The sequence below is a fragment of the Eschscholzia californica genome, unplaced genomic scaffold (assembly GCF_041429995.1).
Source record: "Eschscholzia californica isolate CP2 unplaced genomic scaffold, dmEscCali1.0.p SCAF_4, whole genome shotgun sequence".
Lineage (NCBI taxonomy): Eukaryota > Viridiplantae > Streptophyta > Magnoliopsida > Ranunculales > Papaveraceae > Eschscholzia > Eschscholzia californica.
The window spans coordinates 43119980-43264158 of NW_028238461.1; the positions used below are offsets into that span (position 1 = coordinate 43119980).

Sequence of the window (144179 nt, forward strand, 5' to 3'; positions counted from 1 at the left end):
TTCAGGGGCGTCACACCATATGTGTCCAAATAGGGAGTTGTTTACTACCTATAGGAGTATAGATGGTGGTACAGTTATACTGGGTGATGATAGTATATGTAAAACTGTGGGACTTGGAACAATACGTATCAAGATGCACGATGGAGTGGTGAGAACATTGACGGACGTAAGACACATACCCGATTTGCGGAAAAATCTAATTTCCCTTGGTGTGTTGGAGCGGAACGGCTGTAAGATAATTATAGAGAATGGCTCCATAAAAGTCGTTAAGGGTTCTTTGGTGGTAATGAGAGGTACTCGTTACGGTAATTTATACAAACTTTTGGGGACAACAATTACTGGAGATGTAGCAGTAGGAATCAGTGGAAGGGATCCAACGGCTAGTACGAGGCTTTGGCATATGCGCCTTGGGCATATGTCAGAAAAGGGTCTATCTCTGATGTGCAGGAAAGGCTTGTTGAAGGACATGAAGAAGCCTTGCATGGAGTTTTGTGAGCATTGTGTGTTCGGGAAGGCACACAGGGTGACGTTCTCTACAAGCAAGCACAGGAGCAAAGAGGTATTAGACTACGTACATACCGATGTCTGGGGACCGGCAAAGTTACCTTCCAAGGGTGGTTCCAGGTATTTTGTTACATTCGTTGATGATCATTCGAGATTTGTCTGGCTTTATTTTCTGAAGCATAAGAATGAGGTATTCAACACATTCCTGGTGTGGAAAGCAATGGTTGAGAACAAAACTGGTCGAAAGCTGAAGACGTTAAGGTCGGATAATGGGACCGAGTACACGGATGGGGCATTCAAGGAGTTTTGTAATCAGGAAGGCATTGTGAGGCACTGGACAGTAGTAAACACACCTCAGCAGAATGGAGTCGCAAAGAGATTGAACCGTACACTACTTGAGAAGGCTAGATGTATGCGCTTCAATTCGGGATTAGGCGTAGAATGGTGGGCAGAATCTGTTGCTACAGCTTGTTATATTGTGAACAGGTCTCCACATTCTTCTTTAGATGGCGGCATACCTTACGAGGTGTGGTCAGGTGAACATGCAGATTACGGGAGACTTAAGGTTTTCGGTTGTACGGCCTATTACCATGTTAAAGGTAACAAACTTGACAATAGAGCAAAGAAGGCAATTTTCTTAGGATATGCTACAGGAGTCAAGGGTTACCGGCTATGGTGTACGGAAGACAAGAAGTTTGTAATCAGCAGAGATGTGGTGTTTGATGAGCCATCTATTGTAGCTATGGCGAAAGCTACGGTGCCTAGTTGTGGTGATGTTGGGTCTACTAAAGCTCAAGTAGTGGAAGTAGAAGCCGAAGACCAACGGGTTTCTAGGAATCATGATCAGGTGGAGCATCAGGATAAAACTCAGGATGAGGAAATTGATGAACCCGATCATGAGGAGGTTCAAGGGGAAGGTACACAAGTTTTACAACAACAACAGCAGGATGTTTCGGTACACACTAGGCCGAAACGGTTATATAAGCCGGTACAGAGGTTAGGGTCAGACAAACCTCTTAGGCATTACGGGCAGGCAAATCTGGTTGAATATGCACTCTCGGTGGAAGACGACGAGCCGGTCACCTTCAAACAAGCTATTACCGCGGAGGAAAAAGAGAGTTGGTTGGTTGCTATGCAAGAAGAGATGGAGTCTCTCCACAAGAACAAGACATGGGAGGTTGTCCCATTGCCCGAAGGTAAGTCTGTTATTGGTTGTAAATGGGTGTACAAGAAGAAAGAGGATTCTTCCGAGATCAAGGGTACAAGGTATAAGGCAAGACTAGTGGCCAAGGGTTATGCACAGAAAGAGGGGGTCGACTACAATGAGATTTTCTCACCAGTCGTGAAACATACTTCTATTCGGGTGCTATTGAGTATTGTTGCTCACAGTGAACTTGAGCTGGAACAACTCGATGTTAAAACCGCCTTCTTGCACGGTGATTTGGAAGAAGAAATTTATATGGCTCAACCTGAGGGATACAAGGTTGAGGGCAAAGAAAATCAAGTATGTCGTTTGAGGAAATCTCTTTACGGATTGAAACAATCCCCTCGCCAATGGTACAAACGATTTGATTTTTTCATGCTAAAGCATGGTTTTCGCAGAAGTGACTATGATTGTTGTGTATACATCAAGAAGCTTCGCGAAGGTGACTTTATTTATCTCCTTTTGTATGTGGATGACATGCTTATTGCTTCTCGAAGCATGGTGGAGATAAATAAGTTGAAATCTCAACTCAGTCAAGAGTTTGAGATGAAAGATATGGGCGCTGCAAAGAAGATACTGGGAATGGAGATTAAAAGAGAGCGGTCAAGTAAGAAACTGTACTTGAATCAGAAAGGTTACATCGAACGAGTAGTTTCTCGGTTCGGGATGCAGGATGCGAAGGCGGTGTCAACACCTTTGGCACCACACTTCAGGCTCTCGGGAAGACAATCTCCCACTACTACGGTGGAGAAGGATCATATGGATTGTGTACCGTATGCTAGTGCAGTTGGCAGTTTGATGTACGCTATGGTGTGTACTCGTCCGGATATTTCACAAGCGGTCAGTGTGGTTAGTGGGTTTATGGCAAACCCGGGGAAGACACATTGGGAAGCTGTGAAGTGGGTCTTGAGGTACTTGAAGGGTACCGTTGATACGGGTTTGTGCTTTGGTGGAGACACATGTCAGGTAAGAGGTTATGTTGACTCGGATTATGCTGGCGATCTAGATAAAAGACGATCTACTACTGGTTATGTATTTAGGGTACATGGTGCTCCAGTTAGTTGGCGATCGATGTTACAATCCACAGTTGCGTTATCTACTACGGAGGCCGAGTATATGGCTATGGCCGAGGGTGTGAAGGAAGCATTGTGGTTGTGGGGTCTGCTGGATGATCTAGGGATTAAGCAGGAGTGCGTAGATGTATGGTGTGATAGTCAAAGTGCAATCCATTTGGCAAAGAATCAGGTTCATCATGCTCGTACTAAGCATATCGATGTCAGGTATCACTTTGTACGAGATGTCATAGAGGAAGGTGATGCATCTGTCATGAAGGTACACACAAATGAGAATCCCGCGGACATGTTGACTAAAGTGGTGACGTGTAGCAAGTTTCAGCATTGTCTGGAATTGCTACAAATCGGCTCGTGTTAAGTTGCCCGAAAGGGCGTAATGGCGACAAGGTAATCTTTATGTGAAGGGTTGGTAGAACTACGGTAGGCTTGATCCTGTAAAAGGGTACGTAGGCAACCATGGTCATATGGTGCAGTCGGATGACGTTACAAGAAGCAGATATATCTTACAAGGAGTATCCTGGTGTTCGTCCAAAATTTGAGGTGTTTCAAATTGTGTACGAGGTGGAGAATTGTAAGAGGAGGTTTGAATTTGTGGGGCTTATGGCGGTTTTGGAATTAAGAGGCGGTTTCCCTTGTTTCCAATTTATGGGTATAGACGGTTTTCAAAAGGCATCAATTGGCAGTGGCATTGGAGGCGGTTTGGTGAGGGCGGTTGAAATTGCACCGACTCCAATTTTGATCACAAATTGGAAGTCTTTGGAAGCTATATATAGGGTTTAGTATTGGAACTCAAAAAACACCAACACAAGCAACAACAACTCTTCTTTAGAGAGCTAGAGAGAGAGCAAGAGTGAGAGAAATTTTTCATAGTTTTTTAGCGTTGTTAAATTTCTCGGTCGTCGAAGATCTAGTATAGAAGGTTAATTTCTATACGGTACCATCTTGGGACGAACTTGCGGGTTGTGTTAGTCGTCTTCATCTATCCTTCAATAAAGATTTCTTGTTCGCCCGAGGACGTAGGCTTTAAAGCCGAACCTCGTTAAATTTTGTTCGCATATTTGATTTTGACTTAGCTTTTCGATTAATCTTCATAATCGGATCAATTTCTAGGATAGGTTCGATAGCTTCCGCGACTTTTAGTTCTAACAGATTCAATATAAAAGCACAACTCTAACTTTTTTTCTATGGAGAAGGAGAGTCTTAAAATACTTTTTGGTTGTTAATTAATTTGAATCAATAATTGAAGAATCTCTTTTAGGGATTCTCTAAATAAACCAACTTGGATTAAATAAAAACAAATAAGATCTGAGAGATTCTTAACTATTTGGGGAAGTTGTGAGAAAATGTGACTCAGTTTCAGTAGTGGGAAGAGTTTTATATTATCTCTATACTGTAGAAAAACAAACTCGCATATCTGGTATTCCAGAAATTTAATTACGTAATAAAACCATTGGTCCTGAACAAGATAAGACGGAAAAATAGATCTATAATTTGCAGAAAAATAAATAAAATTTTCGAATTCATCGTTGTAGCATCTCAGATGTATGTGGAGTACGGAAGCGCGTGGTTCAATTATGTTTTTTCGTACAATAAAATATGAATCCTAGCTAATCTTGACCCGTACAGATAAACAAACATTACCACCCACAAAGTAGTCTTCACAAACATACATTTTTTTTTGTGTAGTAGAATTTTGACTTAATATCTGTCATGTTACCACTCAATTAAATTCGACTTCACTTAATTGATCTCCTCTATTGTAGACTTAGTCGATGTTTTGTTTTGTGTGATAGGTAGTCTTTTGATGATCAGGTGAAAAGTAGTGTTCCACCACAAGTAGTAATGTTTGTCCGAAAATAGTGTTTCTAAAATAAAAATAACAATATAAGATGCTTTTGTCAAAAAAAGAAGAACAATATAAAATGGTAAGGGAAAGTGAGTTTAGCTTTCAACAAAAAAAAAGTGAGTTTAGCATTATTTCAAGGAATTAATAAAGGGGATTAATTGTTCTTTAAAAAGAGAAATCCCCACCTCCCAAAAAAGCAGTGAATTAATAAAGGGGTAAATACGGTGGAACTGCAAGTCTGCAACTATCTTTCACAACAAGAAATTGAACACTTGATTACAACTCAAATTCACCATACTCCAATTAAATTAGTACAAATTTTGTCTCAAGTCCACCGAATTCAACTCCAATTTCAGCTCTAGAACATTGGTGTTGAAGTTTGTGGACTTCGAGACAACCTGAATCCACCGATTTCAACTAGAAACATTGCAGTTGAACTCGGTGGTCTTTGCGCAGAATTTTGTAACAAAAATTCGGTATCAGATAGACAACTGATTTGGAAGCATCTCTAACCAAATACAATGATACTAGATTTAACAAGTCAAAGGAGGTGCGGGGGAGGCCATACTAAAATTTGGATGATAAAATTATCTGCTCCTAACTCGGGCCATTGTCATCTCTAAGTTGATGAGACACTACCGTAAATACCCAAAACTATCTAAGGAGAAGAGAAGCAAGTTAGAATTTTTCTGTCCAAACAAAATATTTACGTTTTTTATTGTTGAAAAAATAAAATTTTTACTTACATCACTTGATTTTAATACATCAAAACGATAAAAAATGCTCATAACTATAGACTCTCACACACTCTAAAAGTCTAAAATCATATAAACCATCTTAAATTTGTTATAGTTCTGAATTCTGTATTCAAATTCTATTAGTGGTATTATTTGCAGTGTAATGACCTTTCTAAACGTCATACTAGTGCTTATCTTTATTTTATGAACTAATTAGCAGATTCACGGCGTCTATACGCCACGTAGATGACGATACTTTACGTAACCATCGATCTAGTCGATCTGTTTTATAGTTAAATTGTATATTTAAATTCTTAATCAAATCACTTTTTTATTTTTATATTTAAAAGTTGTTAAATTAGTAATTAATTTAGTACATGATCAATTATTAACGAAATCTTGGGCAGTGCAATTAACAAATTATAACTATTTAATAAAATCAAAGTAATAAAATATTTAATTTATAAATTAAGATGATAAAATAATCATTTTTTATAATAAAACAAAAGATATGCATGTTCTCACCATGTAACTAAAATTACCCAAAGTCAGACAAGATTATGAATTAACTTATTTATAAAATTGGTTTGACTTTGTCTCTTAGAGAAGTGAAAGGTTTCATGTTAAACTCAAGCAATTTCTTCTTTTCTTTTTGTGATTTACTTAAGCAATCTCTTCTTATCATTATAGTATTGCATTGAATTCTTTTAATCGCGTAACTATGGATTTCTATAATTTTAAACAAGAGATAAAATATTTGTAGTTTTGCAGAGATTCAAAGGTTATGGTTGGAATTACACGTATTTGAGTTTTTGTGTTAGTTTCAGTATTAATGTCAGAATTTTTTTTATTTGAATCGGTTTGATTTGAATTATTTCATAATATGCTGGTGGGCCTTGAAATAATAATCTCTCATATATCTTATTAAAAAAAAATTCAACTTAAAATAAAAAATTGTTGTATCTTTGTTAGGGTTGGTTTGATTCTAAATATGGTCAAGAGGTTGAAAAAGGTCCCATTAATGATAAGAAAATTAAACATGACAAAAAACAGGGTAGTTGGCCGTTTGGATTGCTCAGGAGCCCCTTTTGTAGTTTCTCCCTCTTTACTACTTGGTGTTTCTAAAGGGCAATCCATACACAAGACAACCACACTTCCAAAATATACTATCTTTTCTTTTGTTTGAGGGTAGGTCTTAGCATGGGAGATCTGCATTTTGTCCTCCAACTTGCACCTAGCTCATGTCACATATCCAAAGTTATTCTAACACTAGTTCATTAGTAAATCGATTATAGTAAGTTTTTGTTTTCATGATCTAGCTTTGAAGAGTTGAAAAAACAACACAACGCAAGAGCCAATAGGTTTGAGCAAAATTTTCAACAAAAAAAGTACTAGCTAAGTCCGAAGTTAGTAATTTATTATTACAAACTTGTGTTGAGGCTCTCGCCTATAAGTTTCAAAACAGTGTAGCAATATGATTTCCTTCTATTTAGACGATTCTCTGCACAATTTGAAGACTATCTTCAAACTTAATATCCACCTCAAAAGCAAAGTGTAATGAAATAGAACCCCATAATGGTTTGGAAGATTATCTTTAAATCTTTTTTAGTATCTTCTTTTTTCTAATGTATCTCTATAATTTTTTGTGTTTGGATACCATATGACGGGGTTTAGTAAATTGACCAAGTTAAAACGAAACGAATTGGAGTGCCAAGCTCGTTATGCTTCGCATGATCTAAGAGAGAAACCCTAAACGAGGAAGAGAGGGGAAGGAGAGAGGTGATAACGATAATGGTAAATGGTTGGTGAGGAAGGTGGTGCAGATGAGGAAGAGAACCGCCCGTTGGCCGTTCACACTATCTTTTTTCCTTTTCTGCTTTTTAAGGTTTGGGTATTACTAATATACTGAAGGCTAGTAAAACTTTCAATTTGGGTGATGTGCCTTTAACCATATTGGGGGCCAAGTAAAAGTCCATTATGCTGAATGAGAAATGTTATATACACTTACCATTTTTACCTGCCACATCACTTCAACAAAAATTACCTTACATGTGAGTGTATATAACAAAAATGGTGAGTGCATTTAAAATTTCCCATGTAGAATGACCTTAGTCTAAAGCCCAATTTGCATGAAGAGGCTCAGTTGCTCTACGATTTTCAATGGGAAATCTATAGACACTCCCAAATTACTACCCAACCCCTGTTCATTTAAATTACTAGCTAGGCTGGGCTTATCAATTTTTGAGATGCCTATTGAAAGTTATTGGGCTTGACCTATGGATCGATCTTGTATAGCAATTACAAGGTCAGGTTGAGACACCTTAAAGCTAGACCTACATAAGACTCGACCATTGAACCGTAGTCGTCTTTTTCTAGGGTAATTCTAACTTAACCGTTAACTTCTGATTAACTGATCAGATATATTACGACATATAAGACGTGTAATGACAACCAATAACTTCTGTTAACTAGATGTTCTCTTAGTAGGTTGATCTTGTTAAGTTGGCCCTTCATGTCTTATAAGAGTAACCTAGCCGAACTCCATGAACCGAACTCAATGTTACTTGCTCTACAAACTATTTGGATGTAATGAATGATCAAATGTCACATGACTATGCTAACCATGATAGACCATTGGGCTTCAGAAATCAACCCAAGTGCTGGACCATTGGTTGTTTGTTCTTTGGGTTACTTCCATTTTGGCCCAACCAGCACACCAAAATGGCCCCCTAAAAGTTTCCAACTTCCAAAATAGCCCCCTAACTCCTTTCCGTCAACTTCTCCTTCAACAACAATTACTCTTTATATTCAATACCAACATTCTCCTAGTGTTCTTTTCTAGTTTTTTCACCAAGTTACTTCTCTCTCAATAATCTTCAACCTTACTCTCACTTTCTTTTCCCACTATTTTCTCTCTTTATTTATCTGATTTCTCTATCACTTTCATATTCTTCTTCTCAACTCCACTTCTCTTTTCTTAAATCCTCAAATATATTATTCATTCTTAGGTAGGTTCTTGGCGAAGAATAAAAAATCCCACTTTGTTTAACATATTATCTTCCAAATTTTGTGCTCGTTAAGATTTTGCTATAATTCCTTCTTCTCAATGTCTCTGTAGTTGCGTATTTAGACAATTAATACATATAATATTTCTGATATGGCAAATGAAGAGAAAAACTCGAAAGAATTGTATGGTCTTAAACAGTCACCCCACGAAATGTATGAGAAATTTGATAGTACCTTGTGAAGTAATGGTTTTACTGTGAATTATTTTGAAGTGTGTGTTTATCCTATATCGTATAATTATGATTATGTCATCATTTGCTTATATGTGGATGACATGCTTATTTTTTGTGTTGATGTGAATAATGTTAATGAGACTAAAGTTTTTTGTCATCTAAGTTTGAAGTGAAGGACTTAAGAGAGGCAAATGTAATTTTAGGGGTTAAGATCAGCAAAATCCAAAATTGCATCTCTCTGAATTAGTCTCATTATGTTGGACAGATGTTGCGAAAGTTCAATTCTTATGTTGTAACACCTGTGAGGAGTCCTTATGATCATAACACAACTCTGTTAAAGAATAAAGAGGTTAGTGTTTCACATCCTATGATCATAGGATGCACGATGTTCACGTCCTGATGAACTACACTAGACCTGACATTGCCTTTGCGGTTAATAAGACTTAATAGATATACACATAACTCTAGTATGGAACATTGGAATGCACTTCATCGCTTGCTTAAGTACTTGAGAGGTTCGGTTGACCTAAGTTAGCTCGACGAGTGGTAATATTTTTATTTTAGGTGGAGGTGTTGTGTCGTGGAAGTCTTCCAAACCGACATGCATATCACGCTCCACCATGGAGTCTGAATTTATTGCTCTTGAGTTGGCAGGTTAGAAAGTTGAGTGGTTGAAGGGCCTTTTAGGAGACGTGCCACAACGGAGAAGGGATACGCTAATTTATCTCCATTGTGTCTGACATATATCAAAGAAGGATGTGTATAATGGAAAGAAGAAACACTTCCTGATAAGTATGATGTTGTAAAGCATATGCTGAAAAGTGGTGTAATAACTTTAGATTTACTTAAGGTTAGAGCAAAATTTGTCGGCCCCACTTGTTGAAGGCTTAATGAGGAAATTAATTCTCGCGATGTCGAGGGTGATGGAGCTAAAACCCTTCTGCTGATTTCCTATTCCCATGGCTTATAACAGAGCTAGTTGAGGGCAGAGACCATCAAAGCTTAGCTAAGCAGGTCAGAAGGTCTTAATGCATTTGTAGTCTTTTGTGGTGGTTTAATTGAGACGGACTTGATGAATGCACCGACAGATGAATGTGTCCATACCGTTATATGGTGGTCCTACTAAGACAGACTCGATGGATACATACTTGTTGATGACGATGAAGATGAACTTGTAAAGGTTCTTACTGATTTTAAAACCTGAATGTGTGTCTGCGTAGAGGTAGACTTGAAGAAATCACCTACATGATCTTGAGGGAGGAAGACCACCTTCTATAGTAGACAAAAAACAACGTTCTTAGAAAACTTAATAGCCCCAACGTGCGTTTAGAGACTTTTAATGATCATGAACAAATCACAGAAAATGTGGAAACTCAACCTGTATCGTATATTTTGTGGGGGTTCAACTAAGAATCACAAAGTTTAACAAAAAAAAAACTAAGAATCACAAAGTTAAAAAATTATTTCACCTTTGTAGTGTTTGGACGCAGGGGATTTCTAAGTAGGTAGGAGATTCCTTGGTCTGTTTGGTTACCAAAAATCCTAGGACTTTTAAATCCTAAGGGTTCCTGAGTACACATTTTGTATTGGACCAAAATCTCACCCTACCCTGTAAGATTTGCAAAGATTTTGGAGTATTAAACCTAAATTTCAAACTTAAAATCAACATACAAAAATATTTCTTTGAAAACAAAATTTCTAGAAAAGAACTGTCATAAAATTATATTTTTTTGAAAAATCGTTTTTTCTTTAAACGGGGTTAGAATTTTTTTTATTTTTTTTTTTTTGAAAAAAAGAAAACGATTTTCGAAAAAAAAAATTGTTATCGGGAAATAATCGGTTTATGAAGAAACAATTTTCCAAAAAAACCCAGACAGTTTTGAAAAAAAACGAGTTTTCGGAAAAAAAAAACGTTTCTTCGTTTTTTTAAAGAAGCGTTTAAAAACAAAAATTAAATAATTATAAATCTTAATATTCTTATTAGTTACCATATAAACAAAAAAAAAATCATTTAAGCTCATGAATCCAAAGGACTCATGAGTCTATGTATTCATGATTCCTTAATCAAAACACACAATCAGGTTTTTTATTTTTGGCTGTTGTCTCACTTCACTATGTGTCAATTCAAATTGAAAGATATTGTAAACTTAAGTACATGTCCTATTTTTTCCCAGTATTTAGAAGGGTCCACGGGTTTTAGGCCCAAAATAAAATTTAAAAAGGGATTAAGGTCCAATCTTCCCAGAAAATAGGATTTTAGTCCTTTTCCCTTTTGGAAGAAACATTGCTGATACATAATGTGTTATGTAAACACATATAAAAAAAATGAAATAAAGTATGAAACTTTAACAATAAATAACACGTTATTTATGAAACAAAACAAGAATAAATAAACAGAAAAACACCGTAACTTTGACATGTAGACATACTTTAACTATACTAAATGTGTTTTATTGTAGAAATATACGTAATTGATACTAAATAGCGTGTATATTGCGAAACAGATAGTAAGTTTGAATTCAATAAAAAAAAATTCGAGAAAAAAAAAGAAAGAGAATTTTGGGGATTGATTTTCAAAAGTGGGTTTTTCCTTATAGAAAAGGTTATAATAAGTATTATGATTAAATATAAATGATAAAGATCTGTTTTTTCTATAGAGATGGGTCAATTTAGACTAAATATCAATTATAATTATTATTTTGGCTTAAAATCCTATTAATATTAGGGTGGACTTAATGTGTGTTTAGGTGTAGATTTTTGTACTAGGAACCCAAAAATTATATTTACAAGTCTTTGGTAGCCATTTTTTGGGGGATAGTTGAATTTATTTGTGTTGGAGATAGTTGGATTTATATATGCAGGCGCACTCACTATTTCATTGTGCACATGGTGGAGACCAGCACGTATTATGGAAATGTCTCAAAAGACCAATTGTCACTTTGTTCGTCCCACATTAGAGTACTAAAGACACTTGTGAGTGGCTATAATGAGTTGTTTGAAAACCTATTGTAAACACCTAGCTACCTATTGTGAACACCTAATAGGAATAGGAAAAGGTCTTACTGTTGGGTTTTACACCCTTCTACTAGTGTTTATAGCGGAATTAAGACATCTAATGTCTACACTAGTATTCCCAGGATCACATGCATAAACCTATGATAATCATTAATTAAAACTTGAAAGATAAATACCTTGTTCGCTAGTTTTCCCTCGAACCTTTCCAATTGCTTATGAGAAGATCAAGAGCTTCAAGTGTAGCTCCTCTACTTGGGACACGAGCAAACAATTTGATCTCCCACCTTGTTGTATAGCTAGCACACCAATGGTGGTTGAAAAGAAGAACTCCTTTCTTCTTGACTAGATAGATAGTTAATGGGAATTAGCTCACTTTCTCCTCTCTACTTGATGTGGTAGAGTAAGAAAGCTTAGAGAGAAATTCCACACCTTATTCTCTGCCCTAAGAGTGTTTATATAGAACCCTAATAAGAATCCACCTCCTTTTAGGTTTCCTAAAACACCCTTTAGAATAAGATTTAGGGAAATAGTCGAAAATAGCAACTATGGATATTTTCTCAATTCCCTAAGGAGGAGGTGCCCAAACACCACGAAAATTGGCAGATATAATTTTTATTATATCAGCAACTAACCCTCCAAAATTCAGCCCAATCCGAGTCCTAGAAGTACCCGAACCGGTCTAGGCCCAAAAACCCTGTTTTTTGCCTTTTTGTACTATCTTTGCCTAATTCCTTTTTAGGCCTATGAGATATGTTTATGGGACACTCCCATGATTATATCTCACTCCCACTAGTCATATCCTAGATCAATTTGTCACTCTTATGTGTAACCCGTTGTAGGATCCGATCGAAGTTAGCCGCGAATTACTTCGTAATTCGACGATCGTAGTTGGTCTCTAGCTACAACTCTACGATCCCTAAATCAATCGGACTTGATGATCTTCCACATCAATTGTCCTATCCGACAAATTGTTCGCATTGTCACCTTGGTCGAAGGACATCTCCTTCAACTCCTTCAGACTCCCACTTGGACTTAGAACAAGTACAATGCTCGATTCCCATGTCACTTAGTATCCCATCTGATACGTCACGTCATTCAGACTTTCTTGATCTCGAGTACAACTGTCTAAACAAATGATTAACTTTTAATCCATTTGAGCACGGCCATGCATTTTCAGTTGCTGCTCATCAAGTGGCCCGAGGACACTGCATCCTAACATGGTTAGGAGGACATAATCCATTCTTGCGCTCCCACTCAACTTCATGTCTATCCTGTCCTTCCCAGTATCCGCCTTTATAACCTCCTTTTACGGCGCGGCGTTTAACGGAACCAAAGTCAGACATTCCTTACATAAGATGAGCTGAGCACTCATGTTTTGAGGAATCTCTTCAATCTTGTCTTTATGAGAAGTTTGACGATTTCATCATTCTTTGGATGAACTTCTCACGTTGAGGGTTATTCCAGTGTATAATCCCTATTATGCACTCACGTAGTCGAATCGAATACACTATTTCTATAGCCCATGAAACTGCGCTATCCCATCGACTCCCGTACTAGTCTTCGTGAGTCATTGTTGTCCATGCAATGACCTGGACTAGGGAATTGATAATGAATCACTCCAAGTTCACTTAGTAGGGTTTCATTCATCAGATCACGTATCTGACAAGCCTACTCGGAGCGTTTTCTTTATCGTGTGGACTGTCTCTTAAAATACCAAACCAAATTTTAAGGACAAAATAAAATTTCTTTTATTTTATTTATCGAATGTAAGTAATTAGGCACATAAACTCTATTATGAATCCAAATTACATTTGTTGCCATTCCCCAATGCGCTTTATACCAATGTCCCTCATGTGTGAATCATGTTTGGGCTGAGGTAACGGTTTGGTTAACGGATCTGCAACGTTATCATCCGTATGAACCTTGCAAATTACCACATCTTTTCTCTCTATGATTTCTCTAATCAAGTGGTACTTCCTTTGGATATGTTTGGATTTTTGGTGTGCTCTTGGTTCCTTGGCTTGAGCTATAGCTCCGTTGTTGTCACAATAGAGAGTCACGCCCTCTTCCATGCCAGGTACGACACCAAGTTCTATCATGAACTTCTTGATCCAGACTCCTTCCTTTGCAGCTTCCGAGGCCGCTAGGTATTCTGCTTCAGTGGTAGAGTCTGCAACTGTGCTCTGCTTGGAACTTTTCCAACATACCGCTCCTCCATTCAGACAGTAGACGAACCCAGATTGTGATTTGAAGTCGTCTCTATCCATTTGAAAGCTTGCATCCACATGGCCTACAACTTTTAGTGTATCTTCCCCGCCATATACCAGGAAATGATCCTTAGTCCTTTTCAGGTACTTTAGGATATTCTTGGCGGCGTGCCAGTGCGCTTGGCCTGGATTTGATTGGTAACGGCTACACATGCTCAAAGCATATGAGACGTCTGGGCGAGTGCAGATCATGGCGTACATGATTGATCCTATTGCCGAAGCATAGGGTACTTTCATCATGTGTGCTAGCTCATCAGGACTCTTAGGACACTGATCTTTGCTAAGCACCATACCATGTGACATGGGAAGGAATCCTCTTTTGGAGTTTGTCATCTCGAACCGTTGAAGAATCTTATCTATATAAGTTTCTTGACTAAGTCCGATCATCCTCCTTGATCTATCTCTATAGATCTTGATTCCCAATATGTATTCTGCTTCCCCTAAGTCCTTCATAGAGAAGCATTTCCGAAGCCAGTCTTTAACTGATTCCAACATCGGAATATTGTTTCCTATGATTAATATGTCATCGACATAAAGGACTAAGAAAACTAGGTCGCTCCCACTAACCTTCTTGTAAACACAAGACTCTTCTGCATTCTTGAGAAATCCAAATTCTTTGATTTTCTCGTCGAATCGAAGATTCCAACTCCGGCTTGCTTGCTTGAGTCCATAAATGGATTTCTTAAGCTTGCAAACTTTTCCAGCATTTTTGGAATCTACAAAACCTTCGGGTTGTGTCATGTACACATCCTCTTCCAAGTGTCCGTTCAGGAAGGCGGTTTTGACATCCATTTGCCAAATCTCATAATCATAATGAGCTGCAATTGCTAGAATGATCCGAATGGATTTAAGCATTGCGACAGGTGAAAAGGTTTCATCATAGTCTATGCCATGAATCTGTTTGTATCCTTTTGCCACGAGTCTAGCTTTGAAAACGCTAACGTTTCCATCCTTGTCAGTTTTTACTTTGAAAACCCATTTGCATCCGATTGGTTTTGCTCCATCGGGCAAATCGATCAAGTTCCATACTTGATTTTCTGACATGGAATCCATTTCCGATCTCATGGCTTTTAGCCATTTTTCGGAGTCGGGGCTCGTCATAGCTTGGTTGTAGGTACTCGGCTCATTATCTTCTAACAGTAGGATATCTGTTTTCTGAGATAATTCCTGGAGCCTTTGAGATCTACGAGGGGCCTGAGCAACTTTTGGAGTGTTCTCAACTAGTTGAGATGTCTCCTGCGAATTTGATTCGACTTGAGCGGGAGGTACTCTCCCGACCTCATTTTCCTCTTCCATACTTTGTGTATAGATAGGAGCCGCTAAACCTCTTGATATTTCTATATCTGTGTTTATTTGTTGCTCATATCGAATTTCATCGATATCTACATTTCTCCCACTTGTCTGTTTGGAAAGGAATTCCTTTTCATGGAAGACACCATCTCGAGCAACAAACACTTTGTTCTCAGATTCGTGGTAGAAGTAGTAACCCCTTGTCTCTTTTGGATAGCCCACAAAGAGACATTTGTCTGATTTAGGTGCGAGTTTGTCTCCTTGTAAGCGTTTTACATAAACTTCGCATCCCCAGACTTTGAGAAAAGACAGCTTTGGAATCTTTCCAAACCATAACTCATATGGCGTCTTTTCTACAGCTTTTGACGGAGCTCGGTTAAGTGTGAAAGCAGCCGTTTCTAGAGCATACCCCCAGAACGTGTTTGGAAGATTTGCTAAGCTCATCATAGATCGAACCATGTCTAACAAGGTGCGATTTCTCCTTTCAGAAACACCATTCATCTGGGGTGTTCCTGGCGGAGTGAGTTGAGATACTATACCACAACTCCTAAGATGATCGTCAAATTCTTGACTCAAATATTCACCACCTCGATCGGATCGAATGGCTTTTATTTTCTTGCCAAGTTGATTCTCTACTTCGTTCTGAAATTGTTTGAACATGTCAAACGATTCGGACTTATGCCTCATCAAGTATATGTAACCATAACGAGTGAAGTCATCCGTGAACGTGATGAAGTAGCCATAGTTACCTCTCGCCGGAGTACTCATTGGTCCGCATACATCCGTATGTATGAGTTCCAAGGGTTCTTTGGCTCGGTCTCCTTTTCCTTTAAAAGAAGACCTCGTCATTTTACCCATTAAACATGATTCGCATGTGTCATATGATTCTAAATTATACGAACCTAGAAGTCCATGTTCATGGAGCTTCTTCATGCGTGTCATGTTAATGTGACCCAAACGACAATGCCAAAGGTAACTTGGATTTGAATCATCTGACCGTAGCCTATTGGTTTCTATGTTGAAGACTTCGTTCTCAATATTCGTAATATAGAGACCGTTGTATAGCTTAGCACTGGTATAAAACATTTCACCTTTGTATAAAGAACAACGCTGGTTTTTTATTAATAGGTGATATCCCTCTTTGTCTAATTCTGAGACTGAGATAATGTTTCTAGAAATAGAGGGTACATAATAGCAATTATGAAGTTCTAAAACTAGACCAGTTTCCAAAGGTAGACTGAAAGTTCCTACAGCTTTCGCAGCAATCGTTGCTCTATTTGCTACTCGTAGGACAAGCTCCCTTCCAGATAAATACTTGATTCCCTTAAGGCCCTGCACATCATAAATGATATGAGCACCACATCCGGTATCGAATACCCAGGATTGAGAATCAAATGTATTTGCTAAGTTAACTTCGATAACATAGATACCTTGGTCGGAATTGTGAGTTCCTTCCTTTTTCCTTTTGTTCTTCTGAATCAGTTGAAGTTCTTTCTTTGATTCAGACATTCCAATGCCTCTCCGGATTGCCTTAGAAGTTCCGTACTTCCTCAACCGTGATTTGTTTCGGGACATGTCCCTTAATCGACGGATGATTGTGTGCGCATCCATTTTCCTAAATCTCTTTTGAAGATTAGGCTCCATGGTTGCCAACATAAGGCAAGTTACTGAAATTGATTTCATCCGGATACTTTTGGCCTGCTTTTGTTCCTCAATCTTTGAGTTCGCAGTTATTCTTGGAATAGGGGTATCCAGTACGCTTTCTTTGTTTGTAGATTTGAGAACACTTCTCAATCTCTTTTCCCAATCAAGGAAGTTATCCATGTTCAATTTGTCCTCATCAAGGATTGAACATAGGTTGAAAAGATTGATTTTTGCCATAGTAAAACTACATGAAACAGAAAAAAGGATTTTGCTAAGTATTACATTCGATAATTTTTGCAAAAAGTCCTAAGTTTTTGCCACATTATTCAAGATAAAACGTGTCCCTAGATGAATAATGCGATTCCGAGATCCCATCTCTCAAGGATTAAGCGGACTAGGGCCCTGCCCTTAATTCCCATTGATTTAGGTGAGTGAATACTTTTACTGATCATACCATATGATTCTCGGTTGATGGATTACATGTTTAGTGTAAAATCCATCCTTTTGCCTCGAGTATCCAAGACTCTCTTGCTGATCTCGTTGAGTAGAACCATTTAGACATGTAGGCCTCTTCTATAGGCCTACCCGCAATGTCCCAAGGTAGAGGAGGTACTCTGCGAAGGCCGACCCACCTTCCTCGAACAAGGGCGCAAGGAGTGTCTTAATTTGGATAGGCACTGTACTCAAAATTACTTTTAGGGACTTTTACGCTAGTCTGGCGTTCGTTTTAGTGAACTAATTAGCCTAACTAACATCCACGACATAAAGCGTAAATAAGTAAGTAAATGCGCGCGAGAAAGTAAATCAAGCACATATGGATCCTAGAATGACCCCTAACCTAGAAGATCTAATCTCCTTTGGTTTGCTTCTTGTTTCGCCTTTTTAGTTCGTCTAGATCTCCGTCTTTGAACCTCCATTGATTTCTCCCACTCGCCTTTGAATTTCTTCCTTGAGTTTCATCAATGGACTCATAAACCCTAAACTCTAATTACAAGACTCAAACGATTCGCAGATCGTGTAAACTTGAAATTAAAATTATTACAAAACATGCACCCATCCGTGCTCAAAACAAGAATAAGAAATAAATTCTATGGCCATACTAGTTTCCGCATTCACATCACATGCAATCATATAATATATTTCAAGGCTAGCAATTATATATGCATGTATATCCGGGAGATACTTTTGTCGACATCCGTATGTCATGTACGCACCTTAAGTCTACATCAAAAGATTAGACTAATGGTGTGTCTTGGTTTGATTTTAAAATTTGATTTTAAAGAGAAATTCCGTTTGGGCCTTGAATGGCCCGGGTTAATTTCGGAAATATTTGGATTGGAATTTTGGGAGAAAATTTGGATAAAACTCCCACTCGAATAGTGGTCCCTTTTCGTGGTCCGAAAAGCCTTGAAAAGACCCGGGACAAGTCCTAGACAAGTCCCGGCCCAAGCCCACAAAAGGGCTTGGACAAGGTCCGGATATGGCACGGCCCATAGGGCCGGCATGTCCGAGCAGAGGCCAATAGGCCTGATCTCGTCCTGGCCGGAGCCAGGACGCTAGTCCAAGCACCAGACGCATCCTAGACGCATCTGGTGCTGGACCGGACCAGCACTAGGTGTCTCGGACTTAGTCCGAGACACCCAGGACCCCAGACGCGTCTCCAAGACGCGTCTGGTAGTAGCTATTGGACGCGTCTGGAAGACGCGTCCTGGTTAAGCTACTGGTCGCGTCTGGACGCGTCCTCAGACGCATCCAACAGTAATCTGGGACGCGTCTACCAGACGCGTCCTCCAGGCTACTGGTCCGGCCAGGAAGCTTCCTGGCCGGACCTATTGAGTTTCTAAAAAACTCAATAGTTTCCTTTTTTTTTTTTTGTTGCAATTTTAAATTGCTTTTTCCAAAATTTGAAACACTTCTAAAATATTTCAAATTCTTTTTAGAACTATTCTAAATTTCCAAATTTTGTTTTTTCACAAGTTTCCAAAAAACTTAAAACAACTCTTTTAATCAAACCAATTTGGATCAAAATTTTAGGTTTTGAAATTCTTTTCAAGAACAAATTTTGAAATCTTTTGACAAATACTTGAATCTTATTCAAAATTAATCAAAAATTTTGTGTTTTAAACACTTTTAAACACAATAATCTATCTAGAAAAGCATGGAATTGGTCCAAAACTTAGATAAGATAGGCTAATTGCAAGAGGCTCTGACGCCACTGTTGGGTTTTACACCCTTCTACTAGTGTTTATAGCGGAATTAAGACATCTAATTTCTACACTAGTATTCCCAGGATCACATGCATAAACCTATGATAATCATTAATTAAAACTAGAAAGATAAATACCTTCTCGAACCTTTCCAATTGCTTATGAGAAGATCAAGAGCTTCAAGTGTAGCTCCTCTACTTGGGACACGAGCAAACAATTTGATCTCCCACCTTGTTGTATAGCTAGCATACCAATGGTGGTTGAAAAGAAGAACTCCTTTCTTCTTGACTAGATAGATAGTTAATGGGAATTAGCTCACTTTCTCCTCTCTACTTGATGTGGTAGAGTAAGAAAGCTTAGAGAGAAATTCCACACCTTATTCTCTGCCCTAAGAGTGTTTATATAGAACCCTAATAAGAATCCACCTCCTTTTAGGTTTCCTAAAACACCCTTTAGAATAAGATTTAGGGAAATAGTCGAAAATAGCAACTATTGATATTTTCTCAATTCCCTAAGGAGGAGGTGCCCAAACACCACTAAAATTGGCAGATATAATTTTTATTATATCAGCAACTAACCCTCCAAAATTCAGCCCAATCCGAGTCCTAGAAGTACCCGAACCGGTCTAGGCCCAAAAACCCTGTTTTTGGCCTTTTTGTACTATCTTTGCCTAATTCCTTTTTAGGCCTATGAGATATGTTTATGGGACACTCCCATGATTATATCTCACTCCCACTAGTCATATCCTAGATCAATTTGTCACTCTTATGTGTAACCCGTTGTAGGATCCGATCGAAGTTAGCCGCGAATTACTTCGTAATTCGACGATCGTAGTTGGTCTCTAGCTACAACTCTACGATCCCTAAATCAATCGGACTTGATGATCTTCCACATCAATTGTCCTATCCGACAAATTGTTCGCATTGTCACCTTGGTCGAAGGACATCTCCTTCAACTCCTTCACTTACATGCGCGCACACATACACATGCGAAAATGAGACTTAGTTAAACTTCAAATTCTAACCTTAAAACTATTATGACTTCAAAAAATGGTTTGATTGGTAATACGATTAAAAAAAAATTGCAAATAAACTTTAAATAACAATTAAGTTGATATTCAGAAAAGGGGAACCTAGGGTTTTCGAATCCATCCATGTAATCAATTTTAAATATGAGGTATTTGCATTAGTTAATCAATTTTCTATTTTACTCGAGTCTTATAACATAAATGGTATAAAATCCGGAATATATCATCGTTTAAAAGCAATAAGAATTCAAAATATAGGAAATTCGATTTAAGAATTAATTAACTCACATATAAATCATATCGGTAAAATTAATTATTATGGACTTCATCTAAAACCCTAGATGGAAAAATTAGTTACTCATGGAAATTATGATCAAAATCAGAAAATAAAGTAAGAAGTAAAGAGGGGAGAAAACATAACTTTTTTTCTCGGTGGAAATGATTTCCTTCTGATTTTCCCGTTTATCCGCCAAACGCGCCTTAAGGGAAAACAATTTTCTCGTCTTCTCGGAATTAAATTCTCTGTGAGAAAATAGTTTTCTCGTCTTCTCCAATTCTCTTTCTCTCTCTAACTTTCTGTTTCTCTCTCTCTCTCTCTCTTTCTACTATAACTCTTCCTTTCTATCTAATATAAACAAATAGAGTGAAATTATCTTAATGAAATCAATCGAAAATGAGTTTATAACATGAACTTAATATAAATCTCTCTGTCTCTGTAAACTCTCTCTGTCTCTGTAAACTCTCTCTCTCTGTAAATTCTCTCTCTCTCTCTCTCTCACAAAGAAAGAGATTACAAGAAAAAGAAAATAAAACAAAAGAGTGCTGATGATGATCTCTTCTTTAAAATAAAAAAGAACAATATATTTTGTTTCTCTCTCTCTCTACAATTTTTCTCTCTCTCTCTGTAATCTCTCTCTCTCTCACTAAGAACAAAGATTACAAAAAGAAAAATAAAAAATATGAGTGATGTAAAAAAATCCGAGAATTAGATGATAAGCTCTCCCTGTCATTTTTTCCCTCCACCGTGATCTGATCTCCTTTGTTATATATAACCGAAAGGGTCAATTCGAATCTCCTCCAAAACCGACTCCTAAATTTCTCTTTATCCCTTCCTCCTTTCTGTTTAAATTTTGAGAAGATAAGGGAAGGAGAAGAGAACTTCAGGTACAATTGTGTACTGGCATTTAAATTCGGCTAAGCTAGGCCATAGTTACCAGAAACGGGATACGCTCCGGTACGAATACGGGGTACGCTAATTAGATGTTTCCGATTCGCTAGGGGGTATAATTATTCGCAAAAATTGATGCAATATATATATATATATATATATTTATATATATATATATATATTTATAAATATATATTTATAAATATATATATATATATTTATAAATATATATATATATATATTTATATATATATATATATATATATATTTATATATATATATATATATAACTTAAAACCGATGAAAGCAATATTCACACTTTGTAAACCCTAAATTTAGTAATAACTGCAGAACCTAAAGTTAAAGCAATATTCACCCTTTGTAAACCCTAAATATCATGTTTTCATCTTTTTTTCTTCTTGCAAATGGGTACGCCAGATTTAGCGATCTGATTCGCGTACCCACTCTAAAAGGGTACGATCGAACCAGATCGGAGTTCGCTCTCCAAATGACCGAATCTGGTAACTATGAGCTAGGCTGTAACAGAGAGTACCTGTATTGAGTAGAGAAGCTGTCGGATGGACTAATCAACGCGTGTGCATATCAGCTGCCGTTAGATCTTGGTAGGAGTACCGTATTAATGTGTAACACATTACACTGAATCGTGACCCCATAGAATTCCTAATACACACCCGCGTATGACAGAGAATAGCCCACGCAACCTTGTAGCCGTTTGATCTGTCCATCTTGTGCGCCGCGTGTCACTGAAAGGTCTATGTTGACCTCTAGTCAACAAATTTAGACCCAAACATTGACTAGCAATAATTCTTCCATCCGGATTCCGATTTGACTTCCGTCTTTGCCGTTGTACTCGTCTTGGACTCTACTTTCATCCGAGCATCAAAAATCAATAACAACTCACCGACTAACCTTATCACCAAAATGACCAAAATACCCCGAACATGTCTTTCTCCCGATTTTATCTGCTTTTCACACTGAACTCCGTAAAAGACACCTGGACAAAAGAAACACACAATTCATCAGAGTAACTGCTCGAATTAGACTAACTCGTCTTAGTTAAGAGATTCAGATAGGACATTTTCATGTCTAATCACATGCGCATGCTAGACTTTGGGCTTGGGAAATTTAAGATAAAATAAAACTCATTTGTTATCCGGAGTAACTTTATTTTACCTCATCCTTTGTTAACTGAAAATCGCACGATAAGCCATGATCCCATGATTTTCTCTAAATTTATTTCCAACGCTCCTATCTTCTCCTCCACGTTTCTAGTTGGTTACTTTTTTCTCTAGAGCTATATATTCTAGTCGAATTAACGAACACATAACGAAATTTATTCTTCTTCTAAGTGTTGAGCAAATTTTCTTCAACTCCAATGTTGTTTTCTTTCGCGCGAGAAGAAAACAGTAGCAGTGTAAATACTTCGGGAGTGACTGAAGAACAAAAATGACACCAAAGTTGTTTTGAAATGTGTTCCTAATTTTCTAATTTAAAGTTTTCCTATGATCCAATTCATACATTCCGAACAAAAAATCACCTCAAATAGACAGAGAATTTTTCTTCAGTTTGGGAGGAGCTTCATCTTAACCACATAATTATCGAAAGCGACAACAACAATTTGATTATGAATATTCGGGACAGAAACAAAGCAATCAACTGGCAATCCCTACACAACATAGAACAGATCAGGGCCCGCATAACCCATTTCGAGCAAATTCACTTTCAGTTCAGCCCGAGGACAACAAATGGCCTGGCAGACGCCCTAGCAAAGTGGGGAAGGAAACATAGGGTCAACAGAACGTGGCACTCTATGGACAACTTGAAGTGGGATCTTAATATGTAATTTGTGTTGGCTTCTTTTCAACAAAATAAAAAAAAAATATTTACTTTTTGCCGTTTGAAACAAGTTATCTTCTATTTATGTCTTTCCTTTTTTTCTTTCTCTATTACACATTTGATTTCCACATTTACGTCCATGTCAAGAACTGTTGACTAACAGTCAAGGGGCATGAAAATAATTTAGCAAATAATACATGGGTGTAAATGATAATACCCCAACTTTTAAGAAGACTAGCTAATTACTTTCTTCTTCTCAAGTTCAATTCAAATTAAAACCAAGAGTTCACCAGCCAACTCAAGATTACCACCTCTCTACTTTCTCTTTCTTAAGATGAAAATCTCTGAAACCCTCTTCTTCTCTTTCTCTCTGTACTTTTACTTCTTCTCCCTATCAAACATACCCACAACAAAAGCAATCTGTTCAAATTACATCTGTGGTGATAAAGAAGGTCCCCCTATCAAATTTCCTTTCAGAATATTAAGCTATGAGGGTAAAAATTGTGGTTATCCCGGTTTTGATTTATCCTGTTCCAAAAAAGGATTAACCATTCTCCGTTTACCCTTATCCCAGGATTATCTTATCCGGTACATAGATTATCTTGATCAGGTAATAGATATCTACGATGCGGATAATTGTATGCCCAAGCGTCTCTTGAATCTTAATCTTTCCGGTTCTCCATTTAAACCGGTTCATTCTATACCTTATACGTTTTTCAATTGTTCCTCCACCGACTTCGACTTAAGTGTATCCCGATTTGAAACGATAAAGTGTCTTAGTGGTTCTAATTATAAGGTTCTGGCTACTTCCTCTTCGGGTCCGTTTAGAAATTTCACCTCTAAATGTCAATTGATAAAGAAAGTATCGGTTCCAATATCACTCAGATATTTTGAATATGGGTTTGATTTTAACCTCGAAGGAGATATTCAGCTTATATGGAGTGCACCCGATTGTGGAGATTGTGCTTCAAATGGTGGGACTTGTGGGTTCAAGAATGGAACCAGTGGTGAAATAGGATGTTCTAATAATCCAGAAAGAGGTAAATTTCCAAACTACTTCTTGCAACTATTTCCACATAAGTACTTTGACATAGTATCCATTTTGCATCATACCCCACACATGATTTTTATAAGATGTTTTATTTTGTAAGAATTTACGATTTGATAAAATTAACGATTGTCATAATATCTTGAATGTTATACGTAGACGATTCAATCAGTCCAAATCTGCAAATTTGATTTCTGTATTTGACCTAGCACACATATAAGTAGATCTTATACATGTACCATTTTCAGTTGTGTTGCTACCTGAATACCACATTAGTTGAGAAAAATATTACATTGAGAGACTTCCATTAATGGGAGTGTTTCTTATCAACATTAGTTAAAGATGATATCACCATATAGTTGACCTAACTATATGCTTTATGTTTTATCATTAATAGATAGACAATTAGTAGTTGATCTAACTATATGCCCAAAATCTTAACCTTAAATCCTTATTAACACCCTAACCAAGAAGCATATTCCATTGAGTTATGGATAGGAAATAGAAAAATCAAAGGTGGTCTACAGATCGGATTTATTTTACACAAAAGGAATACATCAAAGATGTTCCAAAGTCAAGGTTGCTTTATTTTCCATGAATGTTAACTAGACTTCGACTATTCAGTACTTGACTCCACAACGTGTCTGCATGTGGACTTTATATTCTTCCTAGGGCATAGCCCGTGCCCAAAAGACGGGGCGAAATTTGTTGAACATTTTAAGTTGTTACATATTTTGTGGTAAATGTTTTTCGTATATGAGATTTTTATCTTGTTCTTGTCTTATTCTAATGAGTTCTAAAATAAAAACATTAAAACTAAAACTGAAACTAAAACTGAAACTCAAATTAAAACAAAAATCACATAAACATATAGAAGGGAGAATGTGTTAGAGATCTAAACATAAAAAATCGGATGAATTTGTGTATTATGTGAACAACAAAATTAAATACTGGATCAGACTCGAAATAGAAAAATCAAAGGTGGTCTCTAGGATCCGATTGATTTTACACGAAAGAAACAAATCAAAGATGCTCTAAGGTCAAAGGTTGCTTTATTTTCCATGAATGTTTAACTAGACTTTGACCATTGACTACTTGACTCCACATAATTGTTGCGTGTGGACTTTATAATCTCATGTCCAACGTGGCAAGTTTCGTTTCCAATAAATTAGGGTTGCTGCTTTATTTTCTTAAAACAAAAATATTGCTTAGAGCATCTCCAATGCAACAGTTAAACTCTAAAACTTAGAGTGACACATAAAATTTTTAGAATTTCTCTTAAAAAATCATCTCCAATCCAAAACTCAAAATGAATATCTAAAATGACGTGTCAAGATTTATAATAGAGATCCTTAAGAGGACACTCTAAATTTAGAGTGTCCTCTTGAATTTTTTTAAATGTCACATAAACAAATTGATTAATTTTATGGTTAAAATTTAAGCTTAAGAATTTCTCTTTAAGTATTGCATTGGAGAAGTTTTTCTAATGGAGTATCTCTAAATGATCAAGTAGGAAAGAGACATTTTAGAGATTCAGTTTTCACACTTGACAACTAAGATTTTTAGAGTTTTTGTGGAATGTTGCATTGGAGATGGTTTTACAGTAGAAAATAAGTAAAGTTTATTTGCTCAACATATAATTCTTTTCCCAAAACTATTATGTAGATGGTGGTAATATTTTGACATCTAAATATTGAATAGCTTTTCAACAAAAAAAAAAATTGAATAGCAAGTGTCATATTTTTTGTTGTGCCAATTATATTGTGTTTCCATTTGCACCTTCCATATTACACTATTGCAAGGCCATTAACTCTTGAGTAGTCACAGTACTACCAAGGTCGTCTGCCCGTTTGATAATCAGTCTTGGAATCGGAATACCTGTTATAGTATCTGTTATCGGACTTGCTTGCTATATATGTATCAAGCCCAAAGCTTCTAATGGTGATCGTGGTGAGTTTTTCTCGTCTCATACGCCCGAACATGCTGTTGTTACTGTCGGTCTCGACAAGTCGACTATAGAATCATATCCCAAAACGATACTCAACAGGAGTCTGCGTCTTCAAAATCCAGACGATAATTGTTGTTCAATATGTTTATCGGAGTATCAAGCCAAAGAAGAGTTGAGAACTATACCGGAATGTAAACATAGTTTTCATTCTAGGTGCATCGATGGGTGGCTTCTAGTGAATGCAACATGTCCTCTTTGTCGGGTTTCTCCATCGTCAATCCCTCATGTGGTTACTGTCACTTAGTTTCGCTACGATAGTTAATTTTGTATAATATCAAATATTGTTCTCTCTTTATGCCTTTATAGAGAGTTTTGAAAGTAATTTGACTAATTATTTTTCTATGAGGTTTGGGTTTCTACCAAGTATAATGAATGTATTGGTCAAATTCTTTAATATACTTACCACCTCTGAGACATGAAACGATTTTTACTATGACACTTTTGTTATTTCATTTTATCTCTAAATTGGCTGGCCGAGCAACTTATTTAAGTAAGAAATCGAGCATATATATTTGTAAAACTCATATGTTTGTCCTCATCTTTTCTAGATAGAGTTCATGATCAAGTTTACTATAAAAGGACAAGCAGTACATCTTCTTAAATCAAATAAGCAGTGATTTTGAATTACACATCCTTGGAGGGGCAATCTCGTCTTCTTGAACCCTATTCTCCACGGAGGACATGGGTAGAAAAAAGAGTAAGATAGGCAGTACTTCAAACGTTTGTTTTTTTATCAAGCTCAAGCAAGAATAAATGTGACGGAGGGGGAATATTGAAAATGTAGAGGCGATATTCGTATTTAGGATATGATCGATTTCAAGCTTTCAACCATTTATATATCAATATGGTTTTTTAGGAGAGAGAGAGTCTCGAGTGACGTCAGCATCAGATGTTTTTTTTTCCTTCTCTCCCTTCAATCGAGATCCCCAAATTGAAAAACTCTAATCTCCAATAGTTCCCACATTTCAATCCCTAAACTAGTTGATACTGATGAATCCGAACAAATCTACACAACAACAATACCTAAACCAATACTCAACCACCATCATAATTGTTTACTACCTGAATGCAAATCTCCTTTTCTCTCTCCTGCACGCGGTCGAGCTTTCCCAAGCCAAGAACGAAGAGGATTGGGCAAAAATCGAGTCGAAGCATCTTCTCAAGGCTGCATTAACACCACTCCCAACGAAAAGTAAGAACAATACGCAAAAGCTATTCAACATAATCAGATAAGTAATCCCCCCTCTCTCTGTGATCTGTTTGATTTCTCTCTCTCTCTCTCTATCTCTCTCTCCCGTCTCTCTATTCGTTTTTGGTCTTTCTATTTCTCTCTGTAGAATGTCATCGGTCACCACCGGAGTTAGCGAGTAGACGTCTCTGGTAAGTAGCTCTTCCCAACCCCCCTGCATGTCGAGCAATCATGATCCCTTGGATCTTTCCTCTCGTCCTCTTCACTCTCTGGTCACCTTCCTATTTAAACCATCTTTTACCATCCACATCTCACCCCAAATTTCACTGTTATCACACTGCTGTTTTAATGGACTCTCATTACACCCTCACAACCCACGACAAACTTACACTCAAATTCACCAAACCATCCTTTAACGAAGACCTACAACCAATCAACTCAGGATTCATAGTCAGATGGTGTAGTCCTTACAATGTAGGATTTTCTTTCATCAAAAGACTACTTTACCCACAATCTCGATTCTTTAGAGACTGTGATTATTATCCTCTTCAAGGCCCGATGACCACTTTCATTATCAAACTTAAAGGTCTCTTCATCCTCAATGCCTTAATTTTGTTCGTCCTTGGATTTTACGAGGTATGATGTTAGTGCGAAAGCAAGTGGAATTTCCTCTCTCACATAGGGTTGACGATCTGTTCTTTGAATCAATGTGGTGTACTCTCTATAAAGTACCTCATACACTACAAAATAAAGAGGATTTTGACACCATTTTTTATTGTATGGGGAAAATCATTCAAGTCAGACCTAGAAACTTTGGTCTAATTAACAACCAGGTAATTCGAGTCCACTTCTTTTATGATGTTTGTTTTCCTCTATTGGCGGTAATTAATCCCATCTTCTCATATGGAGAAAAAGAAATCAAGATTAGCTACTTCAAATTCCTTGGTTCAATCTGCCAAATTTGCAGAATTGTCGATCACCCCCTGAATCACTATCCCATTTTTGGGAATTCTTCGGATGATGATCTAGATGTTACTACTGAACCTATGGATACAACTATTATCATCTCTCAAAATTCTTGAACCAGAGGCCCCTCTTCTTATTGTGCCTCCCCCTTCTCTTATCCACCATTATATCCCACCTCACCTCATCTTCACTCAATCTGGTAAGAGAGGGAGAGAGAGCTCCAAAATTCATTCAACCAGCTCCTCTGAGAACTTAGAAGATCCACAACCATCACATGCAATGCTTATTGACAATAATGAGGCAAGGAGATTCCTGGAGGGCTCTCTAATCCTCACTCAGAGTCTTAACATTATTACCAGGGGGAGAAGAAGATGCTGCTTTACCTTCTGAGAAGGCTAACTAGTCTAGTGGTGATAGTCATTTTCTTGCTTTCTATTTTATTTTAGTTTCTAGTTATTTGGTCTCTATTGCCGGTCTTTCTTTGTAAGTAAGGTGTTTATGGTGATCTCCCGTTGGCAAGTATAGTAGCAATAGTTTAACTTGAAGTTTAGAGTTAGGAATCACTGATTTAGATTTTCGAGTAGTGAGTTAGTCTGAGCTTCTTTGGTATAAGACATTCAAGCTCTAGACCTCCTCTTTTGTGTCTATTGCCACATGTACCTGCCTTTTGTGGTTTTGTGCTGTTTGTTTTTGGTATCTTGATTTACGGTTATCTTGGTTATTCTGTTTCTCCTTTTTGTTGGTTATTCTTGTTTATTTTACTTTCAATTCTTTTTCTATTGTTCCTGACTGTGTACTTGATTTCCCTGAATCCCTGTCTTTGATGTCTTCCATGAACCCACACCCAATGACATCTCCATTCTTGCTTGGAATGTCAGAGGGTGTGGCAATTTAATTAACAGGGAGCACCTCTGGACCCTTATCAATGAGCACAAACCTGAAATTATCTTTCTATCTGAGACCAAATGCATTAATACCATTGTACCAACCTTAGAATATTGCTAAACCTCCATAACAACTACAACCACTTTACGGTTGAGCCTCTCAACAAGGCTGGTGGGATGGCAATTTTCTCGAATCAGGCATGTTCGCTTGAGATTTTGCATGCACATACTAACATGATTCATGCTAGAGGCACTCAGCCTCATAACAATCACCTGTTCATGGTTACGGGCTTCTACACTTGCCCATATAAAACCAACAAATTGAAACTTTGAGAAGAACTTAAAATGCATGTTCCTGATCATAATACACCGTGGGTGCTTATAGGAGATCTTAATATTATCCTACACCTAACAAACAAAGTGAGGGGTAGTGAAGCCCACCCGACCCATTCTATGAAAATAAAAAATGCTATTAATGAGTTAGGCCTCCACGATATAGGTTACACTGGGCCGCTCTACACCTGGTCAAACAAGCAATTCGGTGGTAATCTCATCCAAGAACGACTTGACCGAGCCTTGACTAACCATCAATGGCTCTTGGACTTCCCGACTTCTCTCCTCACTCATCTACCGGGTATTGGTTCGGATCGCAATCTCATCCTTCTCACCACTAATACGAAATCCAACCTCGATCGCAGGCCTTTCAAATTCATCAGAACCTGGATGTCCCATCCCTACTGTGCCCGCTACATCAATGCCAATTGGCTCAACACTCCCTCCCCTACACAAGCCAAACTCAACTCTTTACTCATTAGACTCTCCAAATGGAATAAATCTGTCTTCGGGCACCTCGAGACTAATATCAAACTTCTTACCAAAACCATCTAGGGGGTTAATGATCAGGCCACTTATCAGGAACTCTTTTCCCAATTAGAGGAGCTCTTCCATTAGCGAGAAAGCCTCTGGGAAGAGAAATCTCGGATGCTTCCATCAACTTAGGAGATCGCAATACCAAATACTTCCACTCCAAAGCGATAAACCAGAATAGGAAAAACCAAATCAATTGCATCATACCACTTGGTCTAATGACACGACACAAATTGCCAACATCTTATCATCTCATCTCATCAACATCTCTTCATCTGAGGGCACCACCATCTCAGAAGATCTCCTTAATTTGTTTAACAACCAGATCAACTATACCCAGAATATCATCCTCACTGCAAATCCCCCTGAAGAGGAGGTCAAAAACGCAGTTTTCTCCTTGAAACCAGAAGTTGCTCCAAGTCCAGATGGATACCCTCCTTTCTTCTATTAATCCAACTGGGACACTGTAAAAAACAATATCTTCAACATGATCAACAACTTCTTCCAGACTATCAACTCCCGCCCCTATCTAACCATACTCACATTTGTCTGATCCCCAAACCCGAAACTCCTCAAACCCCGACCGACTTCATGCCTATCAGTCTTCTAAACACCACTTACAAGATTATCACTAAAATCCCGGCGAACCGTCTAAAAAGGCTGCTTCCAGACCTCATCTCCCCCTTTCAAGTGGCCTACATACTTGGCAGACAAATCACATACAACATCATCATTAGCTAGGAACTTGTCCATTTCTTTAAGAAAATTTGTGGTTCTAAAAGCTATTTCGGTCTTAAACTCGATATGTCAAAAGCTTTTGATCGAATCGAGTGAGACTTCCTTGAGAGTATTATGACCAAGATGGGTTTCTATAATTGGCTTCGACCCATTCACTCTTGCCTCACTTCCTCCTCGATGGCGGTTCTATTAATGGTCGCCCGGGACCCACATTCAATGTTAGCAGAGGCATAAGATAAGGAGATCCCCTATCTCCTTTCTTATTCACGATCACCATAGAAGGTCTGAGCAGACTCCTTGAGAACAATGAACACTCTAACCAGTTCGTGGGTTTTCTCATTCCTAACTCCAACATTACCATTAAACACCTTTTTTTGTAGACGACTGCATCATCTTCGGTTAAAACACACTAGAAAACATTTACAACCTCAAACAGATCTTCAAAACCTTTAGTGATGCTTCTGGACAAATGATTAACTACGCTAAATCCACTATCTTTTTCTCCAAAAACTCTCACCCTAAATTCAAAAGGATGATCATCCGCAATCTCAAAGTTCGACAATTCTCTTCTCTTGTCAAGTATTTGGGCACCAACCTCTTCATTGGTGCCAGCAAAAAACAAGCTTTTTCCTCCCTTCTATCTCAGATTCAGAATAAACTTTCCAAGTGGCAAACAAATCTCTTATCCCAAGTTGGTCCTTCTATGGTTATCTCCACAATTGCAGTTGTCATTCTCCGATATCAAATGCAGTGTTTTATCCTTCCCAAAGGAATAAGCAACAATATTGAGACCCTTCAAAGGTCATTCTGATGGGGAAAATCCAAAACGATCCATACTATTAACTGGTCCCCCATTTGCCTTTCGCACAAATTAGGGGGATTAGGTTTCCGCCTTCGTACAAATTGGGGGGATTAGGTTTCCGCCTTTCTCATCTTGACTACCAAGCTTTTCTGGGCAAGCTGGCTTGGTGCATGATCAAGGATCTTCATACCCTTTGGGCGAAATTACTTAACGCCAAGTACTTTTCGAAAGAGCCAAAACCCTCCACCCTCAAATCTAATCACTCATGGATTTGGAAATCCATTTGTAAACACGTTAACCAGGTTTCAGGCTTAATCTTCTGGGATGTTAATCAGGGCACTCACATTGATATCTGGCATGATTATTGGATTCCTGATCATCCCCCGCCTGCTCCAGACATCAGGAACATCAACATTAATCGAGTGGCTCAATTCATACACAGTAAAACCTGAAACATAAATTTAATCAATCAATGTTTTACTATTGATATTGCTAATGTCATTTTAAGTATTCACCTGCAGGAAAACAAAGAGGATACGGTAAGATGGCCACTAACGAAATCAGATAACTACACTATCAGTTATATGTACCATAATTTAAGGATTACAGGGAATACTAACCAAAATGATGGTGTTAAACGGAGTTTCATCTGGAATATCAACACGACTCCTACAATAAATCTTTATCTATAGAAATGTTGTACGCACAGTCTACCGGTTCGAGGAAAGATTGATAAATTTATTGGTAACTCTTATATTCGTCTATAACTAGAACGAAACTATTAATCATGCTTTACTACATTGTTGTTACACCAGACCAATTTGGTTTTACTTCCAAATACTGACAGATAATATCACCAACGTCAAGGATTGGATTCTTAATTGGAAGGACCTTGATGATGATTTAATTAACCTTTATGCTAAAATGTTATTGTTTATTTGGAAGGCGAGATGTGAGAAATGCTTCTCCTTGCAGTCTCAAACACCTATGTAGGTTATTATCAGAATCAAAGCTACCCCAACTAAGATAATTAATGAAATCAACTTCCAAAGCAGACAAAAAGAAAAATCAATCGAAGTGGATCCCACCAACAACACCATTTCTCAAAATTAATGTTGATGCATCCTTCACTAAGCTGACGGTGATGGCAGGAATCAGATCTATTATGCAGGATGACAAAGCAAACTTGTAATAGCCTTATCAGATACATTCAGAGGTCAAAACCCGGAAGAATGTGAATGCTTAGCTATCTGTGGTGCTATGCTTTGGGCGATGGAATTAAGGATCCATCATCTCCACATTGAGAACGATAATATCAATGTGATTAGGTATCTCCACGACTCTAGTATATCAGGCAAGCAAATTGAAGACATCCTCAATCTCAAAGATAACTTCACCAACATCATCTTTTCTTACATAACGAGACAGAATAACAATATGGCTAACTTGTAAGCCAAATGGAGCAGGAAAAATCGGCAAAAAATGGACATGTCACAATCTCCAAGAGTTAATTTCATGTTCTAGCTAGTGTTTTGATGTATCTTCTCTTCAACAAAAAAGAAAAACCACTTATATTTTATAGTTACGGGCGCTACTAAAAATACCTGACCAAAATTTTATAAGCGCAGGACTTTTTTTTTACTCGGGTCAATAATCATTGACCTAAACTCTTTATAAGCATCCATTCAACTAATCTTGGTGAATTTCACCTCCATCTCTTCTATCTTCTTTTTTCAAAACAACTCACTTTCTCTCTCTAACTTAATTTTATCTTTCTCTCTCAAGTTCTATTTTTATCCTTCTGGGTACAAGGTTTGAACAATTCGAATCTTCAAACCAGAGTTTCCACGATCTTCAACAAAAAAAACTAGAGTTTTCATGGCGGCTTGAGTCTTTGTCGCTTCAAGCTCAACAACCAATTTTTTTTATTTGTTTGGTAACTACTAAAATCCTAGGATTTACAATTATATAATCTATTCTTTTTAACGCATTTTTAAAAAACAATTAACCCGCTTTTCCGAAAAAGCGTCTGTGTTTTTTTTTTCGAAAGTTTTTTTTCCGGATACCATTTTTCCCATAAACATAGTTTTATCAAGAGAATAGGTTTTTTTCCATGAAAACTAATACTTTTTTCACAGAAACCGTTTTTCATTTAAACCGTATTTTTAGGAAAACTGTTTTTTACGAAAATCATTTTTTTCCACTAAAAACCGTTTTTTACGAAAATCAATTTTTTCATGAATAATGCTTTTTCACGAAAACCGTTTTTCTGATAAACTTTTTTCAAGAAAATCATTTTTTTTTCGAGAAAAACGATTTCTGAAAAATGGTTCCTGAAAAAACATGATGTTCGAGGAAAAAACAATTTGTGAAGAAAAATAGTTTTAGGGGAGAAAACTATTTTTTCGAATAAAAAAACGATCTCAAAGAAAAAGGAAAGTTTTCTGAAAAAAGCTATTTCAAAGAAGAAAAAAATCGTGAAAAAATAATTTCAGAAAAAAACAATTTTTTGGGGAAAATAATGGTTTTTCTTTCGAAAAAATGGTTTTCGTGAAAAAAAAAAGAATTTCAAAAAAAGAAAATTTATTTTCGGGTAACAAATATTTTATTTGTTTAATTATTAGTTTGAAATTTGGCATTAGTAATCTGAAATCTTAGCAAATCTTACGGGGTAGGGTGAGATTTAGGTCCAATACAAATTTTAGACTTAGGAATCCTTAAAGATTCAAGAGTTTTGTGATTCATGGTAGCCAAACAGACCAAGGAATCTTGATTCCTACCAAATCACATTTTGGTAGGAATCCTGTATCCAAACGCACCATTAGTTCTTCTTCCTTTTCTCTATACCAATTGGTAAATCCAATCATACTTTATCTACTAATAAGAAAAAGAATTGCTATACTGTTTATATCATATCTCATTCCTACCAAACCCATTTTTGGTAGGAATCCTATATCCGAACGCACCATTAGTTCTTCTTCCTTTTCTCTCTACCAATTCGTAAATCGGGTCATACTTTATCTATTAATAAGAAAATGAATTGCTACACTTGTTATAGGATGGTGCGGACCAGCCTTCCGGGCTGCTAGTGATACTGTCCGCTTTGGCACACCTGGGCCTGACAGTTTTAAAAGGCCTCACTAGGGAAGGGTGCTTGACCTCTTAAGATGAGCACAACATTCCATCTCACCACCAAGGTGGGCTTAACTTACAACACACCCTCCCAAGACCACATCATAGTCGAGTGAATCGTGTTGATGACGTGTTATAGGATGGTGCGGACCAGCCTTTCGGGTTGCTAGTGATATTGTCCACTTTGGCACACCTGGACCTCACAGTTTTAAAAAGCCTCACTAGGAAAGGGTGTTTAACCTATTAAGAGGAGCACCACACTCTACCTCACCGCCAATGTGAAATTGACTTGCAACAATACTGTTTATATCATATCTGATCTACTAATAAGAAAAAGAATTCCTTTGAGGTTTATTTCGTATGAGGTGAGAGAAAACATGGATTAGTAGAACTAATGAAGATAAAGAACATAAAGTTGGAGAAATTTCAGTAGAACTGAATCAGATTTCATATCGAAATTCAGAGTAACTAACAAGGAAGAAATCAGAAAAACATAGTTATCTTGTTGCTTCTATTATGTCTACTATTGGAATTACTTTGATGGGTATTGTTGTTTATTACAAATTTTAATGGCAAATGGAGGTCAACTCTCTCTCTCTCTCTTCTTTCTCTCTCGCAAACTTTGTTTCTATAATCTAAAAGTTACCATTTTTGTCAACTTAAAGTGGAAGAGATTCATTTACATTTACGCCTTAAATTACTTTTTAAACGACGAGGTCCTTTCTATGCACCGGAGCTCATCTTAGTCTATTAATAACAAAGTTGATTCTTCCGGTGTATAAAATAAAAATTTCAATGGTTTTTGCTACTATGACCTTCCCAACAACGATATTTTTTGAAGCATTTCACCTCGAAATAAGAAATATCGATACTCGGTATAAAAAAAAATAGTAAAAGTAAATTAAGTCGTAAATGTAAATGAATAAATAGTGGGTTCCATTGTTTCTATGGTTACTTTTTAAACGGTGAGGTCCTTTCTATACACCGGAGCCCTTTTCCTGTAAGATTTCCTACCTTATCTTCTCAAAATTCATTAAACTTCTTCTTTTTATCTTCAAATTCATAAATCTTTGAAGGTTTTAGTTCCTCCAATTGGTTCTACACCTTCAAAATCTACACTTCTCTCAATTAAATATGTTAAAGTCAAGGATTCTTAATTCGTTTTCAGATGCTCTCAAGAGAAACTGTTATGAAGCACTGTCCATTATGAAGCTCTGCGAACATAAACGTTTTTATAAGACAACTTACCTAAAATTATATGAATTAAAATTCTAAAACATAAAAGAGAAATATACCGAACATAAAACTTATTCAATAACACATAATTGATGGAATATAAAAACAAAAAAGACAAAAAAACGGGCCCGATTCTGCAAAGCCCGATTCGAGCCCGTCAGACTCAGAATGGATGCCCAACTCGGGACTGGCACCGACCCGACCTTTTAAACACCACTACTGTTGTGATTGATCTTACTAGAGGACTTGAATTTATTCATTACTCTTGTGATCTACTTGTGATTCATGGTGATATTAATTGTGATTAGTGAAGATATTGGAGGTGTGATTCGTGGTGATAATATTCTATTAGATTTTGATTTCCATGCGAAAATTGTTGATTTTGGTCTTGTTGATTGAGGATAGAAGATATTGGAGGTGAGTTGTTTCTGGAATTTCAAAGATTGAGATCGATTTTAAACGAACGCAGAAATTTTCTAGATGGGTGAGGAAAATGGATTCATAATTGAAGAAACGAAGCCATCAAATTTCATGAAACCAGTTTTTGTTATTCTAAAATCGGAGTATTTGAAAAGTTGCTTCCGTGGTAGAATTTGAAATGAAGTCGAAATTGGTGACTAAAAAACCCCCAATTTGAGATCGAGTCATAACTCCTAAAATCAACTCTAAGCTGATGTATCCATTCCTTGAATAGATTTATCCTTAACCCTAAGCACTAAATCGAATCATCTAATGCCTAAAATCAGATCTTATAGAACAAAAATGTTATCGAAATAATGAAAAATGAGTCGAAGGAGAAATCTGGGAAGTTCTAAACACACCCGATATTATTGCCAGGACCTAAAAAAAACGCCTATATAACAATAAAGCTGCCTGCGTATAAAACTTTCCATTTAATTTCTTCATGGTTTACCAAACAATAAAAAATGAAATTTTGACAAGAAAAATGTGGTTTTCTTTTTGAAAGGAAATTTTTTTTCTTGTATTCCGATGTTCTCCCACGTAACAAACGACTCTTAGTGTCTGACAGGCCCGACCCGTAATTAAGACCCAAGCCCGAAGGTACCCGGCCGATTCCCAAGCCCCATATAATATTTCCAACAGAAAACGTTTTATTTTCAAAGAAAAAAAGAGAAAACGTTATAACTGTAACGGCGTTTAATTTTACGTACTTTATATTTGGTGAACGTAACAAGGTCACCCACAAAACCAGGTAAAATCCCCAAATTAACGCCATTGAAGTACATCATCATCAAGTATAAGCTTCAACATCTTTCTCTAGAACGCCAGAAACCCTAGAAACGAACCATGAAGGATGAAATTTCTGATAAAGGTAGGAGCTTACCCGTCGATCCGAATCTCCCTAAATGGGTTTGCCAGAACTGTCATCATTCACTATGCATTGTTGGTGCCGATTCTTATGCAGACAAGTTCATGAATGACTCCTCTACTCGCTCTGGTTAGGGTTTTCTTCCAATTTTTCTTATATTTCCTATCATTATACTAAATTATTAACTTCATCTGAGTTATTGGTCACAATTTGGTTATCAATTTCGTTAAATTAGGAGTTTGAAGCTATAATTGATTGATTCGAAGAATTCCCATCTCAATTTGATATTAGTTAATTGTTAAACTAGAATTTGATTTTTATGAAAAATCTTAGTATTACTTCAGGAATGCCCTAAATTGAGATGTTAATAATTCTTTGTTTAGAAGTGTAACAACTATACCTATCACAATTTGAAGCTTAAAGTTTGAAATTTGATAATATTGGGTCAGGGATACAAGGCTCTTCCGTTCATGGAGCAGGGAGTGTTTCGGGTTCAACTAGAATGGACCATTCCTTCGTCGTTCTGCCGAAACAAAAAGTTCCAACACAGGGTATCCCCCCTCGTCCTCGTGGTGGACCGAACCAGTCTGATACTACTCAAAGTGGGAAAACAATGGAAGAGTCCTTTGTTGTCTTGCCACCAGCTGCTGCTTCCATGTACAACTGCGAGTCTGGTTCAGATGGTGGAACCCATTTACCTTCATCAGGGGGAAATCCCAATAACCCTTCACAGCCAAACAATTCGGGTTTTCACTCAAGTATAACTGTTTTGAAACGTGCTTTCGAGATAGCCAACAAACAGACCCAGGTACAAGGGGCTAATTGTCGAATTTCGAATATGTTCTTTTCTTTTTGTTGTCGCTATTAAGTTAAGATCATGTGGGATTATCTATGTAGAGACATATTTATTAGAACTTGAGATCTTTTGAGTATGATAAGTGTACTTTATTTATGTTTTCTTATTGCCAGGTTGAACAACCTTTATGCTTGGAATGTATGCGTGTTTTATCTGATAAACTTGATAAAGAGGTTGAAGATGTGAACAAGGACATTGAAGCATATGAAGCTTGTCTTCAGCGTCTTGAAGGAGAGACACGTGATGTTATGAGTGAGCCTGATTTTCTTCGCGAGAAATTGAAGGTATTTTTAGTATTTTTATGAAAAGAAAGGAAATCCGTCTAATAAGCTGATTCATTCTTAGAAGTTCTGGTGCATTTTTTCATCTATTTTTCAGTTGGGTCTGTTTGAAGTAATTGTTAGACTTAGAGGCGTACTGCAATCACTAAATGTATTTTCGAGATAAAAGTAGTGGCCCCAAAATTGATTGTGAGATTTCATTAATCGTATTGTTAGTAACATTATCATGCAACCAAATCTTATGTATTTTCTCCATTTAAAAGTTTGTCATATTGTAAATTTATCATATGATTTTCTGGTTAATGCTTAAGATTGAAGAAGAAGAAAGAAGACTTGAAGCAGCAATAGCTGAAACTGAAAAGCAATGTGTAGAATTAAATGCTGAGTTAAAGGAATTGGGACTAAAATCTGAGCGCTTTAAAGACCTGGAGGAACGGTAAGTAAGAGCACTCATTGGTTGGCACTTGCCAAGTAGTGTCAGTTTAGATATTGAAGCTTTCGTTGGATATTAGTCATGATTTTAACTTAAAGGAGTCTTTCGCATACTATTTTTCCTTTTTGTGCCTCTATTTTCTTACTAACCAGAATTGTAATTGTATGGAAAGTTTTGGCTGACAAGTGCTTTCCTTTTGTTGATTGAACTTGACTAGGTATTGGCACGAGTTCAACAGTTATCAGTTTCAGTTAACTAGACATCAGGTATTCTATGTTGCTTTCTGTTGTTGCCTTATCAGATTATTCTTCAATTTATACATTACATTTTAAGCTGAAGACCGAATTTTGATAATGAGTCATACTGCGCTGCTCAATATACTTATGTTTCATGAATGTGATAATGATATGCAAATTTTTGTAAGATCATTATGTCCGACTTTTGCTCTCAGGAACGTTCAGAAAGAACAGTAAAGGTCAGAAGGCACAGTATGCCTGAAGTGCAAAGCACTCGAGGCACAAGGTGCAGACACCTGAGCGAGACAACGCGTGAATAATTTAAAAACCAACAAAGCGCACAAGAGATATGTAGATTAAACTAGAATCTTGAAGTTACTGGCAAATGAGATAAATAAGTTAACTAGCTTATTGAAATACGCGTGAGTGGTTTATGCTCTAAGTTTAGATATTGGGGAATCTCTATTTTATCGTCTCTATTATTGACTATTAAGCAAATAAAGATTATGGATTTAAAAGAATCATTATTTATTTATGTTTTTCTGTGAAAATGAAGGGCAAAAGAACAGTTGGGATGAACACACTTAATTACCCATGAAGCCATTTATAGTTTAATAACACATGCATTTGATGTTTCTCATTGACATTTTCTAATTTCTCCAGAAACGTTGTTTGCTTCTTTTGGAAGCATTTTTTCATTTAATGACATTAAGTCAGAATTGTTGATTCTTGTTATGAATTAGTTATCTGTTTTCAGCGTTTCCTTGTGTTGTTACTGGTGAAGCAGAAAAATCTTAACTTCATATATTTCCATTCCACAGGAAGAAAGAGACGCAATTTTGGCTAAGATTGAAGTTTCTCAAGCACATTTAGAAGTTTTGAAGCGCACCAATGTCCTGAATGATGCCTTTCCAATCTGGCACGACGGAGAATTTGGGACCATAAACAATTTTCGACTTGGTCGTCTCCCTAAAATCCCGGTATGCCATGTAAAAACTTTGCATGCTTCCGTCCAAGTGTGATTGACTTGTCCAGCAAACTTAGACTAGGAACACTGAACAGACTACAATACATAATTTATCAAGGGATTTTTATCGTTGCTCCCATGGCTATGTGTGTGGTATCATAGAAGCGATGCCTTGTTCTCTTCTGCTTGTTCTTACTTGAGCAGTACCTAAAGACAGAACATAGAAAGCTTATTTTAGTAATAAAAGTATCACAGATTGAATATGGATGATTTATATATTGCACAGTTATTTCAAAGTAATCCATCTACTCCATCATGTATCATATTTGATGTTTTCCTTTGCTGTATTGTAGGTCGAGTGGGATGAAATAAATGCTGCTTGGGGACAAGCCTGTCTTCTCCTTCACACAATGGCTCAGTACTTCAGACCAAAGTTCCCGTATCCATACGAGAAAGTTTCATAATCGAACTATATCTATCTGTATATACTTCTCTTAGTTATCACAATTTTACTCGTCCCTAATTAAGTTTTTAGGGTTTTGAAAGCCTGCCGCATATTGACCCGGGAAAAATCCTATATAATCTGAACATCGTTTCCTAGAGGACCCTTTCTTGAAGTATAATGCTCTTACTCTGTTAAAAGTTGCACCCTCTGATTTGGCTTCAGATGCATATGGGTTTGTGGTTGACAAGTTTTGAGCTTCTTAATTAATATAATCCCAAATCTTTACATGTGATGAAAATATGATTTTTCTGCTGAAACGATATTTACTCGATGAATAGTTATCAATGTGTATTGTTGGCAGGATGTCCTTAATGTAGTGATTTCTAGATATCGGATAAAAATTCTTCCCATGGGCAGCTACCCACGGATTATGGATAGCAACAACAATACATACGAGCTGTAAGTAAATTCTATTAAATTGTTCTTTAGAGTTTGAAGAGGGCTAATATTCTTGTTTGCTAGGTTATCATCATCAATAGACATGCGAAAATGTAAAAGACAATTCAGTGAACTGTTTTAGGGTTTTATAGAAAACATCTTTCGTTCTCTTCTTCGATTGTTTTTTAGGAGTTTGAAGTCTCTTTTCTTTATTTACTTTTTTCTTCCTTTTTCAGTTATATATTTCTACTGTTGACAAGTTCAATGTTCTTATGTCAATAGATTTGGTCCTGTGAATTTATTTTGGAGTACTCGCTATGACAAGGCAATGACACTGTTCTTGACATGCCTCAAAGACTTTGCCGAGTTTGCAAATTCTAAGGATCAAGAAAACAACATACCACCAGAAAAGCGTTTCAAGCTTCCTTACAAGTAAGTAGTGGTATCCTTCAACATTCAAAGAACTGTTGATTAATAACCGAACAGTAATTAAGTTCTCTTAATACCTATTTGATCGATGGCCTGGTCGTTTTTGTGCATTAGTGAGACGAGCAAAGCAGAACTCGGGGGGCTTGTTACGTCTCATATTGGGAAAAAATATTGGGTGCTTAAGATTTTGTTATATATTCTCAATTCTTTTCAAACTCTAAAAATATTAGACTTGGGCCTAGGAAGAATCTAAGTAGTCGCTCTACAGCGCGAGTGACTTAGGAATCACGTGGCTGAGAACTCGGCTTAAGTCATTAATTAAATAAACTCAGTACTTTCTTACTACAATTCAGGAGTTCCATATAAACTATAATAGAAAATTAAGAAAGTACCAAGGAAAAAGGAAGGAAAACTCGAGGAGTTCCTCAAACTCGGCTCCTGCTTGAGCCACCTGAAAGCCTGAACGACCTCATGACCCAACTACCCAAGGTAGAATGGAGCATGACATTTTGGCTTTGTTAGGAAATACTGCTTCAGTTTGTTGCTTACGTTCTTGTATTCGGGGGCCTCGCGGCCCACGTGACTTAGGAATAACGTGGCTGAGAACTTGGCTTGACCATTTAATTAAATAAACTATATACTACCATTCAAGAGTTCCGCATGAATTATAAAAGAAAACTAAAAGAAAGTACCAAAGAGAAAGAAGGGGAAACTCACAGGAGTTGCTCAAACGCGGTTCGTGCTCGAGCCACCACAAAGCCCTAGTGGCCTCCTATCCAACACCGGAGGGTATAAACTGCTTCAATTTATTTTGTCGGTGACCTATCAAAATTAGGGTTTCTAATTTCAAATATTAAAAGGAACAACAGAGGAATTACTAGAAAAATGTACTCCTTTTTGTAGGATTGAGAACGATAGAGTGGAAAATTACACAATCACACAGAGCTTCAACAAGCAAGAAAACTGGACGAAAGCTCTGAAGTACACACTCAACAACCTGAAATGGGCTCTTTACTGGTTTGTTGGTAACACAAACTTCCAACCTTTGTCTGCAATGGTAGCTTCTCCTGCCGAAGTTCCTGGTGCAAATTCCTTGTTACCCTAAACAGATGACTGCTTCCAAATCTGAAGCTCGGCCAAACCCATGACTCTTATGCAGAAACTGCTTGTACATAGAAATGGTTATGGAAATTTCTCTGTCTTCTTAGTTTCTTCATACTTCAAAATTCTTACTCTATGCTCTATAGAATTTGCTTCGATTAGGCAGCAGATATGTATAATGAGAGGTGGTGTTTTTCGTCACTTTTCGCATTCTCAACTTAATGCCATGTAAAGTTAGCTAACTATGCCTTCTTTGTCTGAAGTGCTTTAGTTTCTTGTGTTATTCTTTGTACTTCTAGAATAGTCATGGTTTTCTTAAAGGAGTTGTTCTGCAGATAGAAACCTTCGATATGGGGATAGCAAACAATACCTTTTCGTAAGGGGTGGGATGGGTTGGTTTAGTTACCGGCCAATTTTGATCAAATCAAAGCCTTAGAAACCAGGGGAAACCAATTTCGTTGGATTTGGTTTGGAGCTCTTGGAATAGGTTGGGCGGTTTTATTGTACTATGAGGATGTCCAAATGCAATGCAAGACTCGATTTGAAAAATGGTTGTGTTTAATTCCATGTTGGGGAAAAGAAAAGAAATGATTCTCAAATGGTTGTGACTAAAAAAGAGGTGATTTTGATATTTGACTAGGATGTAGATTGTGCTGTAACAACATCAAGTAAGATTTTCATGATCGATCGAGTACAAATATACGGTTTGGACATCCAAAATAGTACGTGGATTAAAGACTTAGTCAATTAAGAATGACTTAGGGACATCTTTGTTTACTTAAAATAAATTTGATTGTATTTATTCCTTAATTTCCAGTCATCACTTTTTTTTTTTCTCTCCACCTCTCTTCCTTTCCCTCTCTTTTACTTCTAAAAACCCGAGGAGATTGATTGGGGGTGACGAGAACGTCTATTGGAGAAGACGAAGAGGAAAGTCCTTGGGTTATCTTCAACTCAGATCTTCCGAGTTAAAGAAGATATATCCCAACAGATTCGATAATTATTGGGGTCTTTTACAGAGAGAAAGAAATGGAAAAGAAGAGAGGAAGATAGAAGAAGAGACGGAGAGAGGAGTGAACGAGAAAAGACAGTAATGGTAGTGGTGTTCGGGAGTTGTGGTGATCGGCCCAAAATGTAGTCATGTAGACGAATTGAAGATACAGATTAAAAAAACAAAATACAATCTACTTTACCTTTGGATTTAAAATAGAAAGATATTTCGAAGTCAATTTTAATTTACAAAATCTTTATTATCCGAGAATAATTTAGATGCAGGTTAAAGAAGACATTTTGTCCTATAAATATCTTCCACTTAAAAACAAGTCAGTATTAAAGACCCTGACTACAGTGATGATAAGTGAGAAAAGTTGGTAGATATTTTCTAGTGCTTCTGAGCACCTACCCCCACCTCAACCAATACCTTCTATCTTTAAGTATCTTCTATCTGATGAATCCCAAGTTTCAACATTCATTGTCAGCCTCCAAACCCTCAAATCTCAAGCAGTTAGAGACTCATACGCCACTATCACACTTGTAACTCTGGCTTATATGGAGTTTTGCTCAACTGTCACAAAAGTTATAATTATGACGAAATTGAGCTTACACCAATCCACCATGTTATTGATATTTTTTTAGTTGATCCACTAAAGGTACCTAAGATAATAGAAAATGTCTTTCATCAAAAAAAAAAAAATAATAGAATAGGGGAATTTGGCCAAAACTCCCTAAGAAATTATGACTTTGGTTAAAAAGGATTCATCAAAGTTTTTTAGGCTTCACCTCCCTGATGGCAATTATGTAATTTTCAATTTCAGTAAAAACACCAACCTAACCCTAGTCTAAGAAAATACCTTGCAAACACCTTGCACTGCCTTGCAAACACCTTGCACTGCCTTGCAAAGCCTTGCAAACACCTTGCAGAGCATTGCAAACACCTTACATGGTTTTTGCAAACACCTTGGATAGCCTTGCAAACAAATTGTAGAGCCTTGCGAACACCTTGCAGAGCCTTGCAAAAACTTTGCAGAGCCTTGCGAACACCTTGCATGACTTTTGCAAATACCTTGCACAACCTTGCGAACACCTTGCAGAGCCTTGCAAAGCTTTGCAAATACCTTGCAGAGCCTTGCAAACACCTTGCAGAGCCTTGCAAAGCTTTGCAAATACCTTGCAGAGCCTTGCAAACACCTTGCAGAGCCTTGCAAACACCTTGCAGAGCCTTGCAAACACCTTGCAGTGCCATGCAAATGGTTTGCAAATTAGTTTTTGAATTGATTTAACATGAAATTTGTTACAAATTATTATATTTTGTCTAATAGAATGTTGTATCGAAAAACTAGCTAAAACCCCTACAAATTCATAATAGTCATTTTATAAGCTCTAGCACCATCATTTTACATTTCTTCGAAAAACTTCCAAAGCTTTCATGAAATTCTCAATTTGAACATAAATACCAATTATGATTGTCCAAGAAAAAATATTTCTCATAGGCATTTCATCTAACAACTTTATAGCTATTTCAACCATTCTAAGTCTTGTATAACCAACTAACGTTGCATTCCAAGCAACAACATCTCTTTCAAGCATTTTATCAAACATATTGCTTGCATCAACTATACTTTCACAACTTCCATATAAATCCAACAAATAAGTTTGAACATAAACATCAAAACTAACAAATTGTCATCCATCATTCATAACTCAATGAAAATAAAGCAATGAAGAAGTTGAATTATACCTTGAAACACTATCAATTTCTCCTTCCATTGAAAGTATATAAAACTTTCTCTCTCTAGAATTTAGAACCAAAAACTAAATCAAACCCCTTAATAGCCTCTTCAAACAACAAGCAAATAGATTAAATCACCAAAACCTAAAAACATCAACCTATCTTATAACCAAAATCGATTCAAACCCCAGAAATTTTAATCGGCGTCGACAATCCAACTCGGTTCGGTCATGAGAAAAACTCAAATTCCTGATTTATTAGTTAGATTATTACTAGGTATTTCTAATTGAATGAAGGGTATTTTTGACTCTTAAAAAGTTGGTGCCTTTAAAAATGTCCTTCAAGCCTATTTTTATAACTTACTTGGGACCTAGCTAGTTAAAAAGATGGGTTGTCTTTTTAACAAAAAAATACTAGAAATTGGGCCTCCGGCCCAATTTCCTGAATAGAATATGTGAAGAGTTCCAAGTTTGAGAGTTGAGCATCTCTAGGATATCCAAGAAGAACTCTAAAAGTTATGTCTCTAAGTCTTATTGAAGTTTTCTTCTTAGATTGCCAAAATAGAGTTATCCTAAATTTTTTCTCTCTAATGATATCACTAAAATAACTACATTCATATACATGTCAATTTGAACTTAAATATGAAGTTTGATGACAAAAGTACTTAAAGACTCTCAAAATGAAGCTCTGAATTTAGAACCCTTTAGAGAAGTCTCTTAAAAGAACTCTTTTTGAAATAATTATCTTTACGTAATCTTTCAGAGAGTCTACTTAAGAATCTCTAAAATAACTACGTTTATATGAATTTAGAGTTTTCTAAACAGAGTATCCCGCTAGAAATGTTTTTCTAACAAAAACTTGAAACTCTGATACTCTAAATTTTAGAGTTTGAGTTTACTATTGGAGACGCTATTATACCACCCAATATTAGGACTGTGGTATCAATATTTTAAATTCCTTCAAAATTGATGAACTTCACGATTTGGACAACACTAAATAGGAGGTTATTTACAAGTTGGCCATCTTTAAAAAAACGATTTTGGTGAATTGATCGTCTTTGCAGGACGAAAACGTATAAATATTTCTTTACAAGATACTCTCGTCTTTAATGAATAATATTGTATCTCTCAAACTTATCTCGAATGAAAAAATTAAATTTCTCAAAATTATCTCAAAAGAAGGATTGAGATTATACCTCCCAATATTACGTTCAATGTAACCACTGACATTGACTGAAATTACACTTTTCAAACTTTTGTCCAACTACGATTGTTGAGTTGTTCAGTCCACCACTTTTTGGTGTAACGGTTATACACCCGTCTTAAGTTCATGAAGTCGTTGGATCGAGTCTCGGTGGAAGCAGTTGTTATCAAGATTTATCATATGTAATTTAGGTTATAAATAATGTAATAATTTGTTGGGCTTAAACCTTTTTGTTGTCGGACTTTAGACCTCTTTCATTCTCGGTTTAAATTAGGTGGTTATCGTACTTATTACATCTCCATGATACATCAATGCCTTGTAACGACTAACGTAGAACGTAGTCGAATTCTCAAAAAAAAATTATAAAATTATTCATGCTCACCGTTATTCCCTCGCTAACCTACATTTTTTTTTTCTTATTATTTACACCCTTAGATTCAAGGATTTTAGAGTGAAAGGTCCAATTTTTGGAGGGTAAAACCAAAATAAATCCAACCTTGCCAAAAAATGAGTTTCCCGTCCAAATGTCAGGACAACTCATTGTTTCCTGATTTTTTTTTTTTATCTCCCTCTTGCCCTTGGACGGGACATGCTGACGTTTCCTGACAAAAAAATAATTGGATGGTAAATAAAATAATTTCCCGTACACAAAAAAATTCAAAATTTCAAATTCCCGCCCAGCAAATCATCTCTTCCTGGTAAATAAAATAATTTCCCGTACACAAGAATATTCAATTTTTTTTGAAAATTTGGAATTTTCAAATTCCCGCCCAGCAAACCATCTCTTCCCGATAAATAAAATAATTTCCCGTACACAAGAAAATTCAAATTTTCAAATTTTTTTGAAAATTTGAAACGAAATTTCAAATTCCCGGTACAAAAGTGTCTAGTACAGAAGAAAATTTCCGGTAAATAAAATAATTTCCCGGACACAAGAAAATTCCCGGTACAAAAGTGTCTAGTACAAAAGAAAATTTCCAGTAAATAAAATAATTCCCGGTGCGTCAGACAATTTTCAAAAAAAAATTCGTTTCCCGAGAATTTTTCGGTGGCAATTCCGTAAATTTCTGAACAGTACAGATTCTGATGGACGGGTTGTCAGATTCTTTTTCAGAAAAAAATCGTTTCCCGAGAAAATTTCGATGGCAATTTTGTAATTTTTAATGGCATGAACCGTAAATATTTTATTTTTCAAAGGCTATTTCGTCATTTTTTTCCCAACCTGACTCTTTGGACCTGTCTTTCATTTTTTGGCTACCTAGGATGGGAACCTATTTCTTCCCTCATTTTGGATGGTTAACCCAATCCGTACCAAAAGTCATCGCTTACGCGCCCATAGAGTATCAAAACACCTTAATCGCCGTATATTACTCGGTCCCACTCCCACCAAAGTAAAATATCTCCTCTCAGCGATTGAAAATATCATCTAAACCATGCAGTAAGTAGACACGTGTCGAAATATCAAGAAGCCATTGTACTTACACGTGGTAATAATCCAACGGACATACAAATCAACGGATTCAATTCTTCCAACTTACTTTCCTTCTAGAATTTGTTCACTTATATTTAAACTAGAGTGAGAAACTAGAGAGAGAGAGAGAGAAAGAGAAAGTAAAATAACAACCGATTGAAGAAGTCGAAAGAAAATGGCGGGATCGAAGAAATAATCGAAATGATTAGAAATCAACTGAATAAGCGAGGAAGAAAACTTTCCGTGATAAACAAGTTGAAATCAATAAGAATAAGAACAGAGTAGTAATAGTAATTCAAATCAATGGATAATAATAATAATATTAGTATCACCGATGATGATACTAATATAGAATTGGCTAAGAGTAGTATAGGTATTTCGGCATCATCAAAAGAAGAAGATCATAAAGATGTTAATGTCGGTGACCGATCAAAATTAGGGTTTTTAATATCTAATATTAAAAAGAAGAACAGAGGAATTACTAATGATGATGATGATAGAAGATTGTGTAAATCACATGGATCAGTATCATTATGTGGAAGAAGAAGAGTGATGGAAGATGCAGTAACAATAGAACTAGGGTTTTTATCAAATCAAATTTTGAATTATGATTTTTTTGGAGTTTATGGTGGACATGGTGGATCAAAAGTTGCTCAAGCTTGTAGAAATCAATTACATAGAGTTCTTGCTAAAGAAATTGAAGTAGAATTAATGGTTTCAGCTTCTGAATCGATTGAAAAAGAAAATTATGAAGAAGAAGATGAGAATTTGAATTGGGAAAAAGTGATGAATTCATGTTTTTCGAAAATGGATAAAGAGGTAATTGGGTCGGATGGAATTGAAGAAGAAGGAAATGGGTCGGGTTTAACGAAGATAATCGGGTCAACAGCTGTAGTTGCTATTATAGGAAAAGGGGAGATTGTTGTTGCTAATTGTGGTGATTCTAGAGCCGTGCTTTCTCGTGGTGGTATTGCCATTCCTCTCTCTCGTGATCACAAGGTTTTCTTTCTTATTAACTACTCTCTTTTAATATCTAATGATCATTTCTTTGTTTATACTAGTGTCCCACAACTTTGCTATTTAATAGTTAGTTCTTCTATGTTTTATTATTGTGTTTGAGCATTGGCATTATCCCACATCGCTTAAACATCTGAAAAGTCTGCCTCAATGGGATTAAAGCCTTTCCAATGCCACACTTAATCTTAAAAAATTTGATGCCACCATTCTGAACTTTACCCGTAGGATTAATAGGTATTTTTTTAGTGGTGTATTGGAAATGCTCTTAGCACGTAAAAGCAACCTATTTGTGATTTGTTTGGAGTTTAGGATCTGGTTAAAGGCAAGAGTTGTGGACACGAGATTTTTAAGAGGCCCTCACATGGACAGTGATGCCCTATCTAAATTCAAATTAGGGAGCTTTGTTGGTTGGACCTTTTCTTATAATTGACTTGTTTTTTGGACCCCCCTTTATCTCCAAATATTTGTAGGTGCACTCACATGTTACTAGTTCATCTTCTTCACCACCAACCACCATCGCCGTCACCACCATTTCTACCCATTTTGAGAGGCCCTCTTTCTCTTTCTTTTTCGATGAAACTTTTGATTCTCTTTATCCTCACCCTTCTGGCGAGGGGAAGGGTTGCTTCGAAGGAACCCCCTTCGCCTAAAACGAAGGGGGTAATTAAGTCAAAACCCACGAGGGTTTTTTACCTGTAACCCTTAAAGCTCTCGAGGAGGGTCCATGTGGTATTTTCTTTGCGGCTTTCAGACCCTTGATCGAGGGTTACAAGTTACAACACCCTGCATGGTTGATCAACTGCGAAACTCTCGAAGAGGGTTTTGTCGGAAACCCTCCAGAGATTTGCCTTAAATTGTTCACTTTCGTCTGGGACTAAAGAGGATCAGTCGAGGAGACGTAAGGTTGCGGAGTCTCCTAATATTCTAAGCAGAATCTTCTCAGACGTCTATATGTGTAACATAGGTTGTCCGGATTTCATGCCAAAACTAATGACGAACTAGATAGGAAAGAGATATACCTTAAATCGCTTTCCCATAGACTGATTTGTTTGCTTTCTCTGAATATTTGGATCTCCAATTGTGCAGCTTCTCTGCATAAGACACCTGAGCGATGGATCTCGATCTCCCACTCTTTAGGTTAGCTAGAACTTGATTGAGTAGTCAAGATAAGAACTTCTTCTCAATTTGACTCGATAGATAGTTGGGAATTGATTCTCTACTTCTGTCTTTTGTTTGATTTAGTCATAGACAGAAAATTGATGAAAATTTTCTAGACCTATTTGTGTTCTAATGAAGTCATTTATAGAGACTTCCAAAATTATAATGCTATAAAATAGAGTTCCTAAAAAAAGCACAAAATGGAAAGAATCATAATCCCACTCTGAAATTTTTTTTCCTTCTTCTTTGGTTCTAGTCGATTAGGCTAGTCTTATGGGTCGGCCATGCTTTGACTCGACAGTTTGGCTCCATCTTTTGCTATCTTTGTCCTGCCTTCACCCAAACTTTTTGAGATATTTTAGGTGGATCTAATCCTAACTCTTTTGTCCCACTCCTTCTAGTTAGATCTTCCGACCGAGTCGATACTCGTTGCTGTAACCCGTTGTAGGATCCTGTCGTCTTTAGCCGCGAATCATCCGAGTGACCCGCAGATCGCATTTGGTTTCTAGCTAAATGTTACGTTCCCCAAAATGACCCGACTTGATACTCTTTATCGTTTGCTCTATTCGAAAAATTGAACGCATTGCCATCTTGATCGAAGGAAATATTCTTTAAGGAACCTTTCGTTTGCCAAAATAGTGAGGGTAGAGTTAAAGAGTCTAACTTTCAGAGAGAGAGAGCTGGTGATGGTGATGGTGGTGGTTGGAGGTTGGAGATGAGGGAAAAAAAGAAAAGTCTAATCGTTGATAGAACCCACTATTTCTTTCCTTTCAACAAAAAAAAACCCCCCACTATTTCCTTGAACATTTTTTTTTTTATTTCACTATAGTGGGATGGGCATGGTAAATACCATGTGTCATGTGTGCTTATATGACTTTGTCTTTATTTTGAAATGTACTGTTTTATCTCTATTAGTGAAAATTAATTATGTTAATCTCCATTAAATAAGTGTCATATCTTTTTTATTAGTTACAATATAAACTGAAATAAAACCTAAAAAGTATCTAGAAAATAAGAATAAAGACCTAAAATAACAACATAATTGTGTAGGGACTAGAATTTAAGAAAATAAGAGCTCAAAAGTAAATTTGACTAAGAAGATAATTTAAGGGACTGAACAGAAAAAACCCCAAAAAAGTCAAAAGGGAAATATCCTTCCAAATTTGGAAGGTTGAACAACACTCCTCCATACCTAGACGGGTGTTATTTATTGTGCCCCAAGCTTTGGAGATTTAGAGCACGGTTGGAGCTCTGTCCCTCAATATTGTGTACAATTTGGATGGATAGAGCTCCTCTAGGGATGCTCTAACCCACTTCAACGCTAAGATTTGCAAGTAAAAGTGATCCTACTCTACGATTTGTTTAAGTTTTGCTTATTTTATAATTGAAATCATTCTGTCCGCAATGTGCTATTGGCCTGATGCATTTGAAGATCTAAAAACTTGGAGATCTTATAACATTGGCCAAGTAAAGTACAGGTAGGTCCAACATCCACATTTTAGTATCGTTGCAACGAAAAAAAACATCCACATCTTAGTGGGCCAAAAACATTACAATTCCTGGGGGCACAACAAGATTCATCATAAAACTACCAACTTTTTGAAAATTTGAAATTTAACCTCATAAGGTACAAACTTTGAGTTCGAAAATATAAAAACTCGAGTAAATGAAAATTTTAAGTAAAATATTGAATAAAAATTTTACGCTTAAAAACATGATTGGTCATCTTTTCGTTATCCTCTACATCACTATAAGTAAAGACACATTTCTAGAAGGAAGCATTTGTATAAATTGAAAATAACATAGTTTCTTTGACAGCCTGATAGACCTGATGAAATGAAAAGAATTGAAGATGCAGGTGGAAGGGTTATAGATTGGAACGGTTATCGCGTCTTGGGAGTGCTTGGAACCTCTAGATCTATTGGTATGCAGATTTTATCCAATTACTGCGCATTTTTATCATTTAATTCCATTTGCTTTCATATATGCTTTAACCTATACACATTCCTTTGTTGTTAATTGGGGGTTACAAATTCTTAGATCATATCTAGGGTGGTACTGGTAGCTAGTATAATCAAGATGTAAAAAAAATTGTCGAGAACATGACTAGAGAGGGAGAAATAGTGTTTCCATCATTCCTATCATGTGTGTCACTTGTTATTCACTAACACTAGTTGTTTCACGACGATACACTATGTTAACCTTCAAAATGATGGTTCTACAAAATTGTGTGGCTCGATTGTGTTCTCAACCAAACACAATTGACTAGAAATGCCTTATCTAGAAGGAGAAGAATACAAACAAGAAAATGGATCGATGAATGTAGAACATTATCTGGAATGTAGAATGAGAAACCCAATAACGGATGTGTTGGAAAGAAAAACAGCTGATGTAAGAAGATATGATCATATAACGAAATTTGCTTATTAAACATGATTCAGGGAATTCATGAGTTTCAAGACTAAAAGCCCCATTTCTCTTCTCAAAATCGTGCATCATAGGAACAAAAATTCATAAAATTCAAGGATTGATACGACAGTGTACATAAACTTAAGATAACCTATAACATCTTTATAGAGAACAACTAGGTAAACGCCTCTAGGCCTGAACTTATACCATTCGAAAGAAGTTACCGACGTATTGGCGGTGGTGTACTTGTACTGTGAATTTGTCGGTAGCTTCAATTAAGATACAAACTTTCTAGTGGATTTTCAGTCTTTCTTTAATCAACTTAATAATTCTTTTACTTCTTTGCTTTTTTATAACCGAGTCCGAAATTCTACTGTGGACTTGTCGGCCGGCTCGACTAGTTTCTTGGATTGAATTACACTGATCCCGGAAGTAGTGTTTGATTCTTGAACGAAATTTAGGGGTTTCAATGAAGCTATTTCTCAATGGCTGTCAGAGGCACTAATTTCGAGTGGCAAGTTCTAAGAGTAGGAAACACGAACTTGTTCCTTGTTTCAATTTTATAGAATCATTGTTTCGATCGACTAGAAGGGATATCATCTTCATCTCTCTGGAAAAGGTGAAGTAGTAGTGATGGTTGTAAAGGTGGTTGCTGGCGGTGGTGGTCACCAGTTAGTGGTATTGGTCGTGAAAAAGATGAAACAAAAGAAAGAGTACAGAAATTTAGGTGCTCCAAATCATGTGTAGCTAACATATGAGTGCATGAGGGAAACCCGCGAGTGTAAGTGGTAAAAACGGTAAGTGTATATAAAATTTCCCAGAAACCTTATATATGTCTATCATTGATGCAGGAGATCAATACCTTAAACCATATATTATCTCGGACCCTGAAGTAAAAGTGATCCAACGAACAATAAACGATGAGTTTCTTGTACTTGCAAGTGATGGTTTATGGGATGTATTAGCAAATGAAACTGTATGTCAGGTTGTGAGGGAATGCCTCGAGGGCCGGCCATGGAAGAGATCCTCGTCTTCGTCATCAAGCAGGAATCATGCATATGAGGCAGCAGCAATATTAGCTGAACTTGCAATGGCTAGAGGAAGCAAAGATAACATAAGTGTAGTAGTAGTTGAGCTTACAAAACCCAGAGGCTAGTTTTTCTGATGTGGTTTAGTACTGTTTGGTATACCTAAGTTTACTTTCTCTTCTCATCTCTTGAACCCTGAGAGTTGTATTCAATTATAAGGTAAACTAATCACGTACATTGACCGAACCTCATTTTTTAAGTGTAGTTTGCAGTTGGATTGTTAATTGGTCTAAATGTTACAATCCAATAAATGATTTAGTGAGCAGCTTTTTTGTTTGATTTCATACTTAAATATGTTTCTTCTTCTGTCGAGGCGGAAGCTGATTGACTCAAGATTTAATTCCTGTCCTTTCTTAAGTTCTGCAGACTTTTTGGACAACTTCCGTAGAACCTGTCCGAGTTATAACACCATTTTTACGTCTAAGCTACGGCAAATATCCTTTTTCACGACATAATCAAAAGGTTGCCTTTGTCAATCTACAACACATACGAAGAGAAGTAAAAAAGAACTGATTGATGTCAAAATTTATCTTTCTAGAATCAGTCAAGGGTTGAGACTGCTACGTTGAACCTTACTTTGCTCCTCACAATTTAGGGGATGAAACCTGCAAGGAACTCGAAAACTTCTTCAATGTTCAAGACAGTCAGTTCGCCCTTCTAGTAAATTTATTGAGTATTGAGTGAACTCGGTTATGGAGTTGTGACTAACTTGTAGATTGAGAAAGTTGGTTCGTTTCTGAGTTCTTCGAGACGATTTGATTACCTTTTATAGGCTATGTGACTTACTGTAGACTGAGATGATGAGGCAGTTGAGGTCCACTGTGTTTGATTGAAGCTACTATTTAATAGTGTGAAGATATTAGGATTCTTATTTGATTTTTAGAAGTTGCTTCATTCAAGGATACTTAGAGTTCAGGATAGATTGTGTTTCCGAATCTGTAGATTCTTTAGGAGAAGTTTCCTCCTTAAGGGGTTTTTGAAGTTCAAGTTTAATAAATACTTAAGATCCTAATCGACTGAGATTTTTGGTAGAATTTGTGACTAAGTCGGTAAAGCACTAGGTACGCTTCTAGTCTGCCCATGTTTCGGGATTGAGGTCTCGGTCCCCTTACGCACAGAACTGGAGAATCGGTACGATTTTCCTCTTTCAGATTCAACTTTTCCGTTGACTTAATGCGAGTTGACGTGTTTGTTGTTAGTCTTTTTTTAGCTTATTGACCGTAGTCAACTAAGAAGCGTACTTTGGATTATCAGTATCCATGTCTGATACTCTGAATTTGATTTGGAAAAAGTCAATTTTTATTTAAAAATTGAAGAAAAAAACTGAGGAACTAATGTTGATGATTAATGGAGATGAAACAGTAAGAGAGAACGAAGATACTCATGCTTCTGAAGATGAAAATAAACATAACGAAGGCAGAAATCCTAAAACTCATTGCCACAAAAACAAATTGAAAATAAAAAATGTACATTCTTGATCTGATTTAATGTATATATACAAGTTTCGTCCAGATTTTAAGTAATACGAATTATGGGCAACCAATCAAAGAGAAAAGTTTCACCCAAAAGGTTAGACACTATCTCACTCCAAAAACAGATTAAATTTAGTTTTACTTCCTGTAAATATTTTTTAACTAGATGATCGTCGTGTTCTTTTCACAATTTTTACAAAATTATCTCTAGAATTTGTTCAAACAAAAATAAGTTTTATCAACTTAAATAAAAGATAACAATGTTTCTGATATGCTTGGACATCCCAGAAGAATCTATGGTCAACCATAATCAAGGTGATGAAAAGCTTAATAATTGAAGTTTCAAAAAAGTCTAACAAAGAAAAAGTCATGAAAAGGGAAGATTTTGGAGAAATCTAAACATCTATGATTGAAATGGTCCAACTTCAAATTTCAAACCGACCAAGTTCCCATTTATATCAAAACCAAGTGAGCTAGATTTTGACTACTGTTTTGTTATTTTTGTGAGGAAAATTGTGAATACAAAAAGTTTCTGTATGTACACGTTTCTCCAATCTATGGTGTCTCCATCTATTCAGCAAATTCCAATCTCACTTGATTGTACCTATCTCTAAGAGGATGTAAGAGCAAGTCCCACGCAATACTAAATCATATAACACTTGATTGTACCTGTTTCTAAAAGGATGTAAGAGCATGTCCCACACAATACTAAATCATAGAAATTCTGAGTGTCACGTGGAATTTTTAGAGTTATTTTGAAAAATAATTTTTCAGAGTAAATTTCAATTTAAATTGTTAAAATGATGTGGTAGAAATTAATTTTAGAAATTTGAAAAGGATATTTTATCTCTATGTCCTCTTAAAATATTTAACTCGTTAATTTAAAAAAAAAATTGTTGAAAGAGCATTATTTATTTTTTATTGCATAACCCAATAGAAACTGTAATATCTAAAGCGAAACTGCATGACGATTCCTAAATATAGATACTTAAGAGAACTCTACCTTTACAATGTCTTCTTGATACGTCTTTAATTGTCTTCATCAATGAATATTTGGATGCAAACTAATAGAAATTATTTCTTCATAACTTCAAAATAACTATTTTTTTTTTTACGAAAATAATCATGTCACAGAAGTAAACAAAACAACTTCAGAGGTTTGTGTTCGAGACACTCTATTTTGCCAATTATGAACGAGAATTGTAATTGAGACTTGTCACGTAAGACTAATAAGTATATATCTCATAAAAAAAAGACTAATAGGTATATTTTTTAAGAGTTTTACACTTTAGAAATTAGAATCTTCATTAAAACTTTTGACGTCAAACTAATAGAAACTCTTTTCGTTTGTGCATTAAAGCATGTCCAAAACGAAACTCAAACTCCAAATTTTATAGTGTTTAAATGATTTTTATCAGAAATCTTGAATTATCTTGTAAAGAATACATAACTTAGATATCTACTTCTGATACTTAATCGTTTAGTTTTCTATAGGTTTTCTTTATGCTTTCGTTGAAGACGTTCTTACAATACCAACTAAAATTTGGATATCTTATTTCTGAACAAATCCAAATATTACGTAAATTTTGCAAATACTTTGTTCCGTTTGTATTCTGACTTTTTTTTTTCTTCTCACTTTTACGATTATTAATCGGAGTACAAAAAAGATAGTACTATTTAGAGAGGATAGAGAAGTCACCATCACTACTAAAAAGTGGATGACAATGGAGTGACACTTGTACAAGACTTTATCCTGGGTACAAGTGAACCATGTGACGGTAGACTTCAGGGGAGAGTGGACCACTAGCCACGAGGGACGGTTCATCAGCGGGCCCGGTCTACTTGTTCCGACCAAGTCCAATACTTTCCATTTGATCCTCCTTTTCTTCTGCTAAGCTACAATTACAAAATTACCCTTTTCTGTCATACAATATCACAAATGCTTAATTGAATTTTAACAATATATATTCCTAAGTTTGACATCATTAATTCTCAACAAAAAAAAAAAGTTTGACATCATCAAAACTTTAAACTTTAGAAACTATGGAGAAGAAAATTTTGAAGTACTTGCTTGTGAAAGTTAATTCGTAAGTAAAAATAACATCTGAAGTTTCTTTCACCATTCTCCTAATCCCTGTAATAAATTTTATCGAAATAAGATTTATTGTGATTACAATTCCAGTATTTTATCTTGAATATGTCTAACTGGCCGAAAGAGAAAATGAGGTTTTAGTATTATACCTTCTAATGTTAAAAAAGTAAATGTGTGTATATATTTATCCAAGTGTTCAATTAGATAATTAGTATACATATAAGCTAATTTATCCTTGCTGTAATTCGATTTACTTTTAAAGTCACAACTTGCATAGCCACACAATTAGAAATGAGATATCATTAAAACATTAGGGATTCACAATCATAGAAAAATAATAGTTCTTTGGAAAAAAACATGTCGACAGTAGGAAAGCAACAACTTCCATTCCATAAATAATTTGGCATCATGTGTCAAATAATGTTTTGATGTTAACATTTTTGAAAATTGATCTCGTATCACAAACTGTCCATTATTGTTAACTTATTATTTACACGCAAAGGTCAACTACAACTGGAAGTTGATAAGCATCACTAACTTTGTTGAACTTATTTAGCATTGTTGTATCATTATATTGTAGACAATAAAATCAATAAATTTGACACTCTATTAGCCTCGAGAAGAACTAGAAACCTACCGGTAACCATTTAAATTTTTTTAGAAGTTGTGGCCGATCCAATCAACACCCTTCGCTCAATGTTAAAGTAATCAACTGTCACTTTGGAATTTTCCTCCACCCATTGCAAAACTCAAAAGAAACTCAAAATTTCCTATGTGTCAAATATTTATTAGGATTTTCTAACCTAGATGTCACTATTGAGATCCTCATTCAAAAGACATCTTCAACGTAACAGTCTAAAAAGTGAAAAATTAATTAGGTTCAATTTTGTAGATGAATAAGTTTGTTTTTAATATTGAGTGGCTAACTGAAATCCTCAGTAAAAATCTCAAACACGTATTGAATTTCTTCTTTAGACATCTTAAAAATAACAGATATCACTTCATCTTAAGATCTAAATTAAATTTTGCACTAGAGATAATGCTTTGTAAAGATCAAAAACTCTTTGACATAAGAGTCTTACACGGGAGTCCTTGAAAAAGAAAAAAAGAAAGTCTCACAATAGAGATGTTCTTTTTTTTCTTTGTTGAAGTCAATAGAGATGATCTAATACCTTCAAAATTGCTGCTGACAGAGTGACAGTTCTCTTATGTTAAGGGTTAGAAGTGTTCACATGATATGAAACAAATTTAAACTTTATCATTCAAATCTTGTTTTAAATTTTGATGGTGATATCTCCTTTTTAGTCTTGGATTCTTGTTAAACACCTTTTCATCTTTATTGAACCTTTTCCACTAATGGGTCCCACTCTTGATGTTGCTTCTTATTAGCTTTTCATTTTTGTGAATTTTTTTTGTTGAAACTTTCATGTTTGTGAATGGTCTAAACTTTCATGACCTAGTTAAGTACTTAGTTCTTCTTGGTGGTTGATTGTTGAAATGTTTCTTGCTTTTATAATTTATTACTCAAAAGTCAAATTCGTTAAGAAAAAAAGTCAAAATTTTCCTCTATACTCACATTACCAATCGGTTCTTCATTTGGCATTTCTCTATCGACAAACATTTAAAGGTATCAGATTAACTAATACTAGACAATAGCAAAATAGCAGCCTTGACGTAACATAAGGTCGCAAGTTTGAACCATCTTAAGTGTGAGTCTGTGAGAACTTACTTGACATGGCTATTTTCGAGTGGTGTCATGGCCGAATACCCGAGCATTGCATGATTAAGTTTCTTCTGATCGTGAGACTCGACGTATTGTGTGGTGTATATCACACTGTGTTGTTCTCTTTAACAAATTTAGGGTTTGAATAGCTTTAGTACCGAGTATGTACTAAGTAGTTTGTGGTTCTTGCTATTGCACTCAAAAGTAGTTATGTCATGGTGATGCAGTACCACAAAATTCTCTTCCATGAAAGAAAAGTTGTTGAAGGAAACAGCAAATATCACCTGTGGAAGACGCGTTGCCACTCTTCTCATCCTCATGATAGAGAAAGAGGGAGAGGGAGAGAGAGAGAAATTGTCAAACACTTAAAAGGAAAGGAAGAAAATAATCAAGTACACATGCTAGCTAGCTGTGGTTGATAATTAATACATAAAGTTCCCTTTTAACTTCTTCTAATTGGACCACCATCTTCCCAATTAATTTTGAAACTATGAAAAGTCTCTATTCATATCTTGATGGGCCTTCCAAAAGGACAATCTTGTTCCTTCAACAAAAAAAAAAGGACAATCTTGTTTTACGTTTGCATTTTATGTTTGCACTACTTACCCGCATATACTATCGTTATTTTTATTTTATTTTGAAAATCTTGTTCGCATTCCCACGAATTTTATTGGCCATGTCTTTGGGGTTAAGAAAAGTCTCCGGAGCATAAAAAAGAAGTGTATCATATCAGAACTTTATTTATGTTGCGTGTTGCGTCCAGGTCAGATATTTTGATAATTGGAGGTACACATTTACTAAAATCATGTAAAATAGATTCAAAAGACATGCATGAGCCACGTTGGAGATGTATCACTTTGCTATGTGCTTCAAGCCATTGCATTTACCCATGAGGTGCAGGTTATATACTTTCCTCGACAACTTCATAAAGCAACATACATTTGTGATATATCATTTTCTTACGTGTTTAACGTTATTGTTTGCATTTATTTGCGCACATTATGCTTTTCTCCAAACACTTCACAACACGTAAAATGCTTCATGAAAACGTCTAGCTCTCGAAAACATTGGCCATACCTAGTAATCTAATAATTGAAAAATTCATATTTGGTAAGAGTCATTCACAATTTTACATTTAACTATTGAAATACTCTTACCCCTAACATCAAACATGTCATGTTAATATAAGGTGGGTGATTTGGGGAAATAAGAAAAGTATCCGGAGAAAAAGGTGGAAACCCCAAAAAAAAACTTAAAATCGTTTTCCCAAACACACCCTTAAAGTCGCCGGACGGAAGTCCGGCGACGGCCGACGACATTTTTGCTTCTTCTCCCTCTTCTATTCCTCTTTGTCCTCTCTATCTTCGGCGAAGGGGAGGAGCCATTTCGTGAGAGCTCGCCTGGCAATAATCTGGTTTTGAAACCAGATTCGTCTGATTTTAAAATCAGACGAGACCAAATCTCGTCTCCGACGAAGGGCACCCCCTTCCCCGGAGAGAGAGACAAGAGAAAGAATGAAAGAAAGAGAAGAGAAAGAAAGAAAGAGAAGAGAACGAAAGAAAGAGAAGAGAAAGAGGGAAGAGAAGAAAAGTGTCGCCGGAGAAGAGAAAAAAGAGGGAAGAGAAGAAAAGTGTCGCTGGAGATGGTGGAGGTGTCGCCGAAATTTGTGTGGAGGTCGTCGGAGTTGATGGTGGAAGTGGGAAAGGAACAAGAGTGAAGAAGAAGCTGAAAAAATAAGGGTTTGGGTGTTTGGGAAAACAAAAAGTTCTAAATTATTTTTGTTTCCAGGGGTGGCCCTAGGCCAAAGCGAACAAAGCGTCGCTTCGGGCCACCGGCTTTTAGGGGCCACCGAGACATTAATTTCTGTAAGAAATATATAAGAAGTCCAACTCTCTAACAAAATTATAAGGGCCCCATTTAAAAAAATGTTAAGTAAAAAGGGCCACCAAATTTGATGATCTTTAAATAGATGGTGGGCCCAACAGTTTGTTTGATTTATGTGAAAGTAGAGTACAAAGTGTTGATTCAAAAACTGGTAGAGACAAGTTATGATTACGAGAAGCTTATCCAATTTAAAAAACGGAAATGTTAAGTAAAAAGGTGCACCAAGACATTAGGTTTCAAGCTCCACAATTACGAGAAGCTTTAGAAGAATTGGTGGAGACAAGTGATGATTCAAAAACAGTTTATGATGCAAAAATATATTAAAACAAGACTTTGAAAATTTTGAATTCCTTTTGAGCATAGTTATTTGGCATAATATATTATTTGCGGTAAACTCTATTAGCAAAACACTTCAAGCTGAAGATATGGATATTGATGTTGCATTAGAGAAATTGAATGGACTCATTCGTTCTCTTGAAGATTATAGAGAAGTGAGATTTGAAGAAGGCATGGTTGAAGCTAAAGAGACTGCCATTAAAATGGGAGTTGAAACAACATTTTGGGAAAAACGTATTATTCAAAGAAAGACACAGTTTGACGAGAATGCGTGTGAAGATCCATCAATGTCACTTGAAGAAGCATTTAGAGTTAATTATTACATATACATATTAGATCAGACTTTTTCTTCATTTAAGAGCATATTCGAGCAAACTAGAAATACAAAGAAATATTTAGTTTTCTGTTTGAGTTAAAAAAGTTAAACTCCCAAGATGATGGTAATTTGAGATATTCATGTGTTCGCTTTGAAACCTTTTTCAAGCATAATGGGTCATATAACATAGACGGACTAGATTTAGTTTCTGAACTGAAAATGTTGAAACTTCTTTTACCAAATGAGATCAAAAGACCAACTGAAGTACTAGATTTTTTGAAAGATATGAAAAGTTGTTAACCGAACACATGAGTTTCTTGTAGATGTATGTAAATGATACCAGTTATTGTTGCCGCTGCATAAAGAAGTTTTTCTAAGTTGAAGTTGATTAAGTCTTATATTCGATCTATTATGTCAGAAGAAAGGTTAAACTGGTTAGCTATTATATCTATTGAGAAAGATATAGCTGACAGTCTTGATTATTCGACGATTATTAGTGACTTTGCATCAAAAAATTTAAGAACAACAAAATTTCAGTGATTGTAATTATCAAAAAAATTATTTTGTTATATAAATATGATGAAAATATTTTGCAGTACTTATCGTTTTCATGTAAATACATTTAGACGTTTTACAATTTGGTAGAAAGGGCCACATTTTCAGACCTCGCTTCGGGCCACTGAAAAGTCAGGGCCGCCCCTGTTTGTTTCCACCGAAAACTTTACACTCCGGATACTTTTCTTATTTCTCCAAATCACCCACCTAATATAATTAGTACTCAAACCATCAAACCCTCCTTGGTAATACTACAACATACATTTTAGAGGTGGAAAATTACTTTTCTGGCTTGTTGGTTTGCCATTTTTAATTGTGAAAACATTGGTCTAATACCACCAATGTGTGATATTAGTATGGCATAAGAAATTATATAGATCAAAACAAAATTATATTTAAAAATTACATTGTGGTTGTTTCAACTTTCAACTAATGCCTGATACAGAGTAGATTGCTATATACTTATATCTAACATCTCAATTGTCATTGTTTGTGTGACAACAAAACAATTATGACAAATGGATATGCAAGAACGTTTGGATCCCAAGCTTGATGGGAGCTCGATTAGAGCTGATGTGAACCAAAAGTTTTATTTCAAATCTTTTGGTTACATCACCTATTAATGTTTTTCTTTTTTTTCTGAATGAACTTGTCAATATTTTTATCTTTTGAGAAGTCGACTACGATCTATGTTAGTCGTTACAAGACATTGATACATAATGAAGATGTGATAAACCCTAAAGTTCAATAACGGAAATCAAACCTAAAACCTCTAAGTTTTGAGAATTTATGTCAACTCTTTGAACGATTTGGGCAACCAAGTGTTCACATTTGTCAGTGTTATAACAACCATTATTATTCGACAAGGGCATCATAGTCATTTTATATACATGGTAATTTCGTAATTGTGAACTTAATTAAACCAACAGGGGCACTTTTGACTTCAAGAATTTATTTCATGCAAATGAGCTATAAATTCAGTGATAAGGAGACTAATCAGAAGCAGAAACAATCTTCCTACTTTCTCTCTCCAACCCTCTCCCCCACCCCTCTTCTCTTCTCTCTCTACAAAATTCAATCTAATTTCATCTCAGTTTCTTCATTGGTCCATATATTTTAACGGATCTTTAATTTTCCTGAGACAAGAAATTCCCCCCACTCTCTCTCTCCAGAATTTACTTTTTACTCTGTTTCAGGATTCCAACCAAAATCTTTCCAATCCATCAACATTCTCTCAAATTTTTATCTTTTCTTCATTAGCAGAATTAAAGGATCAAATTTTAAGCTTCCTTTTCCTGTTTAATTTACCTTTTTTTTTCAATTAATCTACAAATTCAACGGAATCATGGACGAAACCCTACAAATTTCCCCACGATTTTCATTCTCCGGTGGAAATATCAACATGGGTTCCTCTTTATCTGAACTTCTACTCAACGGAGGTACAAATCCGTTGGATTCAGTATTTTCCAGTTGCTGGAATTCAAATTCCGACGCCGTTATCAGTCATCCACTAGAATCAATTGGTTCTTCCGTTTATCTCCGTCATTTAGAACTACTAGAAAAGTTTAGTTCCGGGAATAAGACTAATGGCGCCGTTAGTCAAATTCCATTGACAATTTCCAGTGGAAATCAAAATCCAAGAAAGAAACTTTATAGAGGGGTGAGACAAAGACATTGGGGAAAATGGGTAGCTGAAATTAGGCTGCCCCAGAACCGAATTAGGGTTTGGTTAGGAACATACGATACAGCTGAGGTGGCAGCGTATGCATATGATCGAGCAGCGTATAAACTACGTGGAGAATACGCACGTTTGAATTTCCCTAATCTTGGTGATGAAAAAATGTTAGGGTTAGCTGATAGAGCTAGACTTAATGCATTAAGAGCGTCGGTCGATGCTAAAATTCAAGCTATTTGTCTAAAGGTACGAAGAGAGAAAGTAAAGAAAGGAAATAATAACTATAATGGTCGAGGAAAGAAAGAGAAAGAAAAATGTAGAGATAAAGATTTATCAGCATCTCTACCGTTGATATCAGAAGAGGGTTATTTATCATCGTCTACCAAGAGTGAGAATGTTCATTCTCCACCGTCGGATGGGTCTGTGGGCCATCTAGATATGGAATTTGTTAGTTGTTCACTTGCAAGTATGCCATCATTTGACCCAGAGTTGATTTGGGAAGATCTTGCCTCATAGGAAGCAGAGTTTTATTTCTTTTTGGCATTCATGAGTCCAAATTTCACATTTTAAGGTTTGGCTTGATATGTTGGAGATCTTCACAAGATGTTGCAATATGTAGGAGATTATAGAGGTGGAAAATTATTTTCCTGGTTTGTTACTTAAAGATATTTTAGTGATTTTTCCCACTAAAATTTTGAATATCTAAACCTGCAATGTTTGTGTTCTAATAATGTCTACTGTAATTTTAATGTAACTTTTTAGGTAGATTCTATTGGTTAAGGTAAGACTTAAGAGTACTCTCTTATTTTATGAATGATAGAAGAATCATTTGGTTTTAGTTTTGGTTGTGTTTTAACCACTAGTTTGTCACACCATCCACTCAAATATATTTTATATTAGCAAGCAATTACCAAGTTTCTTACCATCAACAACAATAATAGGGAAACATTTCGTTGTCCTTCACGGTTTGACAACTAAAAATAATTCTTTTGCTTCGGGTTAAAGTCTCTTTTGGTTTTATCAAAATAAACAATAATTAACTGTATATATAAATATTTTGGGAATAAATAAGGTCGCGGTTTTGGAGAATAAAGAAAAATCTCCAAAGAACAAATTCTGTAGGGAATTCATGTTTGTATGTAAAATTTCTAGGGAATATTTTTCTATGGGAATACATATTTTTTTTTTTTTTTTTTTTTTTTTACAGTTTACAAAATTAACTTTAAAGTAAAAATATTTAATTATTTTTATTTAAAGTCTTTTCTCCTTCTTTCGTCTTTTCCTCCTCTTTTTTCTTCTTTGGAGAAAAACTCATTCATCTCATCTCCTCTATAACTTCTACTCAAGCATTTGGCTCTTCTATCAAAAACAAAGTTAGAGAGATAAAAAGAGAAAAAAATATTCTAAACCCTAGAAATCATCAAACAAAATCTCTTGAAGTTCATAATACATCTTCCAAAGAGGTAACACATTCCAAAGCAAGTTTGTTCATCCAATATTAATCCTCTCCAAGAGAGGTAACACATCCTAAACCCTAGAAATAACTTAATTTGAGCCCTAAACCATATTTTTCATCACTTCTAAACATATTAGGTTTATTCACCATGTGTTTTAGGGTTTAATGATTAGAAAAAAACAAAGCTTTGGAGAAGAAGATGAGGAAAAGAAGAAACACTTAGAAAGAAGTTTAGGGTTTAGATCCCTAGAGATTTTGTTTAAGTTTATAAAATAACTTATAAATTCTTTTATGAAATCTTCTAAAAATTAATTTTTTTGAACTCCAAAATTGGAAGCCCTATTGCAACTAGAAAGAAAAAGGCAAATCACAATGACCAATTTTACAGAATTTTTTTTCGGAAATTTTCTTTATTCTCCAAAGTCGCGACCATAAATAAAGAGTCAAAAGATAAGTTTGGTAACATAATTAAATTTTCTATCATTTTTCCCCAAATATTTTGTCAGACGTGATCCATCTGATCGAGATATCCTGAAGCGCGCCCAAAGTCCAAACACGAGTCGTTAGATCTCTGGCTTTTGGCAAGCGTGGTCCATCCGATCGAGATATTCCTCGATTTCTCTTTGCTTCCCAGATATTTCGTCATGCTTTGCAGATTGATTCCCAACTTAATGGAATTACGTTAACTTGTATTCATTTTTTTCCAAACTTCAAACTTGAATATCTCACTCATCCGAAATCAGATTTGAACAATTTTGTCTCTAAACTTAAGAGCTCGACGAGATGAATCATGAATGTATTGAGGCATTTTACTTATGAGTTTGATGAGTTGAAACAATCTAAAATTAGATCCAATTTCAATACTTTGAACAATGCGCTTGATCAAAATACGTGTATTATTTTACCATTCTTGTAGTTATTGGCCAGACATGATCGATCATGGTCCTTGTGGTTGTATTTGATATTTGCCACTGCTATGAAAAGTAGGTGATTCTAAATAAATAAGTTATTTTTTGCATTTTCGTCCCACTTTTGATTTATGGGTGAGTTGAGCCATTGACTCCAAATGGGACAAAATGAATTGTTTTTAAACATTTTCAAAAAGTACGGCTACCTTGTCACGACAACAACCACCTCGTAGCTCCATCACCACCACTACGGTACCTTCACCACCACCGCCACCACGATACCTTCACCACCACCACCACCACCACCACCGCCACCACCACCATACACCACCACACCTCGACAACAACCATCTCATAGCTCCACCACCACCACGGTACCTTCACCACCACCACCGCCACCATCATACCTCGACAACAACCACCTCGTAGCTCCACCACCACCGCCACCACCACCACGGTACCTTCACCACTACCACCGCCACCACCACTACCACCACCACGGTACCTTCACCACCACCACCACCACCACCACCATACCTCGACAACAACCACCTCGTAGCTCCACCACCACCGCCACCATAGACCACCACCACCACGGTACCTTCACCACCACCGCCACGGTACCTTTACCGCCACCGCCACCACCACCACGATACGTCCGCTGCCACCATCATACCTCTACCACCACCACCATCAAACTTCAACCACCACCATACCCCGTAACCATACCTTCATGGCATCACCACTACCACCAATATCACCACTATTTCGTATACAAGAGTAATCATGAAAATCATAACTAAATTCAATTAAAATCAAGTAACTCTATAAGAAAGAAAAATAAAATTATCAATAGCAACATTTTTGCCAAATATACTTTTTGAAACTTTTTTACCTTTTTAAAGCAAAATAACTTGTACTACAAGCAAAAGTACTTCTACTTTTGGTTGCCAAACGACACCTTAACTTCTAGAGAACTTATAAAAATCAATACTCCACCAAATTATTGACCCAAAGAAAATGAATATTCAACAGAGATAGGGAATCAATTCTACCGATCCAGTGGACATAAATATTTTATATTTACTATATCAATTTCCCAAATGTATATTTCCACCTCCTTAGAAGTGGGTTTATAGAATATTTCAATTCCATTTTTCTTTGATGAAATCTATTTCAATTCCATTTGCTCCTTGTTAATCACATTCTTTTTTCGGTCACAAAAGAAATTCTTAGTGGTTTTGACAAAATTAGTATCTCGAAGGGTAACTTCGATTATCAATTAGTGGGAGGTAAACTTAATCAACTATCTTATATATTTAAATAACTCAGTCGGTTATGTGAGGTATAAGTCTGGTTGTTCATTTTTATTGGGATTTTGATAATCAACTATCTTATAGAATCCTATTGTAAATTAAATCAAAATAGAAAGGTATTAGTGTAAATCAACCAAAATCGGTTAGGATATCCCTACAATAACTACAACCCACGTATTTCTCTCCCTACCCATTATTTTGTTTCATGATTTACAACTTATTTTATGAGTTGGTTAATATCACTTCTCTATTTTCTTTCCAAAATAGACATGATCTTTATTAGAGCATCTCCAATGCAACACTCAATCTTAGAAACTCTGAGTGCCACCTAGGATTTTTAGAGTTTTTTTTCTTAAAACTCTTCTCCAATGCAACACTCTATTTGGATCTCTAAGATGACGTGTCGAGGGTGGAATAGAGATATCTCAAGAGGACACTCTAGAAATAGAGTGTCCTCTTGAGATATCTCTAATTGTCCAACTCATCAATATTTGATTTTCAACCAATAGAAATCGAGTCATCTATATTTTCTAAAATAACTAATTATTTATTGACAAAAATAACTATGCCACATAAGTAAATAAGATAAGTTTAAAGTTTTGCATTGGAGACAAAAAAAATTGAGGATCTCTATAGAGCATCTCCAATGCAAAACAAAAAAAAAAAACTCAAATAGTCCTAAGTGTCAAGGCTCAATTAAGTTTCTCTTTCCTAGATGTCAATGTTGAGATCCTCAATTCAAAAGACATCTCCAATGCAACACTCTAAAAACCTAAAAATAACTTAGGTGTCATTTCCTAGATGGTTAGATTTGCTTTTAATGTTGAGTGACCAATTGAGATCCTCAAAAGAAATCTCAAACATTGAGTTTCTTCTTGAGATATCTCAATATTAAATGATGCCACATCATTTTGAGATCCAAATTGAGTGTTGCATTGGAGAGAGTTTTTTACAAAAAACTCAAAAAATCTTAGGTGGCACTCTAAGTTTGAGTGTTGCATTAGGGATGCTCTTATTAAGCGGTCTTTGTTTTTTCCATCTCCAGAAGGTTTTTCTTAGGAATGTCATTTCCGGCGTTAGCCAGGAGGGATTGGTCGCGTCCGTAGGACGCGGCGAAAATCTAATTAGTGTTTAAGAGTGGCCATTAAACCAAAAATTAAATTATGGAGAAATTAAGTCGGGGCTTTAGGGGTGAAATTTTTTAAATTGGAAAAATATCAAAATGCCCCTTAAACTCCGCCACCTTTTCTTCTTTCACACCGACAAGGGTCTTCGACGGACGTCATCACCAAAGACCGTTTAAGAAATTTAGGTGATCATCTTTTCCTCCCACCACCTGCTCCCGCCGCTACCATTTCAATTTCTTTTGCTCTTGTCTTATCTATTTTTGTTTTTTCCCCTTTCCTATTTTTTCTTTCTTTCTGTCCCCTCTGTCTCTCTCCCTCTCTCATTATTCTAATGAAGAGAAGGGTTCATTTTGTAGAACCTTCTTCATCTGAAACAAAGAGAATAGTTTCAAGACTAAATCTTGATGACTTCGAGGAGGAATTCTAATATCGAGGGTTATGTGACCCTCGATCGAAGTTTGAAATCTTCGACGAAGGGGGTTTCGGCGAAGGGAACCTTTCATTTCACCGGAACAAAGAGAAACAGTGAGAGATGGAAATGGTCGGTGGTGGGAGGAGAAAGAAAATATTAAATTTCCTTTTTTTAAGAGTTGTCGCGAACCTTAACGGTGTGAAAGAAGAAAGGTGGTGGTGGGAGCGTCCATTTCCACCTGATTTGGGATGACCCGTAGACTTTTTAGATGCCCCAAAGCATCAACCAAGCGGTTAGGGTTTAGGGTTTCTTCTCTATGCGGTAGTTCCTCAACCTGGTTAGGTTTTACACCTTCGATTAATAGTCAGTTATCTTTCAGTAAAGCGTTTTCGCTTTCTTCCCTTTGAAATCGAAATACGTTAGGTTTCCCGAGTTCAATGTTTAACAAGGAAGGATCTTCTGGTGGTCGAACTTCTTCGAGTGGTTCATTTCGACCTAAAAATGGTGGTAATAGAGGCAGAGGTAGAGGTGGAGGTAAAGGTAGAGGCGGAGGTGGAGGTAGAGGTGGTGGCAGGAGTTCATTTTCGCCTTTGAATAATGAAGGAGGTGGAAGATATGAAGTATTATCAAAGAGGAAAAGGGCAAGTAATTCAGGTGAATTTTCCAATAGAAATAGTGTTCCTAGGGGTGGGAATGTTACTTTTTCCAGGAATTCAAGAGATGGGTCTGATTCAATCCCAAAGTTCGAATCCGAGACAAACTTAATTGAGAAGGAAAAGGATGAATCATCTGAAGAGGATGATGAAGAAAGTGGGGAGGACAAAATTGAGGGTTTGAGTTCTTCACTGAATGGGGCTACCATAGAGAATGCACCTACACCAATGCCTAACTTATCATCTGGAGAAGCTGATTCCTATCTGAGTCAGACTAGGTAAAAATTTCGAACACTCAAATCACATTTTTTTTGTGTTATATCAATTATATGTTTAATTTTCTGAAAGTTTCAATGGGCTGCACTTCGAATTGATCGAAATTATTGATAGACCTTATACGTATAAATTATGTATTTAATGTCGAAATGCCTGCTTTTCTTGGTTCAGAAGTGCTTGATTTTTTAGTTAAGATTAGGTACTACACTACCATACTGTAAGTAAATGTAGAAGTTTAGAATCAGACTTCAGTTGATGTGATTTCGTCATTGTAAGACGAGGAAGTGTTCGGCAATTAGGGATTCTAGTCTCTAGATACTGATTACTGATTAACCAAATAAAGTTAGAGATAAAGTTTGGACAATATTCCTGATTTTCTTTAAATTGGATGATTGATTGATCCATCTGAATGGATTATTATGCTAAAGGTTCTTAAATGCATGCCATGACTAGAAGTTCTTAAGTTCATTGATCCATTTGAATGAATTGTTATGCTCGAAGTTCTTAAATTCATGGAGAAATAAGGAAGAGGAGAAATAAGGAAGAGGAGGACTTGTCAGTCAAACAGTGCTATGCTCGTTTTATTATTCAGGAGGGGCAACCAGAGGTTAATTTCGACTTCAAAGCCTTGTGGAGCAGTTTAATCCCTCCGAGAGTCAGCTTCTTGATGTGGGCTGCTATTTTGGGCAAGCTTCCCACGGTAGATAGCCTTCAAAAGAGGGGAATGTACATGGTTAATAGGTGTGGCAGATGCTGCATAGAAGAGGAAACCATCAGTCATCTGCTCATCCATTGTAAGGAAGCCTCGAAGCTTTGGAACTTCTTTATTGGCTCGATCCCCTCGGCCTGGTGCGCACCAGCCTCTATCTCCCTAGCTTTGGAGCAGTGGGGGGCGGCTCCAGTTAAAAAGATGAAGAGAGACCTGTGGAATTTAGTCCCTGCGGCCATATGTTGGTCAATCTGGAAGGCCAGAAATGAGGGGTTATTTAGAGACTCCATGATGAGCTTTGCTGTGGAGAGGGAGGACGTGTTAGGCGTGTTGTTTGCGTGGAGTAGACAGCTAGGATGTGCGAAAATGTATTCGTATTTTGATTTTGTGTCGAATTGGGGGAGTATCATTGGGTGAGGTGTACCCAATGTAGTCCCTTTTTTCTTCCTATCCCTTTGTAAATTCTTGTTTCTCCTTTCTTAATTCAATCATACTTTAAAAAAAAAAAGTTCTTAAATTCATGTCATGACTAGAAAATTTCTGCTCACCCTCGTGTCTGTAGACGTGAATGCTCCTTTTTTTCTTAGAAATTTTATATAACCTGCAAGGCAAACTACTTGTCGAGTCAAGACAAATCACGCATATTATTTACATTTCTTAAGTTGAAATTGTCGTATATAAATATTCTACTTATTTGTTTCATATTCGCTTGGTTGTTAGTTAACTACTTGTCGAGTTAAGATAAATCATGGATGCATATTATTTACATTTCGTAAGTTGAAATTGTCTTATATAAATTCTACTTATTTGTTCTGTATTTTGATTGGTTGTTAGTTAACTTAGTTTCTTATTTTTCTCTAAACCTTTTTCTTTCTTTTTTAGATTTGAACAATGTTCAGTTTCTCCCTTATCGTTGAAAGGAATAAAAGATGCTGGATATGTGAGGATGACCCTTGTGCAAGAGGCAACTCTTCCTATCATTCTCAAAGGTTTATAATTCTCTAAGAACATTGGTTAACCTCTTACATGAATTATGAAGCTTCGAAGTGATTTATATAACTTAAAGCATTATTGAAGTGTCTCTATTCAAGAGTGCTCGTCTTTTAGGCTTCTCAATTGATGCATGCAAAATGCCTCTTTTGACATTTTATTTTGTAGATTTAAACGTAACTGTGTTTCTTTGTGCTTCAGTCTAAATATTGATGGTACGTTATTTATCATGTCTTTTATGTATTCTTGGACCAACCTTACAAACATGGGATTTTCAATAGTCAGTATCTTGGAACAAATTTAAGTTGGACCAAGTGACTGTAGGCTGAAGATTTTTGGTACAAGTGCTGGGTGCTCTGACTTTGTTTGCTATAGTGAAAATGAATGTGTCTATCGCATCCTTTTGTACGTCAGAGAGGTGAACAAGAAGAGGATAGGAGTCTGATACTATTATTTATTCCATTAATTTGATTTTTAACCAGTTTCTATCCCTGTTAAGAAATTTCGATTGAGTGGATTCATGAAATTAGCACTATAGATCTTCCAAAGCATCTATTTTCTGTCTCTCAAATCCATATTACTGAAGTCATTATCTATTTCATGTTGCAGGGAAGGATGTTCTAGCCAAGGCAAGGACAGGGACTGGAAAAACTGTAGCATTTTTGGTATAAATCTTCCTTCCTCAGTATTTCTAGGATTCAGATAAAAATTTGCCTTGTATGAAAGAGTAGGTAATTTAGACTGAATTATTATGGACCCTTCTTTCAGCTTCCAGCAATTGAAGCAATAGTCAAATCGCCACATGTTGGTACCGGTGACAGAAATTCCCCAATCTTTACTCTCGTTATTTGCCCTACACGAGAACTTGCAAATCAAGCTGCTGCAGAAGCCAACAAGTTACTCAAATATCATCCTACTATTGGTGTCCAAGTTGTAATTGGAGGTGTAAGCCTATCTATGGAGCAGAAACGTTTGAAAACAAAACCTTGTCAGGTAATAATTCGTTGTAGCTTAGAAGCTGTATCTTGTAGAGGGATGTTCCCTGCTCATTGGAAAATTGTAAGTAATGTGTCAAGGAAAAGGAAAATCAAATAAAATAGATGTTATTACCAAGTAATTTGGTTAAAGTCATCTGTCATCTTAATGAATTTAGATCTTATATTTATTCATTTCACCTGACCATGAAGATTCTCATTGCCACGCCTGGAAGGCTTAAAGACCACACTCAGAATACTGCGGGGGTTGCGACTCGATTGAGGGGTGTAAAAGTGCTTGTTCTTGACGAAGCCGACCAGTTATTAGATATGGGATTCCGGAAAGACATAGAGCGAATAATTTCTTCTGTTCCAAAAGAGCGACAAACACTGTTATTTTCTGCTACAGTTTCAGCAGAGGTCTCTCTCTCTCTCTCTCTCTCTCTCTCTCTCTCTCTCACACACACACACACACTGACACACACGTACACACACACAAACACACAGTAGTGGGTCTTGTGGTTCTAACACTCGTACTCGCTTTTTGGCTTTTAGGTCCGTCAAATTTGTCATGTAGCTTTGAAAAAAGATCACGAATACATTAACGTTGTCGAAGAAGGTAGTCAGGAGACACATTCACAGGTAAATATTGTGTTCTATTTTTGTTTGTAGAACATTGAAGCTTACTGTTTTCCAAGCTTCTTAATTTCATTTTGGCTTCATTCTAGGTCAGACAGACGCATCTAGTTGCACCACTCAACCAGCATTTTCCTCTTGTATACAATCTTCTAAAAGATCACATTGATGACGATGCTGACTATAAGGTACTTTGTTCGAACTCAGAAACTTCATATACATTTCTAATCCAAAGTTAATTTCTTTTTTCTCCCTTTCGTTGAATGCCTCAATTCCTAAAACGCTCTGGTTTTCAATAAAGGAATTAAGTATACGAGCTGACGTGTTTCTTGTATCTTGTAACTTTGCATCTCACTTTTTGATATATTGTTGAACCGGTAATAGTGTAAATAGAAGCTTCTTGTGAGCAATGTTGTAAACAACTTTCAAGACGTATACCTCGTGGAGAGGCAGTCAACACAACAATAAAACGTGCGCATCTAAAGTCACGTGTCATTTTGAGTTGTTGAGCAACACAACAATATTAGGTTTTTGTTTATTAAACACTTGGGGCTTTATATTATGGTTGTAAAGAAGACAAATTATGTTATGTTTTTACATAATTGATATCATTTTCCTTACAAAAAGTGCGCCACCTCACCTTGTGAGAGCAAACTGCCTTCATATTTAATATTTTAAAAAATTGCTTGTGAGCACATGTCGAGTAACTTCGCTAACGTGAGAAATTTCAGGTTCTCGTATTCTGCACGACTGCTATGGTCACTAAACTCGTAGCTGAACTATTGTCTGAACTCAAATTGAATGTACGTGAGATCCATTCCAGGAAGTCACAAAGTTATAGAACAAAAGTATCTGACGAGTTCCGAAGGTCAAAAGGGCTTATTCTTGTCACCTCCGACGTAGCTGCACGTGGTGTAGACTACCCTGATGTTTCCCTTGTTATACAGGTACTATTAATTTTTCTAAAGATACAATCAACCTGGATCTTGAGATTATTTTTGTTATTAAATTAACTGTCATTTACTGAATATAATAAATTACTGAGGCTAATTAAGATTAGTTAAATATCACTTGAAAATAGGCACACGTTACACATACACATACCTGTTGGAAATTAGTGAGTTTTAGCTTTCTGGAGAAGTCTGAAAGGTTCTTAGCTACTCGTGATTGGTTCTCGCTGATAGCCTGATACAAATTGTAGTATTGGGTGTAGGCATGTAAGTCTTTCAACTGATCTCTTACCTTTCTTAGATAGCCATAGTGTAGTTGGGGAAAAATCACATATGCATCTGGGAGAGTTATGAAAGCCTCAGTTGGGCTCCTGTGGTTAGTACGGGGGATATGTAGAGACAGAGTCAGTAGTTTACTTATTAGAAAGTATTTTCCGGAAGCCAAGGTAAAAGTTTCTAGCTTGTTGGTAAATTAATATTATAAATCACAATTTTTTGTTGGATAATGGGGTAGTATACTCTGTAATATGTGGTAAATTCGAAAGAGAACTTCATACTGTTACGTAGCCTAATGTAGAACCAACTACTAAGCCTCGTGAGGCATAAACTTTAATACTGTGATATGCTTAGTTTTGAACTTTCGATATTCCATTAAACATATTTTTGTGTTACAGGTAGGATTACCATCTGATCGAGCTCAATACATACACCGACTTGGTAGGACAGGCCGGAAAGGTAAAGAAGGGCAGGGCATATTGTTGTTAGCACCTTGGGAGGAGTTTTTCTTATCTAATCTCAGGGATCTTCCTATTTCCAAGGCTTCAATACCTTCAGTTCAGCTTGACTCCAAGAAAAGAGTGAGTGTTCTCTTAATTTTGTTTGAAAAGTAGTACAGTAACAGTTATAAGGTTTAGCATACAAAAACGATATCTTCCACCTTTACATTTTTGACTTGAAATCTTCTACGTGATTATGTTCAAACTTCTTTTAGAAGTAAATCATTTCTCTTGTAAGGCTATAATGATACTCTTAGCTAAGATTCACCATGAGATTTGAAATCCAGATGAAATGAAATCTTGAACCAGTACATACAATATCTACACCATATGGTGCGTATAGCCATCTCCTCGTGATGGGGAGCAAATAGATTATATTCTGCACTTTTTGCATTTGTTGGGTAACAACTTTTGGAGTTTCGCCAATTTGTACAGTAGGTTTTTCACAAGTACGATAATATGTCACAAGTAGGCTCGGACCCAACTTGTACAGTAGCCTAAGTACTTGCACAAGTCGCCATCCCTCTTTTTTCTCCCTTTGTATAGAATTTACATTGTTAACTTAAAAATTCTTAATTACCCGACTCAGCCACTATTTCTTCCCCAAGTCACTTGGCTCACTAAGGATTTGACCATGCCCGACTCCTGAGGCCTTTTTTATTTTTGTATGTATTTAACTTGATTAATAGACTCTTCGGATACTTTTACCTTGGACCTATTGCATTTGAACTAAAATTAATAGTTGGTCTTGATGTGTACAATTTAGATTAGTTTGTAGGAAAACCTACTACGGCATATTAACGTTTGCATATTCAACAATTCTCTTCACTAAACCACCACATTCAGGATGAATATATATTTGATCTTGATTGTTAACAGGTGGAAAAAGCAATGTCAAATATAGACATGAAGAGCAAAGAATCAGCGTATCAGGCATGGCTAGGATTCTATAATTCAGTCAAGAAAATCGGGAATGACAAAAGCAAGCTTGTGAAACTTGCGAATGAGTTCAGCCAGACAATGGGTCTTGATACCCCTCCTGCCATTTCAAGGCTCATCGTCGGCAAGATGGGACTGAGAAATGTCCCTGGTCTCAATGTGAAATAGAAGACTGAAAAAGTTTGAATTTAGTTGCGGTTGAAATTTTTATTTTTCAAGAAAGCATTCAGATTTCGAAGGAGGAAGATAAGTTTTCAATTCTTTAAGTCTAAATTTTGGCCTTTAAACACGATAAGCTTGCTGTATAAATGGCTATCGTATGTAACAGTGATTTCATATTATTATATTGGTGTACTATTTAATCTCCATTACAAATTTCTTTTTTAATGCTTGGATATTCATAACCCGAGACTTCTCGGGATTATTCATGCCAGCTCCAGTTGCTAGATTACAGGTTTTATCGTTATATTTCTTATTACAGAGAGAACAAAATTATTCTTCATTTCTTCTATAATTGATTGAGAGATCTAGTGGGTGTTTGTTCCTTTTCCACAAATGATTTATGATGGTTCGATTATCTCCTTCAATGATAACATATTTGCATGTTTGAAGATTTTGCTCATTGGACTCTTTTAAGATTGTTTTTATCTGTCTTCTACACTAATTCTTGTTCGAGTTTTAATTGACTTTGCTTTGATGATCGGGGATGAGTGACCGGATGAGTGACCATGAATAATAAGACAAATTCGTACTCTTTTCTACTTAGATTTAATAGCTACATTTGCGTTTATCTTGCAGAATGGGATTGGAGAGGATTCCATGAGGTTTGCTTGTGGTAAGGTTTCTTTTTCAAATTGGAGAGGATTCCATGAGGTTTGCTTGTTGAATTTTTTTTTTTTTTTTGTTGAAGGTTTTCTTTAGGGATGCAACACGAGGACTTCCCAGGAGGTCACCCATCCTAGTACTATAATTCATAAGAGATTCAATTTTATTTGAGGGTCTGTTTGATACATGAGAAAACATGGCTGAGAAAGTTGTTTTCAAGAGAAAATCGAATTTCCGTTGTTTGATTGCATTCAAAGGTAAGAAAATCGATTTCTGGTGAGAAAAAAAGGTGTGAAAATTGCCCAAAATTTTTTACCACTTACGAGAAAACCCATTTCTTACCAATTTTTGTTAGATCTTGCGCGTCTCTCCTCCTATAAGGGCAGTCCTGTAATTTTACTTTTCAAAATTTCTGTTGTTTTTGTTGCCGAGCAATGTTCTGGATCCTCTTTTTCAAATCCAAATCCTATATTATACTATGTATGCTTGCTTTTGTTTTAGGATCAATATATCAGTTTCATGTTATACTATGTATGCTTGCTTTTGTTTTAGGATCATGTTTTGGATACAAAACTTAGTAAGGTTTGAGGTTCTTGAAGTACAAATTTACTGAAAATCGATCTTTGGAACACAAAACCTAAACCCCAAATCGAGTACCAAACCCTCAGTTCCAAACATACAAAATTGATCAAATCAATACCCAAATTAATGAATGTAAGGCTAAGTTGATGAATCTATGAGCTAATTTGAAATATCCATACCCTAAATTAAAACATGACATCCCTAATATGAAGTATTTCAAATGAAGAATAGAGTTCGAGATTGACAGAATTTGGGTTGGAAATTTCAGTTTAGAGAAGACATGATATCAAGGCAAAAAGTATAAAACCACCATCTAAAAGCCCAATTAGTATAGTATTTTCTAAAGGCACCTTATTATCCTATGTCCCTACCAAACACTTGGAAACTTGATTTCACATGTGAAAGAATTGACTTTCTTTCCCATCAGAAAAAGATTGATTTTCTTACTCACACATTCCAACGTATCAAACGGACCCTAATGTTAAAACAAAACTAGAACATGACCAATTGTTTCTACTGCCTTATTGCAATTCTTACATATGTCAGATTTGTCGATGTAATTTGCTATTCTTTTTAATACTTGGAGATACCCTATGCCACATTTTAATAATAAAAAGTTAGATTTTGGAAATGACATTTAAAAGCCAGATGAAAATCTATTTTTGTATGGCCTGTATTTCAAATGAAGAATATAGTTCAAGATTGACAGAATTTGGGTTGGAGACTTCAGTTTAGAGAAGACAAGATATCAAGGCAAAAAGTATAAAACCACCACCATCTAAAAGCTCGATTAGTATAGTATTTTCTAAAGGCACCTTATTATCCTATGTCCCTACCAAACACTTGAAAACTTGATTTAACATGTGAAAGAATTGACCTTCTTTCCAATCAGACAGAGATTGTTTCTACTGTATTGTTATTGTTGTCTGGGTACACTTGTACATAGGGTTGGGAATTTGGTCCGAAAACCCGGATCCGCCCGCGACCGTCCGCGACCGCGAGGAGACCGCGACCGCCCGTGACTGAATCGGTCAAGGCCCGTCCGACCGAGAAGGCTCTAGCGGACGGTCACGGACAAAAAGGTCTACCCGGAGGTCCGCCCGTGACCGCCCGCTTTGGGTAAGACCCGCCCGCCCGCACCTTGACTAGAAGATCATGGACCATTAGATTTTCTAGGGTTACACTTAAGCCGTTGGATTTTCCTAAGTTTGAGTATATAAACACGAAAAAACCCTAGAATCATTTCTCTTTTGTTTCTTCTTCTCTTCTAGCTTCTGGAATCTCGGCGACTTAATCCCCTAAACCTAAATGGCTAAATCTATTTTCCAAATCTGAAATCCCTAACCCTAAGTACCCTAAATCCTTAATCTTCCAAAGTTCAACCATGTTTAGTCTTCAACGAAAAATCAACCTTCACCCAATCAACCCTAAATCCCTAATCTTTGTTCGTTTTCGTTTGATGAAGTAGTTATCATCTTCAACCCCAAACGATGGTCGATTGAAGATTCAACCCTCTTCATTTTCATCTTCACATCTGGTGATTTAATCCTTTCGGTATGATCAAAGGTACGATCTAAGATCTATATATATATATATATAGTTTTTTATTTATTATTATTCTTCTCTGTTTTCTTTTATTGATGATCTTCTCTGTTTCTTCACTTGTAGTTCACTGTTTTCTTACTATATCATCTTCTTCTTCATCAAATCATCACCATTGACCGTCGACAACTTTTTATCATCAAATCTACAAGATCTAAACTTGGTAAAACTCAAAACTTTGATATTATTCTGATTTCTGATATTGTATAATATTTATTATATCCTATTTTCTGATTTTTGTTTTCATCTTATTTGTTATTTCAGGATACAACAACAACACAAACATTATTTCAAGTTTGTTGATATAATCGACTAAATTTTTGGTGTAATATTAAGTTGTATTCTCCAACTGATAGTTTGTAAATTTGTAACTTCATCTTTAAGTAAATTCTAAAATTTCACCTCTTTGTAATTTTTTTTGTAATTCTAAATACCCGAAGCCCGACCGACCGGTGCCCGACATGTCCGGATGGATAAAACGGACACGGGCGGACATTTTGAAGGGAAATTTCCGTTTAGTCCGTCCGTTTAGTCCGCCAGTCCGAGTGGACACCGCAGACTTTTGTCCGTTCCGTCCGGACCGGGAGCAAGTCTGTCCGTGGACTGTCCGTCCGGACCGATTCCCAACCCTACTTGTACATATATTGGAAATTCTCATTGCCCAAGTGATCTAAAAGGGGCAGAAAAAAATTGGATCCATGGGTTTTAGGCCCAAAATAAAATCCTAAAAGGGAATAGGGTCCTAACTTCCCAAAAAAATGGATTTTATTTCTTTCCCTTTTGGACCCTTTTACCCTCTTATAGATGAAACATGTTCCATCCAAATCCTTCCTCAATTCCCGTCCAAATTTCGTGAGATTCGTACGTGAAAAATTTACAACACAACAAAATCAGTCATTTATTTTCAAAATCCGAAAATATCTTTTAACTTTCTCTCTCTCTTCCAAAAATCAGAAAGTTTATTTCACTTTCTCTATCTTGAGAAACAGATCGTCCACTCTCTCTCTGAAATCCTAACTCGAAAACCCTAAAATTTCTTCAATCAAGCTCGTTCTCTTAGCTCGATTAGTTACACTCTCTCTCTAAAACAGTTTTATCAAGGAAAATTATAAAAAGTTGATTTTTCAAGTTTTTTTCTACTAGATTGGAGTCTGTAAATGTTATTTACAATACATTTCCTGTACATGTTCATTTATGACAAAGCAATATATGTTATTTACATTACATTTCATATTTTGTGTTATACATAATGAAAAATGTAGGTGGGAGATTGTTAATTACAGCTAGCTTAATGAGTTTTTTCTTTAACATGTTGGACCAAGTTCAAAGAACATCAAACAGAAAGGAAAGCAAATTGGAGGGAGAACAATTGATGTAATTGGAGAGTCAAAATTCATTCCTGATTGCAAATCTATATGTGTTTTGATGTATACAACATACGTATTGTATAATAAATATGCTGATATTCCGAATCGGTAATTAAACTTGAAATCCATCGAAAAATATCTTAAAATAATAATATGTGTTTTTTTATATACATATATTGATTACTGAAAGTTATATAAAACATACACAATAATGAGAATAAGTTGAAACATAATGTATTTTACTATAGCAATAATAATTTTTTTCCCTTTGCATTTCAATGGTGCTCAACCGTGGGTTTTCATTTCAATGGTGTCCAACCATGACTCGCCAATTGCAGTCTTCTATATGGCAAACTGTAGTGACATGCTTTAAATCATTCTTCACAAACTTGAAATCGTGACCCGTGTTTATACTTTATTGACGAAGGACAAACCCAAATGCCTTCGCACCCCTAGAGAAGCTGCCCAACGTGCATTGAAATTAGGGGTGTTCATTTAGTATCCAAACCGACCGATCCAATCCGATCCAAACAGATTTCAACGGTTTGGATACCGATCCAATAGTATTCCGGATTGGTTCGGATGTTAAAATGGCAAAACCGAGTGGTTTGGATCGGTTTATGGATTTGGTTGACGGATAACGAACAAACCGAACCAAACCATTTATTGCTATTTTTTATATATTGTATATATAAATATAAATGATAGGAATGATGAACGGTTGAGATTTAATAGTTAAGTTAGTTCCATGTTTGTTAATATCGTAGCTTAATGCATGTGTAACAGAAGTAAATGGCGTGAAGAGTTGTAACTTAATTCAATAGTTAAGTAAGTTCCACGTTTTTAAGTCGAAACTGCGAAATTTTATATATGGTAAAATATCACAGGTGGATCGGTTATCCAACCGATCCAAACCGTTCATGCATAGTTCGGATCGGTAACCGAACCAAACCATGAACGGATTGGTTCGGATTTAGATTTGAAAAAATCGAACCCTTCGGTTTGGACTTTGGATTGGCCGAAAAAGTCGGTTATCCAACCGATGTTCACCCCTAATTGAAATTTTATTGCAACCCCCAAATTTGAAAGTCGTCTTCTCTACTAAATTTGATGATTCCGTGGAATAATCCATAAGCACTATTGTAATTGACAATAAAAATGAATTATTATGATAATAGAAAGCATTATGATGAATACTAAATGAATTATGTATCATACAATATTTATGGTATCATACAATGAATTATGTATCACACAATGTTGAATTACCCAATGTTTATGGTACATAAATTGAAAATTATAGAAAGAGAAAGGAGGAAGTTCGGCTGAAGATACTGATAAATAAGCGGTTATTTATGAAATAAAATGTGTTTTGATGTATACATTATACGTAATGTATAATAAATATGTTTATATTCTAAATCGGTAATTAAACTTGAAATCCGTCGAAGAAAAATATCTTAACAAAATAATATGTATTTTGTTCTATACAAAACAAGTTATGTTTAATAAATATATTGAATTTCGGAATCTGTTAGTACCTAATAATACAAAAAAAAGCTTAACAGAGATAACTGATTATCAATATGACAAAGAAATTGGAGATTAATGACAGATCGTAATCATAAAAGTTAATCAAACGTGAGAAGATGATGAAAAGGGTTTGGAAGATGATGAAAATGGTTTCGAAGATGGTCTTCCGTTTTAGAGAGATAAAGCACGACTTGAAGTAACTTACCTGATGAAGGAAGACGATGACGGAAGAAAGATATTTGAGAAGATGATGAAGAAAAACGATGAAGATGATGGTTTTCCATTTTAAAGAGAGAAAGTAAGATAACGCAGAGTTTTTCGTTTTTGATGAAGATGAGGAAGGAACACGATGAAGATGATTCGTCTATATCCTTCTATAGTCGACTGGCAATCGCTTTGGAAGAAGTGGTTTTTGGGTTATGGATTAGGGTTTTTCGTTTTAGAGAGAGAAAGTAGGAGAGGGTTTCGGTTAGGTTTTGATATGAGAGAGAAAATCAGGAAAAAAATGGAAGAATTTTAAGGATTGGTTTTCAAAAGATTGGGTTGTCTTATACAGAAGGTTATAAGGGGTATTATAAAAAATTGAAATCACAGAGATTTGTGTTTTCTGTGGAGATGAGAATATCTGTTTCTATTATAATTTTTATTTTGGTTTAAAAACTTATATTAATATTATGGTGGACTAAATGTAGGTTTAGGTGTTGTTTTCTGGACCATAAACCCAAAAATTGAAAAAAAGTATCAATATTAAGAGCATCTCCAACATTCAATCTTAGAATCTTTAGGTGTCACATGTGATTTTTAAAGTTTTTTTTCTTGAAAATCTTTTTAATGCAAACTCAATTTTGATCTCTAAGATGAAGTGGAGGTAGTTAAATATAGCTCAAGATGACGCTCTCCTCTGGAGATCTCTGTAATTGTTCAAGTCATCAATATTTAAATTTGATTAAAAAGAACTCAAATCTTATATCTTTATAAAAATAACCACGCCGCATAAGTAAACAATACAAATCTAGAGTTTTGCGTTGGACTATTGGAGGCACAAAAGAATTAAAGATCTTTATTTTCGCCATATAAAAAGGAGAATCTCAATTGAAACAGGTCGAATAGTAAAAGAAAAAATTGTCTTCGAGATGCTCTAATACCCTATAATGATCCAGTTTTAACCTTGTAATTAGCATTATTTTTTCGGAGGAGAGGAAAATTATAAGGGCCAAAATTCGGGTCAAAATATCAAATGAAGCCCAACCCGGAATAATAATGCAAAAAAAAACCCACAAATCGAAATTACAAAATATTTTTGAAAATATCTGAACAAAACATAGTTTGCTCTCAACAATTTTGTATTTTCTCTCAACAATTTTGTAAATGTATGAACAAATTTGTTTTTGTTCACACATAATTAAGAACATAATTATATATGTTGTCACATTTTCAAAAGTGTTGTCAACAGTTTCAAAAGTGTTGCCAACAGTTTAAAAATTGGATTTTTTTTTTTTACATTATTATTCCCGAGTGGGTTTTTTTCGTATTTGGACCCAAATGTTGGGCTTTTCTTACATAGTTTCTTTTGGGAGAGTATCTTTACAACCAAGTAGTTATAATGATTTTATACCAGTTTTAAGTAGTTACGTTGTCTAAGGATCAATTTTATATGCACCGTGTATTTATGATAGTATTTTCATTTTTCTTGGTTTCAAATATTTTTGCATTAAAAATTGCATTTTAGTAGAAAAACTCTACAACAAATTGTATACTCCGGTTGTATCAGTCGGAGTGTACATAAGACTCAGGTTGTGTTTGTTTTTTTGTGAGGGTCGGAATCTGAATTGGCTGAATCTGAAATAACTCAACTGAATTAGATGAATCTGAATTGGTTGAGTAATTTTATAGTAAGATGTTTGTTTTTCAAATCTGAATCATTTCATCTGAATTAAATAAAATTACATTTATACCCCCATCTATATTATTAAGGAAATAGAAAAAACCCTATCTTAAATTTTTCTTTTTTCACTTTCCCTTTCTCTCTCCTGTCCTCTTTCCCAAATTGCTGCTACTTTCTATTTCATCCAAACCCTATCAAAACTTTTGATCCCCAACCGGCTGCTACTTCCTAGATCATCTAAACCCTAAATCACATAATAATAAAAAAGATTTTGTTACCTTCTCTATCCTCCATAGTTGCAGAAACGACTACCTTCCCATTTGACTTTAGAAACGACTTAGATCGAAGCCCAGAAGTTGTAGTTTCAGATGATGTTGCTGCCATTGATGATGGAGTGGTGGCTGTTGTTGTATTTGCTCTCTCTCTCTCTCTACATATATATATATATATATATATATATATATATATATAGAAGATTAGCCAAAGCTAGATTGACGCCGGATCTAACTAGGGTTTCGAACAAGATAACCCTCACCAGATCCGGCGAGGGTTGCAAGCCCTTCTTGTGGTGATGGTGGTGGTGGACGACGAGGGTTCAGAAAGCCCGTCATCTGGTCGTGATGCTGTTGAGGTGGTGGTTAGGGCGTGTTTGAGACTGGCACTGTGTGCTCTTGGTTTTTTGTTGTGTTCCGTGGTGGTGGTGGTGTTAGTGGTGGCGGTGGTGGTGGTGGTGGTGGCGATGGTGGTAGTGGGGGTGAAATGAAGAAGTCAAGAAGATGAAGATAGAGTAATTTTCGGTTTTTGCGGGGGTATATTTGTCATTTGTTACTTTTCAGCAGTTGAGTTTATTTTTCAGACTTGTTTTAAAGTCTGAAAAAACTGGGTCTTAATTCAGCCAATTCAGATGTTTAGTTTAGTCAGCCAATATTTCAGATTTTGTCAAACAAAAAAAACAAACATTTGAAATCTGAATTGAGATCCAATTCAGATTTCAGATCTGAAAAACTTAAAAAACAAACAGCACTTCAGTCTGATGTTACTGGTAGCATAATGCACAATTCAATTAGATTCCCCCAACCGAAGTACTTGAGAAAATTCTAAATCTATTGGAAACACTCCAAACAAACTACACAAAATTATGACAATTGGTTTATTATTACCAGATTAAGGTGGTGTTTGTTTTTTAATATTTTCAGATCTGAAATCTGAATTGGAATCTAATTCAGATTTGAGATGTTTGTTTTTGGATTTAAGAAAATCTGAAAAATTTGTTGAATTGGATAATTGTCTGAATTGTCTGAAAAAGAGTCCACTTATTTCAGACTTCAAAACAAGTCTGAAATAAAATGCCAACTTCTGAAATGAGTGAAATGACTCTTGTGCCCCTGTATCAGAAAAAAAATTCTCCCAGATTTCTACCACCACCAACGGACAGCACCACTGCCACCACCAACAGAACACCACCAACAGAACACCACCACTGCCACCACCAACAGAACACCACCACTGCCACCACCACCAACAGGACACCACCGCCACCAACAACAACAGGAATCCACCACCACCACCACCAACAAGACACCACCCACCAACACCCAACACCACAAACAGGGTCTCACCACACAAATCAGGATTTCCTGTACTGTTGTTTCCTGCTGCTACCTTCTCGAGCATATAAAAGTCCGATGATGAAAATCTTTGAAATCTTCTATCTAAGAAGATTTCCTGTACTGTTGTTTCCTGTACTTTTCCGTTCGTTCAATGTAGTTCTAAGAAGCAGCTTCAAACATCAAATCCTTCGTTGAAAGAAGTTGAGGTGTTAATAATCTCTCTTTACCTACTACGATTTCTAGGGTTTTAGGTTTAGGTTTTACTTTTGGGCAGCTATTGGAGAGAGAGGGAGCAGTAAAGAGAGAGAAGAACCATTGGGAATGAGAGAGATAATAGCAGCCATTAGAGAGAGCTAAAAGGTGAACAAGAAATTTTAGGTTTTAGGTTTTATTTTTGGGCTGTCGTTGGAGAGATAGGGAGCAGTAAAGAGAGAGAAGGTGAAATAGAAAGGAATTAGGGTTAGGTTTAAGTCTAGGGGTTGTTTGGCAAAAACATATAATAAGGGTATATATGTCAAAAATGCTATTCAGACCTAATTATTCAGATTTAGAAAACAAACATACTAACTTACAAAATATTCAGCCCAATTCAGATTCAGCCAATTCAGTTAAGCCAATTCAGATTCAGACATTAAAAAAAAAACAAACAGCACCTAAGTGTAGACAACTGGGTACGACGCCTCCAATAGAATTACTTCAAATATGGAAGCCCTCGGAAACAAACTACCAAAAATTATGAAAAATACTAATACGATTTTAACAGAATTGAGCACAGACAATTTGGTAAAATGCCCCTGAGAGATTAATTTAGAGTACTCATAATTTTAATTAGAGACAGGCGACCGTGGTCATATCAGAAGCATCTCTTTGGATGTTTGCCAGAAATTTGGTAGCTTCCCACCAAGTCATACGCATACTAATGGGACTGGTATGTCTATAACTGTCACGTAACCTAAGAAAAAATAAATCCGAAAAGTGTATTTGAGCAAAAAGATGAAGGATTTAGAGAGATAACTGGCCAAAAAATGAAAGGTTTAGGGAGATAAATGGAGTACAATTTCTGAACTTATAGCTAATTGAACAAGAAAAGGGCACTTTTCAGAAATTGGACTCAGATCGTTTAATCTAGTAGAGGAGAAATTTGGACCCCGATCCTTAACACCACATTTTTCTGTTTTCGATTCTTGAATCTTTTCCACTCTAGGTATGAACTCGTTCGTTTAACAGAACCACAATTTTCTGTTTTCAATTCTTGAATCTTTTCCACTCTAGTTATGAACTGGTAAGTGCCAATCCAAGATTCAGAATCCATCTTCTTTCACACAGTAAAAGCCTACAAGGAATGGGTCACCCTTGAAGTCTAAGGCACATGAACACAGTCACCCTTGACCCCTTTACCTTCAGAGGTTCAAAAGTTAATAGTTGGGAACTATTAAAATACTCTTACCCAATTTTCGGGCCGAAATATTCTAAGTAGTACAGTTTCTGTTCCCACTCTAAACAAACTCGACGAGCTTTTTATGTATTCTACAACAAAACTCCCCAGGCTTTGAATGCATTTCTTTTGGTTCCTGCTTTTATCTGCAGCACTTAGAACAGATTATAATAGCTCGTCTTATACACGAGTTAATAATAGCCTTTGTGCTGGATAACAAATAATGAGTGCATAAGAAATTATTGGAATGTAGCTCACTTGTTCGACGACAGTACAAATGATAAATTACCAAGGAATGAAGAAGACTTTGCTTGTACAATAACTTACCCGCTTTGTCAAACATCGGTCACCTTCATCCTGCAACTAGAGATACAAAGTATAGCAGATTTGGCATAAGATAACAGCTAATACATATGCAGTTAGATGAATAAGCTATAACACAGATGGAAAGTTTTCGAATTTTTTTAATCTAGTGCTGCTACAATTAAAGGTTACAAGTACAACATTTAATTTCGGGGGAAAAAAAACTTAAACTGTTTGTTTTCTAATTCAACTTTTGCCATTAGTGCCCTACATTTAACAAAAAACAGAAAGAGAAGTAATGAGAGCCTCCATGGAGAATAACATTAAATTTAGACCTAATTGTTACAAGTAAACATAACTTAATAATACATTCTATTATGATGTTAAGAAAGACTAATTTTGAACCTATGAGAGATGCTAGGGTAAGGTGTTGAACCCTAAAATGAAAACCTAAGAAGAAGCTTTCTCCTCTCAAACCTTCCATTTTCTTTTCCGCCTTCTAAAACAGGATGTAGATTTCACTTTTTGTATGGTGCAATACAAGCAGTAACCTTGTCAAGGAAAGATCCAGGACCGGCTAAGGAGCGTGAAGGAGTGTGCCAGGTATAGTAACAAGAGAGCAACCCCGTTTCCCCTCTTTGGTGGGCGGAAAACCCTGTTCCTTCAACCACTAAGTTCCTCTAGGCCACTGATACAGCAGAAAAATCAAATTCTCCTGCTAGCAGATACACAAACAACGTAGGTAAATTTTCTTTAACAAGAGAAGGAATGATTGATTAAAATGTGTAAATGTACATGTATGAGAAAAATCAAAGAACCAAATCAGAAAAAACTGTAAAGTCACAATGTTGCGAAACTAGCCACCCAATGTATGTAAGCGTCTCCAATATACACATGAAGTTTATGAATACGAAGTGAACATTTGAAAAAGTTCACCAATCCAGGTTGTCTAATGGTGTGTTTGGTTGCAGGATTCCTAAGTAGGATTCCTATCAAAAGTGGAATTTGGTAGGAATCATGAATCCTTGGTCTGTTTGGCTACCAAGAATCCTAGGACTCTTGAATCCTAAGGATTCCTAATTCCAAAAATTGTATTGGACCAAAATCCCACCTTACCCCCTAGGATTTTGGATTAATGAACCTAAATTTCAAACTTAAAATCAACAAAAAAATATTTCCTTCTACAAAATCATTATTTTTTTTCAAAATCATTATTTTTTTCAAAAATCATATTTTTTCTAAAGACTTTTAAAAATACTCAAATAATAATAAGTCATAGAATTCTTAGTTGCCAAACAAGCCAAAAAATACTACTAGAATTCATGAATCCGTGGAATCATGAATCCCAAGGACTCATGAATCCGCGGATTCATGATTCCGCCATCCAAACACACCATAAGTTTTTTTACATGGAGTTCCATTTTATCAGTGTAATTTGTTTAACTTTTGATATGGAAAACTTTTTCATTGTTTTGAAAACGGAAAAACGGAGAGGAATTACCTGTGAAATTGGGGAGAAGAGGGTTGGTCAGGTGAAGAGTGTGAATTTATATCTCCTTGAAACCTCTGATGTTCATACATATAACTTGTCGGGCCTCCTTCACCCTCTTCTGAAGCTTCACCTCTACCTGACAAATCCACTGATCCAAGAGAACCAAACTCAAGTTGCTCTGTGCGTGAACCATAACTAACATTATGATCATACGGATAAAACGCAACAGATGGAACAGCGGGTCCAGTTGGTGCAACGTTGTTTGAGTTTATGCTCATCACTGGATACATGTTGTAGTTGCCATGCTTGGAGTTGGGGGCCCTAGACGGGCCATTCTGAGCCCTATGTGCAGGGAAAGTTTCATTCCTGTAGGAATCCCACGACCTATCAGCTCGATCGTCACTTGCTCCAACCCCGTCTGATCTTGAGCTTGGTTTATCACTGCGATTGCGGCCGCGTCCTGCAGCTCGCTGTCTTGAGTTCATACTCCAGTTTCCTTCCCTTTCACTGCGGTGCTCATTTCGGTCATAATAATTATTCTCTTTGTGGTTTCTGATACTTGAAGATTGTCGTTCTCTGAAAGGAATCTTCTGAAAAATAACAAACAAGAATAATAAGCTTGAATTTTCTAATACACTGAGGACAATAAGATAAAAGCTTACAGAACCCTCTGTCACAAGGATAATTAATTCAGATAAATTACGTAAGATGAATATAGTTATCTTACACGATTGGGAAGGTAAGTTCCCGTTCCAGCACGATATCTAGGGATTTCTTCACCATACCGCTGATAAACACCATTGAGCCTTTGAGAACCAGGCTGAAGCGACGATACAGGAATAACACGAGGGCCATAGCCGGGAAGTTGCTGAGTGAAGACATTTCCATTAGGCAAAGGAGGTCTTCCAGGACCATCCCACGAGAAATTGCCCTGTAAATATGTGGGTGGTACCATAACATGAGAAGGATAAATTAATGGACCATAATGCTGCCGTGGGTTCTGGCAGAATCGTGCAAACTGCAAATTTTGCAAATGACTAGTGAAATCACTATTAAGAATGTCATAATTCTGCTCCCCGGTAGGTTCCATAGAAGCAACATCTCCATTAGAGTTTGAACTAGTGACAATGTCCGACTGTTGAGTGTTCTGATCAGACTGGATAATAAGGTTGATATCTAAGCGATCTTCCGCATCCAAATTGCTTCTGTTTTTTCCAGTAGTTCCAGTATCAGTTGGAATATTGTATACGGGAAGCATTGTAAGAAAAGGAACAGGAGGTCCAGTAAGATAGAATGCGAAGGGCACCATCCCTGAATTATCCGTTGTCCTTTGACGTGAACCAGAATCTACTAGCATAGGAGCACTTGGTATCATTGGATTTGAACCACTTGTACTCGTATGTGATGTTTCATAACTAGGTATTTCATGGATCCTAGAGTGTGAGGAAGACACAGAAGTGGGTCTCATACTTCGTTCACCCATTTCAGCATTCATAGTCGAAAGGGGAATCCAGTCTTTGTCATCGTCATCTGCTTGTGAATAACTATTACCAACTGATGCATCGTCATGCATTCTATTCTTGCCTTGACCATACACAGTGGAGGAATCTACAGATTGAGAAGGTTTTCTACCCCGTCTATCCCTCGCAGGCTTGGAGGCCTTCACAGATGACCCATCCCATGAACTTTCAGAAGATGTTTTACTTCTTGAAGAACTAGGTTCTGAGACAGGTAAGGATCTCAAATTCGCATATCTGTCTGTAGAGTAAACCTCATTCCTTCTCTCATATTTATAATGGAAGTTTTCACTGTTAACTCTGCTTTCATTTGCAAACTTTTGTTGACCTCTCACAGAGGAACTGCCAGAGCTACTAACCCGTGATGAAGAAACATAATCATACCCAGCAGAAGATGATTGTTGCTTGTCATCTGACTGCATCACCTGGAACCCTCCATTTTTTGTGTGAAATTCTTTACTTGGACCTGCATCTTGGTCTTCCCAGAAACTGTGTTCACCATCGACCTGTTTGACTTGGGTTGATTCTGAAGTATGTTTACTTAACTCGTCCATTTCTTGGTTTGAGGCCAACCCACCAGTTGGAAAAGAACGGATTAGTGGTGAGGAAACCAGACCCTGATGAAACGACGTATTGGTGCTCCAATGAGGTTCCACCGAGGAAATATCTGTGGGAACCATCGCCATCAAATTTCTCTGAGTGTAACCCACTGAAGCCAGAACAGAAGGTGATAATGGAAGGGATATACGGGGATGCGCTAAACTCATTGGAAATTGAACCTGGTTACCTAGACCTCGAAATCCGGAAGCCATCATGTTCACCAAATCTTGCTCTTCCTGATGCATTTGCACTGATTCACCAACCGAAGCAAGGTCCTCACCACTGTTCTGATCAGCACTAACATCAAGACTTTGATGAGATGGGCTGTGCTTCAAAGAAGATGAATCCTCGGTAGAAGATCTTCTACTGTGATTTGAAACTTCAAAGTTCCTCTTAATGCTATTCTCTGGCCTAGAAGAAGCACTATGTTTTTTCACGGTATCTGCCACCCTGTTATGCCTTCCCTTGGAAACCTCAATGGAAGCATCTGTAAGTTCAGGACTAGAATGAGTCCTACCGAACTGAAACCTGTTCTGCCCCTCACTCGTCAAATAACTTGGTCTGGAACTTCTCTGACCCCTCTCAGTATGTGAAATTTCTCTGGATTTAACATTTTTCACCAAATGATCAGAAACTCTAGAGGTGCCTAGGTTAGCCTGGCTTTTCCTACTTTGAGTATGAGAAGTTGCAGACGTGTCAGTGGTCCTTGACATTCTTTCTGCAGAACGATTAACATGTTGGGGAGAAATGACATGTGAACTGATAGTCCTCTCAACCTCAGATTCCTTATGAACAGACTTCTCGGTCTTTTTCTTGCTGCTCATACGCTGAGAAACTTTTTCAGATGCAACGGGACGATCTAAGTCAGAAGGTTGCAAGCACCACAAATCAATGTTAGATGCATCAGGCCGCTGGCGACTACCATGTCTATCCCACGTGTTCATGAAGAACATATTTATTTCAGATATCAGGTTTTCTTTGGGGCAGTCAAGTAATCTAGCTAAGCTTTTAGCTCCAAATGCAAAGGCACTACGTATTCTGAAGAAATTACCTGCAGAAAATAAAAATGTTTGCATAAAAATGCAGTAAGCAGATCTTTCAAAAGAAAATAATGCAGTAAGCAGCTGTTGTAGCAAAGTATAGACAGATGAGTTAGAGAAAAAAATTAGAATCCTGACTTTATCATAGAATAAAAGAATATGATGAATATGTTTTAAATTATAATTTTATTACATGCAATTATAGAAGGTCTACATCGTCGTTATTAGAGTAAAAGTTTCCTTCTAATAATATTTCACTATATAGCACTTCAAAGAAAACTTGCTACAAATCAGCTCCTCAAAAAGTTTTTAAAGGCTGTATTAAGGTTGAAGTCTGAAACACAAGCATTTTAGATTTGTTTACATTTTTCAAATAATTTACATGATCAATGAACTGAAAGATTCAAAGAATGTTAAGTAAGAGCCACCAGGTTTGCCACAATCTTCTATTTTGACCGAAATTTCTCTCTCTTGCTGTTCGAAAAGGTTACTTTCGTACCTTTTATACAGAAAAGTAGCAGCAAACAGAATTCCCTAAGAAAAGCAATTAAGAAAACTTATCTGAACTCTTAAAAGTTAGATAATATGGAATTTATAATCAAGTACTAGTAAGTGGATTCCGCGTTTGATTATGAATATTCAACCCATCAACCAAATGGAAAGCAAAACAATGTAACAGCAAGAACAAACTTAAAAGGGAAACAACTTAACCTCCTGCCACAAGAGAATAATCCAAGGGCAGACATCTTGAGGCAACATTTCAAAAAGCTAAACAGAAACATTATTCAAAGAGAGTTGAGTTCCAAACTTAGGTACCTTTACTAACACTACGTCCAAGGTTGTTAGTTGTTCGTAGAGGATCTATAACATTGAAATGTTTAGACATAAAGGTCTGATTCTGATTTTCTTGACCTCCAGGAGAAACAGAATATACTGAACTACAAGCATCGAACAATTTACGGAGTAGTAAATCTCCAGAATCCTTCCGAGGAGGTTCAGCTGCAAGACATTTCACTATTAGATCGGAAAAAAGTTGTAAGGAGGCAATTAACTAAGGAACAAGATAAAGAATTAATGCCTCCATGGATACCTGTCATATCTGGAAGCCGACGAATGGGGACCGGACCCCGAAGACTAACACAAAAGTTGTCCCAGTCAAAGTTGCTGAAAAATTCTAAAAAACGGTAAAGAACCTGAAAAAAGAAAGAGTGAGAACTATTACAAAATGTAAGCTGGTAAAGAAAATAGACACTGAAATTCATAGTTACCTCAAGTGGTCCTGCAAAGGTATTGTTAAAGACATGAAATATGTATAAAACTAATGTCTCGAGGGCATACGTCGAAATAAGTCCATGATGAGCACCCAAAATACGGCTCTCATAGTAACACCAGGCTTTTATCAAGATAATGCTGCGTTTGAATAAATGATTCTGATTTATCAAATGGTCAACCTACAGAAGAGTAAAAACTAAATGGTTAGAACTATAGAATTGTTCCGACTAATTGCTAAATATCTCAAGACTTTACCTCTTCAAGAAAACAAAGAGTGCAAAGCCCTCCTAGCTGGTCAAAAGATATGTCTACCACAATGTTTTCGACAAGACATTTTATTAGCTTCACCTGCAAGTGTATGTAATGAATACTTAAGTATACTCTGAAGTCTAGAAGAAAGCAAATCATAGAAACATGAGGTGCAGCAGAAGTAAAACACCAGTATATAGGATAAGAAATTAAGACTCCTTCATAGGATTTAAAATATAAGTCGTTTCTAGATTTGACATGAACTAAACAAGCCTTCCTAGCAATTTCTGAAGTACAAGTAGAGCCTGGATGTACGGATAGGTAAAAGTGACCAGAACAAGGTTTGGCACTTTGTTGTAATTGTCGTTTCCAGTGACTGGCACTTTTACACAATAGGGCCCATACAAGACTACATCACAAAAAAGATAAACAAAAGAAATACAGCACACAAACTTATAAACATGTTGAAAATTCCATAATGATATCAAACTGCAAGAGTCTGGGACCTACAATTATATGATAAGGGACAAGAGGTGATAAAAAGGACATACTTCTGCTTGAATGTATTGAACTTCTTTTACTCGAAATTCAGCATTCTCACTCTTTTCTTCACTCTCAAGCACACTGCGAACCTCATTTGCCCAAGTATCCTTCAAACTTTTATTCTCGCTAAAAGCTGACAGATCAATGTCTCCATCTGGTAAGTACGTCTTCAGAGGCACAGACCCAAAAGTAAACACCTGAAAACAAATAAAAAAAATTATTTAACAGAATATGAATGCTACTCAAGTGGTCAGTCCACAACCAGTCTATCCATTAAAACTGTCAAACAGGCTGTATGAAGGTTTATACCATCCCCTCCAGTTTTTTGTTCCTCGTAAATCGAAGTTCTAACCACCCTGACTAGGACAATTTTTTAGCCTTTCCTTGAATATGCCAATCCAAGAGCTACAAACCTCCAAACTCAACATACAATGAGCTCCTCAAAGGTATTAGCGGGATGCAGAATTTTTTGTTTGGAAAAGTATTTTTGAAGTACTTAAATCCAACATCAGGACTATGAAGATCATCAACAAAGATGATTTTTGGCTAAGGGTGCACTAATTGGTATGAACGCTTTACAGGTTTTGATGCATGGATGCTAAAATACTAAAGGATACCCAAGTTTCTCTTCAGAAGTTATTGGTAAGTCCAAAATATGCAGAATTTTTGTGGCTCATGCAAAAATCTGGAGCTCAGTATCTTGCTTTGATCAACAGCCCAAAGGCAAAGAGTGGTGTAAAATAAATCAAAAGAAAACAAATAAAAATCAAAAGGAAAACTAACCACATGAACTACAAAGTTACAGAATTTTCAAACTTAGTAATTTGGTATCTGTTGAGGTCAAAATAAACCAACGGTTTTGTGTTAATGCTTGCCTCAAGATCCCCTTCCTGTAAAAATGTTTCTGGTAATGCCAATTCACGGTAACTTCGTAGCAGTTATTTCGTCACAAAAAAATCTACCGATCTCCAGAGAATTAAGCTACGTAACACGGACACTACAAGTATCAGTATCCAGCAGGTAAGATGTATTGGATAACAGATAATGCAAAAAAAAAAAAAAATCCCAAATGGGAAATACGGCTATATATATATATGTTTTGAGAAAAAAGTTATATTATCAGGCATGTGATGTGATTGGTATTTCAAACAAGAGACATTAACCTAGATGGTGTTTCCCTTAGCACGATATTTTGAAAGAAAAAACCAAATGTACATACAAGGTTACCACATTATACCTACTAAAGTGACTGCAGATAGATAATCTTGTCACTTACGTACGTTCAAGTTGGCAGCAGTTGTGGTGATTCTCTAGTTAGTTGGTGATTTCTAATTCCTTACTTGTTTTCAATGTTAACACTAATAACTACCTCAGGGTAACAAAGAAGAAAACTTCACATTAAGATTACACAATCGGCCAAATTACAGATTTTTACTCCAAAAAATCTACAAACAACAGCCAACAATGAAAAATAACACATTTACATACCCATACAAAGTGGTTATAATTACATTGAAAAGTAAGAAGAGAGGCCCACCTGACAGGAGAAACATTTTAAGATGAGCCTCTGAACATAATCTGTGACGGCAGTCCTTCGCTCTTCAGAGTTCTTGTTGGGTTGGATGCAATCAATTAATTCCGCAGTTCTCTCTTCAGCTTTCAACCATCTTTCCCGATCAAGTGCTCTAGTTACTGAAGCCGCTTCGTTGGGCAAAAGGCCATTGGGCAGAAAGCCACTAGGCTGTACCCAGTGCTCATGATCGCCCATTCAGGAACAACTAACTCAATGGATACCTCTGATGTACTCCTTCCTCTTTACAGAGACAGAAAACTCAAAGAATGTGGTAAACCGTAAACCGATACCGTCTTGGTAACTAACAGATACCCGAAAAGCATTCAATCCTGATCAAATTTCAAGGAAACCCAAGACTAGATAAGTTCCTTCAAATAGATTTGGCAGAGCAAAACTTACAAACCACTTGATACTCACAATATTAGTGATGTTTGGTAAGAAATAGGAACCCTAATGAAGCTTGAATAAGAGTACTTCACTTCCAAATCCATACTTAATAGTAATGAAACTTTGCCTGATTCTAACAGGAAACAAAAATCCCACTTGAACCCATTAATCCCAACAACATAACAGAAACCTAGAAAATACTTTTAAGTGTGCATACTTCTATTTGCTTGATTTCCCACAATAATATGAAGAACAGTAAATAACAATCAAAGACAATCAGAAGAAAAATCTTAGAAATTAAAAGGATCCAATTCCCAGATGTTCATCGAACGATCCTGAACAGAAATAGAAAACGATAACAAGGGAATGTCTTTTCGAATCCAAATGTTACTTCAGAATCAAATAAACCTGACGGAAGAGAAAGTTTGGATCGAAAAGAAAAATTAACTGTATCAATCAAGAGAATGCACAATAATAAGTGAGAAGAGGAAACAGAATTAAGAAACTCCAGATTAGAATACTGACCTTATAGAAAAGTGTTTTATTTTTGCTGCCCTGAGAAGTTAGGGTTTTCAGCGATGAAATTTCAGAGATTAGGGTTTTGATAAAAGATGAAAAAGTTTGAAGTAGTTAAACGAAGGGGAGAAAATGATTTGGGATGATAATAAAGTATAGAGAGCGAGAGGGGGGAGAGAGAGGAGAGAGACGTTAGTAAATTACTCCGTTAACGTTATAACGGGGAAGTGAGGGATTATTACTAGCGTCACCCCTTAATCTTAGGAGTGTATTTAGTCTTTCTGCTTTGAACTTCAAAGTTTGAAGTGTTGTGAAAAGGTGGCCTCAATGCATGATGAAATGAAATGGGCAAGCCCAACTTGTTAACGACAATGTGTGTCCCGGAAACTTGGTCAAAACAAGTTGACCAAGTATGGTTAGAAGCAATTTCAGTTTTTGATAATGTTTAGCATTCACTTTTTCTTTTTCTCTCCCTCAGCAAAACGTCACCGGTCAGCGATCTCTGGCACAACTTTAACTTTAATAGAACAGAAATTCCTTACTTCCTTCTTATTGTTTTTCTTCTTCCCTCCACTCCTTATTCTCTTCCCCTTCTATCTTCTTTATCTCCCTCGTCTCATTCCAGCGAAGGAAGAAGGAAAAACAATATTTACTTCAAGTTCAGGTCGCCAACTGGAAATTGTTGGTAAGAGATTGCATGGCAGTGGCGATCTAAAGGCGTCAAATGTGTCATTAGGTCAAACTCAAATGGTCATTGTCTTGGTATTACCTCTAACAAAAATGTGTTATAAAATGATGCCTTTAGCGGTATTAATGCCTTTTACTTAGATCAGAGAGAGATAGAGAGAAGCTTCTGTCCAAGAATAAATAAGAGAGAGTATTACTTAGATTAAAGAGAGATAAAGTTTTATGGTGTTCGCCGGTGTCGGTGCAGTAGATATTTAGAGAAATGTATGCCCTAGAGTAGTACGGGAGGGCTGGGAAAATCAGCTCGGTCCTTAAGCCAGTCTTGCCTCAAGGCACGGAAAGGTAAATTTGAGTATCAGTTTACCCAACCTAAGCCCTGATTAGCCCAAAGATCTAGGGCGGAGAAATCCACAAAATCTAAGATTCTTAGTAACGTGAAAGACAATAATACGATGAAAAGTAACTTTCCACAAACAATCTGAAATATCGGCAAAAATATTTATCAAATACGAAATATAAACTAACAAAGGAACTTATCCTTCTACGACCATCAAAGTATTCAATCTAAGTCGGTGTTTCACCACAACATCATATCCGCCGCTCGTCACAGTCGGCTAACCGAGCATATGTAATGCAACGGGTTCGCCCTAATCAACCATACAAGGTTCAGTCTCTAAACTCATATTTTGAATTCAATTCTTGTAAAACACTTTACTGACTTGAGCGTCAGAGAGGTTTTTGAGTTTTTTTTTTGCAGATTCTGTGCCAAAACCATAAAGAGTATTTCATTATTTAGTTCGATGAATCTTCATATCCTGAGTGATAGACTAAAAGTAATTTTTTGACATCATCAGATTGAAGCTGAAAGGAGTGCCGACTCTAGCAAAAATCTTATATGTTTAACATCTCAGACGATACACCTCAATTCCTCACGAAATCTACACCTTAAATTTAAAATCACCTCATATGCACCATGTCTCTAGAAATAAAGTCAAGAACCTAAGCGATGATGCCTAAAAAGGAAATAAAGAATTCACTAAAAGTTTCGCCGACTGGAGATATCACCACCGCTGATGGAAGGGACACATAATGCGTGAAACAGAACCCCCAACGGTGCCCTAGAGGGAAATCCAAGCTCGAAACTCAAAGAAACCGAGCCTGCAGGAACCAAGATAGAGTAAGCCAAAGACGAACACTGACAGGGACACGAAGATGAAAGAATCAAAGCCAAATTTCGTTAAAGATTTCCAATAGGACCACTGATCTCAACATACCACTCCAAATCGAGGCCTTAACCTCTGAGGTCACTCACATTAAAAGCACTCTGACCGAGGGGGAAATACAAAAGTTGGCCCAGTTTCTAATAGATCACCGACATGTGTTTGCTTTCAACACTAACAAGGTACCCGGGATAGACGCCATAATTATGTCTCATCGGTTGAACATAAAAGGTAGACTATAAGGCAGTCAAGTAGAAGAAAATGAACTTTCCCCCATAAAAGCAAGCAAAAATCGCGAAAACTAGGCGAGTTCCTGGCTTCCGGAGTAATATGAGAAGTACACAACCCGGATTGGCAAGCCAATGTGGTACTGGTTATAAAGGAGAATAATACGTGTATAGTGTGTGTTAAATACACCGACTTAAACACAGGCATTCCCTAAAGATAGTTTCCCCTTTGCCATCAATCGATCAACTAGTGAGCTTGACGTCAAGGCACGCCTTGCTCAGATTTATTGACACCTTTGCAGAGACCACCAAATAGCTATGCATCAGAAGATCAGGAACACAAAGTGTCCAGTATTAACAACATTTACTACTACCAATAGATGCATTTCGGTCTAAAGAACGCGGGAGGTATGTATTAATGTATGGTTAATAAATTTTTCCAACAACAGATACGAAAGATAGTGGAGTGTTGCATAGACGACATGATAGTTAAAAGCAAGGTCAGGGAAGACCTCATCCCTAACCTAAAACTAGTGTTTGATAGATTACAAGCCTAAAACATGGAGCTTAATCCAGAGAAATGTGACTTCGGGGTTACATTAAAAATTCTCTAGGATTTATGGCTGGTCACAGAGGAAAATAAGCCAAACTTACTAAAATAACGACCCTGGTAGATATGCCTAGCCAGGGAAAACAGGGAGGTACAAAGTTAACATTAAGATTGAGTTTCCTATCGCGATTCTTAAGCAAGATGGGAGAAGTCTTCCCGTTTTCAAAACTCTGAGGAAAGTGTTCAAGTTCGAATGGACAGAAGAGGTATTTCATGACCTGACGAGACATCTTATGGTTTTACCCTTGCTAATGACTATGAGATGGGGATGAATTACTATGTACCTCTCAACACCAATAGAAGCTGTATCCTTGGTGATGATAAAAACAATAGATGGAGTTGTTGAGAAATTACACCAGTTAAAATAGGTGATTAGTCTACTTAGAGTTTTTCTTTAATGCGATAATATCATAATTTTAAGATGCAATGGTATATAAATACAATATAACCACGAAGTAAATAAAGAATAATGACATGCAAAATTTATAGAGGTCCGAAACAAGTCTTATGTTTAGCTGCACCAAGCTAATCCACTATGAATATGTTATAACTTTATCGAGTTACCATACACAAAGTCTAGTGCACACCCTGACTACAACTCTCTCACCCTTAGACTTCTGCCCACTATCTTGATCTCTTGATATTATTCTCACATTTATAGAGACGAGAAGTTAGAAGATGAGATGCGATGATAACATTGTGAATGAATAAGCCACTTATAGGCCTTCATTCACCCTTAATAATTTTACAATCTAGTACATCTATTAAATTTCCAAACAAAGTTTTGATCCTTGCCATAAAATTCCTTCTTTCACAATACCTTCATTTAAAGGGGGTAGTGGATTGAGTCTTTCGTTGACATTAGGAAGTCTATGATTGTGTCTTACGTTCAAACTCATATATTTAGGAGTCTCCGAATGTCTGAGGCATTCAACTCCACACATTTGAGAGTCTATGAATGCCTGAAGCATTCAGATCTGGACATTTACAAATCCCCGAATGTCAGTGGCATTCAATTAGACAAAATGTCCGCGTACTTTGATAGACTTCATAGTTTGGTTTTATGAAGGATTTGGAACAAATTTGGAGCTCAATTTGTCTTTACAAATACAAGGGACATTTTGTCCGTAGAAATATCCCTCAAAGTGTCACTAGAAATACTTCTCAAAATGTCAATAATGTATTTGTACAAATATATTATTCATATGATTAGAAAATAATCATAATATTAAAATAATAAATGTCCACTAATTGTCTATCAATGTCCACATATATACACTAATGTCTACAAACATTGAAAAATATATTTACAATAGTGATAATATTAAAATAATATATGTCCACTAATTGTCTATTAATGCCCACAGATACCCACTAATGTCTGCAAAAGTCAAAAAATATATTTTTGAAATATTGGTACAAATATATCATTTCATATGATTAGACAATAATGATAACATTAAAATAATATATGTCCACTAATTGTCTATCAATGTCCACAGATATCCACTAATATCTACAGAAGTTGAAAAATTTATTTTTGAAATATTGGTACATATATATTATTTCATATGATTAGACAATAATGATAATATTAAAATAATAAATGTCTATCAATTATCCTTCAATGATGAGATAATAATAATAATAATAATAATAATAATAATAATAATAATAATATCTACTACACATTTTGTCTATGGATTCAATACTTGAAATGTCTTCAGGATATTTTGTCTATGGACCAAATATTTTGAATTGTCCGCAAGACATTCTGTTTATGTTCCAAAATGCCTTGAAATGTCTATAAAGCCATTTTGTCTATGCATAAATCATAAATGTCCCCAAATGTCTTAAAACGTACTAGACATTTTGTCTATAAATGTCTCTCAATGTCAGAATCACATAATAAACATTGAGCAAGTTATATATAACTCAAAAACTTTAACAAAATTGTGGATGAGAAGAATATGATAATGCATTGAGCTAATCAATCTGATTACTGGGCCACTCGCAAATAGCAAGGACCCTATTCTAGTTGCTCTTGTCTGTTTCAATGTTTTATCCTCCTCCCTACAGAATCATAATAATGAATATATATAGCTTTCAAATTTTATACTTCTTAGGTTTTTTTTTGGAAGAAAAACCATTATCCTTTTATGTTTGATTATATAATAAATAATCTTAATCATATTATGGTTTATTGAAATATAGGTATAAGTGAGATATATCTTCCATCACTTGATTTTCTTTTTAATTCAAGAATTAACCCTACGAACTGAAATTGTTGTGTTTTGTGTAGTGTGACTGAAGTACTTTGATAAAGTTTGATAAGGTTAACACGTCAAATTGGTAATTGATATTAGAATTTCATTGCAACTTGTCAGACAATGAACACAGGACCATGATTATGAATGGCTAAACTCGTTGATCTTATCAAAGATGAACCATACATGGATTTTTAGTCCTTTTTGGCAAAACTTTAAATAACAAAAAGTAACAAAATATAAATTATGTATGCATGAACTTTTTGTAATAACTAAATTGTCATAAACACTACATTTTGAATGCTTGATAGGCTTGAAAGCAACCATAACAAATGAGATATAAGAGAGGAGATGGAGATGGAGATGTTACTACCTCATTGTTACTAGAGCTTAATATAATAATAGGATGATAACAATTAATTTTGTAAACCACTAATTATTTCTTAATTGAGTCGCATTTTATTAATGGTTAATTCTCATCCAACCTTCATGACGTCATCAATTCTATTTTTCTCTTCCTATTTTACCAAATTCTATTATGGTCCAACTCTCTGGCAATTCGGTTGAGAGAATGTTAAGTTTATCACTTCAGTTATGTAACACTCTTTATTTTTATTTTTCTTTTTCCTTTTTTCTCATCTCTTTTGTTATTTATTGGGTATTATGAGTAAGACTTAAATAAACTGCAAGTCTAAAGTTCAATGGTAAAAACAGAGGAATATAATGTCATTTAAATACACAAGTTTTGCTTCTATGAAGTCTAGTCATCTCAACAACCATAACGAATGAGTAGCAAATACTATCATGTCTTTTAAAAATCCGAGGGCAAATAGATTCCATGTCTATATATATAATGATATATTAAATCGTGGAATGAACCTCGCAATTATGCAAACTCTAATCTTGATAAGTATTATGCTACCATTCTGTGATTTATTTGGAAAGCTAGACGTGAGAGATGTTTTCAACAACAGATACTTGCACCATCTCACGTAATAAATCAAATAATGACCTTCACATACTTTAATAACATTGGTGTTCCTACATGTACTACTGTGAAAGTAAGTAGGTGGTCACCACCTATTAATCTCTATGTTTAAAATTAATATAAATGCTTCGTTTTTATCAATACTAATGAATAGACAGGAATTAGTTGTATCATTCATAATCACATAACTCAATTTATAACAGCTAAGGCTTCTACCATCTAAGTCAGGAACGCAGAAGAAAGTGAAAGTGTAGCTATTCTCATGGGAATCAGATGGGCATTTCATCTCAATATCAAATTCCTTCACGTTGAAAGTATTGTTAACTATTTCATTTGATTCTTGTCCAAGTATTGTTGACTTTCTTCTAAAGGTCTATTGGAAATACTAATTTTGATTATGGATAGTAATTGATAGGAGTCACAAAAAATATTATTGGAATTATGTATGAGTCAGTATGTAATAATATAGAGAGTCATATGTTACTAATCTAAAGAGTCATAGTCAATTATAATTGATGTTCTAGAGAGTCTTTTGAGTCAAGGAAGATGTAGAGTAGTGAGACTCTCACCCCCACCCTACAAATAGCTCTAGCGAGATGTTATTTATGATATAAGAAATTATCCAAAAGATAAACAAAAAAGTGAATAGAAGAAATACAAGAGAAAACAAAAGATCAACTAGAACTAAAAGAAAGCTCGTGTAGGTAAGTGTGTTCGAGGAGCTATCTACGTCTTGCCCACACAACTCCATGTTTTACGAGTTAAATATTTATCTTTCTAAGTTTGTTTATCTTGCCAACAACTGAGCGCTTAGTTGATAAGGCATGTACTTCGAAAACCTAGAAATCCGAGGTTCAATTCCCAACGGAAGTGGAATCTATCTTTACATATTTTATTTCTTAAGTTTATCCATCTCTCCAACAACTGGCAGCTTATTAGTCAATCTTTTAAAAAGAAATGAATTTATCCATCTCTCAACAATTTAGACTCCATAAAAAGAGGATTAAATTTTAGAAACACACACATTCCTATAACTAGTGTCTGTTAACCCTAAAAGGCCAAATCTCGTGGTTTGTATGCCACAAAAACAAAGAAAGAAGAACCTAGAGCAAAAGATATGGAAAATGCTTGGTGCCTTCGTACACAAAATGGTTGGATGCTGTGAACGAAGGCATAAATGGTGCGGGTGGAGCACTAGTGAACCAGTTGAGGTGCTCTATAAAGTAGCGGGGGACATGGTTAAATGAGAGAAGTCGTTCTTGTTTGTCATTATTGTTCAATTCCTAGAGAGGCACGAGAAAAGATCATTCTTTTGTCTGAAAAAAAAAAGAAACAGAGTTTGATTATAGCAGCGTTGCATTTCAATCTCACCGATCTTCTGCAAAATTAAAAAAAAAACACAAACTAACAAGAAATATTATGAAGAATACATTTATATTTTTTCCTCATAAATACATTATAGTTCAAAACATACAACATATTGATGGAGTCATAGGCACATACTTCCATAAAGCTAATTAGAGTTGAGGATTAAAAGAAACACAAAGGATATGATTTGTAGTTATCTTGTAAAAACTAATTTACACCTATATATGATCCTGATAAAATACTTGATTGACAAGATGATCATCCATATCGGTCATTAGTTAAATCTTCTTTCTAGTTTATTGATGGGCCTAAAAAGTTTCCTAAATAGGTCTACACCCGCAAGTGCACGGGTGTCAAGTTGTAATAAATTCCGGTAAGACCGGTTCGTTCCTCAGAGACTAAGTGAAACCTATTCTAAGACTTGGAAGTAACTTGGTTTTTGGTTTTGATGAGGTTTTGGTAATAAAATAAAATAAATAAAATATTAAAATAAAATTACGGAAAGAAAATAATTACAAATGATACAAGGAACTCAAATGGGGGAGAGCCTAGGGTTTTCTGAATCCGTCTTCCTAACAATTCTAACGACAAATTAATTTTGGTCTGATTAGATAGTTCTTTATATAACTCAGGTTTTTAGTCCATGAACGGTCTAAAAACCCGGAAGATTTTATCGTTAAAATGGTAAAAACTTTAATAAATTGTCGAGAAAATGATATTACGACTTCATCTAAACCCTAGATAGAAATTAGTTCTTCATGATAAAGGATGGAAGCTTAAATATATGGAAAAAGGAAAGAAAAGTAGAAAAGTTGGATTTCTTACTGATTTTGTAGCCAAACAGAGCCTTAGGAAGTGATTTCCTTCTGTTTTTCCTGTTTTCTGCTAAACAGACCCTTAGGGAAAACGATTTTCTCGTCTTCCCGAAAACGGATTCCCTGTGGGAAAATTATTTTCTCACCTTCTCCAACTCTCTTTCTCTCTCTAACTTTCTGTTTCTTTTCTCTTAACCTCTTTCTCTCACTATAATCTCTGTTAATCTCTCTCTTTCTCACTTAAAAGAGATACAAAAATCAAAAGTATGAAAGAATGAAGATACTCTCTGTTTTTATTTCAAAACTAAATCTTTACATCTCTCTCTCTCTAACTTTGTAACATCAATCTCTCTCTGTTCTTTGTAATCTCTTTCTCTCTCACTAAGAAACAGAAATAAAAAGAATACAAGAAAAATTGAAAAGAAACAAACTAGAGATGATGATGATTTCTCTCTATCTCTCTCTCTCTCTCTCTCTCTCTCTCTATCTCTTTCTGTAATTCTTGTTTAGTTGAGCTCGAGAGGTTGATCCCCCCAACCGAGATGATCCCAGCCGAGATGCTCTTTACATCACTCTCTCTCTCTCTAATATAGTCGGTTTTGGTTGAGCTACCAGAGGAAGACTCTCCAGTCGAGATGGTGATTGTTTTCGACCCCAAACCGAGATGCCATTCTTGTTCTTTGTTTTTTTGTATTTATAAGAGAAAAGAACTAACAATCTCCAGCCGAATAATAACTCCCCATGGAATTTCTTAGTAAAATCTTCTTATGATTCTCTCTCTAAAACTTTCTAAGAAAGAAAATATGCCCAGCTCATGCCCTCTCTACTATGATCTCTTACCTTCTCTGTTTTAAGAGAAATTAATCTCTTTGTGATATTTTTGACAATCTCTGTTCCAGCTTGCTAAACAATGAACAACTCACATTCTTGCATTATTTTCTCTCTCTAGCTCTAAATATCTCCATCTTTCTTTCTCTTTCTAAACATTGAGAAGAAAGAAAGAAAAAGATTTAATTTCCCTCTCAATATTTCATTTGATCTCATCGAACCCAAGCTTTCTCACTTTCCATGTTGCTGTCGATCACACAAGATCATCACTGAGTCGCCAATCTTTCTTTCTATAATCACTGTCCCTTTCTTTCTCTGTTCAATCACATCCTCTCATAATATTTATCTCTAATTTCCTTCTCTATATAAATCTTCATATATATCTCTTCAATCACTATCTTTGGAAATCCAATACCCACAAATCTCCCTCGATTTCCAATCTCTCTATTTTATGCAAAACTTCCTGTTTTATAAATTATTTCCTTCCCTCTCTTTTATTTATCTCTATCCAACCAGCCAATCTCCATCTATCTCCTTCCTTTCACACCCTCTCTATACTTTCTCTCTCTACTGTAATGTCCCTAAAGATAGAAATTAAAGAAAGAGATTTTGAATAAAGAGGGAATGAAATTGGGAAGTGATGGCGCCCTTCACGTGTATACTGTTAGTGTGGTAAAATCTTTGTTGTTGAGTTGGGTCTATCGAGACTTGATGAGATGCACGTACATGCGTTAGATTCCCTCCCACTTGTTTAGTAGCCGTTAGATCATATCAGCCTACATTTATAACTTGCCTTGTGTTGCTCCAAATAAGATTTTAAAACAAGTCCAGAGTGCCATCCTGAGTATCCCGAAAGTGTACCCAAATATTTAAATTGCCGCTGATTATCCGCCACGTGTCGCAGAAGGCTCCATGTTGACTTAACCCAAACTTTGACTCACTATAATTCTCGCACCCGATCTCCGATTGGACTCCCGTTTTCGGCGTTGAGTTCGTCATGGACTCTACTTTCACATGAGCACTAATATTGACCAAAATACCCTTGTCATTAAAATGACCAAAATGCCCCTCAAGTATGTCTTTATCACGATATTTTCGCATTGAACTCCGTAAATGAGACCTGAGAAAGAAAATCAAACAAATCATCAGAGTAACCGCTCGAACGGGACTAACTAACCCGAGTTAAGAGATTCAGATGGGACATTTTCATGTCTCATCATTTATTATGTGAGGTAGTGAGTATATAGACTATAGTCGAGGGGGCATTGATCATATAAGAGGAGATTATCATTAACTCCAACCCAATCAGATATTTATGCACGACCCTAAAACTCGAAAAATTAGTTTCGGGTCTAACCCATACGACACTAGTATACTAGAAAATGTTTATGCACGATTCATATGAGGGTTGATAATCATCCATGACGACGATTCGTTAAAACGAAAAAGTACCGAAGTCAAAATATAAAAATTTACTCGAGTAACTTTACCTTGTTTTTTTCATAAAATGTTCTGAATTAGTACCTTACAAAATGGAAATAATTAATGTCTAAATAGCAAACTCTTTATAACAGGAATAATTAGCAAATACAATAACAATTTCTCACATTTATGGTTGCATATAGAGTTCTCCGGCTCAAGAAGAACATATTCCAAATGCTCCTAAAAATTCATGGATCTCTCGTTTCAACAAATAAGAGTATCAAAACATTTCTTCTTACTCTTTTGCTTGCTGTTAAGTTTGTGACCATCCAACCCAAACCCAATTGGCAATGAGTGGAGAGGACCTATACATTATATTCTTGGTTGCTAGTTACTTCATCTCCCATGTGGAACTATTCTCACACGCCTCCTCACGTGTGGTGGGGTTAGCCTAACACGTATTTTTTTATTTCGGGTGACGTGGAGCACGTGCGGTTTTAAGCCTATCACGTGTGAGCCTAGCTTTGATACCATGTTAAGTTTGTGGTCATCCAACTTTGCGTCAAGGCATTAACCTTCTTATTCATATTCTTATTCCTTTACCGTGCATCTTAATTAGTCGGATCACTTACTCTTCTCTTATAAACCTATTCGATTGTGCTTTGATGCTTTGACAAATGACAATGGGGTTTGGATTAATTTGTCTCCATCTATTCATTTTGCTGTTGTCATTGAGTGTCATCTCTGTCTTGAACTAGTTTTGTATATTTGCTTTGGTGTTATATATTTCCGCGTTTAACAAAAAAAAGAGCTAAATGTATACCAAGGAAGCCAAAGATATAGGAGAGAGAAGCTCTCGATGACGTCATAGATTTTGGAAAATCGATCATCTCTTCTTGATCTTCTCAAGCTCGGATAGGGTTGTAAGTTCTCAACAAGAAAACCATGGTAAATCTAGCTTCGTTCAGTCGGAAGCAATGTCTGATCCCAGCCTTAAAGAGGGATATCATGAATATTTAAATCTAGTTAGTCTTTGATCTAGCTTTTAGGTTTTTTATCTCTTATCTTTCAACTTCTTCTACTTCCTCTCATAAGAAGAGATAGCTGATCCCAGCCTTCAAGAGGGAGTCCATTATCTTTGAAACTTTTCTTCATAGAAAACCCTCTCCATGGATGGGTTGCAGGCTATGATTTTCTCCTTCACTTTAAGCCATGAGGTTCATCCTCCATTAATCTCCCCTTGGCTACTACAACCTATTGCCTGCCCTTTTGATCCAGGAGGATGTTCAACACCTATCATGCTTCACACAATACATCTCCTATGGTATATCTCTTCGCTGGAACTTTCAGCTGGAAAACCTCCATACCTTATCGGCAAACAGCTACCAGTTTTGTGCCTAGTCAAATCAACTACCAAAATAGAGACACTTGTCCAGCTTTTCCTCAGAAGTGTCGAATCTAGATTTCTCTCCCTTGAGTTGGCAACCTATATGGGACTAACTTGTAATTGGGCCTTTCATCATTGGGCCCAGTTTATTTATATATTGATCGGTTGCATCTCGTTTGGTTGGACCCAGTCGTATTACCTTAAGAGTACTCCTTTTCATCCAGGAGAACATATTGGAGCTACGCCTCAAATTCTTTTGGGTTGGGTTTCTTGTAAGACACTTTCGACTCTTTTGGATACGGTTTGGACTTCGATTCTAGTAAGCACAGCTAATTCACCACCAATCTTTCCCTTACATTTAACCGAACTTGGTTCATTACCTCACCTCTCCCCCTTCGCAGTTCGTCTGCACCTTCTAACTGGCTTTGCCAACCTTTCTGGGTTCGGCTTTGTCAGCATCCCATGTTTCTAGGTGTCTGATTACGATCTTTTTCGATTGTGGTGGGACATACGTTTTCTCTTTAGAGAATACTGGTCGGGTAATTTGGAATCTTCGGGTTCCACTCCTAAGAAATCATTTAACTTCCTTGAAGTTATGCATTTCTTTTTCCATCGGTCTCGTTTGGTGTGGTTGGGACTAGTTCAGGTTTTTATGTGGCGAATCTGGTTGAGATGGCGTGTTGGCGGATGCTCATCATTATATATAGGTGTTTCCTTGGAGCGAATGTCGGAATGGTCTCAAGTTGGCTGGGAGACCGATAGTGTCGAGAAGGTTTACGTGGAGGATTTACTTTCCGCTGGAAAATTTACAATTTGGAGTGTGTGCATAGTGCTACTTTTTCAGTTTATCACTCTAATGTTGTACTTTTACTTCTCGTTCAGTAAACTTTGTTCCATAAATAATACGATGTTTACAGTTTAAAAAAGAAAACAAAAAAAAAGATAGTTTGACTTATGTTTATTGTTTACAATTTTACCGTTTTAATTTTTTTTTAGGGACTATCTTTTCTATTGGATTTTCAACAAGGTGATGTTTTGTTAGAATTTTAATTGATACGTACAACTTTAGTTGTATTATATTATACGTAAAAGTGACTATAATGGTCATATATACAACTACGACCTCGTGACAAATTGTTGGAATCGGAGTCGATTTCGGATAGGTTTAAATCGTCAAACTCAGAAACGAAGTATGCCATTGCATTCGTCTCGTCGAGCTCTTATGTTTAGAGCCAAAAATCAGTCAAATCTGCTTGCGGATGAATGAGATATTCAAGTCTGAAGTTTGGACAGAAAATGGTTAAGTTAGGTACCAAAAGGCAATACGAAAAGTTTGTCTCAGGGCCATTTGCGCAAAACGAACACGTTCAGATCAGACGACTCGCCTTCTGTCTGCGCAAAAGACCAGATCCAACGGATGGCGTTAGCCTCGTGTCGGGCATGGAGTGGGATAATCCCGAAACTCCATCTAACGGTCATCTGAACTTTTGGTGGGACAAATTCGGACTACATTGAGCCAGATCTAATGGAGGGCGTTTCCTCCGTGCTTTTGAGCGTGATCCGATGGTCTAAATCCCAGCCGACATGGTCTGTTGCTAAATAAGTGAACCATAACTTTACTTTCTCAATAGATGCGCCCCTAAACCGAACAAAAGTGTCTCTAATGAATATGCATGTTTATTCGAAATCTATTTATAGGACCCCAAATGAACTCCAAAATTCATTCCATTTTTTTCAGAGCATCAAGTATTTGTAGAAGATCATATTAGAGTGTGTAAGAAGAAGAGTTAACAAAGTTTTTAAGGAGTTTCATTAGAAAGAAGTTTGGTCTGTTTGCATTAAGTCAGAGGTTAGTATACTTTCAAGTTTGACTGCTTTCTGATTCGAAGTACCATTGAATCGAAAGGTTAATCGTTGTATCTTGGGAGACAAACGCCGGTAACTGTTTGGTACTATACAGGGCGTCAATTGTCTTAAGAAAAGAGGAGTACCTCGCCTCAATTAAAAAATATTCTTTTTCTTATCTTCCGATTTTTTCTTTTTCTTTTCAGTTTATCCGATTTCTTAATCAAAGACATTCTGATGTTTCAAATAAGAAGTGTGTTGATTTTAAAGTGATAAATCAGAATACACATAGGGAGTACAATTCCTGTTTTCGATCTTAAATCGATAGTGAGATTTGACTACGAATCATCTGTTCTGGATAACAGACATTATCGGTTAGAAATACGAAATATATGGAGTAGTTCTATTCCTTAGTTTTCTCCATTAATTTGGAAGAAAGTGGTTTTGATTGATTTACAAATAAAATCAAAGTAGTAACCAATTTCACCAGTGATCTGGTTAGAGACTCGCTGAATCAACTCGTTGAATCGGTACACCGAAACCAACACAAAATGCTTTTACTCTATAAAAGACAAATCAACAATCAAATGTAAGGAAAACGAGTTGTTTTGTGTTTGTTCCTTTTTAACATTTGTAAACTAAATAAATCTAATTGACACTATCCGAATAACTCTTTGGCGACCAGTTTCTACAATATTTCGTCGTTTGTTGCTTTGACAAACAATCGACAACTTCATTCATCTCTGGATTTACTGGTGCATTTTGCATTCTATAAATTGTGTTCGCAATGGTAGGTGATGTGACGTAAACGACAACTACCCTTCAATGGCACATCCGTAAGTAAATTCTAAATATAAGGTGAAAAATATTTATTTTTTTGTTGACAAGGTCAAAAATAATTGAAACTCATTAAAAGATTCTCACACGAGCGATTTTTTTCGAGAATTTGACTACGATCTACGATAGTCGTTACAACGCATTGATGCATCATGAGGATGTAATAAGCACGATAACCGCCTAACTTAAACCAAGAATGAAAGAAGCCTAGATCCCGATAACAAAGATGCCTAAAACCTGACAACAGAGAGGCCTAAAAGCTGACAAATTATTACATTATTTATAGCCTAAATTACATAAGATAAATCTTGATGACGACTGTTTACATCGAGACTTGATTCCGCGACCTCATGTACTTAAGAGGGGTGTCCAACCGTCCCACGAGCCACTTGATAAATAAACTTGACATGAAATGATGAAAGGCACTTGTACGATTTCCCACGTGTAAAGGGGGTCATCACAATGAAGTTTGATTATAAACACAAAGAATAGATAGACATCTTCTTTCTCTCTCTAGTAGGCCTTGGAGGCTTCCAAGAGAGAGAAAGCTAAAGCCAAAAGCTTTTAGAGAGAGAGAAACATGTTCGTTCATGTTTCCTTCATGGAGTAATCTTTCAAAAAAACTGTTCTTTTTGGTTCTTAATTGTTTTTAGAAAGAGAAAGACAAACCAAATCTTTGTGTTTTTTTTTCGTGAATGATTGTAGAGAGAGAAAGAGAGAAGAATTTAAGCCATGAACATCAATAGAAGTAACAGGAATGAGTGTGAGTATGTATCAAGACATCATAGACATGAAGTTAGAGAAAATCAGTGTAGTTCTGAACTTGTTAAGTATATCAAAGCTCCTATCAATATTGTAAGTTTCTTGATTCATTAATTTCTTCTTTTTTAAATTTATTTATTGTTTATATGAATTTTGTTGAAGATTTGTGTCATATCTGTGAATTCTCCATTTCTTACTTAATCTTTGATCGGAAATTTTGAAGTAGATCTGAGTAATTTCTCTTGCATGTGATAATTCTCGCTGGATTCTGGATTGGAAGAGTCTCTGAGAGGCATTTCTTCCGTTTTGCCCTAATTATAGGACTTACTGACTTAGGTTTGTAAGAACAGTTCTATCTTTAAATGCTTTCTGTTGAGTGGTAATAAGCTTTTGAAAGTTGAATCCAGTAATTGAAGAACAAACTATTCATTTGAATAATTTCTTATTTTTTAGGGTTTTAGCTGGAAGACATTTCTTCTGTTTGCCCAACTTCCAGGATTTTACATTCGGTGAAGGAAGAATAAATGACAAAAATCTGATTTAGGGTTTTGATTTTCAATTTTGTTGTCTTTAAACTTAATTAACTAAACTGAGCTAGAATTCTGAAGATCGGCATCCATAGAAATGAAATGTCTTTAAAAAATTTATTAGCTGATTGTGTTTTTTTTAGGTATGGTCATTGGTAAGGAGATTTGATCAGCCACAAATGTACAAACCTTTTGTTAGTAGGTGCATCTTTCAAGGGGATCTCGCGATAGGAAGTGTTAGAGAAGTAAATGTTAGATCAGGGCTTCCTGCAACAACTAGCACTGAAAGGTTAGAGCTTCTCAATGAGGAAGAGCACATCCTTGCTATCAGGATTGTTGGTGGGGATCACAGATTAAAGGTCCAATATCAACTTACTCTTACCCTAATTTTCATTATTCTCTTTTTTCAGCTTCCAGCAGCATCTTTAACCAATTCTTAAATAGTTCTCAATTTTAAGCTCAAGTTTCATTTTTCTTCTCTTATAGTCATATATATCGTTTTCCTTATCCTATAGGCATATATATATATCAACCGTTTGCTATATAAACCCGATACCCTTGCCTGATATTGGTCAGTGATTGCAAAAGGCTGCCTAAGGAGCGATTTGGGCTGTAAATAGACTTGCGTTATTATATATACCAGTACTAATATGATATTGTCATAGTACACAGGTCCTTTGTTTTTCACTTGCAACTTTTACTTTTGGACCGAGGGGACTGGCTAGAGTTACATTATAATAGTATTCTCATGTTTTCCTCTGTTTTCTACCTCAACCCTTAGCTTGGGTAATTAATGCTTTGATTATTATAACATAACTTTATAGGAATGATGTCACTGTTCTTTCTCCTCCCGAAGTCAAAATCAATAAAGAATTTATGGTTCACCCACTACTTTGACTTTTTGTAGCTTAATCATTATTAAATTGGTCATGCATGTTAGTGATAAGAGTCTAACATAACTCGATGCGGTTTTATACCTAAAATAAGAGGAAAAAGAGGAAAAGAAAGTACGTTTTTTTTTTGGAATTGTCAGCGTGCCTCGAACCCTTGACCTCTAAGGTGGAAGACTAAACCTCTAACCACTCCAAGCAAGGGTTGTTGGGTAAAATCTTATAGTTGATTTCACGTCAGTCTTAATTAATTTTCAGATAACTTAGGAAACTTAAACCAAATGTCCCAAGTAATTCATCTCAACCTGAGACCAGTTAAACTTTAAGGTTCATGATAAAAATTGAAGTCCAAAATAGTTCACTTCAATGTTAGGATTGGTTTGCTTATATATCTTAACTTAGGTTATGTGTAGGATGATAAAGTTAAGCATATATTTATGTTGAATGCTTTAAGCGCGTTTCTTTGAGATCCAATTTAATAACAGGACCTTGATTATTAAACTGCTTTGGCACCACTAGGCTTCAGTGACGATACTATCTATCTTCTTTTTTCGCTCTTATTGGATAAAAACATCTTTTGTATGCTACCTTGCCTACTGACCTACCAATGAAGTTCACAAGGCCCAAACTAGCAAACCAACACTCCCACCTATGAGACACTCGACTCAAAAGGTGGACTACTCAAGTGACCCAACCATCAATGGTTTATATTATAAACTTCATTGCAGCATGTCCGCGTGACTGTCGTTTGATATCTTTTCACATCATTTTACTAGTGAATTTATATCTTCGTTATTGTTCATTACCTAAATTCGAATAAACCATCTGATGGAATGAAAGAACTATTTTAGTTTGTGATTGAACTTTTGCAGTATATTCAACTCAAAATTTCCTTTTTTTTGTCTCTCCTCAACTTTGCAGAACTATTCTTCCATAATGACCTTACATCCAGAAATCATTGAAGGGAGCCCTGGGACGATGGTGATCGAATCATTTGTAGTAGATATACCAGAAGGGAATACGAAGGATGAAACTCGCTTCTTTGTCGAGACCATGATCAAGTGCAATCTAAAATCATTATCAGATGTTTCCGAACGACTAGCTGAGCAAGATCAAGACCAAGATCGACCTCTACCCGTTAACCAAATTCAAGTAGGTGGCTATTAAGTTTCCTGAACGCCATGTATGAAGCTGAACTGGTAGTAGCTCTTGCTTGTTTGTTCCGGCCGGTTTACCTTCCTTTAATCTCTCTCTCTATCTCTTTCTGTCTCTCAAGAAATCTTCAGGGTCCCATAACTCATGCATGAACATATTTGGAGGACTTGATTTTGTTTTCCTTGTGGATTTGTGGTCTTTGGTTTGGAGTATGATGTGTAGTATATTGTGACTGTATATTGTCTATGGAATATGGTGGGTCAGACAATATTTACCCAGCTTAGATACTTGTTCATCTTGATGTTTATTACCCTCTAGTTTCCATGAAGATTTTTCGGTTTTCATTTGGTTACAAATTCATGTACTTTTGCCATATCTTGGTAAGTTAACGCTTTCATTTTTAGACAATAAGATTCGTACTATGGTCTCCCGTGAAAGAAATACGTATGTGGGAAGTCCCAGTAACTGGAGGAACCTCGCCAATTTCTTTATAGATTTTCAAGAGATTTTGTTTGTAGGCAAAATGTCTTGATGACTTTCCAAGATATTTGGTCCATAGAGGAAATGTCTCCTAGATATTTCAAGACTTTAGTACTTAAGAATAATTCATAGATAAAAAAAGTTGATATTATTATTATTATTATTATTATTATTATTATTATTATTATTATTATTATTATTGTTTTTGATGACCAACTCACCGTTTTGGTCACTATAAGGGCGAATCTAATGTGTGGGGGCCGGGGGTCGCCCTTTCGTTCTGGTTACCATAAGGGCGAATCTAATGTGTGGGGGCCAGGGTCACCATAAGGGCGAATCTAATGTGTGGGAGCCGGAGTTCTGGAGGCCGGGGTCACCGTAAGGGCGAATCTAATGTGTGGGGGCTGGGGTTCCCAAATTGGGGCTCCCAAACATCCCAACCCGGGAGCCCTGGGGTTGGGAGCCCACCCTCCCGGGCTCCCAGCTCCCAATTGTATCCGTTGGAAGTACCCAACATGCTGTTTGGGGTGGATCCTCAATGGGGATATCTCATTTAATTTTTTTAAAATATATTTTTTTTTTAAAATAGAACTTCATTGATTGAAAAGCTAAATACAAAATAACTACCCTACAAACATATAATCGAAATACAGAAAAAAAAGTAAAATACGATAATTGTCCTGTTAGTCGTTGCGATTTTAATATTCCACAAGTGCTCTATAAGATCTGCCTATTTTGTATGAACATATTTGCTTCTAACTTGGCCAAGACGATGAAACATTTCTTCAACAATATTTCCCCCAGCAAGCACTGCTTCTGGAATACTTCCATCAAAACCATTAGTTACATTAGGTCCTTAATTTTCGATTATCATGTTATGGAATAATATACATACCTTCGTGATATTACATAGTGTTATTACATCCCAAATACGTGTCGTTTCTCGGACAATAGCAAAACGAACTTGCAATACACCAAAGACTCGTTCAACATCTTTTCTTACCGACTCTCGACGTCTCGCATAATATTGTTCTTGCAAAGTAAACGGATTTTGTATGGTTTTAACAAAACAACCCCATGGAGGATATATTCCATCAGCGACATAGTAACCCATATCATGTTGATTACCACTAATCTAAAAATTAATTGTTGGAGCCCTACCTGTCATGATTGCGTCGAACACTGTAGAATGCTCCACCACATTGATGTCATTTAATGATCCAAACAATCCAAAAAATGCATGCCAAAATCCACAGATTCGACGATGCAACAAATTCTAGTATGACTGTTGGACAATGGCAATGGCCAGTAAACTGTCCGTGCCATGAGGTTGGACAATTTTTCCACTCCAAATGCATGCAATCTATACTCCCAAGCATTCCAAGAAATCCTTGTTTTTCAGCAAGTGCTAAAAGCCTACAAATATCAGATTCATTAGGAGACCTGAAGTAATGCGGGAAACACATTGACGATCGTTGATACAAATTCTCGTAGAAAATCGATTGTAGTCGTCTTACCAAGTCGAAGGTATTCGTCAGTTGCATCTGCTGGTGTCCCATAAGTAAGCATTTTCATAGTCACAGTTATCTTTTGATGCGACGATTATGAGCAACCAACGTATTGAGGATATGTAGAAATAACTCATGACTCATGTGATATCGCTTTCGGAATGTATCATCATCATCATAAAGTGGATTCTCGACAAAATAGTCATGCATCAGTTGTTCATGACCATCTTGTCTGTTACGATTTATCGTTTGATTACCCGAAACAGAACCAACATAAGGGGAACGCGATCGTTGATCCTGAATCTATGCTAGATATATTTCCGATAAAATTTCATCATCTTCCTATCCTGTAACTCTTGTTGAATGACCATATTTGCTAACTCATAAGTATGATCCATAGAAGGGAGAGAGAATATGTAAAGAATGTAGAAAGAAGATGTAGAGAATATAGAAACACGATGTAGAAAACTTAATGGATGAGTGGTTATATTTATAGATGAACAAAAAGTAAAAAAATCGAATTTCAAACTCCCCCGAAATTTTTTGTAAAATTTGAGATTTAAACTCCCCCCAAAATTTTCGTAAAATTTGAAATTCAAATTCCCTCCAAAATATTGGTAAAATTCGAAATTCAAAATTTTAACTTTTAGAGCCAATAATTTCATGGTTGAAAATTGAAACACAATCCTACGCACGTACACCACACATGTATATAATTTGGATTTGGGAACCTCTGTTGGGAACCCGACGTTAGAATTGAGAAAAGTCTCGAAGTTTCCAAAATTCAGGGGCTGCCAAAATTGAGAGCCCGAGCCATAGGTTGGACTTGCCCTAAGTGTCTGACAGTTCCATTGGAGTCCCAAGGTCCAAAAGAATTTCAATTTTTACCGGAAGTACCCTTAGGGGTCATAACGAAATTAATTGTCAACAACTTTAAAAACATTAAAGCCACTTACTTCATCTCTCCCTCTTTCCTCCATTTCATCTCTCTTGTCACCTTAAAAACATTAAAGCCACCTTAGCTTCTCCAACGAAAGTTGCCGACCGGTCAAAATTTCTATCGGCATTCAAATTTAGAAAAAATCCCTCCTTTTTCTTCTTTTCATATCAAATAACATATTTTTAATAATGTTCTAAGAATTTATTTTTTACTTTGTAAGCGTTCGTGGATATCTATAGACATTGATGAACAATGAATAAATAGTTATTATTCTAATAATATTATAATTATTAATTCTAATATAATATAGTATAATATGGAATGAAACAACAAGTTTTTCGTGGTGCGGAGGCAAACCACAATCAATTAGAATCTTCTGCTAAGTTCTATCTCTTCATATGCCGCTCTTCACGACCGCTTTTTTTCATAATATTAGTTGAGATTCGTTTAATAGGAAATGGGGAACATTGGTGTGAAATACGTAATCTTTTTGTTCACCATTCCATTTTCTTCTTTCTCCATAGGGCATGGTTATGTAAGGGCATGCCTTCTTAGCACTGTTTGATCAATATATTATCCACTAAAAAAACGAGAGTGGTATGTGCACAAAAGATTTTGACTTAATTTGTGACATTCTAACTTTTTTTTTTTGATGAAAGCTTGTGACATACTAACTTACTTTCACAAATAGACAAAAGAATTTTAAATTTGACTACGATGTAGACCTTTCTTTTATCTAAATGAGCCAACATGCCATAAATTAAGTCAAGATCTTCTGTACAATTGCCCTAACACCCTTACCTCCTATTAAAAAGCCATATCTTAAGTATTCATCCTATCATATTAGCTTGACAATGTCAAATTTTTGCATAGAACATTTTATTAATTTCCTTCTCTATTTCTCATACACCAATTCTCCAGTCAAAATGACAAAATCAAACTCATCACTTTAAGATGACTTAGTATAAACTTAGACTTTGACAACCAATCTTGCACGCGAGTACATTATTTTATTTTCCTTAATATATAATATAATATATATTTCTTTACCTATAAATAGTCACTAGCCTTAGCCAAGTGAATATATACCTTTAAACCTAAAAGTCTTAAAGAGTATTAGCTAAAATCTTCTTTTCTTTTGTTTCCTCACAATATAATCAAGAAATGGCAGGAGGAAACAGGAACTTGGTTTTAGTGGTAATAATGGTGGTTGTGATGTTTCTTGCATTAACAACTGAGTTTTCGAATGCAAGTTCCTTAACAGTGTGGGCATCGGCTGGGTGTAACAACAGAGGTCGTATACTGAGAGCCTGTGGATGTTCAAACATTGACTTAAATGGTGGATATCAATTTGTTTACAATGGACAGAGAGCTGCCTTATACAAGCACGCTAATTGCAAAGGTGTTTCAAGTCGTTTTTTCACTTCTTCGTCTTCTGACTGCAATCCAAATAATTACAAGAGTATGTTTATTCAGTGTAAGAAATAAAAATTAGGCATCATTATGTGTCTATGCGTGTGCTAAGAAATGACAATCCAGGCATCAATATGGATGGGTGTGTGTGGTGAATGATTAATGTGTTTAAAGATGTATCTACTCCTAAGTTTGTTATTGTTTGGTGAATGATTAATGCGTGTGCTATACAACTTATGATTGGGCATGATGCATGGTAGAGACTCAATTGTTTATCGTTTTCTCATCCTCCTCGAAAGTTGATAAACTATGTTGAATTAATCACGTACATGTAGACTTAATGGTTTGTGAAATAATACTAATTTTTAGCACTTTCTAAGTATAATTGTAGAAGGTTATCTAACCTAACCAGATAGTTCATGCATCGTTCGGTTCCGTAACCGAACCAAACCATGAGCGGGTGGTTCAGATTGAGATTTATAATAACCAAACCCTTTGGGTTGGACTATGGATAGATTCAAAAAGTCGGGTATCCAACCGATGTTCAACGAATCAATTTAGAAAGATCCTGGAGTAACCTGGCTCAAATTGTTGCAAAAGAAAATAAAGAAAAAAACTAACTCAAATCTCTAGGATTCTCATAAGAGATTATTTAAAAAAAAAAAAGAATTAGGGGTTTGTTCAATTTTAAGTTTTTCATTCTAGAGAGATTTATGGAGTGAGAGATATCTAGAGTGAAAGAAAGATCTACAATGAGAGAGAGATAGATCTAGAGAGAGAGAGCAAGCAAGCAAGAGAGAGAAACATTGAGAAAAAGCGAGTGAGAGAGAGAGAGAGACAGTGATAGAGAGGTGGTCCGAAATGTTGGTAGTGGTCGAGAATTGTGGAGAGAGATAAGATAAAGATTAGGGAGCAATTTTCACTCAACATATTTTTGAGCTAAGAGATACATATGCTATTTCAACAAAAAAAAAAAAGAGATACATATGCTCTCCTAAATGAATATTGACCGACTAAGTATTAATGCCCCCACACAATTTTCTTTGTGTCCCAAAACTAGGACCAAATTAAATTTGATAAGTACTTAAATTTTACTTACATAACATTAAAGAAATAGACATATGAGGGAACTTGTAAATTAGTGATACACCTAAGTAATAATTTTTTTTTTCCTGTCTCTTTTGGATCGATAAATTCTATGGTCGAATATCCCATTGGACTTTCTACTTGTTACCTTTCTCCACGTCTATAAACTCCCGAAAAAATTTGGGCTTTGTTAGAAAGGATCGGTCAATTTATTTTAGTCTTCAGCTTCCTAAGTACTTTTTTAACTTCTAACACCTTGAGACAACTTTGCAACGCCTTGCACAGCTTTGCAGTGCCTTGCAACAACTTTGCAATGCCTTGAGAAGATTTTACAACTGCTTTGCAACAAATCACTTTGGTGAAGCAACCCTTCAGATGCTCTCTCCGCCCATGCCGGAGCGCCTTGCAACACGTTACAACAACTTTTCAACACCCTGCAACACCTTTGCAATTCCTTGCAACGCCGTGAAACACCTTGCAACACCTTACAATACCTTTGTAAACGATATTGTCAAACAAAATACAAATATTTAGGTTTATAATAAGAAGTACAAAATTTGAGTTGTTAACAAAAAAAAAATATAACTTGTCTTTTTAACTAAAAAAAAAGCTTAAAATTGGATCTACGACCCAATTTCCTGAAGTTTTTAATCTTATAAATCAAAATTAAATTTGACATGTACTTAGATTGTCTTATGTTGATATCGAACAAAGAAATAAACAACACATTCAGGTTTAGACTTAGACTTTGTCAATCAGTTTAAACGTTCTTATCCATTATTTCGTGTCAAAATCAAACTTCAATCAGGAAATCGCGCCGATAACCCAATTTTAATTTTTTTAAGTAAAAAAGACAAATAATTCTTTTTTGTTAAAAACTCAAATATTTTTATTTGTTTGGTTAAAAACCCAATATGTTTTGCAAAACTGTTGCAAGGTGTTACACAACTGTTGCAAGGTGTTACACAACTGTTGCATGAACGTTTTAGGTCTTACAAAGCTGTTGTAAGGTGTCGCAGAGTGTTGCAAAGGCTTCACATGGTGTTGTAAAGGTGTGGCAAGGACGCAAGGTGTTGCAAATTAAAAAACTACCTAGGGGGTTGAAGATAAAAAATATCGACTAATCCTTTTTCACCAAAACAAAAAATTCATAAGGAGTTTTGACCAAATTTCCATACTATAAATAACAAAGGCCTAATCAGTGATTTCGTAGGTTTTCTTTTCTTGGCTTTTAGTTATGTGATCTAAGTCATTTAACTAGATTTAGTGGAAGTCGAGTCATTTGAATCGTCTCATCTACATCACAGTAATCAAGAGCAAAATATCGATCAATCTAAGATTGTTATAACATTATTTATGGAGTTAGTGATGATATCGGAAAGTTGTTTCCTGAATATTTCTAGAAAATCGACTTTGTCATCCTTATTGAATGTTCTTCCTCTTCTGAGATGATTACTTGAGATGTGTGGGGTGGGTAAGGGGACCTACAAAGACATTCTGATGCTGAAGTCAGTTCAGTATGGCAGGTTAGGGGGATAATTAGTGAGAGAAGAAGATTTCTTTCTCTTTTGAGGGTGAACCTATTATACTTATATAGGTTTGAGTGGCAGAGGTAATTAAAGCACCAGCTGAGATGATGCGGTGGCAGTGTATGACACGGCCTTGATGATATCCACGTGACATGACAGTCCAAAGAATAATCATGACCATATGCGTTTCTTTTGACATGGTTATGTCTTCTCACGATAATGGTTCGTGTGTGAAAAGCGATCTTTGGCACATTCTGACCTTTTGCGCCATTGTCGTTCTCTCGGGCTAAGTAGAACTCAAGTTGCCAGAATGGCTTCCTTAGTCCACCCTACTTTGTTTTCTGGTAAAAGCAGTGCGCAGAAGCAGAACTGTTTTGGGTTTACCCCTTCACTTACCTCGAGGTAGCAGAGGTCAAGGTGCCGAGTTGATTTCGACATACCTTCAAAGTATGCCACTTCGGTCAAAGTTGGGCTCATAAACTGAGCTAACTCGAACACCTTCTTCTCATGTCTCTAAGACAATGCAGGATTCAAGGTACTTAGGAGGCTCATTTCGACCTCGCAACAAACTCCTGTACGAGTTTGGGCCAGGTGGTAGAACTTTGTCGGATCCACCTACATAGTAGCTCTATCAATGGCTTGTTCGTCTAAATGTGGGCCCTGTCACGTGTGAGCAAAGTCAATATGTTGACTTCTTGACATGTCAAAACTGACTAATATTTAGTTTAGCAGAAGTCTTCCAACTCCTTTGCAAACTGAAGAGAGGCAGTACAAGAATTCTCATCACCACCATATGTCAGGATTGGTCACGAATAATCTATCAGTTAAATAACGCGTTAATTTTCCTGAAGAATAACCTAACCTTGGGTAGAGCGCGAGTTGTGTTTTACCTTACTTTCTCATGGCTTTGACCAGTTTCTTTTAACATCACATATCACTTGATGTCTTTTCGGAGCATATTTAGTTTAAAATTCCTAGTCTTCCCAAAAACCATCTCGAAATCTCAAAAAGTCCTCTTAATGTTATCGTCATGCGTTGTGCATCCAATGCCGGTCCAGAGGGGCAAGCGAGCAAAGTTTGGCTTCAACGTTCAGTGCCAAAGGGCTACACATGAAGAACAAAGAAAGAAATAAGGGGGCTCCAATTTAGTTTATCTTTACAAGTAATTACCAAAAGCAACAAGTAGTCTACTTTGGTTTAATTGGTAGAAAACATGTTAACAGAGTCCAAACAACTCAGCTTCAATCTCAAGCACCTACATTTTTTCCTTCTAAAATTGTACTTTTAAAAAAAAATTAACTTTAGGTGACACTTCCACCACCACCACGATTACTAAACCTCCACACCGTACCTCCACTACTACCACCACAATTACTAAAACTCTACCACTGTACCAGCACCATCACCACCAGGTCCACCACCATTACTAAACTTCAACACCACACATTAAATTGTACTTTTCTTTAATTAGTTTAGTTGACACTTCTACCACCACCACCACGATTACTAAGCCTCCACCATTGTATCTGCAATACCACTAACACAATTACTAAACCTCTACCACCTCCACTACCACTATCACCACCACAATTACTAAACCTCTACCACATCCACTACCACTACCACCACCATCATCACCACGAGCACCACCATTACTAAACCTCAACACTACAACCACCACCATTACTATACTTTCACCACCACAACCACCATCGAACCACAACCAACACTATCACCATCGAACCACTTGATCGGGAGATTGACTAAGGACCGACAAGGGCTCTCCTAGAACCCGAGTCGATTTTCAAGTAACTCAACCCGATCGTTCGATTCATAATGCAACTTATGAGCACAAGTTTCATGTTTAAACCTCATATTATGTGCAATAAATATCTAGAAAGTTATGATAATTTTTTTTTTCTTGTAAAACGCGTGTAGACCACATTCCTAAAACTCGTTTCGGGCATAGCTCTCAGGGGAGACCCTGTGCGCATCAAACACATGTCATTGCCTTAAACGTTGGTTGGCTAACCATGGTCATATTGATCTTCAACCGATCTTGTCTTCTATTCTAATTAGTATTCTTATTTCTTCAACTTCTCTCTTATGCTCTCGAGAAACCCTCTTGGAGACTTAATTTTTTCTCTCAAGATTTATGTCTTTGTTTCATGTATAATAACTTCTATCGTTCCACAACACTCTGGATTTGGAGAGAACCATTAGCTCCTTTTTCGTCAGTTCATCTTTGTTTTAAAAGAGCTCCTTGGGAGTTGAGGCCGCCTCCTTCAGTCACAAACTCTCACTTATATATGTATTAAGGGAGGGGCCTTTAAAACTTCCTATCATCAAGGCACCCAAGTAAATATTCTTTTATCCTTATATGATTTTATTTACTAGACCAATTCTCAATTAGAATATTTATGACATTTCCATCCCATTGAACTTTTTACTAGTGACCTCTCTCCACAACTATAAGTAAAGGTCTAATTCTATAAGTATTAAATTTCATATTTAACTAAATGTACTTATGTATAAGTTCAACAAAAAAAAATGCATAAAAGAAGAATAAAACAACACAATCAGGCCGGCCGGTTTGGACTTAGAACTTGTCAATCAATTTACGCGGATGTAAATATTATTTTCTTTTCCATCTTTCTATGGAAGACCAATTCTGAAAACAGGCAATATTTACAAATCTTTCAATCCTAATGTGCCTATAAATAGAAGAGGAATACCGAGACAAATATACAAATTATTAAAATCGTAACAGTCATTAGCCATGGCAACCAAGAATACGAATTCGATCTTGCTTATTTCAGTTATAATGGCCCTTGTTTTTGTTTTGTTAATGAGTGATTTTGCAGATGCGAGCTCACTCACGGTGTGGAAGGGACCTGGTTGCCAAAAGCATCGAGCAACATTCAGCCATTGTGGATGCACTAACATTCCTTTTCACGGTGGTTTCCATTTTATATACAGTGGAGAAGCTGCTAGATTTTACAACCATCACAATTGCCGTGGTCATCCTCACACTCGGCTCGCTGGGTCATTCCGCCGATGCCACGGGTTCGGATGGAAGAGTGTGTTTATTCATTGTTAAACTTAAGGCAATTGACCTATTGACCTAGTTATATATTAGTATATTACTACTATCCCATGTGTGTGTATGTTGGCATGTGTATGTGTTACTATTTGATTATTTGTTTAGAAGTACTTGAATTAATAAAGGCCAATTTGTTTTTCTTAGGTATTATTGTTTCTTTATTTTTGTAATCGATTCCAATGCCTACCCTGCAATTTAAGTTAATAATTTGAATTGTCTCATCCGTATGCAATACATGATATCTATGTGTGTGTATGTTGGCATGTGTATGTGTTACTATTTGATTATTTGTTTTGGCAACACTAAAATAAGTTTTTTTTTTTTTTTGCTTATTTAAGTAGAAAAGTTAGTTTGGTACGCAAAATTACTGACTTCATTTAAGTTAAAATTTGACTTTCTTTTAAAGTTAAATTTTTTAGCTTTTGACTTCAAAGTAAAGTAACCTTCTTTTAGACATGCATGTCCGATTTTTTTTTGTCTATCTCCGTTCCACTACCATAACTAAACTTCAACCATACCATTCTACCCCCACCATCACCACAACAAGCATTGCACATCCCCACCACCCTACCTGAACTACCACCACCACCTTCGGACCACCACCACTACCATACACCCACACCTCGACAACAACCACCTCGTAGCTCCACCACCACCACCACCATACCTTCACCGCCACCATACCTTCACCACCACGGTACCTTTGTCACCACCACCACCATACCTCCATCATTACCACCTACATATCTTATCCACCACCATCACCATACCACCACCACCATAACTCTGTCACTATCGCTCACGTACCTTATCCACCACCACCACCACCACCACCACCGTTTCCCAACCACCACCGTATTTCCACCATCACCACCATCGTACTTCCACCACCACCATCGCCACCATCATACCTCCACCACAACCCATACCTCCACCACTGCCACCATCATACCTCTACCACCACCACCATCAAATCTCAACCACCACCACACCCCATAACTATACCTTCATCGCACCACCACTACCACCAACATCACCACTACTTCGTATACGAGAGTAATCGTGGAAATCATAAACAAATTCAATTAAAATCAAGTATCTATATGAGAAAGAAAAATAAAATTATCAAAAGTAAATTGAGTTACCAAACTAATTTTTTGACTTTTTTACTTAACATTTTTGCCAAATATACTTTTGAATTTTTTTTACTTATTTAAAGCAAAAGAACTTCTACTACAAGCAAAAGTACTTCTACTTTTGGTCGCCAAACGAAACCTAAATTATTTTTTGCTCAAACAGTTATTTTTTAGTTTAAACAATTTTGTTTCTCTTAAACTATGAAGGAGAGAACCTTATAATAAAAATTAAAGCGGAGACTTCGAGGTATAAGCAAAAAATCTTTGTGACACAAAGACTTAGAGCATCTCCAATGCAACACTCAACTCACAAAACTCAATTTGACACATAGGACTACTTGAGTTTTTGACAAAAAACCCTCTCCAATGCAACACTCAACTAGAGTCTCAATATGATGTGGCAACAATAAATATTGAGATACTCAAAAGAAAACTCAATTGTTGAGTTTTCTTTTAAGTATCTCAGCATTTATTGTTGTATCTCGATTGGTCCACATCAACATTTTATATATTAAAATAAGAACCAAAAGTAAATCTAAAGTAAATGTTGAGTTTTTCTGAGTGTTGCATTGGAGATGAATTTTGAATTGAGTATCTCAATAGTGCAACTTAGGAAAGAGAAACTCAACTCATACTTGACACATTGGATTAATTGAGTTTTTGTTGAGTGTTGCATTGGAGATGCTCTTAGTCAATCAACATTTACTTAGGAGATATATTTATTTTTTAGTCCGAACATTTACTTGATTAAAAAGTTTCCCCTAATCTTCATCTCCATCTCTCTCTCTCTCTCTCACGCAATCACACACTAAAATCTCATTTCTTCAGCTTTGATGTAGTTAATGGACTAAAGTTCAAGTCGTCTTCTTTAGAGAACTAGGGTTTTCCCTCTATCACGACCTTTCTCTCTTATCTCGCTCCCTCTCTTATTGTATCTCTCTCTCTCTCTCTCTCTCTCTCTTACAGTCATACCCATTTCTCCCCCTCCCTCTCTTACACACACACGGTTCAAGCGAAGGGAAGTGTTCCCTTCGCCGAAGGTAGACTTCGAGGAGGGTTTCTGGCAAAAGCCTCCTCAAGGGTTTCGTGGTTGATCAACCAAGGAATGTTTCGTGGCCGCCCGACTAGTGATGTGCACGAATTATTTCGTCGCCAGCTGACCACGAAATCTGAAACCTTCCTTGAGGTCTAGGGTTCCTGGGATAGCGAGATAGGGGCAACTAGAGAGAGACTTACAGAGAGAGAGAGAGATCTAGAGAGAAAGAAAGAACTACAATGAGAAAGAGATACAGAGAAAGAGAGAGACGTAACGAGAAAGAGAGAGAGAGAGACGTAACGAGAAAGAGAGAGAGAAACAGTGAGAAAGAGTGCGCGAGAGAGAGACAATCAGAGAGAGAGAGAGAGAGATTGTGTGAGATGGTCGGTCGAAAATTGTGGTTGGTGTCCGGAAATGTTGGTGGTTGTCAGAAGTTGTGGAGGGAGAGAAGATTCAAATTGGAGGGGGGGGGGGGGGGTGGGGGCAATTTCAATCAAGTAGATTTTTGAACTAACAGATAAATATGTCCCCTAAGTTGATATTGACCGACTAAGACTCTTTATATCGGAGACTTTTCTTTATGCTTCAAAGCCACCGCTAAATCAAATTTAATATGTACCTAAAGTGTACTTCCCAAAAAATAAGGAAATAAGCATCACAAGGGAACTTGTAAATCAGTAATACATCCAAGTAATACTTTTTTTTTAGTTCAAAAAAAAAAGTAATACTTTTTTTTCCTTTTCCCCCACATTGACAAATTCTGTGGTCAAATATTACCAACTTTTCTAATCTGATTGGACTTTGTACTCATGACCTCTCTCCCTCACTATTAGTAAAAGTTCGATTTAATTCCTCCCTCCACGTCTATTAGTAAAAGTGCAATCCTATAAATAAAATTTAAATTTGACATGTACTTCGATTGTACTTATGTTTGATACAGAACAAAGAAATAAACAGCACATTCAAGTCTGGACTTGGACTTTATCAATAAGTTTAAACGGAGAAGAAAATATCTCTTATTATCAATTTTTTCGTGGCAAAAATCATACTTTAATTAATAAAGGCCAAATCAATGATTTCGTAGGTTTTTTTTTCTTTGCTTTTAAATCTAGCTATCTAAGTCATTTGACTTTAGCTGAAGTTGACTTATTTGAATTGTCTCATCTAAATCCGGTACACACTAATAAAGAACAAAATAGTGATCAATCAAAGATTATTATAAAATTATACAGAGTTAGTGACGATATCAAAAAGTAGTTTCCGAAATATTTTCTAGAAAATCGATTTCGTTATCCTTACAGAATGTTCTTCCTCTTCTGGGTTGATGACTTGAGATGAGTGGGGGGTGGGTACGAGACCTACAAAAACATTCTGATGCTCAAAGTTTAATGTGCACGTAAAGAAAATAATTCAGTGAGAGAAGAAGATCTCTTTCACTTGTAAACTTGCTATAGTTACATAGGTTTGAATAGCGGAGGTAAAGCACTGGCTGAGATAATGCGGTGGCGAAGTAAGACATCGACTTTATGATAGCCACGTGGCATGACAGTCAGAAGAACAACCATTGCCCATATGCTTTTCTTTTGACATGGTTGTATCTTTGACAATAATGGTTCGTGTGTGAAAAGCGGATATTTGACAAATTCTAACTCGAATCCACCCTCTTCTCTTGTCTCCAAACCAATGCAGGGTTCAAGGTACTTAGGAGCCTCATTTCGACCTCCAACAAGCTCTCTGGTTAGAGTTTGGCTCAGGTGATAGAACTCTGTCGGATCCACCTTCTTAGTAGCTCTATCAAGGGTTTGTTCGTGTAAGGTGTGGGCTCTGTCACATGTGGCCCAAAGTCAATTTGTTGACTTCTTGACTTGTCAAATCTGACTAATATTTGGCTTGACACTTGACAGTAGTCCCCCCAACTCCTTTGCAAACTGAAGAGTGGCAATAAAAGAATTCTCATCACCACCTACCAGGATTAGTCACGGATAATCTCCCAATACAAATAACGCGTTAATTTTCCTCAGGTAATAACCTAATCTTAGGCAAAGCATGGTTGTGCTTTACCTTAATTTCTCATTCTTTTGGGCAGGGTAGAGTTGTTGTTATAAGAATTATTGTGCGTGAAGGCTGCTCTTGACCAGTTTTTCTAACATATATCATGCGTTGGTTGGCTAACCACGGTCTATATTGACCTTCAACAGATCTTTTCTTCTATTCTAAGTAGTATTCTTATTTCTTCAACTTCTCCCTTATACTCTTGAAAAACCCTCTTGGAAACCTATTTTTCTCTCTCAAGATTTATGTCTTTGTTTCATGTACAATAACTTCTATCGTTCTTTTAAAAAAAAAACTTATTATTGTTCGCAGCACTTTGGATTCAGAGAGAACCATTAGCTCCTTTTTCGTCAGTTCATCTTTGTTTTAAAGACGCCCCTTCAGAGATGAGGGCGCGCCCTTTACTCACAAACTCTCCCTCATATATGCCTTGAGGGAGCGCCTTTAAAAACTTCCATCATGAAGATACCCCTTGAGAGTTGAGGGCCCCTTTATCTATGTCTTTACTAGCTAGACTAATTCTCAAATGGAATATTTATGACATTTCCATCCCATTGAACTTTTTAGGGTTGTTTTGCGAAAGGGGCGTAGATAAGTACCGGGTTTTGCAAAAGGGACATGACTATTTGTTATTTTGTGAAGTGGTCGTGGACTAACATTAACCGTTAAATAAATGTTAAATTTAACATCATATTACATGAATAGTTAACATCATTCACCTTCTTCTTTTTTTCTTTCTTCCACCTTTGATTTTCATCGGAAATTGAAAGAGGTGTTGTCGCTTGAGTTTTACAAAGAGATTGTGCCGACAAGAGAAGAGCTTAGGGTTTTTTTTGTCAGTTTTTTGGTCATTTTTTTGTTAAATTCTTTTTTTTTTTTTTTTTTTTTACGAATCCTCATCACACTTCCAGGGGTGGTCCGTGACCAAAGCCACCAAAGCGGTCGCTTTGGGCCCCAAATAACCAAGGCTTCATGTTTCTTATTTTTTATGTAACTTTCGAAAAACTAATTATACTTTAAACCAATTTCAAATATAAGTTAAGTCGTAGCTTAGTGGTAAAGACTTTAGATCTTGAATAACAGGTCAAGGGTTCAATCCCACCCTTTGCATTGTTTAAATTTTATTCAATTTGTTTCTAATATCCATTGTATGGGGCCCCAATTTTTAATTTCGCTTGGGGCCTCCGATATACTTGGGCCGGCCCGACACACTTCTTAAATTCTTTTTACTTTCTAACTCTTTAAATTGAGTAGACATAATAAAGTTTAGATTTATATTCATGTGCTTTTAGAGTTTTTCTCTCTTGTTTATGCCGGAGTTGAAATTTTGCTTCCTTTTTTATATTTCACATAAATATTTTTTGATTATATCATTTATTCATCATGTATTAGATTATGAAATTCATTATTTAAATGTATAATGCTAGAAAATCTAGAAAAATAATGTTTTAAAAGGTGGATGTCTTATTTTTCACCTTTGCGAATTTAGTGTCAAAATCGCATAAATTTCTTAAATGTAACATATATTTTTCGAGTAATGGAATTAGATTAACGGTGTTAGAACTTAACTGGTCAACACTAGTCCACGACCCTTTTGCAAAAAAATAAAAGGTCATGCCCATTTCGCAAAACCCGGTACTTATGTATGACCCTTTCGCAAAATAACCTAACTTTTTATCATGACCTCTCTCCACGACTATACATAAAAGTTTAATTCCATGAGTATTAAATTTCATATTCAACTAAATGTACTTGTGTGAAAAACAAAAATAAAAACAACAGTCAGACTGGTGTGGACTTAGAACTTGTCATTCAATTTAGACGCGGATGTAAATAATTCTTTTCTTTTCCATCTTTCAATGGAAGACCAATTCTCAAAACAAGCAATATTTACAAATTTTTCAATCCTAATGTGCCTATAAATATAAGAGGCAAGCGTAGACAAATATTCAAATCATTAAAATACTGTAAGAGTCATTAGCCATGGGAACCAAGAATACGAATTCGATCTTGCTTATTTCAGTTATAGTGGCCCTTGTTTTTATTTCGTTAATGAGTGATTTTGCAGATGCGAGCTCACTCACGGTGTGGAAGGGACCTGGTTGCCAAAAGCATCGAGCAACATTCAGCCATTGTGGATGCACTAACATTCCTTTTCACGGTGGTTTCCATTTTATATACAGTGGAGAAGCTGCTAGATTTTACAACCATCACAATTGCCGTGGTCATCCTCACACTCGGCTCGCTGGGTCATTCCGCCGATGCCACGGGTTTGGATGGAAGAGTGTGTTTATTCATTGTTAAACTTAAGGCAATCGACCGATTGACCTAGTTATATATTACTACTATCCCATTGGCCCTTTTGTGCATCTCATGATGATCATGACATGAATCTTTCTTTTGTGAGCCTATGTGTGTGTATGTTGGTATGTGTATGTGTTGCTATTTGATTATTTGTTCTGAATTACTTGAATTAATAAAGGCCAAATTGTGTTTTACTTAGGTATTATTGTTTCTTTATTTTTGTAATTGATTCCGATGCATACCCTGCAATTTAAGTTATTAATTTGAATTGTCTCATCCGTACCCAATACAAGTTATCTAAGAACAAAAGAGTAGATGTGACATTTATTAAAAGACTGTCATTTTGGAGAAACAACAAAAATTATCGGGTTCAAAAGTTTAGATGGAAATATTTTTTTGTCTACCCAAGTCTTATCACATCTTCTTCTCTTCACTCCGACAAAGTTGTCGCAAACCTCCACTGCCAGCGATCTTAATTGTTGGTGATAATTGTTAGAGGAATCTAAATTAAGGGTTCTGCGACCATCATGGATCTTTTTTGTTGACTATGACCATCACGGCTTTCAGAAAAAAAAATAACTATGACCATCATGGATTTAATCCTAAGCCTTTTATTCCAACGGGCTTTAAGGTTAAGGGATTCAGAAATAATTTTGTGCATGAAAGCCAAGTTACCACCTCACTAAATTATTTTTTGCTCAAACAGTTATTTTTTAGTTTAAACAAATTTGTTTCTCTTAAACTATAAAGGAGAGAACCTTATAATAAAAATTAAAGTGGAGACTTCGAGGTATAAGAAAAAATCTTTGTGACACAAAGACTTAGTCAATCAACATTTACTTAGGAGATATATTTATTTTTTGGTCCGAACATTTACTTGATTCAATTTTTTTTTCCTAATCTTCATCTCCATCTCTCTCTCTCACGCAATCACACACTACAATCTCATTTCTTCAGCTTTGACGTAGCTAGTGGACTTCAGTTCAAGTCGTCATCTTCAAAGAACTAGGGTTTTCCCTCTCTCACGACCTTTCTCTCTTATCTCGCTCCCTCTCTTACTGCACCTCTCTCTTATGGTCATATCCATTTCTCCCCCCTCCCTCTCTTAAACACACACGGTTCAAGCAAAGGGAAGTGTTCCCTTCGCCGAAGGCAGACTTCGAGGAGGGTTTCCGGCGAAACCCTCCTCAAGGGTTTCATGGTTGGTCAACCAAGGAATGTTTCGTGGCCGCCCGACTAGCGATGACCACGAATTATTTCGTGGCCAGCTGACTACGAAATCTGAAACCTTCTTTGAGGTCTAGGGTTCCTGGGATAGCGAGAGAGGGGCAACTAGAGAGAGAGAAATCTAGAGAGAAAGAAAGATCTACAATGAGAGAGAGATACAGAGAAAGAGAGAGACGTAACGAGAAAGAGTGAGATTGAGAGAAACAGTGAGAAAGAGCGCGCGAGAGAGACAATCAGAGAGAGAGATTGTGTGAGATGGTCGGTCGGAAATTGTGGTTGGTGGCCGGAAATGTTAGTGGTGGTCAGAAGTTGTGGACGGAGAGAAAATTCAGATTCAGGGGGCAATTTCAATCAAGCAGATTTTTAAACTAACAGATAAATATGCTCCTTAAGTCGATATTGACCGACTAAGTCTTTCTGTCTCAAAGACTTTTCTTTATGCGTCAAAGCCACCACCAAATCAAATTTAATAAGTACCTAAAGTGTACTTCCCCAAAAATAAAGAAATAAGCATCACAAGGGAATTTTTTTTTTGTTCAACTAAATCACAAGGGAACTTTTTTTTGTTGAACTAAATCACAAGGGAACTTGTAAATCAGTAATACACCTAAGTAATACTTTTTTTTTTTAGTTCAACAAAAAAAATAGTAATACTATTTTTTCCTTGTCTTCCACATTGACAAATTCTGTGGTCAAATATTACAAACTTTTCCAATCGATTGGACTTTGTACTCATGACCTCTCTTCATGTCTATTAGTAAAAGTTCAGTCCTGTAAGTATTTAATTCCTCCCTCCACGTCTATTAGTAAAAGTGCAATCCTATAAATAAAACTTAAATTTGACATGTACTTAGATTGTACTTATGTTTGATATAGGAACAAAGAACAACACATTCAGGTCTGGACTTGGACTTTGTCAATCAATTTAAACGGGGAAGAAAATATCTCTTCTTATCAATTTTTTCGTGTCAAAAACTACACTTTAATTAATAAAGGCCAAATCAGTGATTTCGTAGGTTTTCTTTTTTTCGCTTTTAAATCTAGTGATCTAAGTCATTTAACTTTAGCTGAAGTTGAGTTATTTGAATCGTCTCATCTACATCCTATACACAGTGATCAAGAACAAAATAATGGTCAATCAAAGATTTTTATAAAATTATAGAATTAGTGATGATATTAGAAGCAGTTTCGTGGATATTTCTAGAAAATCGACTTTGTTATCTTTACTCAATGTTCTTCCTCTTCGGGGTTGATGACTTGAGATGGGTAGGGGGTGGGTATGGGACCTACAAAAACATGCTCAAGTAAGTTTAATGTGCACGTGAAGGAAATAATTCTGTGAGAGAAGAAGATCTCTTTCACTTGTAAACTTGCTATAATTACATATATAGGTTTGAATAGCGGAGGTAAAGCACGGGCTGAGATAAAGCGGTGGCGAAGTAAGACACAGACTTGATGATAGTCATGTGGCATGACAGTCAGAAGAACAATCATTGACCATATGAGTTTCTTTTGACATGGTTGTGTCTTTGACAATTTCGTGTGTGAAAAGTGGATCTTTGACACATTCTAACCCTCTTCGCGATCGTTGTTCTCTTGGGTCTGAGTAGAAATCAAGTTGCTAGGATGCCTTCCTTAGACCACCCTACTTTGCTTTTCTAGTGAGAGGAGTGCTCAAAATTAGAAGAGTTTTGGATTTACCCCCTTCCACTTGCCTCGAAGTAGAGCTGAGGTCAAGGTGTCAAGTTGGTTTCCGCAGACCTTCCTACTTTATCACTCAGGTAAAAGTTGGATTCACAGAGAGAGCCAACTCGAATCCACCTTCCTAGTAACCTTATCAAGGGCTTGTTCGTGTAAGATGTGGGTTCTGTCACATGTGGCCCAAAGTCAATTTGTTGACTTCTTGACTTGTCAAATCTGACTAATATTTGGCTTGACAGAAGTCCCCCACCTCCTTTGCAAACTGAAGAGAGGCAGTAAAAGAATTCTCATCAACACCTGCCAGGATTAGTCACGGATAATGTCCCAACGAATAACGCGTTTATTTTCCTCAGGTAATAACCTAGCCTTAGGCATAGCGTGGTTGTGCTTTAATTTAATTTCTCAGGCTTTTGGGCAGGGTAGAGCTGTTGTGAAGGCTGCTCTGACCAGTTTTTCTAACATATATCATGCGTTGGTTGGCTAACCACGGTTTGTATTGACCTTCAACCGATCTTTTCTTCTATTCTAAGTAGTATTCTTATTTCTCCAACTTCTCTCTTTTTCTCTCTCAAGATTTATGTCTTTGTTTCATGTACAATAACTTCTATCGTTCATTAAAACAAATACTTTTATCGTTCGCAGCACTCTGGATTTGGAGATAACCATTAGCTCCTATTTCGTCAGTTCAACTTTGTTTTAAAGACGCCCCTTGAGAGTTGAGGGCGCGTCCTTCACTCACAAACTCTCCCTCATATATGCCTTCAGGGAGCGCCTTTAAAACTTCCCATCATGAAGGCACCCCTTGAGAGTTGAGGGCCTCTATATCCATGTCTTTACTAGACGTCTAGACCAATTCTCAAATGGAATATTTATGACATTTCCATCCCATTGAACTTTTTATCATGACCTCTCTCCACGACTATAAGTAAAAGTCTAATTCTATAAGTATTAAATTTCATATTTAACTAAATGTACTTATGTGAAAAACAAAAATAAAAACAACACTGTCAGGCTGGTGTGGACTTAGAACTTGTCAATCAATTTAGACGTGGATGTAGATAATTTTTTTCTTTTCCAACTTTCTAAGGAAGACCAATTCTCAAAACAAGCAATATTTACAAATTTTTCAATCCTAATGTGCCTATAAATATAGGAGGAAAACAGAGACAAATATTCAAATTATTAAAATACTATAAGAGTCATTAGCCATGGCAACCAAGAATACGAATTCGATCTTGCTTATTTCAGTTATAATGGCCCTTGTTTTTATTTCGTTAATGAGTGATTTTGCAGATGCGAGCTCACTCACGGTGTGGAAGGGACCTGGTTGCCAAAAGCATCAAGCAACATTCAGCCATTGTGGATGCGCTAACATTCCTTTTCACGGTGGTTTCCATTTTGTATACAGTGGAGAAGCTGCTAGATTTTACAACCATCACAATTGCCGTGGTCATCCTCACACTCGGCTCGCTGGGTCATTCCGCCGATGCCACGGGTTTGGATGGAAGAGTGTGTTTATTCATTGTTAAACTTAAGGCAATCGACCGATTGACCTAGTTATATATTACTACTATCCCATTGGCCCGTTTGTGCATTTGTGCATCTCATGATGATCATGACATGAATCTTTCTTTTGTGAGCTTGTGTGTGTATGTGTATGTGTTACTATTTGATTATTTGTTTTGATTTGAAGTACTTGAATTAATAAAGGCCAAGTCATCGTTTTCTTTAAGTATTATTGTTCCTTTATTTTTGTAATTGCTTCGCTTACAAAAATACATGACATCTAAGAACAAAAGAGTAGATGTGACATTTATTAAAAAACTGTCACTTTGGAGAAACAACAAAAATTATCAGGTTCAAAAGTTCGGGTGGATTTTTTTTCCATATTTTTCTGTTTCCCCAAGTCTTATCACATCTTCTTCTCTTCACTCTGACGAAGTTGTCGCAAACTTCCACTCCCCGCAATCTTAATTGTTTGTGTTAATTGTTAGATGAATCTAAATTCCAAAATCACCTGAGATTTGTTGGATGAAAATTCTAAGAATAAATGATTGAGGGTTTCTTCATTAAACAACCGGTGCTAAAAGTCTTCCCCCCAGTTTTAAGTAATTTTATATGCTAAAATGGAGGAAACTAGATTTCCTCGTACACGTTCTTAATCAGTTTTTCAAACTTCCGTTACTAATTCTGAAAACAAACGGACAAACCACTCTCACCACGTATCACGCTAGGAACTTCAAATAAACACCACGTAAGTGATGAATATTAAAGTTAGCTCCCTCCAACTAATTTTGTCCTCTTTACAGTCCTGCCAAAACTCCCCATCTATAAATATTGTTTCTTCATACCCCTTTCAACAAAAAAAAAAAAAAAAGTAGAACCTACCTAATAACCAAAACTTCCATGGCCTTAACTAAGTTCAGTTGGGTTCTTTTTGCTGCTCTGGTGGTGGTGGTGGTTCTCTTACTAACCGGACTTGGATATAATCCAGTATCGGGAAGTCATCTTACGGTGTGGAGTGGTCCGGGATGCAATAACTTAGCTATGAGGTATAGTGCTTGTGGTTGTACTCCTATTCCACCTTCTATCGGAGGCTACGAATTTGGGTTCACGGGTCAGACTGCGACAGTTTATGGCAACCCGTTTTGTACTGGTGTAGCAAGCACCAGGTTCAGCTCGAATGCTCAAGCTTGTTACCCGGTTGGATGGGGAAGTATTCATATCCAATGTTGACTATATTTTACTTCGTGTGTGTAAATGTAAAATTCTAGTAAGTTTGTGTACTATTATATATGAGTTAATGAGGAATAATAGTATCTCCAACAAACTGGTTCTCTTTTGTATTGGTACCAGATAGATTTGTAATTTGGATGGGACAAAACTGATATGGATGCGCAACTAGATACATGAGGGTCCAATTGGCCATCGGCTAAGGTATTCGGTTAAATATCTTCTAATAGTTTTAGCAGTACCAAGACACTGACAATTGTTTACCTAGTTGGTTGTATATCTACTCCGAAAATCCAAGAAGTCACAGGTTCGATTCACTACGGGCTTTCATACCCGTAAGATGACCTTAAGAGTCTCTATGTGGCCTTTAAGGTCCAACATGATTTGAATGATGATAGTTATCGTGTTTATTCAATTTATGTAATCCTGATGTGTCAATACTACATTAAATTTAATGACTCTTCCAGTCAATATAAGCAAAAACACCAAAACAGACTCTATAGGAAGTAGCGTTAGTCACTCAACAAAATGATCACAATGGAGGTGTTACCACTGCGCATAATCTTGTCCAAAGTCTTATCTAAAATATCGATATGGCAATCTCAATGAGTTTTTGTAAGACTGATTGATAGTAGCCTGTCGAAGTTATCCATCCCGTCACAGTGGCGCTACATCTGGTTAGAAGGATTTTTGAAAAAAAGGAAATACTTTCATCACATGTAACCAGTTTTGGGATACTCTTCTCAAACTTCCCGTAACGAAAAATAGGATTATGAACCTACTAATTTGAATCCAATATTCAATCAGTTGACACACTTGCAATGAATTAGAGAGCAATGTAAACTTTGGGCCTTGTACTTTACGAATGGGCCTAATACGTACAAGCCCAATAGTATGTCCCATCCAATTAGCTCATTAAGTATTGGGCTTAGGAAACTCTATATCTAGTTCAAGAATGAGTTGTGTTGTCATGTTATCTTGACACCTTATGGACTTGGTGTTTGACACATAAGATGCACTAGTCTTGTTGTCTTTACACCTCGTGGTTTGTTGTCTTGACACATGGAATGTTTGACACCAATATGAACACAACTTGTTGTGGTAGGCAAGACAAAATGCAATGATGGAAATGCATTTTGTTGTAGTATAAATAGGAGATAGATATGGATGGAAAATATGCTCTTGCTCGTACAAGTTCAAGCTAGAATTTCCATCTCTATAGGCTTGAAGAAAAGAAGAGGAAAGAGTATACTTGTTCATCTTTAATCAAAGAAGAAGCTTATCATCTATTTTCTAAACACTACATGGAAAAAGGTAAACTACTTATCAAGAACTTCAAGTTTCATTTAAAGATAAAATATTATTGTGATGAACATGATGTCTCTAGATCATTTTATGTCATGGGAAGAATTTTTTGGTTACATGTTATATCCCATGAACTTATTGTATATGTATATATGTTTGTATAACATGTGGTATCAGAGCATAGGGTGTAGATGTTCATGTTTGTCCAAAATCTTTATTGAATTTGAATTGTTCTTGACAAGAGTTTGTATTATTGGACTCATATAGCCATTGATTTTGTAGTTAGATGAGAACACTAATGAATCTTTGATTTCATTTATGTATTATGAATATGTTATTATGGAATAAGAGATGGTGGCTACCACTCGATGATCGTGGCAACGATCATATATGTTAATTGAAAGAGATGGTGGTTACCACTCTAATGGTCGTCGCAACGATCATATATACTAATTGAAAGAGATGGTGGTTACCACTCTAATGATCGTGGAAACGATCATGTATGCTAAATGAAAGAGATGGTGGTTACCACTCTAATGATCGTGGCAACGATCATGTATGCTAAATGAAAGAGATGGTGGTTACCACTCGATGATTGTGGCAACGATCATCAATTAAATGATAGGGATGGTGGCTACCACCCTATTAGGCATGGTCGTGGTTACGACTGAATTCTATACCGAAGTTTTGGTATAACTTTAAAAAAGCATAAGGATAATTAAATAGTGACCATGATATGTATAATCAGTAAGAATGTCACCAAAGTGACTTATGAAGTAAGGATACATATCAATAATGGCTCACATTATTGTAATATTTTATGCGATGAAACGGTTCATATAATTGCATTATACGATTCTTTTAGTAAATAATTTGTCCAAAGATGATTTATAAGTTAAAAGGATTGTAGACTAGAAATGCAAGGTATCATCTAAAATTAGTTTATGTTGCCCAAAGGTCATAAACATTTTAAGGTTAGATGATACACTAATGGACTTGTTTATATATAAAAGCTATCGTCTAAAAATTAGTTTGTGTTGTCCAAAGGTCATAAACATTTTTAAGGTTAGATGATGTACCAATGAATTTCTTTATATATAAAATAATTAATGTTATGTATGTCTTAATCTAATCCCAAAGGAGAAATTTTGATATATAGTTCATGTGCTTATGATTTGGTTATGTTTGCAGTATCTGCGCCTATATCTCTTCACTCGCAAGCTGCGTCTGTTCCAATCTTTACCGGATCAAATTTTTCAGAATGGAACGAACATATCAAGTTCACGTTAGGTGTTCTTGATTTAGATCGTGCCTTAATGTCTGATAAACCTGCTACTCTAACTGCGTCAAGTAGCACTGATGAAAAGAATAAATTTGATGTCTGGGAAAAATCGAACAGACTTAGTATGATGTTCATGCGAATGACTATTGCGAGCAACATAAAAACATCTCTTCCTCAAATTGATAATGCTAAAGACTTCATTATAGCGATTGAGGAAAGATTTCGTGCAGCTGATAAGTCTCTAGCTGGCACATTAATGGCTCAACTTACCACCATAAAGTATGACGGTGTAAAAGGAATGCAGGAGCATTTGATCGAGATGACTAACATTGCAGCAAGATTAAATGGACTTGGAATGAACGTAGAATAACCTTTTCTAGTTCGCTTCATTATGAATTCCTTGTCTCCTCAATATGGTACATTCCAAATGAATTACAATTCTCTTAAAGAACAATGGAATGTGAATGAACTATCAAGTATGTTAGTTCAGGAGGAAACAAGGTTGAGGCAACAAGAAAGTTTTTCTACTAATCTTGTAGCTCAAGAAGTTAGAGGAAAGAAATGGAAACCCAAGAAAGGTAAGAAAGTCATTCCACCAAAGAACACTGGACCTGCTTTAGGTCCTCAGGCCCAGATATGAAAGAAGGACAAATTCAGATGTCATTTCTGTAGAAAATTTGGACACTTTCAGGCTGATTGTCCAAAACGTAAGGCTTGGTTCGAAAAGAAAGGTGAGCAAATAGCTCTTGAATGTTTCGAATCAAATCTTATTGAAATTCCTTCTAATACTTGGTGGCTTGATACGGGTGCTAATGTTCATATTTCTAAAACGATGCAAGGATACCTTTCAAGTCGAATCCCAAGTCAGAATGAACGTTTTATCCTAATGGCAAACCAGACTCCTTCTGAAGTTATATCTATAGGAACTTACCGTTTGAAACTAGATACTGGTTGTTTTTTAGATTTGTATAATACCCTTTTTGTACCAACCGTATCTCGTAATCTAGTTTCCATGTTTCAACTGGATATTTTAGGGTATAAGCTATCTTTGGGTAACCAATGTTTTGATTTGTACAAAAATAATCGACTTTTTGGTTGTGGTGTTGTATATGACAAGCTTTATAAAATTAGTCTTGATGATCACTTTGCAAAATCTCTTTTAAACCTGCATCCTAATGTAAATTTTGGAATTGAACATAGTATAACTAATGAGAACTCTAGCAACTTGTGGCATAAAAGATTGGGGCATGTCTCCAAGGAAAGAATTATGAGATTAGTGAAGGTCGAAATACTTCCGAATTTAGACTTCACTGATTTGGGGATTTGTGTTGATTATATAAAAGGAAAAACAACAACACGATCCAAGATAGGAGCCACAAGGAGCAAAGAACTTCTTGAGATCATCCATATTGATATTTGTGGACCATTCTCTACTTCATGCATTAGTGGAGAAAAATATTTTATCAACTTCATAGATGATTTTTCACGTTATGGATATGTCTACTTGTTACATGATAAATCTCAGGCTGTGAATGTTGTTGAGATTTTTATCACTGAGGTAGAAAGACAATTAGACAGAAAGGTGAAAATCATCAGATCGGATCGAGGTGGTGAATATTATGGAAGGTATGACGAATCAGGACAACATCCTGGTCCGTTTGCTAAACTCTTAGAAAAGCTTGGCATTTGTGTACAGTATACAATGCCAGGAACACCTCAGCAGAATGGTGTAGCTGAAAGGCGTAATAGAACTCTAATGGATATGGTTAGGAGTATGATGAGCAACTCTACTTTACCCATTATGTTATGGGGTGAAGCCCTTAAAACTGCTGTGTATGTCTTAAACCGAGTTCCTAGTAAGTCAGTTCCAAAAACTCCTTTTGAGTTGTGGACTGGAAGGAAACCTAGTTTAAGACACTTTCGTGTTTGGGGTTGCGCAGCGGAAGCCAGAATCTATAACCCTCAAGAAAAGAAATTGGATTCTAGAACCATTAGCGGGTTCTTTATTGGGTATCCTGAAAAATCTAAGGGATATAGATTCTATTGTCCTAACCATACCACAAGAATTGTTGAAACTGGTAATGCCAAATTCCTTGAGAATCATGACACCAGTGGGAGTACTGAATCACGAAATGTAATTATTGACGAAGTAAGGGTAACAGTTCCCATACCCTTATCTTCAGAAAAGGTTCCTATCGAAAATTGTCATCCCGGTGATAATGAACAACAAGTCAATAGCCCACCAGTTCATGATCCAGTAGAGTTACGCAGGTCTCAGAGAATAAGAAAACCTGCTATCTCTTCTGACTATCTGATATACCTCCAGGAATTTGAAAATGACATCGGGACAAACAAAGAAGATCCAGTTTCATTTTCGCATGCAATGGAAAGTAATGATTCTTCTAAATGGATTGATGCAATGAATGAAGAGTTAAAATCAATGACACAAAACAAAGTCTGGGATTTGGTTCAATTACCTGAAGGATGTAAGAAAATCGGGTGTAAATGGGTCTTTAAGACCAAGCTCGACTCTAAAGGTAAAATTGAACGTTATAAGGCCAGACTTGTAGCAAAAGGTTTCACTCAGAAAGAAGGCATTGATTATCATGATACTTTTTCGCCTGTATCTAGAAAAGACTCATTTAGAATTATTATGGCATTGGTGGCTCATTACAATTTGGAGCTTCACCAAATGGATGTGAAAACCGCTTTTCTGAATGGGAGTTTAGAGGAAGAGGTCTACATGGAGCAGCCAGAGGGCTACTCTGAAATAGGGATTGAACATATGGTGTGTAAATTGAATAAGTCAATATATGGACTTAAGCAAGCTTCTCGACAATGGTTTCTGAAGTTTAATGACACCATTGTGACCTTCGGATTTAAAGAAAACATTGTTGATCAATGTATATATCAGAAGGTCAGTGGGAGTAAGTTCATATATTTGATTTTGTATGTTGATGATATCCTTCTTGCCACTAATGATCTTGGTTTATTATATGAGACCAAGAAATTTCTTTCTAATAACTTTGAAATGAAAGATATGAATGAGGCAAAATTTGTTATCGGAATAGAAATATTTCGAGATCGAGAACGAGGCATTTTGGGATTGTCTCAGAAAAGTTATATTGAAAGAGTTTTAGAAAGATTTGGCATGAAAGATTGTTCACCAACTGAAACACCTATACAGAAAGGTGACAAGTTCAACCTTATGCAATGTCCCAAGAATGAATTTGAAAGGAAAGGAATGGAAAACATTCCTTATGCTTCTGCAGTAGGGAGTCTTATGTATGCGCAGATTTGTACCCGTCCTGACATCAGCTTTGTGGTGGGTATGCTTGGTCGTTACCAAAGTAACCCAAGAATGGCTCACTGGAAAGCAGCAAAGAAGGTGATGCGGTACTTACAAGGAACCAAGGACTATAAGCTTATTTTCAGAAGAACAGACAATCTGGAAGTGATAGGTTATTCAGACTCCGACTTTGCAGGGTGCTCTGATAGTAGAAAATCCACGTCTGGATATGTGTTTCTCTTAGCCGGAGGAACTATTTTGTGGAGAAGCATTAAGCAGAGTATTTATGCGTCGTGCACAATGGAGGCTGAGTTTGTGGCATGTTATGAAGCCACAATTCATGCTTTATGGCTGCGGAATTTTATCTCAGGGCTTGGAATCGTCGACTCTATTGCCAGACCGCTGAGAATTTATTGTGATAATAGTGCTGCAGTCTTCTTCTCTAAGAATGATAAGTATTCTAGTTCTCGAGGGAGCAAACACCTTGAGCTCAAATATCTTATTGTCAAAGAGGAGGTCAGGAAACATACAGTGATTGTAGAACATATAAGTACTATGCTTATGGTTGCAGATCCATTAACTAAAGGATAGATAGCTAAGACATTTAAGGAACATGTTGCAACTATGGGTCTTAGTTATCTTTGTAACGTTATGGATTGAATGGACATATTAGTTTCTACAAACACTATAGAGATCTCATAATACTATGTTTCCTTATTCCTGCTTACTCAAGTGTACATAATAGAATTGAGTTGAAAAGTTACAGGAATAGTCTTGGCAAGACTGAAACTGTCTTGGAAGACATTCGAGCTATAAGAAACAAAATCAATTATGTGAATGATTTTGTATCTAATCTCCTTATGATCATCATATAAGGTGAGTTCTAATGTTGTGGTACATGGAAGGAAATATATCGCTTTAAGATGTATAACCGCTATGACTCACATTAGTAACTTACTTGTTATGGTACACTAGATTTAGATTGAGTTTCTTAAATGCGCGCATAATTGTTTAAACCCTTAATCGATTTGCAATGATAGTTTCTTGCAAATATATGATTTTAATTGTATGGGCCAAGTGGGAGAATGTAAACTTTGGGCCTTGTACTTTACGAATGAGCCTAATACGTACAAGCCCAATAGTATGTCCCATCCAATTAGCTCATTAAGTATTGGGCTTAGGAAACTCTATATCTAGTTCAAGAATGAGTTGTGTTGTCATGTTATCTTGACACCTTATGGACTTGGTGTTTGACACATAAGATGCACTAGTCTTGTTGTCTTTACACCTCATGGTTTGTTGTCTTGACACATGGAATGTTTGACACCAATATGAACACAACTTGTTGTGGTAGGCAAGACAAAATGCAATGATGGAAATGCATTTTGTTGTAGTATAAATAGGAGATAGATATGGATGGAAAATATGCTCTTGCTCATACAAGTTCAAGCTAGAATTTCCATCTCTATAGTCTTGAAGAAAAGAAGAGGAAAGAGTATACTTGTTCATCTTTAATCAAAGAAGAAGCTTATCATCTATTTTCTAAACACTACATGGAAAAAGGTAAACTACTTATCAAGAACTTCAAGTTTCATTTAAAGATAAAATATTATTGTGATGAACATGATGTCTCTAGATCATTTTATGTCATGGGAAGAATTTTTTGGTTACATGTTATATCCCATGAACTTATTGTATATGTATATATGTTTGTATAACAAGCAATACCTACAAAACTCTATTAAAAAATTAAAGAAGTCAAGACAATGTTGCCATGTTGGTCATGTTGCAGCTGAAACCATCAGGGCAATTGGAATTTCAAAGATTCTCGAGGATCGTCATCTTCATGTATTCCTGTCCTAGACATTTTAGCTACGGTGAGACAATCAAATTGTAGTTGCCTTGACCTCAAATTGAGTGTCTCACTAAAATTGAAACATGTTCCTGCTTTTCTCGTTTTATTTGAGAATTCTTCACCATAAGCTTCTTCACCTCAATTAGCCTACATAAACACCAACGGGACGACATTCCAAGAAAGGGTTACCAAGGCTTCTAAAAGAGGTATACTGAGCTCGAGAGGGGGTAATAGAGGTGTGCCTTCAAATTTGAGTGTGACACAATACTCTGAATCATAAATCGGGGGTTTATATTTAGAGAAATGTCATATACCCTTACC

At 36.2% G+C, this 144179-nt stretch overlaps 7 protein-coding genes and 2 long non-coding RNA genes across 32 annotated transcripts in view; 8 read left to right on the forward strand and 1 right to left on the reverse strand.

The window, feature by feature from the left end:
- Positions 1-23342: 23342 nt before the first annotated feature.
- LOC147544891 (putative RING-H2 finger protein ATL21A) lies at positions 23343-26565 on the forward strand. Of its 2 annotated transcripts, none has more exons than XM_086672764.1 (2): positions 23343-24118; positions 25948-26565. In XM_086672764.1, the coding sequence occupies exons 1-2, from the start codon at positions 23413-23415 to the stop codon at positions 26376-26378; spliced, it is 1137 nt and encodes a 378-aa protein (XP_086528890.1). In that variant the 5' UTR covers positions 23343-23412; the 3' UTR covers positions 26379-26565. The 2 variants fall into 2 exon arrangements, with proteins under 2 accessions (XP_086528890.1, XP_086528891.1); XM_086672765.1 differs by having other exon boundaries at positions 23354-24118; positions 25954-26565.
- Positions 26566-37068: 10503 nt separating this feature from the next.
- ATG6 (AUTOPHAGY 6) lies at positions 37069-42747 on the forward strand. Its single transcript, XM_086634228.1, is given in 11 exon segments — positions 37069-37407; positions 37728-38086; positions 38248-38418; positions 38727-38851; positions 39066-39114; positions 39906-40064; positions 40405-40490; positions 40884-40955; positions 41217-41366; positions 42267-42459; positions 42461-42747. Coding segments are annotated over 11 exon segments (1566 nt in total). The 5' UTR covers positions 37069-37256; the 3' UTR covers positions 42512-42747.
- Positions 42748-47979: 5232 nt separating this feature from the next.
- Positions 47980-53814, forward strand: LOC147544893 (protein phosphatase 2C 51-like). Its single transcript, XM_086634229.1, has 3 exons — positions 47980-48865; positions 51860-51965; positions 53302-53814. The coding sequence occupies exons 1-3, from the start codon at positions 48170-48172 to the stop codon at positions 53604-53606; spliced, it is 1107 nt and encodes a 368-aa protein (XP_086490355.1). The 5' UTR covers positions 47980-48169; the 3' UTR covers positions 53607-53814.
- Positions 53815-62935: 9121 nt separating this feature from the next.
- Positions 62936-64429, forward strand: LOC147544894 (Integrase-type DNA-binding superfamily protein). The gene has a single exon (XM_086638405.1). The coding sequence runs from the start codon at positions 63262-63264 to the stop codon at positions 64105-64107; it is 846 nt and encodes a 281-aa protein (XP_086494531.1). The 5' UTR covers positions 62936-63261; the 3' UTR covers positions 64108-64429.
- Positions 64430-68211: 3782 nt separating this feature from the next.
- Positions 68212-76100, forward strand: LOC147544895 (DEAD-box ATP-dependent RNA helicase 31-like). The gene is made up of 10 exons (XM_086672965.1): positions 68212-69741; positions 71331-71437; positions 72048-72103; positions 72207-72431; positions 72626-72832; positions 72968-73054; positions 73141-73236; positions 73780-73995; positions 74673-74855; positions 75654-76100. Exons 1-10 carry the CDS (start codon positions 69248-69250, stop codon positions 75879-75881), a joined length of 1899 nt encoding a protein of 632 aa, XP_086529091.1. The 5' UTR covers positions 68212-69247; the 3' UTR covers positions 75882-76100.
- Positions 76101-78586: 2486 nt separating this feature from the next.
- LOC147544896 (uncharacterized) lies at positions 78587-79349 on the forward strand. The gene is made up of 3 exons (XR_015224092.1): positions 78587-78686; positions 78789-78885; positions 78987-79349. It is a non-coding gene; the product is annotated as an uncharacterized LOC147544896 (long non-coding RNA).
- Positions 79350-86994: 7645 nt separating this feature from the next.
- On the reverse strand, positions 86995-96356 carry LOC147544897 (nucleotidyltransferase). Of its 22 annotated transcripts, none has more exons than XM_086672984.1 (11): positions 96054-96356; positions 95559-95661; positions 95106-95470; positions 93577-93765; positions 93032-93124; positions 92773-92955; positions 92595-92697; positions 92321-92503; positions 89075-91515; positions 88357-88934; positions 86995-87570 (listed from the first exon to the last, which is right to left on the reverse strand). In XM_086672984.1, exons 3-11 carry the CDS (start codon positions 95334-95336, stop codon positions 87561-87563), a joined length of 4011 nt encoding a protein of 1336 aa, XP_086529110.1. In that variant the 5' UTR covers positions 95337-95470; positions 95559-95661; positions 96054-96356; the 3' UTR covers positions 86995-87560. The 22 variants fall into 22 exon arrangements, with proteins under 22 accessions (XP_086529110.1, XP_086529098.1, XP_086529101.1 ...); XM_086672972.1 differs by having other exon boundaries at positions 88357-88937; positions 96054-96318; XM_086672975.1 differs by having other exon boundaries at positions 88357-88937; positions 95559-95936; positions 96054-96216.
- A 14638-nt stretch (positions 96357-110994) lies between these two features.
- Positions 110995-114235, forward strand: LOC147544898 (abscisic acid receptor PYL8-like). The gene is made up of 3 exons (XM_086635120.1): positions 110995-111400; positions 111978-112193; positions 113646-114235. The coding sequence occupies exons 1-3, from the start codon at positions 111278-111280 to the stop codon at positions 113889-113891; spliced, it is 585 nt and encodes a 194-aa protein (XP_086491246.1). The 5' UTR covers positions 110995-111277; the 3' UTR covers positions 113892-114235.
- Positions 114236-143433: 29198 nt separating this feature from the next.
- The window catches only part of LOC147544899 (uncharacterized), a 9131-nt gene continuing 8385 nt past the window's right edge, over positions 143434-144179 (forward strand). For both annotated transcript variants that reach the window (XR_015223495.1, XR_015223496.1), the window contains exon 1: positions 143434-143566. This is a non-coding gene — a long non-coding RNA (uncharacterized LOC147544899). The remainder of the gene's footprint in view (positions 143567-144179) is intronic.

Excerpts from the sequence above, each read along its gene's own strand:
- LOC147544891 (XM_086672764.1), top strand. The coding sequence starts at position 23,413 with ATGAAAATCTCTGAAACCCTCTTCTTCTCTTTCTCTCTGTACTTTTAC. Across the intron at positions 24,119-25,947 it reads TTCTAATAATCCAGAAAGAG|TCACAGTACTACCAAGGTCG; the intron begins GTAAATTTCCAA and ends ACTCTTGAGTAG.
- LOC147544893 (XM_086634229.1), top strand. The coding sequence starts at position 48,170 with ATGGATAATAATAATAATATTAGTATCACCGATGATGATACTAATATA. Across the intron at positions 48,866-51,859 it reads CTCTCTCTCGTGATCACAAG|CCTGATAGACCTGATGAAAT; the intron begins GTTTTCTTTCTT and ends TTTCTTTGACAG. Across the intron at positions 51,966-53,301 it reads TGGAACCTCTAGATCTATTG|GAGATCAATACCTTAAACCA; the intron begins GTATGCAGATTT and ends TCATTGATGCAG.
- LOC147544894 (XM_086638405.1), top strand. The coding sequence starts at position 63,262 with ATGGACGAAACCCTACAAATTTCCCCACGATTTTCATTCTCCGGTGGA.
- LOC147544895 (XM_086672965.1), top strand. The coding sequence starts at position 69,248 with ATGTTTAACAAGGAAGGATCTTCTGGTGGTCGAACTTCTTCGAGTGGT. Across the intron at positions 69,742-71,330 it reads TCCTATCTGAGTCAGACTAG|ATTTGAACAATGTTCAGTTT; the intron begins GTAAAAATTTCG and ends TTTCTTTTTTAG. Across the intron at positions 71,438-72,047 it reads TCTTCCTATCATTCTCAAAG|GGAAGGATGTTCTAGCCAAG; the intron begins GTTTATAATTCT and ends TTCATGTTGCAG.
- LOC147544897 (XM_086672969.1), bottom strand. The coding sequence starts at position 95,336 with ATGGGCGATCATGAGCACTGGGTACAGCCTAGTGGCTTTCTGCCCAAT. Across the intron at positions 92,698-92,772 it reads CCTTTGCAGGACCACTTGAG|GTTCTTTACCGTTTTTTAGA; the intron begins GTAACTATGAAT and ends TTCTTTTTTCAG. Across the intron at positions 88,938-89,074 it reads GAACTTACCTTCCCAATCGT|AAGATTCCTTTCAGAGAACG; the intron begins GTAAGATAACTA and ends GTTATTTTTCAG.
- LOC147544898 (XM_086635120.1), top strand. The coding sequence starts at position 111,278 with ATGAACATCAATAGAAGTAACAGGAATGAGTGTGAGTATGTATCAAGA. Across the intron at positions 111,401-111,977 it reads TCAAAGCTCCTATCAATATT|GTATGGTCATTGGTAAGGAG; the intron begins GTAAGTTTCTTG and ends TGTTTTTTTTAG. Across the intron at positions 112,194-113,645 it reads GTGGGGATCACAGATTAAAG|AACTATTCTTCCATAATGAC; the intron begins GTCCAATATCAA and ends TCAACTTTGCAG.